The 109,587-nt window shown below is 38.3% G+C and overlaps 2 protein-coding genes across 4 annotated transcripts; one reads left to right on the forward strand and one right to left on the reverse strand.

Moving 5' to 3' along the window:
* Positions 1-431: 431 nt before the first annotated feature.
* On the reverse strand, positions 432-82,686 carry AKAP7 (A-kinase anchoring protein 7). 3 transcript variants are annotated; one of them, XR_004060579.1, is made up of 9 exons: positions 82,428-82,686; positions 77,273-77,422; positions 76,070-76,215; positions 71,308-71,444; positions 67,009-67,169; positions 60,424-60,536; positions 49,323-49,467; positions 1,957-2,677; positions 1,572-1,714 (listed from the first exon to the last, which is right to left on the reverse strand). XR_004060579.1 is itself a non-coding variant. In XM_030944682.1 (8 exons), exons 1-8 carry the CDS (start codon positions 82,585-82,587, stop codon positions 1,515-1,517), a joined length of 1,212 nt encoding a protein of 403 aa, XP_030800542.1. In that variant the 5' UTR covers positions 82,588-82,686; the 3' UTR covers positions 432-1,514. The 3 variants fall into 3 exon arrangements, 2 of the variants coding, with proteins under 2 accessions (XP_030800542.1, XP_030800541.1); XM_030944682.1 differs by lacking the exon at positions 1,957-2,677 and having other exon boundaries at positions 432-1,714; XM_030944681.1 differs by having other exon boundaries at positions 432-2,677.
* Positions 52,806-55,241, forward strand: MSH5 (mutS homolog 5). The gene has a single exon (XM_030944680.1). It carries the CDS (start codon positions 52,806-52,808, stop codon positions 55,239-55,241), a length of 2,436 nt encoding a protein of 811 aa, XP_030800540.1.
* Positions 82,687-109,587: the final 26,901 nt, after the last annotated feature.

Genomic DNA, 109,587 nt, shown 5'->3' on the forward strand with positions numbered 1-109,587 from the left:
GCAAGTTGGATTTAAATTGCTTGATAGCCTCAAAAAAGCTACCTCCCAATGATCTCCAGGGATGATTTCAGTTTGAGATTTTTTTAAATCTATCATTCTAGAGCATTTTGAAACCACTCCTTTAACTCACACTTCAAGAATGGACCTCTAGGAAGTTGTAACCAGTATTTATTTCTAAACCTGCGCTGACCAGAACATAAATTAATCCCAAGAGTTTCAAAGATTTTTCCTTGAAAACAATAATGACTTGGGCCTAGTTTATCTGCATGATTTCAGCAGCCAAGTGCCAGAGCAGTATGTTGGCACAACACCCTGCAGTCAACTTAATGGTGTGATTCACAGGAGCACTATTTCTCTCCTGTAACCCTGCTACTTGCAAGCACTTAATTTTATTCAAGTCCATTTGGAAAAAGATGAAAATGTACACAGAGTGCAAAGGAAAAATATTTTATTGTGAACATGGCATGTAAAAGATGGGTTTCAGAATATACTGTTATATATCAAATGAGGAAAAAAAAGCTCTGATGTGAGATAAATGAACAGTGCTTGAGACAAATGAAGAACATGCACACAGCTGTTCTAACAGCACAATTCTGATACAAATCACAACATATTATATAGCTTTTATGACAATGTTTATAAAAATTGCAAATATTGGACCTACTCCTGCATTGTTGTCCATCAGCCAAATCTTCAGTGAATCTTGCAGGTGTGTGGAGGGAACAGTGAGAGCAAACTGACACCCCACCTGAGGCAGCAGAAGGTAGAGATGGAGGAACATCAAAAACAAAAGACAAAAACACTGTTCTACAAAGGTGAAAAGGCAAATATTATCCCAAGGAATATTATTATTTGCACAAGTAAATCTTAATTGCAGCATCCTGACTCCATTAAAGCCAATGAGAGTATGCCATTGAGATCAGTGGAGCCTGAATTTCATACTGAAATTTAGAACATTCTTGCTTTAGTGTAAACATCAGCAGAAACTAAATGTCAGCATCTATACAAGTATTCAAGTGCTGTTTAAAAAAACAATAAAAAACATACAACGCTAACCCAAAATGCCAGTACATATACAAAAGGCAGATAATTAAAAGAGGAATTTTTTCCCCAAATATACATTTTGAAGTATTTAAAACCACCAATTTTTTAGTACTTGTATATCATTGTTAGGGAAGGCGTATATGAGAAAAAACTGAATTATTTACAATGATAAAGGAAGGGCACAGTGTTTGCTCAGATCTATTGGAAACCAGTATTTTTCTGCTTTGGAGTCATGACATGTACCTGCACACTCAAACAGGTTTCAATGCAGTGTTGAGAAGTGGCTATACTTCATTATTATGAAATATAACCCTTCTGTGCAAGTATTTCAGCATGATTCCTCGTGAGCCATTTATACCCATTCACATTTTCAGTTAAAAAAACCCAAACAAACCAACCTGAAAAATTTCTTGCCACAATATTTTGTCTTTAAACAACCTGATGAGATATTCCACAATGGCAATTTACAGTCATGCATTTGGAAACTCAGAGTCAATACAACTTTTCCATTTACTGTTAGAGTTGTGCCTGTCTTCAAAGAGTTCTTTGCTAATTTTTGTGCGGATCTCAGGACTCGTTAACAGCTCCTTTATCTGATTCAGTCTGGGTAACAGGGCCTGCGTTTCTCTGCGTAAAGCTTCCTTTACTAAGTCTGCTTCATGGCTCTTTCCTAGAGGAAAACAACAATATAATACATTTTATAACAACTAATGTGATTTAGAATCATTGATGTTCAGAGATAAAGACATCATATGTGGTTTGGACAGTAGTAAGTGCTCAGTGTTTTGCCCATACTATTTTTTTATAAAAAGGTATTTCATCAAAAAATATAATTTACATCAACAAATGCTACCAAAATGTAAAGAACAGTATAGCATCACATTTAAGGGAAACTCCTGCCTTATTACATACTGTGTAATAGTATCTGCGATGAGTATCTGCAGTGGTAATTTTTAGCTTGGTATTGACTGCTGTTGACTAGGAAACAGCACGTGCTCTCACATGGAGCAAGCAGCCCTGCAGCGCTGCCAAACCCTCGGGCACAGGGCACCGCTTCCACTTATGGCAAGACTTCATCCACAGTCATCCACGACAATCCAAATGACAAATGCAAAATGTTCAGTTTCTCCTCAAAAGCAAGAAAGGGACTCTTGGTATCAAGAGCGAGTGAAGACTAGAGCCGCCTGCTTCACCACTCTTGTCTTTTTTCCACCATGCATCCCTCCCAGCATTCAGCAGATTTTCAGCAGTGCAAGCACTTGTTAAACCAGTAGACAGTGTCCTTCAGTTCAGAACAAACTTTTGATAAGAGACTCATAAAGCAGAGTGCCTGACACCCAGCACCACTTCGCAAATTTCAGCAGGGAGCGGAACATGTTTTTGTAGTTATTCTTGGTGGGATATTTGCTCCCAGGCTTTTTGCACAGTGCTCACTTGCTGTTATCATTGTCGCTCTCATTCTTGCTGCCACTCGCTGCTTCCTCAGTTTTTGCAGGGCTCCCATCAGTCTGCCTGCTTTTGTTTTGTGTTTCTTCTAAATACTGCTGCACAGCCTTCAGCACTGCATTCTCCACCAGCCTTTTGCTGAGGCTCACCAGCTCTGCATCGTCTGGCTCTGCTGCTTGCTTTTCACCTATGCATCACAACAGACAAGAGAAGGAATTCATTGCCATGCAAAGACAGTAGCTGTGATTGTATCAGAAGCTTCTGATTTGAGCTGGATGCTAAGTTATTAGCCTCTTCCTGATTGTAAAATATAATTTTTCCCCCCCCCTCAAGCTCCAAACCAAAGTGTTCCATAAAGATGTGTACAGTGTATTAGATCAAAGATATTTCACTGCTTGTGTTTCTTATAACACTCCAGCAAAAGCCACTGGCTAACGTTATAAGCCCTCATTCAGCATAGAAGAGTAAGTGTGCAAATTTAAGTTTTTTCTGGCCAATGATCAGCAGTGACATTCGAGCAAAGATCACACCATCACAGAATATTCTGAGCTGGAAGGGGCCCTATAAGGCTCATCAAATCCAGCTCTTAAGTAAATGGTCCTTAAGGGAATCAAACTCACAATCTTGGCATTATCAGCCCCATGCTCTGACCAACTGAGCCAATCTCAGGGTCAAATATAACATAAGGCATATTTACACTTCAGTAGCATTCCTAAATTTAGGTGCCACAATTTTTTGCTTTTGTTTAAGAAATCTAAATCTATTTATTCATTGCTTGTAATTCAGGAGTTTCTCACAGGAAAAATTACTAAAACACTCAAAGCACAGGTTACAAATATTTTTCTAAACAAAGCATAAAACTAACAAAAAACATATAGTCCCTCCCTGCCTCTCTTCTGTTTTCTATCTTAAAGCTCTAACATCAGAAAAGGATTTCAAGTTCCAGCAATCCTAATATCTTAAATATCTGCAGATAAAAACAAGAAGCTGAAATTTCCCTGTTTTGTTGAAACTTCATATGAATAACATATACAAGAAACAACTCTATGCATAGTGAGGATTCTTATACATCATTACATGTAATTTGAAATGTTACTTTTCCATGAAATATTTTCCTAATAAACTATAAACCCTACTGCAGAATCCCCCTTTCATGAAGAATTTGTTGCAGGAAAAGCAAATTTTATTGCCCAATTCTCATTGGTCATGCCATTTGCTATTTCACAGTCTCCTACACTAGGTAAATAAGTGTTTCCCTCCATCTGTATTTAAAGGTCATACATTTCATGTCCTCTTCAGGCATTTGCATTATGCGACCAGTAATAAGAGGCTGCTTAGTCACACACATCTGGTGGAAGAGATATTATTGTATGCTCTCAGCACAAAGCTTTGTACTGTTCAATTACCTAAATTTGTCATTTTTCATACATGTAAATTTATTAAAGTATTCCAGGACATTTAGATAACAGTTACGAAGGATTTTTATTAGTTTTCCTAGCGTACTGCACAACCTGGGAGTGATTTCACTGATAAAGAATAATTCATATTGGGATTCAAGGAGGAGAGAGAGAAGCAATATTCAGACATAGTGCTTCTATTAGCTGTTAATCTGAACATTCTGCTCTGGAACAGTAGCTCTTCCAGTTCTGGGCCTCCACAGCACTGTTAGTATGGGCAAGGAAGAACTGTGCTCTCCTCCCGAAGAATAATCAGACTACATCTTGGTAAAGCATTTCTTTAAATTTTGGAGAAAGCATAGATAAATATTCTAAAGATATTAAAAAGAATATCTAGGGGAATAGTTTTGGTTAAAACCAAATATAAGAATACATCATAAGAATGTATTATAAGAATGTAAATATAAGAATACATTAAAAACAGAATTATCATTTCCAAGGAGAAATATTTCAGGCTACCATGCAACAGAGGCAGAGGCACTATTCCCAAAACCAAACAGCTACATACTCCACATTCTCTGACTCACTGCTTATATATCACTATCTCTAAATCCTGGGTCTAAGTTTATCCTTTAATTTACAGGAAGGAGGGACTTAATTCAGACTCTTCTCTCTCAGGGCACCCAAGGTATTTATGAGCAGCATCTCCTCACAGCTTTTCTGAATTGATCCCACACACTCCTTTGAATGAAGCCCTTAGATTACTGATTTCCTTTGCTTCTAGTAAAGATGCTCAAAAATGTGTTGGTTGCCCTGGTCTATTTAGTCACTAGAAAAATTAATTAAAATACTTAATTATTATTTAAAATAAAACTGCTTTCCAGTTGCAGAGTTTCTTGTTCTTCAGAATTGCTCATAGGTCACAGAAATCATTACCCACACAGTGCTAATGATCTATCCATGCAACTCAGAAAAAAAACTCAATGGGAAATATGGTGCTCAGCCACTCTCACACTTGACCCTGGAGTACTTAATATGCAGAATATGACTAATCAGTCACAGAGGCCTCCAGATACCACACAACAGTACTGATTATATTTACTCACAGTGTAATTTTAGTTGTAGTACCCCATGTATTATGGTCTGAAAAAGGCCAGAGCTCTTCTCCCATGAATACTTTCTGCAGAACAGTTCTCATTTACAGATATATGTATAAAATCCATATAGCTACTATTGTGTTTATAATTTCAAAATAAGCAGGTAGCTCACTTATAAGTACTTTCTCAAGCATGTAAAACGTCAGATTTTTATAAAACTGTACTTTTATAACTACAGTTTATTTGGCTACAGAAGAATGGGTTTGTGGATTTTTGTTTATTTTTAATATTTTGGGATATTCAAGGCTCATCAAAAGTCTGGGGTGAAGACTGTAGCACCTCCTAAGAGAGCTCTGCGCTCCCACTGGAAAGACATCTGACTGACATGTGAATGCAAATGCATGCACATCCTTGCATGAAGATTGTGCTTGGATTTATCCATGCAGCCACCTTGGTGAACAGGCACACTGACCAGTATGATTCCCTGATGCTCTGTTTCTATTCTCATACTCCCAAAATAGCAGCTGTGGGAGTGTCTGCAATGCCACGGTTGGCTGGCAAGGTAGCTGGGTACCATTGTATAGTTCCTATTCATGACTGTTGATAAAACGAAACAGGTCATGTAATAAAAACAAATGTTGAGCATCTATATCTACTTGACAATTTAACACACATCTGTCCTGTTTACATCTCTCATCCCACACTGCAGCTGCTGCTTGCCTGCTTCTTTGATGAATACAACTCCTTCGCAGCAGGCAAATGCTTCTTTGAGTGCACTGTCTAACATTATTGGAATTATTGGAATATCTGTAGAAGTCATTGCAGATATGAATGTTTTAGATTCAAAAGGAAGGTTTAAAAATACACACTTCCTCTGTTTGTAATCTCTGTTCTGAAAAGAGAGTAGATACACCACAGCACTGTATTTGCATCAATATTGTGACACTACTTTATTTCTGTGCCTGTGAATAAAAAAATTCCACTGTCTTCTCCTCAATGTTGTTCAGAATAAAAACGAAAAAATCTTTCATTTTGTTTATCCCAGAATTCTCTTCTATAATTTTCAAGACATGAAAACTAATTCATACTCTGTGAATGTACCTCAATGCATTCATGCTGAGCAGCGTTTTTTATTACTAAAACTGAAGCATACAAGTTGTCCTGAAATGACCATAATTTTTTACAAAGGGAACTATCAGCTCCACAGAATTATTCAAAAGAGGCTTTATGATCCTACATCCTACTGCTAGCAGTTATGGACATGAACCAGATGCCTGCAACCACAGCCAAGTTTGGATTCAAATTCACTGCTGTATCTTTCTACTGGACTAGGTTTACTCTCCAAGCTTACACCCCCTACACATTACAAGATTGTGAGCTGAATTTTGAAATACTATATTGGAACAAATCAGATATCATGGTCCTGGTACAGCATTTTCACGGCCCTGACACAGCCTGTTTAGAGGGCATGTAGCTATCTCAGATTTGGAGAGAGGCAGGACAGTTTGAATCCCTCTGTTGTTCATATGATTAGCCCATGGATTGTGATTTTTTTGTAACAGATTTAATTGAAAAAAGCAACAGGGGATCCCTTTTATAGGAAAAGCCAGTTTTACATCCTTTTACCAGCTATGCTCCAAGACAATGTTCTGCAATCCTTCCCTTGGTGGCCTCAATGCACTGGGCTTTGTTCTTCCTTCCAACAACCTTTCATGGCAACAAAACAATGATAAACTGGGAACATTATAAAAGAGACCCTTAGTATTTTGAATAGGTGACTGAGACCCTCTGAGAAATTTGGTGGCAGAGGTTCTGCTCTGGGACCTAGGGAGGGCTGTGGTAACAGATGTGCCTCTGTCTATCTTTTGGGTTATTCTAATAATCATTTCTAATACAGTTTTTACAAACTCTATGACACAAATATGAGCACATGCCCATATCTAATCAACACAGTAATTAGAGACAGGAAAGTCACAACTCTGAACATTTCCTTGTTAATTAAGAAGGACTTGCATGAAAAGTCTCTTAAGTGGTCACTCAAGAAATTGACACAAATAAGGCACTGAGAGGAAGGTGAAATTATAAGCTCATTAGGACACGAGGGTGATGACATTTCTGTTGCTGGATGTTCCCACCTGATGTGGGGCATCTAACAAATTTCTTTAGGTTTACATATATTGCTCTGCAAATACAGGACTGTCTTACAAAGCAATACCAATCTGTCCTTCATGCTGAATACATGGTTTCTAGTTTGCTGGAAAGGGTTTTTTAAATTTAATTTGGCACACCATGGAACTAACCTGGTAAAGTAGGAATTTCTACTAAAGAGGAAATTAAGGGTGTTACAGCTATTCAGGGAAAGTGGTGCTCTTGCCAGATTCAGTAATGACAACAGGAATACCTGCAGGTCCCTTTGAGCTCCAGACTTGGCAAAAGTTTGTTTGGTTTCACATAAACCCCTGTGAAGCTCTGATATAAATTTTCTGACCACCTCTAAATGAAGAAAGAGGATGTGATCTGCTAAACCTACTCATCCCTCTGCAAGCACTTAGGGATGTGATGCCACAGGCAAGAGCCTCCAGAACAAACAAAATTTAAAAAGTTATATAAGACTCTAGTCCTGGCATACATGAAGTTCTGTTAAATATCTTGGGTTTATTTTTCTATTAAAAGAGATCTGTTGACAGAGAAATTCCCCAGCTCCTTTAATGGGGTTTAATGTTTAAATTGAACTAATTTATAAGAAGTCTAGTGCAACAGGCAGGAAAGATAGCAAAGTGGCCGAAGGAACAAGATGGCTTAAAAAGCTATGAGTTTTACTTGATTTTTCCCACCAACACTCCAGCAGAGAAAACAGGCCAAGTTACAGAAGTGGTTTTACATAGCCACAGAAACATCCACTGCACAAGATGGCAATGGGAGAACCAAAGGGTTGAGGCAGATTGTGATAGCAGACATCCAGGCAACATTATTCACTCCCTTTTGTGCTGCCTGGTGCCAGCAGCTCTCAGGAACAGGGAATAGGGCAGCTTGGGTCAGCAGGCTGATCAAGGAGAGCAGAAGAGTTGCTCTGCCCTCTAGGATGGTGCCAAGGGGGAAGCCTCCTGCTGTTTTCAGAGCCTAAGAGAGAGAGAGAGGGATCAGGCTTCCCAGTTTTCCCAGGGAAAAGCTGAACTCTGGAACAGGGCAGACACGCCAGTGCCTTGCCTTCAGTGGTCCTCCAGAAAAAATACTGAGAATGTAACACACTGTGGGTGACACATAGGTTGCTTCCCCATCAACCTCAGTCACCAGTGACCACAGACAGACCTGGATGGTCTTGAAGGCATAAAGACCTAGACCCTGCTAGGTCACCAAGCTGAGGGAGGTAGAAGCCCAAAAACACAGCTGGTAATGAAAAGGGTATATACAGAGATTTTAATTGCCACAGTCCAAATATTTTGGCAAAACCTTAAAGTCAATGCTTATGGACCTGTCAGCCATGAAAATCAAATGTTTAATCACCAGCATGCCAAGGCAAGTCATTTGTTAAATATTCCCTTCTTGTTACTGTTTCCTTATCCTTCCCATAGTCATGGGAACTTCAGTGTCATGTCTTTAGGATTCATTTGTTACTATACAGCTTCCAAAGGGATGCTATTTTGGCTGTGACTTTTCCATGCTGCTGTCAAGTGTACTAAAAAAAGCAATCTTTTTTGGCCTAAGACAGATTGTTAAACAAGTGTTAATAAGTGAATCTTAACAAGCTGAACCTGCGTTGTTGTTCCTCCTGAGCTCAGAAAAAGACTCCATACAAACTCATGTTATCACAGTCTCTCACATAGCGCATCTCTTTCCCTGGGGAAAGCAATTGTGAATGTACTTGTAGGTTATGGACAGAAAAGTCAAATTTTAATCAACATCCATTTTAATTTAATTATTTAAGTTGCAGAAGCATGAGTTGTCAAACACAGCTGCATACTGTTTGAACTGCAAAAGGAAGATGAAATCTTGCAAAAAAAAAGATATAATCGCAATTCGAGAGTATGTCCAACAGCGTCCATAAAATACCATAATAATTTTAATTTTATTTAAAAATTTTAAATACTATATCATTATAATGAAAAAGAAAAGGTTATCTGCAAGGTGCTTTTAACATGTCTGTAACCATGCTTAATTAGATTCTGAATCTAATGGAAGAAGGTTAGAGTCCCCTCGCTCAGTATGAGCATCTTAAATAGGTTTGGACAGGTAGCAAAACTGCATCCAAAGGCAGACAAAATAGATGGGTCTAAGCCTTTTCCTCCAGAATCTTCCCCTTGAACAAACTGAGCTCACTTCATAAGCTTCTTATGCAAACCATGAAGTTATGTGGTTTTGAACATCTGAGTAGGATTGTCGCTGTCTTTCCTTTCATGGATCAAGTCTATAGAATCTGACCAAATTTGCTAACAGCTTTGGGAAAAGTAACAAGATACCCTTAAATCAATTTGAATTGCATTTAAAAACATCCCCTTCCATTAAATACTTATCATGACCTTTCCTATCTAAATCCCCTTTATCTATCATAGATTTTGCCTTAAATAATGTATTTAGTTTTGTTCCTTCTTCCCTCCCTTTTGTTTGCCACCTAACTTCCACTTTAAATGGAAGAGCTGGAGTTTGCTATCAAGTTTTTAAACTGATATTGTGAGATGTAGCTGTATAAATGTTCACTGCTCTACTACACAAAAGTTTGTAAACATGAAGCTGACTTTTGATACTTGGAGAGTACTAGTACATAGAAGTTTAGGCCTCTCTTTAAATGCTCTGGCCTTGAACCCATAAAACCACTGTTTGGGATCTTCTTTAGGACAAGCTCTTCCTCAACTTTTATTGCTTTCTAAAAGCCCAAATATACCCACTTTCCAGAATACTGAATCACAGGATGATTTAATTTGGAAGGAACCTTAAAACTCATCTAGTCCTACCCCTGAAAGGGACACCTTTTACTAGACCAGGTTGCTCAGAGCCCCATCCAACTTAGCATTGAACACTTCCAGTGACTGGGCATCTACAACTTCTCTGGAATCATCACCCTCTTTCAGTTTAACCACCCATTGTCCTTTCACCACATGACCTTGAAAAAAGTTCCTCTTGATTTTAAAGCAAAATATTCCAAAGAAAAGATAAGCAGCAAATTCAGGCATGTGCTTAGTCATAATAAATTGCTCCGTATCATGGGAGTTTTGATGACCTCAGACATGAAATCAGAATATCTGTAGATAAAGAGTTAAGAATGCTGAAGGTATGACTACAGCTCACTTAAATAAATTCACAGAAATTTAAAAATTGTTGCTAGAGGATGGCAGAACAAAATCCTGAAACATTACCATGCCATAGAACTAAATTTAATGCAATCAATCCTTCAAATGAAAAAACAGACTTTATAATTTAGGGCAAGAAAAAATTGAAAGAATATGAGAGAACAGTACAATTTTTTTCCCATCCTATGTTCTTTATGAATAGAGCAAATAACCTCACTTACTGAACAAGCACCCAATAATCAAAATTAACATTATTCTTGAGTCTGTTTCACCATTAAAAATCAAGAATAAATGAATCCTAATTACTGTTTTTAAGCCACTGGATCTTACTTCCATATCCTTCCAATGTTAAATATCAGTTATAAAAGCATTTTCTTTCTGAAACAACATAAAACTCCTTAAAAACCCCACTTCCCTACCTAATACAACACTTCTTTGATGAGAGTAAATCCCAACAGGTCTAACACTGCATTCTAGGAAAGTAATAACTCCCCCTCCCTTTCTTCCCCCATATTTCTACTTCCTCAAACAAAGACTGTTCTAGCAACACTTCAGTGAAATCAATCCAGAAAAATATGTCTGCTATGCCAAAAACTGAACTAATCATCACAATTTTTTCCCAATTTACTCTGTACCATAATGGATTGCTCATTACCATGCCTTAAAACTGATGGTTCTCATCTCTTTACATTCCTTTTTCCATCTGCAAATTTTCTCTCTACCTACATAGTATACAGACTTCCACACCTTCCTCTTTACCATCCCAATAATCTTAAATCTGTCCCATAAAATCAATAGAAAACTGCTAATTTACACCAGCTGGTCTTTTGGGCCTTTATTTCTATCAGGCTAAACAGTTCTAATTTGGAGTTTCATATATTTTTTTGTCCTCTTATTTTAAAGCAGTATTGTTGTTAGCCTTTCCTCAATTCAAGAGTAAAAGAACAAAGGGTGGATATTCACGCCATAACCAGTTTTTGCATTTCTTTTCACTCTATTCAGACCCAACTTTGTGGTGAAAAGCTGGTACTTTAGTTTGCTTTGCCTTTATGTTTTTCATACAGAAAAGTTCCGTATGGAAACAAATCCTGCTGCTGATGGAGAAGATCAAACTTGGACAGACTTTAACACATACCATGTTTTTATTTAAAGTCTAATCCTGTACTGTTTTCTAATTTTATGCCTTCTTTAAAGGTTATGGTTAAAAAAAAGGCAAAGGGAATAAAATGGATCTTTCAAAGTAAAATGATGCACTTACTTTGGAATGGACTTGTTATTATTATTCACTTGTGCTGAAACAAGCATTATAGGCAGTGACTCCAAGATCCAGGCTGTATTACACATGGCCCCTCTTCCAAATGTTTCAGATCAATTGTGGCAGAGGACACACACGCAATGTATGAATAGGGCACACAGGTCAGGCGTCAACATAAATTAACACTTATGTCATTAAATCAGAGGATCAACTGTGCTTCAAAACACAAAAACACTACAGCAAATTTCATTTTAACAGAGAAAGGTAAACTCTGACTTTGAAAGGGGGTTCAATCCCTATAACTCACCTCATCATGGATTACAGTTTGTAGAACTGCAAGAGAAAACTCATCATTTTGTGCTGGAAAACCTCTCACATTGTATTAATGAGGTGTATGTGAAAAGCAAAAGAGGATGTGAGAGAGAAAGAAAGGAAAACCTTTTTGGCTGCATTAGGCTATGCGAGATGGTAATGGATTTTTAAGACAGAAAAAAGCCTACATTTCCTAACTCACAGTAAGTGATACAGAAAACAAGGCTGCCTTAATATGTTTTTGTTCAATCCTTTTGCTTTGTAGTAAAATGAAAGATTGAACAAAATGTCATTTAAAAATTATTCCTAGGATATAAAACAGAATAACACAATAATAGACCATAAGGTAAGACAATTTGCCTCTTAGCAAAAGGATAAAATCTCTCTGGTGAGGGAAATGAATTATCCATGCCTGAGGATTATAACTCACAGGAAACTTAGCAAGTGCCCAGATCAAATTCACCTGAGATTGGCAGATATTCAAAGGGATTAAGCCATCAGCAGAAAAAATAAAGCTAATGGTGTATTCTGAGATTTGGGGATGGGGATCCAGAGGGAATACCTAGTAAGAAGTGAATTTTCCCTACACCAATTTAGGACAACAATTCAGGCAGGGTCAAGAACCTGACAAAAGTTCGGCTGTGTATGCTAATATCAGAACTACAAGTCTAAAAGTACTGACTATTGTACAAGTGGCAGTGCCAAATTGGTCATTGGTATGGCATATTTCTAGCTATTTAGGGCTCAAGGACAGCCTGCACCCAGTTAATTTTTAAGACAAATATCCAACCTCATGCTCCACAGAATGGTTAGGGCTGGAAGAGACCTTAAAAGATCATCTAGTTCTAAGCCTTCTGCCATGGGCAGGGGCATCATGCTAACTTACATAGCATATACAATCATATACGTCAATTTCCTCTAAATCTCAATCTCTTCTGTCCGTTCTCCAACTTCTCAACACTTATGGAAACAGGACCACTCAAGTTTTAGGAATGGCAAAATGATTTGGCATAAAACATTATTAAACCATCAGTAATCAGCTGCTGAACAAGGTATCAGTACGCCTTGCTATGATACTTTTCAAGTTATCTTATTTTCCACTTTGCCTATAATAATTTCACAAATAATAACAGACCAATGTCATCTAAAGCACAACCCCTCACTCAACCAAGGACCTGTTGTTTGTCTTGCCTCTTTGTTTGTCTGCCTTAATCTCAAAATCTTGGTCACAACATTGCAAAATGTAGACTCTCTGCAGCCCAGCATCTGTCACTGACAGGAAGCTTTCCCTGAAATATATACAAAATGTTCTCTCTTGTTCTTATTTCACATGATGCAATAGAAGTAATCCCATGCTATCCTAACAGTTGCTTAATCATGTTAACTAGTTCCTCCTCCTGCCTCCTGGCTTTATAGCTTTTTTTTGTAAATTCAAAATTAGCTAGGTCCTGCTCTCAGAGCTCCCTAAGACATAGATCTGCAGCTCCCCAGGCATTTTATGAGGCACAGCCTGGGCTCCTACTTCACGTTTCAAGCACTATATTCTTTTGGAAACATAGTACTTCCTCCAAACATCTATTTCCTCTGCTCCATGAGCTTCTGATCTTCCCAGGGTAGATTTAGCTAGCACGGCATGCATACCATTTCTGCTAAAAGGTTATACGTCTGGCGGCACACAAGCTTGCTGAAGGGGAAAAGAGGTGATTTTGGGGGATTGTTTTTACCTTCCCAGAAGTGAACCTTTCCACAGATGAAATCTGTTTTCACCCCTTTTTGAAAGAGGACCAAGTACAACTTCCTGATTATATCAGGTCAGTACAGAAATGTCAAAATTGAGAGTCTGATTATTAGTCCATATTCGAGTTTCTAGAGACCTTTAATGAAACAAAATAACAAATTTTCTCTTTCTTAGTTATATGGCATCTTTAATGGAAGCTGTAAGACCAATTTTGTAATTTTTTTAAAAAAATTCATTCTTAATGGTTTCTGGAATTGAGGTTAGAACATGCCTGCCTGCTTCCAGGAATACCACTCTCCATTATAAACAAAGCCCTCAACTACCTAGCATTAAGCATCACAAATCAGACAGTACAAAGGGGAAAAAGTACATTTAAAATATCAGCTTAGGAAGAAGTAGACAACTACCACATTTTGGTTGTGTAACAAACACTTTCCCACTCTCAAGTGTGGCTATTCTATTTCTGTAATACATGTTTTATCCATATGCTACAATTTCTACATTGTGAGTGGCTCTACTCTAAGCTCACAGGGATTAAGTAGGACTTGTCTAGCAAGACAATAGGTGGAAGAAAATTAGTTTCTAATTGAAGGGGTAGCTGCTCATATACACTAACAGAGAATGGTATTTCATCTTTAGCATGTTGCACTTTCTATTTGGCCGTAATATGGATTTGCTTGTGGATCACTTTCAAACAGAGAAGGAAAATTCAGCTTGGGCTCTCTGTTGACATTAGACAAACACCTGTTCTCACAGTACCATGAAAAGCATCTCTGAAACCTGGCATTTTATGCAGAGGCACCTGCCTGTGTTTACACAAGTGAACTCTAAAATGCCAGTACTTGTTGGCTTTAAGGACAGTTAGCATAGAGCAACTCAGCTCCATCCCATCCAGCTCTGTAGGCCTCTGAAATGCTGTGGCTGTATCCAAACTGCCTGCTGGCAAAGGACTTGGGTTGGTGTTAACTCCTAACCTGCAGCATGTTTGCCAGGCCCAGAACTATGCCAGGGTGGTGGCATGGGCAAGGCAGTCCCAGTGTCCAGGTGCAGCCCCAGACACCCTAGCATGCAGTGCACTGGAGTCCAAGGCACCCAGAGCAGTCACAGAGCTGGGCTGTGTTTGTAGGTAGCAAAGCTGGGAAGTACATTGAGCCAAATTCTGCATTCGTGGAACAGTTACTACTGGGGATTTCTCCTGGCAGAGGTTTTGAATCGTAACTCCAAAGCAGCCCAGCACAAATGAAAACAGAAGTATGAACTAAGAACAGTTTTAGAGAGTAATGCAGTGGTAGCTAGAGTAACGTGTATGCCAGAGGACAGGATTTGGCTCCTGACTCCAGTAAAGCTGTGGGAACAACAGAATTTCTATTTCCTCTTTTACTACAATGAAATCTGACTGCTGTAGTTCTGATTTAACCTGCAGAAGTAAGGAAATGGAAAAGCAAAATTCACAAATCTAAACATTTAGACCTTCCAATGCTTTTTACTTTTCAGGGCAGGCCTTACAGCACTTCAGAACACCATGCAGCTCCTTCTACTGTTTGGTGTGTAGAGAGTAGCGCAATTTTTATAGTGAATAGACAGAGGCACTGTGCCAGAGTACACACAAATCTCAGTAAACTGAGACAGGAGCATGCAATAATGAATGAGAGAAATAGTACTTCCATAATGTAGAATAAGGTATTTGGATATTGTTCACTGGGAATATAGGGCAGCTTTTAATATCATCTGATAGCAATGACCTGTAATTTACCCTCTGAAAATCGATAAAAACATAATGCTAATGTAGCCTTTGCTATTCAAATATATCTAGAGTAAAGCAAACAGAGCTCCTCTGAGAACCCAGTCTTCCTTTTGCTGTAGCAATGGTGTTACTAAGATAATCTTTAAATCATTTTAACAGCTTAAAAGACTGAATATCTCATATCTAGGTGTATATGTGGTGGATACCAAACATATTTTCCACTAATGACAAATAATGTTTAACCTGAATACTTATAGAAGTATGAGAAATCCACTACACTTTCTCTTCTTAAGTTGATCAGCATACAGGACCATCAGGGAAATTACGCTCTTCGATTCACCCATGACACATTTATGTACATTTACTTTTTCTTTTGGCCTTTATTTTCCCTTTTAAACCCAAAAAGAATATGGGATGGCAGTAGACACATTGCTTGGAAAACCTAGTGTAAATGCAATTTAAAAGTGATCTTAATTTCTTTCCGGGCTCACTCTTTTTAAAGAAATCATGTTGGAAATCTCCTGCAAGAGCCAAGAGAGCAGACTACCAGTCTGATTTTTAATGCCCAGGGCTGCATTTTACCCAGGCTCCTTCCCTTGCTACGTATGTACTTAGAAAGAGGATTCCAGATGGAGTTGGCAATTTGTTGGCTTGCCATCTGAACCAATCTTTCTGATATTATTTATAGAAGGTCTGCTTCTAAATGGGCTGGCTGATACTCCCATCCATCTTGCTGCAGCTCTGGACTCCAGGGGCTGCCAGTGGACTGTCACAGCCACAACACTGGGCAGGCCAGGTCCTTGGTTGGTATAAATCAGCACGATGCCTGCTCACTGCTGCTAAGGGTTTCACTTGACATTTTCAGTACCACTTGATTCATGCCCCAGTTAATGTTTCACTTTCACGGTTTTACTTGCATGTTTAGCAAAAATCCTTAAACACTATTAGCTCATTTCTAATTGACTATTCCAAATGAAGCATCCTTTTAGACAGCTTTCAAGCACTGCAGTACCAATTGGTGTATTATTATTGAAATTATTTTAAATTAATATAAAAATTATTAAAATTAACAATTCTGTTAGTGGACATCAGAAATTTTTCTGAGATTTTACTACTACCAGAAAAATTACCTGCGTAGTTATTTTTATTACTCAGAAATAAATGTTTTGGGCAAAAGCAACATGTATTCCTATTTGTTATATTGGAAATTGTTAGACATTAGTTAACTGTCAGTTATTACCCATTTATAAAAGATGAAAAGCAATTAATCATTACAGTATATTTTAAAGGAGTTATTCATTTCTATTCCAACTTTTTGTCTAACTTTATGCTGGAGATTTACAAAACAAACTAATTGCATTTGAAAGATTTAGCCCCATGAGAAATTGCATTCACTACTCTTTGGTCTGTTTGGCTTTTTGAACCAAGAAGCAGCACAGTTTGGAATTTTAAATGCAACTTTCAGCTGTAATCGGCCACTGCAGCTGGTGGCCCACAGTAATGCTCAGGGCTATTTGAGTGTGATTGCAGCAGAATTTGCTCATATTCCAGATCATCATAAAGCTTCTTCTTTCCAACTGCCAATGGAGTGTTCGGATATATTTTTGTGCTTTCCTGCCCCCCCTTACAGGGCAAGGAAATTAAATTACCTATGGTGGATGGAATTTTAACTGATATCTATATAACCTAAGAAATACAGGACTCAATTCTGCATCTATTGAAGCCTTCTGTCTCCCCAAACTTTTGTCAATCAATTTAACTGATGTAGCATCAGTGTGCTCAGTAAGAAGTTTAAGAAAATACTACTGTTCCTTTGGAAGCTGCTGGTTTTATTTATGTATTTTTTTGAATGAAATACTTTCCAGAAACAATGAACAAAATGTCTGGCTAATGTCACGGTTAGAAACTTCTCCACATAAGCAACTTTCCAGTGGCTTACTTCTCTACATAGATTGTCTGACTTTGTAGCCAAGTGTACTAAAATGTTATTTGACCATAAATTTTGAAATAGAGAGCAAAATCAAGAAAACAAATCACATAAATAATTAATTGCATCAATGTGCAGTAAAATAAAGATTTTAAGGAAGGTCCCTTTGCTTGACAGAGGATTCTTTTTTCTTTCCTTTACAGTACCATACATGCAACAGCAGCAATACTGCATGGTACTCATCATCACCTCTTACTGTGTTTTATTTCCACTCAGAAAACTGCATAACCATAGTATAACTAATAATGCAACCACAGTCCCCTGAAGCAGCAGCCTCTGAAAAGTGTGCTGACTAGTTCCAGCAGTGGTGACCTTTGTATGGACTCACTGGGATCACAGGCTCGCTTCCCATATCAGCAAAGAAGCCTTCAGCTTTAAACAAAACAGTTTTAATGCTGTCACTCATCTTTGCTCAATGAAAAGTCCCACAACAGAGTTATCCACTGCAGTACTAACAGGACTAAACAGTGATTACCTAAAAAATCCACAGATGGCTCATAAAATGCCCTTCACAGCAGAAAAAGTTGCATCAGTTTTTAAATTTTCTTTCATGTCTTTTAATATTTTCTGACCAGCATTAACTAACAAACAATCATTTATTTGTCAATAAACTCATTTCTGAATTATAGCTTTGCAGATCAGAAGAGAATAGGAAAGCACACAAATATGAAGATAACCTTCCTGTGAAATAGAAGCATGATAAATGCTACAGGACCTTGGAAGTTGGCCAACCAATAAGAAGTACAGGACTTTACCCTGCAGAACAGCAGCCGTACGAGGCAATACAACTGGGAGGAGTGGCAGAAGGGAGATACAGAGTCCATACACGTCTCAGAGCTTTGCCCTTCCAACTGCTTTTTTGCTGCCGTTTCTGAAAAGCACTCGGCTACAACCAGGCAGGGCTTCCTTGTTTTCTCCATCTGAGTCCAGGGTAGGTAGAGAGACACCATTTCACTATCCTGAGACTGTTACACTTAGCAGGAAGGCTGACCCATCTGACATGGTTTAATGTTTGATGTTGGTTTAATGGTTACATAATTTAATGTTTGATCCACATGTCCCAATGGATCAATCTGCACAGAGGCAGAACTTACTATTTTAAACATAGTAAAAACTCCTTCATTACACCAATGGAGCAGTATCCTCTGTTTGAGAAAGACATCATAATCAGTTTTTCTGGTCAATACCTCCTCTTCCCACTCTGTTAGTCCTTTCCACATGCATCAGAAACTTCAGCTCCTTGCCACTCCAGCATGATCTGCTGGCAGTAGGAAGCATCTCCATGTGTGCACATGTTCACATGGTATCAAAGCTGCTTAGCACTTTGCAAAATTGAGCCCGTGTATTTCTCTTGTGTATTATTCTTCACTAGATCCAGTCACAGAATGGAAGAAGCTACTGTGGCTATGTGACCCTTACCATTAGCTGCTCCAGGGTTTGTAAGAACTCCTTAATTCACTTAAAACAAAATTACCCAGGTTAGTCAGCTAATGATGGAGAAGCACTTAACCTCACTGTGGCGTTTTTGCCTTTATTAAAGGACTGTTCACATAAAACCTGCTCTGCGATGGATCAGTCTACACAGCACAGATCACCAGCACACAGTGCACACAAACAGGGATGGTGGCAGCAATGATTCCGTGGGGTCTGCAACTTCTTCTATCAGGACTTTTTACTCTAGAAGAGGATAGGGTTTTACAGTCATCGAGCCATTACTCTTTTGCTTATCTTTGTTTCTATCAACATCTATCTGTAAGAAGCCAGGTTAACCAGGATTGCATGTGATCACATATTTCTTGCTAGAACTCGCTATGAAAGACGGCAGCTTGTAGCAACCTCCCACAAACTACAGGCAGGGTTATAAAGTGTGGCCAGTTTTCACCTTGGTAGTCTTATCCAAATATCACGCAACTCCCCCATCGGGGTAAGGAGGACTGAGATCATAGTGAGGGTGAAAGCAAAAACCAGCTACATTCTGTATATCCTCCTCTGCCAGTCATTAAACTGATATCAAAGACACTCCCTCCCAGTATGTTTGGGACCTAATACAGTTCCAGAGGTATTGACAGTAAAGTAATAGTAGCATGTGAATGGAAGACAGAGCACTTGGCCTCAATGTAGAAAAGAAATAAAATTTCAATAACATAGGAGGAATCTATGTAAATACTTATGCACAATATGATGTGTCACATGATAGCCAAAAAGGTACTTATTTTTTCCACCTATGCAGAGTGATGGTTTGGCAATTAAGCTGAAGGTAAGACAGCCTTTGAACACTTAAGCTAACGGACAGTCTAGATACAACACACAGTGGCAAAGTGCCCACAAAAACATCCTAGATGGAAGCTGAAAGAAGATCTTAACCAGATATTTTCTCTCACTGGCATCAGTGGAAGACAGGAAACAAAGTACTATAATGAGAATGGCTGCACAGTTACCTGGGCAGTATTCAACCTGCTACACAGTCACAATTCACTGGAGACTGGTTCTCTGCTGACACACTTTTTATGAAAAGTGATCATTAAAGTTCATTAAAGTTCCAAATCCATCAACATGGAGCCAATTTTAGTGACCTCATCTCCATTTCAAAGTCTCTCATCAGGGTCTTCTGAACTCTAGTACTTTTCCTTTTTCATCTCTTCCTGGGATCAAGAAAAGTGTTGGTACCTGTCCCATCTAGCTAATCCTGATCTTCTGCTTGCTACATCTGAAATGAAATGAAATGAAATCTCCTCCTATCTTCTCATGAGTTATTAGTAAAGTCCTTTAATACAAACAGGTTTAGTTAAGACTTTTCCAGAAGTTTCTCAGCATAGTGTAGTTAGGATCACTGTGGCCAATAGCACTCCAAATAAGGCCTTCAGCCCCACATACATCCTCATTTCATTCATAAGTGTATATTATATAAGGATTAGACTTTTAGTGGAATTTACAATGTTCAGTATTTTAGAACAGCTACAAATTAACCTCAAGATTTTTTGCTAATGAACCACAGAACTCCCTGACTTTGCTCATGTTTCCTTTCAGGAAAAGAAGCAGTTCTGTCATATCCCTAAATAAATTATGTAATAAACACTTCTGCTTTTTCCCACCATCAGTAACATAACCTAATCACAAGGCAATCACATTTGACTTGGTCCATCTCCAGAATTTCTAGTTGCAATTTATTTTACACAAAACATCCTGTCAGGAGGGTGGAAGGGAACCCAGCTTTTGCAGTGTGATAGATTATAGAGCAAGACAGTCTGCTGCATACTTGTGAAATAGTAAAACATAGCCTATTTGAAAAAAAATTGCAATTCTATGTTTCAAAATTCCTTATACTCTAATAAAAACTGGTATAAAAATTAAATTCAATAATTTAATGTCTTTCCACAGTCCGCATATGCTGGTGGGATTTGAATTCGGGATATGTTTGTATCAAACACAAAGGGAGAAAAAAAATTAAATTCCACTTTTCAGTTAAAGTCTAATGCCACCTAAAATTACTATAGATCGGACACAGAAGAAAATTCAGCAATATGTGTTCATATAATGTAGGACTATTTTCTAAATGTAGTTATTAATTAAAAAAAACCCCAACCAACAACCCCAAATATGTTGAGACATTTTAATTTCGAGGAAGATTGCCTAATTGCCTAAGACATATGGAAACATCCAACACAATTTTTAAAACTTCCCAATTGCACAGTCACTAGTATTTTTATCCTTTTTACTTCAAGATGACTAGATTCTTCATTCTTGAGGCCACAAAAAGGCATCCACTTCTGATGGCTTTCTTAAATATCATTCCTCTGATTTAAGAGCCTGTCCTTCGATAGATCCACCCCATTGATACCTCTTTGCAGGGAAAGTGAACTTAACACCTTATTTTCTCTCCTAGATTTTTTTAAAAATCTCTCTTTATCTTCACTAGTGTGAAGATAATAAGTGTTCTCTTAGCAATCTAGCTGCATTACTGAGAGATTATATTTGACAGCCACTGTCAGACCCAAGAATGGACATACATGTAAGATACTCATGATTCTACTGACATTGATGGCAGTCTTCAGGCCATGGTTGGGCTTACTGCCTTGGTCATCAAACCTAAGGCTGGTTGCAGGAGGATGAAGACTTCTGTAACTTTCAACTTTGACATGGTAAGTATTGAATACTTAGTTTTGGTTTAGACTGTTAAATTTTCTTTCTTTTCTTCCCATAGAGAATGGAAACAATGTTAGCAATCTAATCACAGGCACTGTGAATTTCTATGAGAGAAAAAGACAAACAACACCTAGTTGTTATTCAAAATGTCATTTCGAGGAATGCACCTTTCCTTCAGATTGTTTGTTTTTTCACCCACATCATGCACCTCTTTGTGTGTATCTTGTGTGAATGTATGTGTAGGAGTGAAGAAACAACATCTCACAGGGAGATTGGCAAGACAGGATATAAGCACTGGAGAATGAGTATAAATAGGACTCACCAACCTCAGCTGATGAGTGTGCTTTCACATTTCAGGAAGAAGAAGGGAAAAGAATAGTGTCTTTATAGTGCCATAGCAGGTATCACTATGAGCAAGCAAGAGTTAAAACCTCACAAAACAGAAGTGAGAAGGACACAACCTGCAGGACAGGGAGCAATCAGTATTGGACAACCTGGCAAATGTACAAGGCCTGCTTAACAACAGGGATTGACTTACTATTTGTGGTAGGCAAACCTGTCCTGTCTCTCATGACAGAAAGCCAGACAATGCAACTTTTGTACTACAGCTATGTAAACACAAAACAAATCATAACTTACACCAAACTGCAAATTTGACCAAGTCACTGATTTGCAAATGCAACTTTCAGTATTTTCAAAATCAATTTAAGACTTCAATAAAGTAGTTGTATTCTGTTCATTGAACTTTGCTTTACCCTGAAAAATCAATTTCTAATTTGATACAGCTGAGTAATATTTGGTCAGGCCTTAAAGATCTGGACTGCATATTGCTGGCCTGGCTGTATGTTGGAACTTGCCAGCTTGCTTGGTTCCTCTGTACAGGCTACAGAGCCCCAGACCCTGTGTTTATTTACTCATTTCCACAACTACTTACCCACTCTATGTTCAATATGCCCTATGAGTATTAACATATAATAATAAAATCATAGAATGGTTTGGGTTGGAAGGGGCCTTAAAGATCATCTAGTTCCTGCCATGGACAGGGACACCTTTCATTAGACTAGGTTGTTCAAAGCCCCATCCAAACTGGCCTTGAACATTTCCAGGGCATGAGCATCCCTAGTTACTCTGGGCAATGTGTACCAATGCCCCACCCCTGTCACAATAAAGAATTTTTTCTTAATATCTGATCTAAACCTATGTTCTTTCAGATGAAGCCTTTCCCTCTAGTTCTGGCACTACATGTCCTTGTAAAAGATTTCTCTCCATCTTTCCTGCAGGGCCCTTCAGGCACCAGAAGGTTGCAATAAGTTCACACCAAAGATATCTCTTCTCCAGGCTGAACCCCCATTCTCTCAGCCTTTCCTCATAGGACAGGTTCCATCCCTCTCATTATCTTGGTGGCTTCCTCTGGACTCATTCCAGCAAGTCCATGTCCTTCCTGTGCTGGGACCCCAGAGCTGGATGCAGCACTGCAGGTGGGGTCTCACCAGAGCAGAGGGACAGAATCTCCTCCCTGGCCCTGCTACCCACACTGCTTTGGATGAACCCAGGATACAACTGGATTTCTGGGCTGTTAAGTTCACATTGCTGGGTCATGTCCAGCCTCTCACCCACCAGCACTCCCAAGCATACCCTTCTCAGCAGAGCTGCCCTCGTTCTGTTTATAATAGCATCGAACAACAAATTGTTAAATTTCATTAAATTAAAACATGCAAAACTGCTCACACTGCTATCCTCTGACCTTTTAAGTTGAGAATCACATTTTTTAGAACGCAAATAAGTCTCATATTCTATTTTGATTTTATGACCAGCCTTATTTCACATCAGTAATTGTATAATATGGGAATTTTGTAGGCATTCAATATTTAACAGCCTTTTAAAACCATTTCTGGCCAGTACAACCTGTTCCTTGGTTTCCCATCAAGTAGCAAATGGGCTTCCTCATATATAGCTATAATGACATATAACAAAGCTTATTTTGTAAAGTGCTTTCTTTTATGTCAGATTAAAAAGTGTCATGCTGTGAAGTTAAAACAAACAACTTTAGACCAGAAATGAACTTACAATTAGATGATTGCAAAAAGCAGTTAAAAATCATTTGAGACCATTTCCAAAATGAAAAAGCACTTATTGAGCATTGATACAAGCAAATCAATAAAAGGGCTAATTACAGGGTTATCATGCAGGCAATTCCTTCATGATCTCAGAAATATGAAGAATTAACTGTTAGACTAAACACTAATCTTTATTTGAAAAGCTCCTCCTTGAGCATAGTGAGCCAAGTTTTGAAACTCCAACCAATTTCACTGGAACTCAACATGCTGAATTGAGTGTCTCTATCCTTGTAGAAAGCTTTCTCGGCCTTAATGGTTATATGACCATTCACTAACACAACAGAAAGAACAGGTTGTGAAGGTCCTACATGTCTAAGTTTTAACAGTTTCTACTCACGCTTTACTTGTGTCTATCCCACAATCAGTGGTGAGAAGAGATACTATACTTTTTTTCCTTTCCTTCATTGCAGAATACCTTAGATCTACTCAGATCTGGGAATTGATTTCTACCAAGTGTAGCAGAAAAACTTTTTACTAAGATAATATTCAGGAAATGAAATTGTATTGGTAGGCATGGCTAGTAAGATTTTTTACAAAAAACATATTTAAGCCATAAAGCCTCTTGCCAGAAGATAGTACAGATATTACAATTTTCTATGGATTCAAGAGGAGACTGGAAAAAAATAATTAAAGACTCATGATTATCAAGGATGTCACCCTACTTCACAAAGTCCACAAATCTTGAAGTGCAGCAGTATTAGAACTTAGTTTTGAGGAAACACCTTCTTACACACCTGCCCTTTTTTAATGGCTTTAACATATGTTAGGCACGTGTTAGGAAGACAGATCCTAAATCTGGTCCAGACAGCCACTCTTATGATCTTACCATAACCATAAAACTTGGCTAAATGTTTTACATAGCTATACCTAAATTTGAATAGAATAGAAAGAGATGTGAAATATCTAACTCTGTGTGGATACAAGATGTAAGCAAGTGGCTGCTAAAACTTAATAACACAACTCAGCTTCCACTTGTCAGCACTTTGGTGTGTTTCAGTCATAAGCACCTATTAATTTCTAAGGTAAAACAGGTTAATTTTTTTAACAATGTAGATTGAGTTGAAGCTAAATTCAATTCACACTTGCTGTGAAATAGATCTAAACTCAAATTTTAAAAAGCACACCATGAAAGCATTGAGCTTTCACCTCACTCAACACAAAGATGGACAATGCAACAGTACCAGACAATACAATTACAATACTTGTTGAAATTATGCTTTACATGAAATGAAAAAATTTCCTTACTGCATAACGAACAAACCTTCAGCAATTCAATAACTGTCTGAGTTCACTTGAGGCACCTCAGCTAAAACAAAACTTATAGGAAAACCATAATGAAGTTCATACATTTTCATTTTCACTGCAAATGAAATGAGTCAAGCAGTACAGTGAGCTGCTGTTTACGGCACATGCTTACACCTTTATAATGTACTTTTTGTTTCTCATGTACCACAGCCACATGATTGTGATTTGCACCTGCATGTTTCCTAACCAGGATAATTTAGTAATAAAAAGCCTAGGTTAATTTCTAAGCACAGTTAGTTTAGAGGTCACTATGATAATATGATAAGAAGAGGGAAATGGATGTGAGACACATTCCCTTCTGCCTGTTCCTCGTGCCCAGCTTCAAACCACCTCTCTGGCTGGGGCCATGCAAGATGCCCAGCAGTGCTTCCTCCCAGCACACAGAGGGAGAAACAGATGTGGCAGAAGAGAGGGAAGGAGGCCAGATGAAAGGAAAGCAATTTCCCTTCTCTCGGTTTTCTTCAGTCAGTACTGAATGAAGGGAAAAACCAATCACATTCACCATGCTCATTCTATACTTCCTCTCTCTTTCCCTTTTTAAGATTGCTCAGCCATGTTACTCCCTCGTGAACACTGGTAAAACAGTGCCACATCTACTTTTTTCTCCTCATTTCAGACACCACCTTCTTACCTCACCCATAGCCAGATCTCCTTGCTTCAGATTCCCCTCATCCTATAACTATCCATTTCTTCCTTTCCACATTCTCAAGGGGCTATGCCACACCTTTCAGTTGCTACATGCCAAAAGCAGACATCTTTCAAAAGCCTTTGTGACTTTGCACATACATAATGACATCTCCTGAATGATTTTTTTGATTACCGGTTGTTTGAGGTCATGCTGTGCTAAACGTTATATTGTGTATGTTCTAGTCACTCACAAGAGCACATAGAAAGAAAGCTGGTGTATGACAGGTGATGTCAGAAGAAAAGTTAAAAAGCAGTGAAGTGAAGGGACTGAGAGAAGCAGGATGCAGAATATAGTGCTTTTCTCTTGTTTTCTGTCAACAGAACAATTTTAAAAAACTCGTTTTGTATTTGTTGTCTGTCTTCACCAAATCTATATTAGAAGTGAGATGTGCTACTTACTTGCTCTTCATATAAAGACATTCTGTACTGGCTAGATGAGAAAATAGTTTCAAAATATAAAATGTTCCTAGTCATTTCCCCAGTGCAAAATTTGTAACATTTACCCTCATACCATGACCTGGGAAGGAAAAACATTTTAAAATAACTGCCAACTCATCTTCTTGAGGCTGTTTTCTAGATTCTTGCACTAATGGTAGACACATTTATTGTTTAATTGATGGTATAAACTCCCACTTTATGTATGCCTAGACAGCTTTCTGAGAAACAAGAATGGAATATAAACCAGATTAGAAAACTGGATTTTCTAGCCTACAGCTAATGAATTATGTGAATTTAGTTAAAACTGATTTCAGACATAATGTGACAGAAATTTGGCTGCATCTTCTAGGAGAAAGGTTGAAAGTATTTCACTGAGGAAGAAGTCGAGAGTAAATATTTTATTGTGTAACCAAATTTAGGACAAATATCATTTTCAGCATAGAATTTAACAGAAACAACATTCCAGTCAAATTAACTAGCTTTACTCAGTACACCAAAGGATAAAGAGATCAGAACTGCTCCCTCTGATTCAAGTTATATTTACTCAACTGAAAGCAAAAGCAGACACTACCAGATCCATACATAAAGTGTGACTGTTCCTGCCCTTGGTCATCTTAAAACTACACATCCAACCAACACCCAAATGGAAATCCTTTGTCATCTGTCAACATTGATATCAACAAAATCTCCATTCTTTCTATCTGTCGCTAATGAGCTTTACCATCAACATGCACATGCTTACAACGTCAAACCCTTCTCATCCCTCACTCTAAACTGCACTTGCCAAAAAGGAAAATCAAAATACTCACTTCAGCTATATTTGCTTGCAGAAATGGAGTGACAGAATGCTCATAGACAAAATTATACCTGATCACTTATCACTCTTAGAAAGAAATCTTCATCTACTTGGTGAAAATATTGCTTCATTTTTCTCAACCCCTTCTCTAAAAAGCAATCAGTTAATTTTCCAGAAGGCAAAACCCCGCAGGAATGCTCCCGCAGCTCCCTCCCCGCGGCGGCGGCGGCAGCCAGCGCCGCGCACTTACTGATCTTCTCCTCCCCTCTGGAGAAGGGAAAGCAGCAGAGCTGGCCCATGGCACTGGCCGCCTCAGCCTCTCCCTCGTCCTCTCTGCTTGCACCTTATGCAAAACCTGCAAGTCGGGCGGCGGTCCGTGCAGAAACTGCTTAACTGCTTATTCCGCCCTGGAAGCGAGCGGGAGACGGGGACCGAGCGGCGGCCCCGCCCCGCCCCGCCCCCGGCACGGCACCGCCAGCCCCCGCCAGCCCCCGCCCAGCACCAGCACCAGCACCAGCACCAGCCCCAGCCCCAGCCCCAGCCCCAGCACCAGCACCAGCCCCAGCCCCAGCCCCAGCCCCAGCCCCAGCCCCAGCCCCAGCCCCAGCCCAAATCCAAGCCCCAGGCCCAGCCCAAATCCCAGCCCCAGCCTCAGCCCCAGCCCGCGAGGCTGGGGATCACTGGCATCCTGCACCTGTCTCCCTGACATCCAATTTGTTTAAAGACAGATTTCCCGTCCTGACGTTACGGGAGGGATGGGCGCTAGAAAATACAGGCAGACGTCTGGCCGCCTTAAATACGGCACCGGCCGGCGGGGCTGAGTGCCCCTGCCACCACTGCTCCCCTCCGCCCCACAGCCGAGTGCCGAGAAACTCGAGAAAATATTATGTCTATATATATTAGTATTCATAGTTAATATATGGGCTCTCTTTCTTTCCCCCCATAAGGAAAAATGAAGTTACAAGATTAAGGAAGGAATGAAGAAAGCTGCTCAAGCAGCTGGAGGAGCTGGCACAGCAGCCCTAGCCTGAGATGCTGAGAAACAAACGGGGATCATGGCTCTGGGTGTGGTGGGGATTTGCCGCCGACTTCAGAAGGAATAGACCACCTTCACTCCAAGTCACTAGTCCTCCTTTCTCAACACGGTGTGTACTGCAAGTGTGGGTGATGAAGGTCACCTGGTGGATGTGCTAAACCTAGGATTTTCTAAGGTAATAAAATGCTAACAACATGCAAGGAGTTAGTAATTAAAGACAAAAAAGAATCAAAGGCAGTCCTACAAGGATTAGTATTAGTCCTAACATTACTCAACACAGTCATTATTAACTTGAAAGTAAATAAATTATAAAACTCCTAAGAGTGAAAGTTTGGCATACACCGTGAGAAAGGACAGTAAATGAGCACAGCCTGTACAGCTTTGGCAAACTGAGTCTCTTCTGCCAAAGTATGTCAGTCAGTAAAAACAAATGAAAAGACATACATTTTGTTTAAGTATTCTTCCACTCACCAGAACCAAACCCACATAGCTTTCTACTTATTTTGTCCTGTGGTTCCTTTAATTTAAAGGAATCAAACATTATTGGGGTGATCACACTATTGGCTATCAAAGCATCTTTACAGGGTAAGTCTATGCAATTAGCTGTCAGCACAAGCTGTTCTGTTAAACAAGAGGGAATGTACATGACATGTGGCTGAGAAGTAGCTCTCTAGTGTCCAATAAAGTTGTATTGAAGCCTGACCCATGGTCAGACATTCATAATGGCAAAATTCTCTGATGCCCTGTGGCTCTTAAAACTCAAGCTCATACTGCAATTTTTGCTTCATTGTGAGAATTAATATAATTTCTCTCTCTTCTATCTGGATGTATATTTCTGCCAACATGTAGATATTTAATACTTCAAGATTTCTACATCTGATTAGTTTACCAGAAATTTGCCAACAACTTTTGACATTAATGTTGTAATGGGCAGATAACACCCATACATACACATAAGCAAAACATGATCCCACAGATCTTCTGTAACTTGGCTAATAATGAAGGAATGCAGGTGTACATAGAAATTGTTGGATTACAGAGTAGAAAGTCTGCACGCTGTCCTGGAATAGAGTTCCATTTTCTTCCCTGTAGCTGGTACAGCGCTGTGTTTTGGATTTAGGATGAGAAGAATGTTGGTAACACTCTGATGTTTTAGTTGTTGCTGAGCAGTGTTCACTTTAAGTCAAGGACCTTTCAGTTTCCTGTGCTCTACCAGCGAGCAGGTGCACAAGAAGCTGGGAGGGAGTGCAGCCAGGACAGCTGACCTGAACTGGCCAAAGAGATACTGCAGACTATAGAATGTTGTGCCCTGTATCTGAAGCAGGGGGAGTTGGCTGGGAGGCACCAATAGCTGCTTGGGAACAGGCTGACAACCCATTTGTCAGTGGGTTTTATTATTCTTCTTTTGTATTATTATTTATTATTATCATCAACAACAGATTTATTTCCTTTATTAAACTGTTCCTATCTCAACCCACAGCTTTTAATTTTTTTTCTGCTTCTTCTCCCCATCTCACCATGGGTAGGGGTGGACAGCCAGTGAGTGAGCAGGTGTGGGTACTTAGTTGCTGGCTGGGGTTAAACCACAACAGAATTTACTGTCCAGGAGATCCAGGAAAACCATGGTGTTTCATTGACAGATCATCCATGTGCACTTGAAAAACCAGCCTTTCATGACTGCAGTCAATTTGCTTTTGAAAGGAATTTTTTCTACATTCAGAAAGTAAAAATAAATCAGAAGAAACCAAATCCACAATTACTTTCCATTTAAAGCCCTAATCTTGCACCTAATATCTCCTTTGGTGATACCTGCAGTCACTGACAATTGAGCACCATTACAGACAGCCTGTGACAGAAATGGTTCTTAACATTTGATATTGATATGAAGGATGCTAAAGCATGCAAGTTTCTCCTTATCACATTGATGAAATAAAACATAAGGCTCATATCACTTTTTTAATATTCTTGTTTCCATTATAAAGACTAATACTTACATATGAGAAAAGAATCCAGTTACCACATAGGTGAAGGTATGAATTCTGCTACCATGAAATACTCTAGTTCATTAAATGCTCTTTTTAAATGCTCTAGTTCATATTACATGCTTTCCATAAAGCAAATAATTTAACCAGTGGCAGAAGTTCTTCACAAAAATGTCTACTACTTCACATTCAAACTACTATTTGATTCAAGAAATTATATCTTTGTTTTCCCAAAAGTAAGCACCTCAGACAGGAAAATCCTATGAATATGTCTTATTTTTACAGAGATAAGTCAGCTTATCTCAGAAGAACAAGTGTAATATATTTAGCATACTAGTAAAGCATGGTTTTTCATAAAATTAGAATTGTCTTTAAGCTACATAATATTAAAAACCTAAATGTATAAGGATGGTAGGTGGTAATTTTTATTCTTTTCCATTACTACTCCGTTATTAACAATGATTAGATCATCTACTGTTTAAAGAATTTTATCTTCTAGTAGCAGAAATAAAAAAATCAAGACAGTATACAAGTTTTTTAAGTAACTATAACAATTTTTACATTCTGTATTCGATGAAATTCCTTTGAGCTATGTAGTTGCCTCACTTGATGAGATGCTGTCAGCCTAACGCAGAGCAAAAAGAAAAGAACATGACCCATATTCTACAACATAAATGAATTAAACATGAATACTAGAGGGCATAAATGAAGACAGTCATCTAAGCATGGAGAAAGTATTTCTAAGAGTGAGGAGTATCTTCCATTCAGTTCAGGATCCAAACAAGACAGACAACATTTTAGGCAAACCCCTCAAATATTCTCAACCAAAAAAACTTTAAAAAGAGAAAAAACCCAAACAATCAAAAATGTTCAAGTAATAAAACAAACATTAACATATATTTTTCAGTTTTCTGTAAGCATAATCTCCTTCTATATACACATATCACATCTATATAGCACCTAAATGAATACAGAGCTCCTGGTGCTCTCATCTTTCCACAAGTATGTTTAACCAAGCAGTATCAAGAAGCACAAAGTACTCTTGTACTTAAACCCAAGAATCCTTCTGTTAAAACATGCGATAATCACAGTTCTTACTGATCACTTTCTAAGCAGTCCTGGCAATCCATGGATGTCAGGATGACAATAATCTATTAAGCAGTTCTGGAATAGTCACAATCAGTGATAGAACACTTTCATTCATCTATAAACCATCTTTAAGCCAAGACTAACAAAATACAAAAGCACGACTGTGGGTACAAGGAAGAAACAGAGGATTCAAGGAGGGATCTGGCTTTTTAACACTGGCCCCATCATTCTACATGCATTCTAACTTCTGGAATGAGGGTAGGGACCATCAAGTCCATTGAAACCTCCAGAGCTGGAGAGGGTCCATTTTAAATATTTGAAATATGATATTCAGTAACAAAAGTGGGTCTGATCACATTTTCAGTGCTTTGCTAGCTCAAGGCCTGCCATTTGTTCTGTTTGGACATCTCTTGAAATTTTGGTGAGATATACAAAGGACATTTTTGATGGAAGTTAAAGCAGAGCAGCAAAGCCTTCAGCTGAATCAGGCACATGTGACTGGATATAGAATTATAATAACTCTAGCCACATGAGGCCTAAACAGCCAAAACATTATTAAAAATGAATAGGCCCCAAAAGATACTGGTATATATTTTGTTGGGAGGCAGAGAAACTGAAGGACACCTTGGGATTGAAACAGAGCGGTAAAATTTTGCCAGGTAAAGAATGGCAAGGTACCATCCTTTATAAAGGATGGGTGGTCAGATTAGCCAAAAGAAAGTAGTGCAAACAACACCAGCAAACAGGATTATCAGCCTCCCTGAGCAGAAATTATGGTTTTGAATCTTGGAAAGTCTCTCTCCTTACAGCAGGTAAGGACTAAGAGAAACTAAAAGGTATCATTTTAAGCAGAGGCAATTTCAGCCTTCTTAATGCTCCTGAATACTGTTCAGCTGATCAGAAGGAACCTAGCTTTTTTTAGATGATGCTTGTGGTGCAAATTATGTAAAAAGTGGGTGAGGAGGAAAAGCTGATCTGCATTTCAATTTAAAAGTATTTCTGCACTCAGAACCTAAGCTGTTCTCAAGCTTATGTATAAAAACACACATACACACACAGAGAGTGCAGAAGGCAGTATATCAGTGTAAGTTTTGTTTTGGGAGCATCTACCAAATCAGAATTACAATCCCCATTTAGAAGATAAAACAGGGATAAATAAATTATCTGTTGGACTTGCCAATATGCAAACATTTTCCTACTGTGTTTGACAGTGCAGACTACGCTCCCACTTCTTACTTGGTTTGTAATGCATTGTATAATTTTAACAAATTTTCAATTGTGTCTTTCTGAAAACAGTTGTAATTCTATTTTTCTGAAGAAAAAGCTTAAATGATGATCCTAAATTAAATTTAATGTATTTTATTTTCTTTCAATAGCTTAAGAATATTCCTAGAAATATGCATTATACAAAAAAAAAAAGAAAAAAAAAGAAGATAATGAGTTGGCATTTGCATTATAAAACAGGAGTGCATATTTGAGCTATGCTTTTTAAAACCACATTAAAATCCTCCAGGGAACTCTCACCACTAATATGTGTTTTACAACACTGCCTTCTAGAGAGAGAATCTTGCTCCTACTCACTGCAAATCACTATTCCTGTGAGTTCCATTTCTGGAACACACTGTACCTTTCAGGAAAGGCTGGGATGCCAGCCACCAATGAGCCTGCCTTCTATTTTAAGTGCAACCTAAGGGCAAGGCTCAAGACCAAATCTGCAATCTGTACAAGTTGTTACCCTCGGGAACACATTCAGAACCACATTTAGAATAAGCCATACAGCACTTCTGGGGGCAAACCACAAACATGTCATGGCCCCCTTCTTTGCAGAGTGGATGTGACCACCTATAGTGTATACATCCCAAGGTAGCCCATCTATTCCTGGAGTGATTTGACCTCACTGAGAGGATGTGTATGAGAGGGACTTTCATACTGGCTTGCCAGTACAAGAATGCATCCTCGTTGACATACAAAGCCTTGTAGATAGGTCCCATGACAAAGACAATGTGAAAAACCAGGGCAAGGCCCTCCTCACACTTCAGGATTTTGCCAAGGCTCAGTTTACAAGCCTAAGCCTCTGAGACCTCCTAAGCATTCATTTCACTCAATATTCAGGTAGTTCCTGCTGTTTCTGTGAAAAAGAAAGATTAAGGATATATATAAATATGAGGACCAGAAACTGAAGGACACATTCATTATTGTGAGGGAAACGCCCTTTAAAATCCTGACTCTCTTATCTTAATATGAATTATTAAATGCCATGCGTGCAAAAAACTGTAACATAAGTCAAGGGAAAATTTTTGGTACTTACATACTTTTTCCTTCTGAAATAAGGAAACTGAGCAGCTGAGATAATAAGCTTGAAAAGAGTTCTGTTCCTAGTATGCTGTCTCTCAATTCTATGCAGTGGTCAGTAGCTACAGCCAGCTATTATTGTCCAGTGCTGGTTTACTGAGAGTCAACCTGACTGTGAGAGCACCAAAGAAATTTTAAGGAGAATATAAAAGATTCATTTAACTTTCAAATTATTTACTATAGCAAAATAATGATATGTGGTTTTCCTATGTGTATAAAAATTAAACAAGAGTACGATGTGGCAGTAGCAAGGGTTTAATGACTATGTTCTGACATCTACATTGCTAAATCTTAATTTCCAACAAATCATCATTATACAGTTTGCCTTGTTTTAAGAGGACTTTCATTTTTTTCTCCAAATGTTGTTTTGAATATTTTATTTTCCTGATTACATGTAATGTTTCTAAATTATTATTTTGAAGATCTGGGAAACCCTGCTACCAAGAAAAAGAAGTTAGAGATCTACTCTTGTACATCGTTCCTTTGTTCTTCATTCAAACATGACAAATTTTTACATTTATGCACACAGCACAGTGAGATATTTTTTGCAATGAGTATATATTTTTGATCACATTATGTTAAAATTTTCTTTCTGAAATGCTGTTGTGCATAGACTAGAAGAACAATTCTTGTTAAAAAACCTGAAATGAGTTCTCCACTAAGAACAAGCAAATTGAATACACTTTTTTCCAAAAGGAAAAAAAGAAATTGCAATTAATTGTGACTACTAATATTTTTTCCCATCAAAGACTGTCATGAAAGTCACTGAGATGCACTGACACTGTACCACAGTTCTGTGTATCCAATCTGCTACTGCCACTGACCCTAGTCAGTATTTTATTGCTGATGTATTGCTCTTCATTACCATTCTTTACTGAAATTCTTCTCGCATTTGGAATACTTAAATACATAAATAACTCACTGAATGTGCCCAAAATTTAGCTAGCATAAGGTTGCACAGGGAGGTCCTTATTGCAGTCCCCTTCTCACTCCTGTTGCAACACCCCTCAGTATTGCAGCTTTTCCCTGATCTCCTATATCTGGTACTCCGGTGCCCATTTGTTAATTTTCTGAGAAATTACAAAGTTCCTTTTCCCCTGCTTGTTAAAACTTCTGGAAAGAATGCAAGTCAAGATAAAAATTAATATTTAAGGTGGTCCTTTCTGTAAAAGTTTTCATTTATTTTAGAAGTACTTGATGGTACAACCACAGAAAGCTCCTTAAATATGTATTTCTACAGTCTGAGGAAAAATTAAATATTGAATAGACAGATGCCCGATGCTATTTGAAATTCTGGAAATCAGTAGAAAAAGGGTTTTTTTCCCTGACTTTCTAGTGAGAACAAATACCCTGTATTTTATGTAATTCTTCAACTTTTTGCCATATTATTCCTGAATGGCAGTGAAAATGAGGTATTTGGTACTGTGCAAACAAATGCTTAGAATTAAAGAACAGAAATGTAGGGACCAATACTGGTTACTGTGTGTTACAGCTATGTTTTTGAGGCTGTATCAAAGGCTTTTAATGATTGATTGAGGCGGGGGTAAAGGAAAGTAGCATAAAGTCAGTAAAGGAATCCATGTACAACTTGTATTTTAAAACCACAATTAATAAGGAAGGTTTTGATGTCATCAGCTAGTCTGCACCTTAATTGGTTCACTGAAATCTGTTCACATGCTGTATAAAAATTACACAAGAGTAAGATGTGGCAGTGGCAAGGGCTGTTTGCCTTAGTAAACTGTACATGGAACACAGCTTAACCAATCTCTTTGGTCAGATTATAAAGAAAATAAATATTCTGAAAGAAAAGGATTAATGATTTCCTTTAAAATCACATATTTCACCTCAAAACCTTTCAGAAAATTAATTTCTAGATTTGAATGAATTCTTAAATGCAGCCTTTTCTTCCACAGCCAACAGTCGTCAAAAAGATCAGCCGCAGTAGAAAGAAGGTTTGTAAAAGGAGCAAGGAGGAAGAAGGATGCTCTGACCAGTGATCATGTTCAGTCCTAATCAATCCTCAATTTTAAGAGATTGACTCCTCCTAAAATTGGCAAGGAGTCAGGCCAAAGTCAATGCCCAGAGAATTCTAGTTTCCTCCATGCCAATGAGATGAGAAAGCAGCTTAGTCTGCCAAGCAGTTAATTCTCCCCTAGTGCTCATGTTTTGGCCACTGGCAGCAGGCAAAATATTCCCATCCCACACTTGCACCACACATCTGTGAGATTCCTCAGGAATATAATCTTTTTGGGCTATTTAAACCCATTCACCTCAGTAAAGAGCTCGCTACCTTGAGTTTCAAATAGAAACCAAGTATGGATCCTTCAGGCCACCCTCTTGTTTGAATTGTTTTATCTGATTAATGTGCAGCGCCATGGCTTTCATCTGACATGCACAATGCTACTTAAAGCAGTACATGCCAGGCGAAGCTCAAATCTATGTTCAGCTAAAACTGATAAACAAAGAACAATCTTTTGCAAACAACAAATGCACTAAACTGTTATGCTCTCTTCCGAGTATTCAAGTTAAAATAAAACTTATTTCAGGAAAATTTTGTTCTCACTCCTTCCTAAAAAGACAAAAATTGGAAATTGGAAAATATTTCAGGATCTAGCTCACATATTCTTGAATATTGTGAACATTTAGTCCAGCAATCATTTACTGACTGTAATTTTAAAAAGCTGTTTCTTTCCTTTTGCATTTTTCTTATCACTGTTTAAATTTACACTATGAAAGGAAAGGGGAAAAGACCATGGAACATGAAATGTTCATCTCAAAAACAGGCACAAAAATGCATTCATTATTAATGTATCTTTGCAGTAAGTGTAGTGAATAATCTGCATTTATCACTTCCAGTTGACCCCTTAGCATATGGTCTATCAACACATCACAAACACACCAACAGTTTGAAAGCTGGGTAACTGCTGGTGTAATTTTAACTAAAAGGCATTACACTGCCATGACTGCCTATGTGTGAATCTACCAGATTTATCATCACAAAGAGAAGTGCCAGAGAGACTCTGCTAAAGGATCAGGACAGGCAGTAACACTGACTCATTTCTTACGCTATTCTGCTCCAAGATTTTCCTGAGACCGAAGCAGAAAACTCATTCTAAATGGAAAGAAAAGGAGAACTGGGAATGCCAGCCAGCTTTTGCTTTCTCAGATGACTATGAACTCACTTTGGTTTCTCATACACAGATTCTTGTTATTCCTTTCATACATTCTTTTCTAAACCCCCTAAGTAACAAAAAAATCAAGTCCTGTCCTAAAGTTAACAGAGACTTAATCTAGAACCCAGCCATTCTTCTGCTACAGATCAACTGCCTCCTAATTTTGATTTAAACAAATAGTTCTGCCAGTTTTTCACTGGCCTCTAATTACAGATGAGATAAAATATTGGAGCTCACTAAAGTAATGTAGATGTAATTACAGGACTTACCCAAGAGACTCAGACATTAACAGAATAGGCTTACAGACTTAAAAGATATGCATTTTTAAATAAATTGATACGTTTCTTTGTAGGTCACATAAGATTACTGGCAACAATTAATCTGAATGTTATGCATATTTGGAAGAAGTAAAACGTAAAGTAAGAACAAGTGAAGCAAAGATTATGCATTGTGATTTTCTATCACATCTCTATAAAAAGATATAAAAGTGATATCTACGTAATATAAGATTTGGAACACTGAAAGTGCATAATCTCAAAGTCCTAGAAAACTATGGAGTCCAAAGTGATCTAACAGCTAGAAGTGATTTACTGAAAGGTTCTCAAAAATAAGCCAGTTAGGATTAGAGCTCAAAGACCTTCTTGTATCTTCACCTAGAAATGCATTTATTGCCTTCCAGTCTCAGTATTTAAGATTTATAAATATGAAGGAAGTGTGTTCTGGAATTTTAGTTTCATATATGAACACCTATTACCTATTTGTACAAAAACCGTGCCATTTTCAGAAAAATATTTTCATTCTTAAAATGGAATTTAAGAATTGGGAGACTGAGATATTTATTATATTAACTGAGTAAAATATAATTGAGTGGGCATTCCTGCATATTTCTATACTCCAAGGACACAGTGGTATTTATAAAGGTCATAAAAAAGGGAATGCGATTCTGTATTTGCTCTGTGAACAAGAGGATAAAATAACAAATAAGTGAAACAACAAATTCTTTCTCTTTACCTCAATGTATTGAAAAGTATTCTTTTACAAAATTTACTCATGTAAGCAGGCATTAGATGAAGTAAAACAGTTTCTTTTGTTTGTTCTCATTCTGATTATTTCCATTAAATTTCTGTGTAATGTACAACTCCTTGAGAAGGGAAAAAGACATTGGTTTTATCCTTAGCAATGATAAATATTTTTGGAGAGAGGAGAAATCACTGGTAATACTGCCAGTATCTGTTCTGATTTCAAAATTGGTATTTTATACTAATTGATAAAATAGGATTTTTCTATGTATTTTGATTACAATGTGAAACATTAATTTTTTAAGTGCTAAGGAACTTCTTACATAAGAATTCAAAAGCTAGCATAGCTTGAAAAATAAGCTCACATACAAAAGATAGCAACATGCAACAGCCAAAAAATATGCTCCTTTAAATGGACATTCATGTATGAGATTCTCTGAACTGTTTCCAAAGAAAAGGAACATTTCAATGAACATGTACTAACAATAGTACACGTTTCATCTGCTGTGCAACTGGAAGGAAGCAGCTTGGATATATGTCAAGGTATCATACAAGTCCCATAGACAAAGGCTGTCCAAACCCACATGTATTCAATGCTTTTCTGCTGTGCTTTTTTTAACCTCCTCCATGCGAACAAACATCACTCACTGCTGTGGCAGAATTGATTGCAAGTATTTCAGTGAGAAAAGAGCTGCTCAAAAGCAGTGTTTTACATCACCTAACTGTAAACATGCATGCATGTGCACTATATGCAAGTATGCAAACACACACACAGGGACATAAATATAATATGTATGCATGTATGTATGAATCCTATATATTGATAATTTGTTTCTAATGAAAACCAAAAAAAGACAAGTACTAAACTGAGCATTTAGCCAGCAGTGATGCATCTGCATCCAGAAACCGAATAAACCCCACATATTCTCCTGCTGTCCAGTAGCAGAAATAGTCATGTTCAGAACTGGCTCAGATTGAACAGCCTGGGCTTAGGATCCAGAAACTAGGCACTCCCTTTTCTAAATCAGTCAAAAGATTAAGAGTTCAGTGAGCATTTTAGCATTGTGCTTGTGACCTCCGTAAGACTAGACACTCCAGGAAATAATCACAGGATTACAGAGTCTGATTTGGGGCAGTGGTGGGGCTCATTCTTTGACTCTGTGATGTCTGAATTCTCTGCTGCTCTGGTGAAGCTCCTTGAAGAACATTACTGCATCATTAAGCTCCCACGCTAAGCTACCAATTGTGGCTTTGCTAGTCTTTGGGGGCTTGAATTTTCCCAAGATGAGAGAAGAAAAAGTCCAAATGTCCAATTTCATTTGCAAGCAAACTATGTATGTAAAATGTATTTCCTCTTTAAAATAAAATGTGAAACCTGATTTAAGTACCAACGTATCATAAGCAGAGGTTTTGGATCCCAGTTGGGTGAGATGCCTAACTCAGAAATCAAAGTAAGACAAAGAGCTGTTGATGTCTGGCTTGTTCAATGCAGGATTCAGTTCAGCCTGTCTTGACTCTACTCTGAAATACTGGACTCCACACAACTGGAAATGGAGGCATCTCATTTTGGGGACAAATTCCTACAAAAGATATTAATCTAAAATCTTTTTTTTTTACTTCTAAATTTTATTTATACACAAGGATATGTAACAATCTCCTCCTCTAATAAGAAACAGAAGGACTTTTCAACATAATACACCTATGAAATGCACTTTTTAGCTAGTAGATAACATACATTCAGTACATGTTGCATTTCACAGTGCAAGAGATTGTGGGCCAGCACTCTAAACCAAAATTTGTTTGGGAAAATAGCCCTTAAGAGAGAGTCTGAAGATCTATAGATTTCTTATTGTATTCGCCCTACTAGTACAAAGTTATTAATATAACTGCACTGACAGACCATTACACTTGGATTTGCACAAATGTAAATTTACATTGAAAAAATGTATGTATGTGACAAAACACAAACCCTTACAGATTCTTCCTCTATATTAAATAAATCATAAAGACAAAAATATTCAAATAAAAACTGAACAATCAGAATAACTACTGGTACAGAAGAGAAACTTATCAGGTATATGCAGCTGACTAATTCCACATATTTGTGCAGCACAACTTATTTAGACAAGATCCTTCCTCTAAACAAAGGGATGCTAAATAGTTCAAATATCCAAACAATCAAAAACATTTCATACTCAGCTATTGCATTCTACTTAATAATTCTCACCTTTAAAATCTACTAACAAAAACCAATATTCTCCCAAGATAATTTTCTTTTCCTTAGAATTTCATTAGGTGAACCCCACCACCACTGGCCCTGTACTACTTAAGTTCCAAACAGATAAAGAAGTGAAGAAAAGGACTGAAAGTAAGTGGAGAGTTTAAAACTGAACATGCAGAAAAAGCAGTAAGAAATGACTAAATCTTTAAAACCTCAGTCCTTGTTCCTCATAAGCACCTGAATTAACACGACAACATTGTTCAAGTTGGTCATATAAGCCAATAAAAGGCACCATGATACAGAGAAGAAGTAAAAATACAGATGACTCTTTATCTGGGAAATATTTGCAATAGTTCTCAAATAACTAGGACATTAGGGTTTACACATCTGTATTTCAAATCATAGATTTTGGTCTGCTCTGAAATGCATCCAGTTTTATGCCTATATAGAAAGAGTTGTACTACAACATTTCAAACTCCATTTGGAGACACAGCATACCTTCATGTGTTTTGTGTTCTCAGAAATTAAGAAAAGCTATCCCAAGACTAGAGATAACCACTAAGTACATTCAAACCAGCCCAAATAATGAAATATGAATAAAGTTAAACCAGATATTCTGCATATTTCTGGGAATTAAAAAAAAAAAAAAAAAAAGAGAGAGACTGTAACTATAATCTGGATTGTGGATGATATGTTATTTGAGATATTGTAGACATCAGGAAAGGAAACTACAATGTATAGAAAGCTGAATTCACCAATAATAAAGATGATAAAGAATTCAACATAATCATCTGAAACAGTGCATCCCATGCAAAATAATGATTGCTTTTACTTGCTTTCATGTGAAAATAACATTTCTAATATTAAAGATACACTAACAAATCTGCCCTTCTTCCAGACATGGTGTAACAACCTAATCAAGTGATGAAAAATTTTAACATCCAATATGTTTTGAATCTGCAATATGATAGGAATGGGGAAGGAAAACCATAGAGCTTGCCTGCATTAGAAAGATAAAACAGATTAGCATTGCCTGGGAATTTTAAAGTACTAAGAGCTGTTTCTGAATAATTCCATATGTGAACACTCTTATCTTGGAATAAGAGAGTGCTTTGTTCCTGTTCAGCTTGACCCACTTTCCAAAAGCATGTAATTAGGAGCATTTATATGTGTAAAAAAGGCTTTTGTCTGTTCTCTTGATTAAAACAATAAAGTTCAGTATCTAAGGTTTCTGATTCAAAACATCTTAAACATTAAAAAAAAAAGCTATGGCAGCCTAGGTATTAAAATTCATTTGTGGCATTTTCACTGCTTCTCTAAATAAATGATTTAAAAGGCAAAAGGTTTTTCAAACAGTCTTCAGTCAGCAATTACTTTCTGGTGTAATCCCTAGGCTACGGATGGCTACTCAGAATTCTATAAGTCAAACCTGCTCTTTGCAAAACATGAAGTAACAGCAGGGGTTTTTAAAAGTATGGGTCAACTGTAATGTCTTTGGACTTCAGAAAGTAAACTATTTATCTAAAGTAAAAGCATGCAGTCTAGGGAGGATATCCGTGCTGTACCAATAGCTGATCCAAATCCACGTGAATAGAAGTCTGTGCTGCCAACTGAAACTGACAAGCTCAGCACTCTGGCAGCCACATATCCCCGAATATTTGCCCAGAATGCAAGCAGCGTGAACCCACACTGTCTCAGAAAATAAACAGTACACATGTTTAGAAAGTTAAAATATTGGAACCCTACCTTCAGATGTCTGTAAGTATGCCTGGTAATTATGAGTATGTTTGCATGTTCAATCTACACCTGGGTAGCACAGCTTTGGCCATGTAAACCTCCTGAGCTGCTGCTGCTACAGAAATTAGTACACAGCTAAAGATTATAGCATCAGCCTAGTGGTGGCACCCAAACTTGAGAAGCAGGAAGAACAGCTGCATTTAGCATTGTCATCTCCAAGTGATCCCAAGTTCTCCCTGTCACTTCCACAGCACAAGAGAGGTGGAGGTACATCAAACACTGGAGTAATACCACAAAACTTATGCCATGGGTGGTTCAGGTCTATTAGCTGTCATCATATATTAATGTAGACCTTAAATATCTTATCTTCATTGAAAAATAGAAGATCACATACTATGTATTCAGCAGATACTGTGACAACACTCTCTGTTGTGTTTAAGAACAGATTAAAACCAAGTAACTTGGAAGGCTACTGTTAAAACAATGATGTCATGTATTAGCTTCTGGTTGATGTAATCTTTGTCTTAGATTCTACTGCTTCCATGAGAAACAGCACATTGTGGTCTTGTTGGAAACAAAATGACACTACAAGCCACACTAACAATGCATCTTTAAAATATGTCCGGATTTATCTTGAAATTATTTTCACTAAAAGAATCTACATTTACAAATACTAGGGGTCTCAAAAATATTTTATGCACAGTCAGAATAAGAAAACTATTGTTTCTATCCTAGAAATACCTGTTTTGATAAATTGCTGAGTACTGTCATGAAGGAGAAATTCAACTTGTGGTATAACTCAAAACAAGCCCTTTTCCCCAAAACCTGCATTTTTATGTCAGCATTTGTCATAATCCCTGAGGTACAGACCTCTACCGATCTGCAACCATATCTTATTTTAAAATACCTCATAAGGACTAGGTAGAAAGCCTACAGACTGTGGAACCATGCCACGCACTGGGTTGGAGCTCTACACTAACCAGAAACAACTAAAAAATGGTGACATTTGAACAGTGGAAAAATTGGTTGTCCTCTCATTCAAGGTCCTTCAAACTACTGAAAAAGACTCAGAAATTGCAGAAAGAGTGTAATTTGATTATGGTAAATCAAACATACCTTTTATTTGATGTCAACACTATACAAGTAATCTGTATCAACAAAAGCACCTTTCTAGCTAGCAAAATTTTAAGAATATAAATTAATTATCTTCTACTGATCCATTTAACAAAAGAATTTTATATATTTACTGATTTGTTCAATAAAGAATATTACATATTTTGTTTACTCCACATCACCTAAGTGGTCTGTTTACTTTTTTGCAATTAATATTGAATTCAATGTTTTACGCATTTTCAAAGTATTTTTAATATATTAAATTTAGAAATAAATTTGTTGTTTGAACACCAAAGTCTGCTGAGGAAAATATCTTAAAAGCATAAATACTTAAGACTAAAAACCTGCTGTATGTTATTAAATTATTTTTTTATAGCACACTATGTTCTGTTGTGAAAAATCAATTCTGCCTTTTTCATATACTCAATTAAATTTTCAGCTATGAATCACAATCTTACTGACGTCAAGTAAGACTTTGTGCTCTCCTGTTAGATTTACTTCATCAGTTTAATCCCATTGTTTGCACATATTTTTGAAAACCATTTTGGAAAAACTTATTTTGACTTATTTTCAACTACTGATAACAGCTCTGGCATAAAAACACATCATTACTTCAAATACTCTTTTGTTGAAAAACAAAGGAAAATAGTCTTTTGAACAGAATTGCATTATGATATTTTAAAAAGAGTGTAGCAAAAATGATCCTGTACAATAAAGTAAATCTCATAATCAAATACAAAAAATAAATCTCATTATCACAGAAAGTGATGAGAAGGTTTTTTGCCTGTTTTCAGTACTAGGAGATGAATGATTGAATTCTAAACATCATGTTCCTGCCCTTGAAGCTCCCTGTCACAGTCTCATGAAAAGTTTGCCATACACTTGCCAACATTCAAGCTCAAATATTAGAATTTGCCTCAGAACAATTAAATATTATTCTGAAATGAAAACTTCAATTTTCAAACCATTTTGGTTACCTCCCTCTTAATTAGCTTCTTCTCCTTATCCAGACACAGTAAGTATCCATACAGCTTTTAGGTCATAACTGGTATTACAAAACTAATACAAAAATACTATCTCATTATGAAAAATGTGATACTGATGATCAATAGCAGAAAATTAACAAATACAGAAGCAACTGCCCAGTGTAGCAATACAAGATGAGATACATTGCTAGAGACCATCCATCAAGTTCTAATGCAGAAGTAGTGAAAAGGAATCAATAGGGCACCACTCTATTGTCATTAGGAAATAAAAAAATATTTGATATGTGTTAGAAACCCCTGGATTGCTACTTTCTAGTTAGTGTCCATAAAGAGCTTGGCTTCTAGGTTAATAACCAATATGTGAATTTTTCTCTGCCATGTTTAAAAGAACCATTTTTATAAGTCAATATTCCACCACACGACTCAGCTGAGAAACAGCGCTTTAGGGAAAGACTTTACTGATTAGCATGTAATACCTGTTGCTTTTTATTTAGGGAAATACTTATTCAGCACACTGCATGCATAAGACTGCAGCAGTTCTGGATAAACTCAACACAAACAGTGACTTAATTACTAATTCCTAATGTTAAGAAACAGCCCCTGGGAAACCACCCAAGCCATTTTTATCCAGAAGCACCATGACTACCATATAATTAATTAAAATTCAGTAGAAGTGCCACAGATATGCAAGAATCTCAAAAACAGTTACTCAAAACCTAATAGGGTGGAGAAAGTAGAAGCTAGGCTACAAATAGACTATCAAGAAAAGAAAACTAAGAAGTGAAAGAAACAAGCCTAAGGGTATTTTGAAATTACAAAGAAGGGCAAATAACAGGTACAACTAAAGAATGTATCATTATTTTACAAAAAGGGATTCACTGTCATGCAATTAAGAAGGAAGGTGAAAAGAAACCAAAATATAATATGTGTAATCTTGCTGGGTGTAGAATCTGGACAATTAAAGCAGCATTTACCTGCTTACCATTGCTGTTCCCAATGTGAGAAAATGCTCAATTACCATACAAATAAAATCAACAACACTGAGGTCAAACCACCAGTAAACAGAGAAGCAGAAGAGCATCTACAGGAGACAAATAGAAATCTTTCTTTCACTTAAGATAGTGCCACTATAAAAAGCTTTCAGACAAACTGCCAAAACTTCATACTGCATACTGTTTGAAACATCTTCATCCTTGATGATGAAGGTGAAATGCTACTGTACTTTTTGCTTGACACTGTAAGTGCATTTTTATCAAGAGTAGACTGAGGGATGTTGACAATCTATCCAACTATCAATTGGTTTCCAACTCCTTTATTTTCAGTCTTCTGTTTCTTCTCAGTATTCAGAGTTCATAAAGTGACATTATCATATCTATTTTCTGTTTCAGGTACAGATGAGTCTTTCTTCTGTTCTTTCTTCTGTAATTCTTTCTTCCATGTGAGTATTCCCAAACCTATTGCTGACAAACTCGTGCTCAGTCTGGAGGGCTCATATGAAACTTACTATCAGAAGTATCTTAATGTTTAATCACATGGGTGTTGAGCAGCTGCCTGGCTAGCATTGTACAATGCAATGTGGAAGCATAAACTGCACCACGAAAGCCTAGTCAGGTTTATTAAAGGAACAAAAATATTACTTAAATGGTTTAAATAGCCTAACACCAGCAATTGACAGAAATTTTTTTGGTAACATGTTCTGTGCACAATGTTATTGATCTCCCTCAGAAACTTAAAGATTACAAATACAATGCAACTTTTTGCTATTTAGTTGAAAACTTGCATCTTTTTATATACACATATATGGAATTAGCAAGGAAGCTAATTAACAAATATTAACAACTGCTCAAGCAGTGCATCTTATGCTCACAGCTTGGCTATCACAGACCCTGTTTAGATCCTGCCTTAGACACTCCATTCAGGATCGGAAGAGCAAATTCCTGCAGGTGTCTCCCATCTCAGAGAGACTGCAGAATGACCTTGGTGACAAGGTCAGACTGGACACCAAACTTGTACACAGATCCACTGAAAAGCAAATCGACCCACTGGTGTTCTGCTACTTAAAAAGGCATCTCTTTGAGGTATTATTAGAGCAGAAACAAGCATTACCTTTTACCATATGATTATGATTTTATGCACATAAACCAGATGTTTGTAGTCTGATATTTTATTTTCCATATTGCTACTGCTAGATTGCAAGGATTAAGGGGGACTGTAAGAGTACTTCAACCACCAGGTTGGTCCACATTCCAGAAATATGAATTTTGGCTCTGCAGAAAGTAACAGTAACCTGCTGGGTGGTTTCCACCCAGCAACACACTTCTTGAAGTTCCTCCACCTCAGAGATAGCACGGGAGAAGACTGATGTATAAACTTCTTACAAGCCACTCAGAAGAAACACCACAAAAAACAGGTTGGCATGTGATAACTTTCTTTAATGTGCATTATCTCATTTTACATTATAATACAACAAACCAATTTGCTTTGAAATGAGTCTACAAAAATCTTCATTAATGGATCCTGAAAATATTTAAATGAGATATTTAATGCTAAAGGTATATTTGACATAAGATTTAGATAATGCTCCTCCTGACAATAAGAAAATCTATTGAACATCTTTACCACAATATCAAAAACTAACCAATCGTTCAGGTTAAGGAGTATATATTGAAAAGCTCAACTCATTCCAGCATTCACTTGTCAGATTGAAAGCCACTGACCTTCTTTGGGATTTGAGGTGGCATACAACAGCTGCCATGAGATGGGTGGCCCAAAGAAGGACACTTTGTTGCCTTGCTGTTTTGTTTGCCTTAAACATCAAACTGAACTCTACTTTGAAGATGAAGCTTCAACATTACCATCACTATCACATCAATTTTTAACTCCTGAATACATATCCTGTGGGGCTAGCACACAGATAGAGAAAGCTTCTGGTGCAGATGCAGGCTCTGCTAAAGTTAGACAATGCTGCTCTGTAACACCCTGTCCAAGCCTGATTACCTGCAGTGTATACTGATGCAGTTCAGCAAGTATTGTACTTCTGCTTTTATTCATATCAATCTCTTTTGGTTCCCCCACTTTTAAATAAATGTGCAGGTGATATGTGTTGTGACACTTATTAGCCATAGAACCATAGAACAGGCTGAGCTGGAAGGGACCCATTGAGATCATCAAGTCCAACTCCTGGCCCTGTACAGGACAGCCCAAGAGTCACACCATGCACCTGAGAGCACTGTCCAAATGCTTCTTGAACTCTGTCAGGCTGTGACCACTTCCCTTGGGAGCCTGTTCCAGTGCCCAACCACTCTCTGGGTGAAGAACCTTTTCTGGTTCCCAGCCTCCCTCACCTCAGGTTTTTGCCTTTTCCCCAAGTCCTGTCCCTGGTCACCAGAGAGAAGAGATCAGTACCTGCCCCTCTGCTTCCCCTCACAAGGAAGCTGTAACTGCAGTAGGTCTCCCCTCAGTCTCCTCTTCTCCAGGCTGAGCAGATCAAGTGACCGGAGCTGCTCCTCACATGGCTGCCCCTCAAGGCCCTTCATCATCTTTGTTGCCCTCCTTTGGACACTCCCTAATACTTTAATGTCTTTTTTACATTGTGGCACACAAAACTACCCCCAGCATGTGAGGTGAGGCTGTCCCAGTGCAGAGCAGAGCGGGACAATCCCCTCCCTTGCCCGGCTGGCCATGCTGTGCCTGATGCACCACAGGACACGCTTGGCCATCCTGACTGCCAGAACGTGGTAGTAAGCAAATCTCCATTGTGAATGGATTTCTGACATTAATTCTGACCCCCTTTCAGGTCTTTTCATCTTATTAAATGCAAAACACTCAACCATGACCAAACTCCAGGTAATAAGTAAATTCTGTTTCTGTAATTTCTGTGTACTTCAAGGAAAAGTGCTTGAGTATATGTACATGTAGGAAGAACTAGACCTGGATACAGTGTTTTGTCTGTATTAAGTAGTTTTCAAAATTCACTATTTTTGATGTATTAATAGAACTACATTACCTCCCTTATTTTAATGTCCTAGCTACCTATAATTACTAAAAACACCATCCAAATCACATTTTGAAACACATCAAAATTTTTTTTCTAAATTCATTAAAATAAAATTTCTTCTTCTTTGAAATTAAAAAATAAGTAATTTTAACTCCATTCCAATATAGTGTTTTCCTTCACTTGTTGGTTTTAAATAAATACATACTAACATGTAAAAAAACAAGAAATTAAATGCACATATTTCACCAAGATGCATCTAAATCCATATAGAACTGGGAAAAATGGGGATAATAACAGTGTCCTTTCTTAATCTAATATTAGTGATGGACATCCATTCTCTCTATTGCTAGAGAAAGTCAGATGTAGTGCTCATGTAAAAATAATTCAAAGCAGAGTTCTGTTTGGACTGTGAAAATGACACATAAATTCTTTACGCATGGCCATACTGGGATTGAGTTAAAGCCAAACAAGCATCTGATTCTTGCTTTGAGTACTGGTTGATTGACTGCTGTTGTAAACCATTTAATGGGACCCACATTCAAAATGCCGCTGAAAGACTGTCTCATTTTAGCAATCTGAGATGTCAGTAATAAGACAAGTTCAAGAATACAGATTTAAACAATTGTTTGGGCAAAACATATCTACCAAATATACTACTAAGCAGATTCTTTTTTTGTAATGAGTTATATACCAAATTCCTTAATCATATTCCAGAATACTCTGAAGAATATTTGTAAATAGCGGAGCCTCAATTTCACCCAAATCAAAAATTTTATACCATGTTAAATGATCCTGTAATTTCTCCTTCTCAACCATTTGGATGCATATAAATAATATTGAAATGTACAAACACATACAGAAGTTTATATATATGAACATATACATAGTTACGTACACAAACATAAACATAACTATGAGACATACATTACACAAGGTAATAAATATGATAAGACAAATCTATAGATAAATAAATATGTATAAATGTATCTCATTTTGATTTTGACTGATCTGGATTTTGCAATAGTTTTGCCACATCCTGTACTTTTTTCCTCTGTACTGCTTTTGATTTTTTTGGCAACAATTTAGCTAAGCTAAAAAAGGTGACCCTAAGCATAAACAAAACATTAACAACAACTAGAATTTGTGAGGTGCCTGGCATGTTTAAGTATTTAATGCAATGCTGCAGCACAAAGAAATCTCCACAAGGGAAAAACCAAATCGTCGCCAAAGCCCTACATATAGTCCTGAAACCAGCACTAACTTCTAACAGTGGTATTTCTGTTCAGACAAAGCCGGAAGACACAACTCTGACTTCTAGCATTGTAGTAATCTAGCAAGGTGTCAGTACAATGTTTAAAGTCTAACAGTATTCTGAAGACTTATTTTCAAATCTGTGGTACCACTGCAATTCTCTCTGTACATGAATCTAGTCCAACTAAGGTCACCTCTCTGCCATACCAGAGACATTTCGCTTAGCTTTAATCATCTGTAAGTACTGTGTCTAATCTGACTTAGTCACACAGCCTGTCTTTAAAGTCAACAGAGAGATGAGCAACTCTGGGGAGTGATACACATCACTTATCTTAAACACTCCTTTTAGGATGAGAAATGGAACGGGATTCTGGAGATGGATATTTGAACATAAACTTTAGCTGTCAGTGAGAACCACTGCAAAGAGTTCCTTCAGAGCCACAGCTGAGGGAGAGACTTCTGTCAGACTCCATGGATCTTATAAGAATTGCTTAACACACACTCCAGAAAAAATGGCCTTTTGTACATATAACTCAGAGATGCAACTGACCAGAAGAAAATTATGATGTACTTACCAAAAACAATAGAGGACTCACAGTAGTAGTAACCATTTGGCTGCTTTTTTTTCAACATGGAGCAAAGATCAAAGCGGTGCAAGATCTCATCTCCAAAATAATGGTTTTTGAAACCTTCATACAGACTAGAGTCAATTTTTTTCACCTTTAAAAAGCAACATAAAATTCAGTTAGGCATTCTACTTGGAGACTGAATTTTCATATTTAATTCCTATAGTTTGCATTTTAACCGTAAGTACAGTTAGTATGGAAAAGTACTTCAAGATGCAAAAGGAATACAGAAATAATCATATGCCAAATCTTCTATTTTAGGTTTTATAAATCTTCACTGTCTACTGCAGAAAATAACAATAAAATAAAAGTGTCATTAGTCCTCCTTTCACCACTTCTTTTTCAGTCTTGTAGGAAGCAAACAGACATACACAATGCTACAACTGCTTTAACTTCCAATGGTTTGCAACAGTGTTCATGGAACGTGTAACTGGAAATTATTCTTGCTGTCATTACTGGGCATGCTGCTACAAGGAAGAATCTCAAACGGTCATCAAGGGCAGTCTTCTGAGTCATTAAAATCAGCCCACAGGAAAAAATGGCTGTATTTCACTAGCACTAGACCTTTTTATCTCAGTAAATCTAAAAACTTGCTGGGATTTATAATATTGGAATCATTATGCAGTTTTGCATATATGAAGCAGAACATAATAAATATTCTATCAAGCTATTTTCAGAAAATATCATTTCAGTAGTTATTTTAAGAGGTTCTCATTCCATTGCATTGTCAATAAAAATATATGATCTCTGTAGAAATTCAGTATTTTCTCCTTCAATCTACCTCCCAATAATACTGTTTGCTATTTAAATATCATTATTCTGTGCTAAAGAATATTAGGAACCTCTAGCAGCTCCAGCCCCTACTGGTATGCTCCCAACTGCCTGGCTGCTGGAGTCCAGTCCAGCGTGTGGGAGCCTCAGTCTTTGATGGATGTACCTGCTGCTTTCACTTCCCAGAGACAAATACCCCTGCTCAAAGGACATGGACATGGCTGGCTACATGGATGCCACTGCCTTCACCAGCACCTGCACATGGGGCTCACAGGAGACACAAGTGCAGGTCATTCCTGGCAGGGACAGAAGGACTTTCTCTCCATGTTCATGTTTGTGCATTCCTGAAGCACTGTTATGGCTCCTCTGTCCCCCAGCACCCTTGCCCAGATTGCCAGCTTCTTACTGAGCCCACAGGTCTCCCACTTGCTGCTGGCCCAGCTTGAGGTTTGGGAGTGAACACCTGCACTCCGACAGACACAGTTTGGGGAGGATACAGACATTTGCCCCTGGCAATCAGTTGGGCAGGTGCACCCACCAGCCTCATTTTATACAGGACTGGCCCCTTTTGCAGCCTGGACCATCCACTCCTCTCTTACGTTTTTCCCCAACCTCTCCCCCTGCACACACCCCATGCATTTGCACAGTCAACCTGCCAACCTCCTGGACCTTCAGTTTTACATCCCCAACGGCTGCAAAGTCCTGGTTTGCCTGTGGTTTCTCGGCAGCTCATCAGTGTGAAAAGTAAAGTCTGCTTTAGTGAAGGTCAAGTATATTTTCATTTCCTTAATCTCTGAAATGATGACATCTAGTGGTGGATGCTTTTCATTTCAAGAAATGGAAATTTCAGAGTCTAAATCTCCGTGGAAGTCTACATTTACTCCATCCTCACAGTAATTACTTAATCTTTTTTTATTCTATGGCTACACTAGTCCTTATGTAATAAGGTTATTCTGACATTAAATCATCATTCCTTGCTTTTTGGCTGACAGTTCTAGGAATACAGTTAAACATCAATTAGTAATAAGAAAGACCTTTTCAGCCAGGAAAACACTTGTCAAAATGTGAAGCCTTGAGTTCTTCTGGAATGAAATGAAGAAAAGATAAAAATCACAACTTCATGCTCCAATAAAAAAATAACATTTACAAGAGATTGGGATGTTACTTGTCAAAGACAGGTTGCTAAGGTGTGAATCAAATGTTGAATGCTCAGGAATTGAGTCATGCTTGTGATGCACTACTGAAAGGTATTTGGAAAAGCAGCCATGGGAAAACTATGATATTTTTAGTAACTGGAACAATTTCTGGAGTGCTGCTTGCAGTGAGATGTGAAAGGATGAAGCAATGCAGGCGCATGGGAAAGTCATGGCTCATTTCTTAACTTGAAAGGGTCTGGAGCAGTAGAGATGCGAGAGAAAAGTTGTTACCACATGGGAATAGTACAGATGCTAACAGTAAGATAAGTTGTAATGGGGGAGGGTGAGAAATAAGAGTACTCGAGAGGACACTTTGAAGCATTTGGTGTTGGAACGGAAGGAGGAAGACATCTGCATCTGGGATGATGCCTGTAAAGGACACAGCTGAGTATCGCGGGCCTGAAGAGGCATGGCACGAGGAGATCTTGCAGGACCGCCAGAGCACCAGGATAATGCCTTTGGCATCCCTGCAATGTCTGGTTTTCCAGCCCGTGTCTCTGAGAAGGTGCAGCCAGCTATCCCAGCAGTTGAACCCCATGCATTCCCCGCAGCCACTGCCACAGTCAGCCCTGAGACCAGGGGCAGGAAGGCTCCAGTGGTGACAGCGCAGGTAGCAGAGAGGCAAGCAGCTCCGGGCTCCGTGTGCCAGAGCCCACAAGCCAGCAGAGCACTGGGTGCTCCTTCGGGGGGGCCCGCCGGCAGCCCGAGAGTCGCTCCCGGCGGCGCGGCCGCCCCGCCGGCCGGGCCAAGGCCGGGACAGGGCCGCTGTGGGCGCGGCCTGGCTGCAGAGGCGGGCCCGGGCGCTTGACGGGCCCTCCCGACGGAGCGCCGAGAGAGGAAGGGAAAGGGAACAGCACAACGGCTTTGGGCTGCAGGGAGGTGCAGCAGCTGAGACGAGGTGCACGTCCGTGGTGAGGAGGGTGAGTAGCGAGCAGAGAAGTGGGAGAGGATTGGAAGTGAGGTGCTGACAGGGATTGGTATGTCCCATCCCTTATGTACTTCTATAGAAACTGGTGCTGCCTGATGCTGCAGCATAAATATGGGGCTGCGACCCTGAAATGATGGCCAGGCTGTGGGGCTGCACTGCTGAGAGAAGCCACGGTCAACGCAGGTGCGTGTCACGAACCTCTGAGGGAGGATGATTTTGTGCATGGATATACGTGTCTGTCCATGTTATGTATTTATGGGTACTTGGGTCTACATAGACTTTAAAAAAAAATAAAGGATACAAAGAAAAACTGTAAAACTATTGATGGTATTTAGCTCTGTTACTTCTTCCTTGGAAGCCTTGGAAGTGGCTGTAGTTACTGGCTGTGTCACTTGAACATGTCTAGTTAATTCCTAGTAGCATCTTAGATTCTCCAGGGTTGGAAGAGTGACTATCTGTTAACTTCCTGTTGTCAATTAAAGTTACTTCTCAGGACCTTTTGGATGAGTTGTGAATAAAAATACCTCTTGCCAACAGATGAGTGCCACATCAGCTACGAGCTGTGTCTTGCCACCAGCACTTGGGCCTGAGCAAGAGGAGCAAGAGAGCTCAGAGACACATATGTCTGTTCTGTGGTATGCAGGGCAGCTGGCAATTACTTACTATGATACAGAAGATTGCTCAGTCTACTTCATGCCTGACATACCTGATAATGAAGACCTCAAGCTACTGCAAAAAGTGATTGAGGAACTTAACCCTCAATGCATAGTGACCAGTGCAAAACAGGACCAGAATATTGCTAAATTCCTGACCAACCTAACAGCTACTGCTGGTGATAAAGACATAGGAAAACCAGAAATTGTCCTGTTTCCCAACATAGATTTTGGTCTAGAAGTCAGCAAGCAACGGATCCTGTCTAGGCAATTTCCATTTATTCCATCTCATATGACTGCCACAGAGAAAATTCTCTATTTGTCCTCAATCATCCCTTTTGAGAGTCCACTCATGATACGAGCCTTAGGGGGGCTCCTCAAGTTTCTAGACAGAAGAAGGGTTGGAGTTGAACTCGAAGACAGCAGTATAGCAGTTCCTATTTTGGCCTTTAAAAAATTTGTGCTGTCAGATACTGTGAATATGGACCAAGACACTTACTGTGTCCTTCAGATATTTAAAAGTGATATCCATCCTTCTGTGTACAAGTTATCCAGTGGACTAAAAGAAGGATTTAGCTTATTTGGAATTTTAAACCGTTGCAGATGCAAATGGGGAGAAAAACTGCTGAGGTTGTGGCTCACACGACCTACCCGGAACCTGACAGAGCTGAACAAACGGCTGGATGTTATCAACTTCTTCCTGCTAGCTCAGAACCATGAAACAGTCCTCACTCTTCAAAACTGCCTCAAGAATATTAAAAATGTGCCTCTTATTTTAAAGAGAATGACTCTTTCCAACACAAAAGTTAGTGACTGGCAAGCACTGTATAAGACAGCATACAATGCAGCGTGCCTTAGAGACACGTGTCGTTCTCTGCCCAACACTATTGAACTTTTTCAGACTATTTCACGTGTCTTCACTGATGACCTGCACTACATTGCTAACCTGATCAGCAAAGTGGTAGACTTTGAAGGCAGCCTCTCTGAGAACCGCTTCACTGTTAGACCCAATGTAGATGCCACGATTGATGAGAAGAAACGAAAGCTGATGGGACTGTCAGACTTCCTTACAGAAGTGGCACGAAAAGAACTGGAGACTTTGGACAATCAGATTCCCTCCTGTGCTGTCATCTATATTCCTTTGATTGGGTTCCTTCTCTCCATTCCACGCCTCCCAAATATGGTGGATAAGACTGACTTCGAAATTGAAGGCTTGGACTTCATGTTCTTGTCAGAGGACAAACTACACTACAGAAGTGCCCGGACCAAGGAGCTAGACAGCCTGCTGGGTGACTTGCACTGTGAGATCAGAGACCAGGAAACACTCATCATGCACCAGCTGCAGACAAGGATCCTGGAGAAGTCTGAAGTACTCAACAGTGTGATTGAGTACACTGCACACCTGGATGTGCTGCTAGCCTTGGCAGTGACAGCCCGGGAGAACGGCTATTGCCGACCCCACTTTACTCACCGCCACGGCTTCCACATCAAGGACGGGAGACATCCACTCATGGAACTATGTGCAAAGACTTTTGTGGCCAATCCTGTGGACAGCGGTGAGGCTACTAGACGAATAAAGATCATCACAGGGCCCAACTCCTCTGGAAAGAGTGTTTACTTAAAGCAGGTAGGTCTTATAGTGTACATGGCTCTCATAGGCAGTTACGTCCCTGCAGCAGAGGCAGAGATTGGAGTAATTGATGGGATTTACACAAGAATCCACAGTAGGGAATCAGTTTCTGTAGGGCTCTCCACGTTCATGATTGATCTTAACCAGGTTGCCAAGGCTGTAAACAATGCCACAGAGAGGTCACTGGTACTTATTGATGAGTTTGGTAAAGGCACCAACACATTGGATGGCCTGTCCCTTCTGGCTGCTGTCCTGAGATACTGGATCAGACAAGGAACACAGTGTCCACAGGTCTTTGTCTCCACTAATTTTCACAGTTTAATGCAGCTAGAACTCCTGCCTGACACACCTCTTCTGGAGTACCTGACCATGGAGACCCATCAGGATGGAGAGGAGTTGATATTTTTCTACCAGATCAAACAGGGCATGTCCACCATTAGTCATGCTGCCAATATTGCTGCATTAGCAGGAATGCCAGCCAAAATTATTGAAAGAGGTGTGGAAGTATCAGAACTGATACGCAACGGAAAACCTATCAAACGTCTTGATCATCCTTCAAAATGTGATAGGATGGAAAAATGCAAGTCTGTTGTGGAAAAGTTTCTTTGCCTAGACCTTGACGATCCCCAGGTGGACTTGGAAGAGTTCATGTCTAAAGAGGTGTTGCCTTCTGCAGCCTCAGTCCTGTAGCCAGTGTATGTTTAAATACATAGACTGCGTCATACCTACCATGGAGAGTCTGGGACTTTAAAGAATGATCACTATGACATGACACCTCACAGGACATTTAGCTTTTAACAAACTGTCTGTACTTATATCCTTCCTTCTTCTTCTTCTTGCTTAAACCAAGTACTTACATATCCCTGCAACATGGTGCATCATATGAGTGTATGAAGAGGAAGAATTTTAAGAACCTCTTACAGCTGTTGGGTCACTCAGTTTGCATTTTCTGTCCCTGTTACTGAACCTCAGATAAAAAAAATATGCTGCAGAAAAATCACAACACATTTCTACTGGTCTTAGAAGACTATTAAAGGAACATGTTTATTGTTTCATATTGTGCCAAAGTGATGGTTTAAGCCATTTTAGGATCACCATAAAAGATTCCAAATAAATATGTGGCTCAGACTCTTGTGCCAACAATTAATAGTTGTCCCAATACAAACCACTGATATAGAGGCTGGCATAAGTGGCAATGCAGAGGGATTTAGTGGCTTTGTGGCTTTTCTTATACCAGCTTTTATTTCCAAATGGCAGAGATCCCATGGGTTAGTTATAAAAAGAATGCTGGTGGTCAGATTCAGTGGGGACTGATAAATAGCAGTACCTTAGTTTTACTGAGAACTGTTCTTTTCTCTAAGGTTCTGTATGATACAGTTGTATCATGCATATTATGTGTCTGTGGGTATAAAGGCAAAATTACAAACCTAGGAATTGAAACAAGAACTTCACATATTCTATTCTATTTTCAATTATTAACATTTGAGGATTAGTATCACAAAGGGAGGATTCCCTTTCACTTCTCTTGTCATGTAAAGGATCTTTACTGAACACAGTATTTTATGTATGCATATGCAAGAAAAATTCATTAACAAATTAATGATGCAAGAGCCATATCTAAACACTATCAAAGCAATAACCTTTCCTGCAGCCAGGCAAGTGCCTGAGATTCCTCATGTAAATAAGACAGAGGAGACATTAGATAGCTTATTGTTTGCCAAAACTTGCTCTAACCACTTACATTATGGCAAATAAAAGATACACTACATCTTTCATCTATATGTCATTTCAAGAAGCCAAAAATATTAATGTCACATAAACTGAGAGAAAATTTACATTTTAAAAAAATTAAATCCCTTGATAATTATCAGTATTGAACATGTTATCTGGTTATCTGGCTGAAGATAGCAAAAAGATGAATATCAGCGTACATCAAAAAGATCTGAAATTTGAGACACTGCTTTGGGTTTGTTTCAGTGTGGAATTTCCTCCTTGATGATAAAGGAAACTATTACCAAATAAGTACCTTATGCTATTTCTGTATGAAACTGGAAAGTGACAGAAGTTTAACATACTTTACATTAAAAAAATACAATAACAACTTACTGAATTGTGCATTTAATGCTATTTCCAGTGCAATCACAATAATACTGTCTGCATAATATCTGGTATCATTATGATGTTACCATTGAAGTGAATGGCAACAGTGAATCAGGCCTTGAACAATACTCAGAAGTGTTGCAAATACAACTATTTTTCCAATAATATATTCTCTTTTACTGACTATACATTGAGCATTGTAAAGATACACCATACAAAGGAATATAATATAGAAAAGATTCATGATTTATAATTTCAGCATTTTTTGTTGTCAACCACTGTCTAGGCTAGGGATATACTCTGCACTAATTAAGCAGATGCCATCAGAGCAATTTAGCTGTCAGTCATCTTCTACCTATGAAATTCATTTCACAGCATTTGCAGTTCTGGCAGTACTGGGTATCAAAGGGCCTTCAAACATTATAGAGCATTTATGAAGTGCCTCACAACACACCCTGAAATAAATAGGAATCTGGACAAATGGAAAACACAGGGTGTTGCGGTGTGACCACTTTTCTGTTCTTAGTTATGTTCTGTGTAAGTTTATTATGCAAGTTGTATTTTAATGTTCTTGTTATATTCAGTTAGTATGTTCGGTTTGCCCCTGTTCAGTTATTAAAATGGTTCTGCCTAGGGCTCCCTTCCCGCCTTTCCCCTCACAGTTAACTGTCAATCCTTTGCCCCCTCCCTAGTTGTCTAGGCAACTTCTGCCACTCCCCATGTCGATCATTTGTTCCCTCCTTCGTTACTACAGTTTCTCTGTAACCCCTCCTATGTTTCCCTAGCAACTGCCATGTCCGTCACTCTCTGCCCACACCCTTTCCCTAGAACCTTCCACTCAGGGCAAGGAGTGATTGGACCAGAAATTGTTTCCCCTCCCCAACTAGTCCCCCATTCGTTGTTCTGTTCTGCCAGTCATTGTTTTCTGTACGTTTATTTGCCCGAGGACGAGTTGTTCCTCCCCTCGGGAACCCTTTATAATCTCTGTTCACCCTGCCCCTCAGGGCAGTTGCCTGCAGCCTTTCTCCCTTTCCAATAAAATCCCTTCCTACTGCGGACAACTGTCTCGCTTCTGGATCTTCCTTACGCGCTCGCTGGAGTCTGTTCCTGCTCATTGGCCAAGGGTGAAGCCTCTCTGCCCCTGCCGCAGTCAGGTCGCCCTAGGTAGCAGCACGCCAGAGCCTGTCTCCCACTTGGAGCCGCTGCTCCGTGGCAACACTGCTACCACGCCAGGCTGCTAACATGTGTTAGAGCTAGCCAGAGCTCAAGGATCTGCACGCCAGCAACAGGGCTTATGACTGACTGGTGGCAACTTAGGAGGTGAGTGAGGGAAGCAGGAACAGAAACATTATCTTCAAATACAAAACTCCAGTTGCTTCTTTTATTGTGCTTCATTAGGTGCTTTGCATAGAAGATAACGCTACTAACCCAGGATTCTTCTCATTCAAATAATTCTGGAAATGGCTGAACATGAGCAAGTAAATTATATCCTTTTGTCTCCTCCAACAAGGACACCTAGGAGCACACTATACCTCCTGTTTTTGGGGAAGTGTTCAGTGGCACATCTAATCTGAGAAATGTCCGACTATGCATGAAGAACAAGTTGGTCCCACTTCTGAGTAGGTAAATAAGTCCTTTAATTTGAGAAGCTGAAGGGGATACAGTAAACCGCATAGTTCTTTCCTAATCCACTTTATTTCACACTTCCATCCTTTATTAATATCTGTTTCCAAGTTTTTAGATTTACCATTGTTAGCTTAATGATGTGCCTTCAAAGTGAAAACCTGATTTCATGAGATCTTTACTAGTTCTGAATTCTCAAACTCTTTGCTTTGTAAATACAATTTTTAACTCTGGAAAAGTTAAAATCTCTACAGAATATATAAATTTCAAAACTGCTACAGTTATATTAAGGTTTAAAAAACAGATTTTTTTCCCCCCAAAATAAAACTTTGGTGGAATTTGGATGTCATTGAGAGGAGGGTGACTTAACAGAATATTGTTGCAAATAAGGAAGCTTACATTTAAAAAATAAATTAATATAGTTACACAGCGCTACAGCTGAGAACTATACTCAACCACTTCAGTACTATTTGCTCTTTTATAAGCTTGCTCATGTAACCCTCATCCACTTCCCTTTTCTTCCTTTTCATATTGTTCTAAAATCTGAAAATACAATTAGACATCGTATTTAAATGTACTGACAAATAATTATTCCTTTTTGTGATACATATTTTTATTTACTGTTTTCTGTAAATGCATTAAACTGTCTAACTAAATGCAGGAATACAATGAAAGAAAAAAATATAGTAAAGACTGATGCTTATGCCTCACACTGAATTGACAGAGAAAAATGTACAGATTTTTAATACGTAGTATCCTTCTATGCAGTAGATCATATGCATTATCCAGCATTATGGAGGGCTCAGGAAGATGATTTGGAATGACATTGACCTGGTTCTGTCAGCAGCCGTGAATATCAGAACACAGAAAGGATGTATCCTGGCTAATATGTCATGGAAGGTAGATAAATGTAAATGAAACAACCAACCAGCCAAAAAACAGAAAAAATACAGAATAGCAAAAATCCCACCCAGATTGTCTCAGATCTTTTAACCAGTTAAATCATTGAACAGCTGATATTCTAGAAGATCTGTGGATTTTTAAAATTAGCATTTTAAAAACTCAACTGTCATTTCAAGCAAAAGCTTCTGTGAGTTTAAAAATTTCATATCTATCATATACCACCTGCATCCTATGGCTAAGTCTTTGTTTCTATTTTAGAACAAGTACACATACCCTCAAATTTTCTTGATGTATCTCAAATCTCGCTACCTTCTTTCTACTTACTTGAAAACACTACTTAATTAAAACGTGCACCTTCAGCATTTTTAGAGATATTTCTAATTAAACTTTAAAGTTTAATTATTAACTTCAACCCACTATTAAGGAAAAATCAACTTAAAAGATTAGTTTTATGTACTTTAATTCTTATGTAAAATATTTTTTCTGAAAATTATTTTCCAGTCAATGTTAAAGAATCACATAAAACATTCTATACAATGTCAGTAAAAAAATGTAGAGACATATACCTTGTGTTAAATAATAACAGGTACTACAGTTAAATTAATATGAAATTTTAAAAAAGATACACTAGTATTGCTTCTATGTATTTTAATGACAGTTATATCCTATTTTCATGTATTTGTGTATTTTGTAAAAAAAACCCCATAATAAATGGGCAAGAAATAACTGCCTGCCAGAGAGAATATAGAAGATATATTTAATTATATACATGTATTAATACAGTTTTTCCTCATTACTCTGAAATTCACCAAAGCACATTCAATGGGGAACTAACTGCCTACTATGCATATCCAAACAGAAATTCTACTGTTTATTTGCTCATTTTCTCCTATACAGTAACAAAACTCAGCAAACACACCGCCTGCATACAATCTACCCCCTGATGGGAGTTCTGCAACTCTGAAGAAGTACTTTTATCCTTTGGTCTTGCCTAATTTCCCAAGAGAAAACAGACCATGATATTACTGCACCAAGAATATCAAGAGTGATAAATTAAGTACAGGACTGCTTCTACAGTAGAGACATTAATTATTTCTTTAAAAGCATAAAAGTCTTACCTCTTCAGCTGGTTACAAAGTAGCAAATATGATGCTACAGCATTAACAACAGTGTCCATCTCCAAATTAAAAATTACTATGTTGCTACTTTCTAGATTGCTTCTGAACTATGTGAAATGTGAGCTCACCTGCTTACGTAGCTCTGTTGATTTTGACAACTTCATGAAGGTCAGATGTGGTTTAAAAGCTCTTTCTTCTCCTGTCATGATCCCCTTTTCTTGAAATATCTTTTTCATAGTTTCTGACAGGAGGAGAAAATTGCATAAATACATAAATTACATAATATAATGCTTAAAATGTGCTTTCAAATGTAATTTTAGTCACGGGTCCTTTACGTGAAAGAAACAAGATGATGAGTACTAAAAGGCAGGAAGACTTCTACTTAATTTTAAATGTACATATTATTTCTTCAGAGCTTTATATTATTTCATGTGAACATGGATATAATATTTCATGTGAAATATCTGCAGCACTGTTCAGGAGTCACTCTCACTAGAAGTGTGGGAAACTTCAGGAAAACTCTGAGTGTGTAACAGAATTCTCAACTCAAAACCAGTATTCTGTGGTAATTCTATTATCTCTATTTGTGTAATCTCCCACTCAGACCAAAGGAAACTCGGAAGTGAAAGCTCTAAGTTTCGGCACTGGATTTACATGCCCAGCATTAGAGAACATATTAGGTGTGCTGATGATTTTTGCTTGGCTTTTAAAGCTTCACTGTTGCCTTCTGAGCTAATTTCCTTCTTTTAATGTACTTTTTCCTACTTTTATCTGTTTGAAGTCTAGGCCAAAACAACTCAACAATACTGACCTAGTTTACTATTTTTCAACTCATCTGCCCAATGTAATGTTTAATGTCTTGGAAATAAATTTCAGTGCAACTTCTGAATTATGTTCCATGGTTTTATTTAGATTAAACATGAAAAACTTCTGTTTGAAAAAATGTTTTGATAAAATTGAAAAAATCTATGGTAAAAATAATACTGGGAAATAGAGTATTTCTGTATCTGAAAAACAGAAAACTGCAAAATCTTAAGCTTTTTATTTTTTTGCAAGTACAACTTCCAATTTTTCACCAGGTGTAGATCTAGCTCACTCAAACAATCAAACTAAAATCAAAATAGGGGGAAAATAATGAATCTTATCACATAGATTTAATCAGCCCCTAACAAAACAATGTATGTTCATTTAAATATATTAATTTTTTGCCTGATAGTTCAACAGTCCTTTTTCTGATACCTGGAAGAAACAGAATCACATCAGGAAGCAAACAACACAAGTACAGCTGACCTACTTGTATTATTTTAAATTTTGTCTGTCGGAGACATTTCTAAATTTACACTAAATCCCCACTGAGCTTTCTGGCTCCTGTATCTATTCTCTGAACATCACAATTTGGGGACCCACTGACTTTGATGTTCCAGCAAAGGTAAATCTTATCAGAACCAGGTTTACATTACCATGTGATGTTCTGACTCAGTCTTGTGCATAGCAGTCTTTTTTTCCCCTCTGAAAACTCCATTTTTTTCTGCCATCACATCTTAGGCCATGCAGTCTTATCTGACACTCTGCAATTAGGATCTGTGCTGATGAAGATTTGCACCTCTCCTCCTAACTCTGGGAAGAACTTAGTATCAGAGCAGAGGTTTGCCAATGTGCCTCTGATCCAGGGATGAACCCAGGGATGTCAGCAGGGCAGACCAATCACACAGTGCTGTGACTGTGTGGGAATTGGGTGGGACAGCTAGGCACCTGCACTTTACCCTGCTAAACAGAACCACCGGCCTGCCTGTCTCTGTTCTGTGCGAAATAGCTTTGTTTGGTAACTGTTCAATGTATCTCCAAAATCCTCTTTCATACCTGGCAATTCCAATCAAGAAAAAATAATGAAAACCTTGGTCAGAAGAGAAAGGCAAGAAGAGAGAGACTGCAGTTTTAACGTAACAGATTTATGGATGTGTAGGTGTGTGTCTACACATGTTCTCAGGGGCATCATATTTCTCACACAGTTTGTCATGGCACAGACATATTAAACATCACAGGCTCAAGTCATTGGGCTTGCTGGGACTACAGATAGCCCCAGTTTTGTGGAATTTAACATGTACAAGAAGTGCAACATTTTACTGGTTAAGGTAACTTATGAATATAATTAACACAAGGTTTCCTTCTTCAAAAATAATGAAAAATAGAATGAAATCTGACTAAGTGGAGGGAAAAAAAAAGAAAGAGAAATGTTTTCCTGAGAGTTCAGGAAGGTTACAAGATAATGTAATGCTATTAATATCCATGAAGCTCTTTGAAGAAGTGGGTACAAAAAGAGATTTAAAAGAAACTGGAAAGGACACATGGATGCTGCAGGCAAGAGAAAGTTCTAGGCTTGTGAGACAGTATAAAAGTGGATTTGTTGACTGGCAAATACACAAAATTTAAAGTTTATGATGGAGATTATCTAAACTAAAAGAAATTAGAGGCCAGTGATGAGAAAAATGGACAGACAATGCCCAGGCATCTTGACAAATGAGTATCCTCCATCTTTCCTCCAGACGTTATCATTACTACTTAGACTGAAAAATCAAACAAAATCTATGTTTGATTTTATTAGCCTCAGGCTGACTGATGTTTGCAGCTTCAAAGTATACCCTAGAAATGTTAAAGCTATTTTTACAAGCTCAATGACTTCCTGGAACAAATTTTTGGACAGCTTTTAGACTGCCTTTCATACAGTTTGAAGTACTCTGTAATATCATTTTGTACCTCATTTTTATAATGTCAAAATTACTGAATGTCATCTGCCTCTTACACTGGATGCAGCTGAATCCATTAGACAACTCTTTCCCTATAATTAGAATGGAAATGTGATATATGAAGCTTACTCAGAACCACTTTACATGGGAAAAGCTCAAAAATCCAACAGCTGGATCAATACAGAACAATTCATAGTAAAATTGCTTATTAAGCCATATTCTATAATACAAATGGCCATCTTCTTTCCGAAGACTTCATTAGATACAGAAACATGCTACATATGTAGGTTTACTTCCAGACTATTAATTTCTGCTTGTCTCAAAATCATGTTCCTTCAACTAAAATGTTTGTAATTTAGAAACAGTATTCTTTTTATTGATTTTTTTGACTTTACACTTGGAAATGAAAAAAAGCTGAGCATAGATAACTTACCATTAGAACCATCATGTTAAGCCCTGCTAAAATTATTAAATTCTTAGAGCTTTTTAAGAGATGGGCCAAAAGATAAGCCAGAGTCAAGCCAGTTTTCCAGTAGTTCCTCCACTGCTCCTTGGTTGTGTATTAGATTGACTTTTTTTCAGTGAGCTGTCACTGTCCCAGACCACTGCCATGTATCAGCAAGCTATACTGCTACTTCAAGCACTCATCAGGACTATGCATGGGTTGTTCTGTTTCTCTCCATCACCACACACATACACATGAGAAAGATGAGCTCGTTCATAAAGTAGGATCCATGGAGCAGCTGAGCCTAGCAATGTCAATACATAAGCTAAGCCTTACAAGACAGTGACAATGTGAAGGTAAAGTCCTGAACTGAAAAAGAAACATAAGTAGAACTTCATAATAAAACTTTCTTCTTATACTGGCTTCAAGCCATTCTGATACTTCCTACAAGTTTGTTATGACCACAAAAAGAAGGGAGTGATAGTACCTTCTTTTAAGCCACAGTAAGCATATTCCTTCATTTTAGTGAGCTATTTCTCAGAGCTGTTGTAATTCAGTGTTAGGCAGCACAATATGAAAAAGAATATCAATTAAAATCTAAAAGCATTTGCTGTCCTCGTTTTCAGTATGATTTCAGAGAAGCATTTCATCATTTCAGAGAATGCTTCCGGTCCCACCTAACTAAACAACAGCAATTTGGACTGTCACCTTTTTGCTCACTTTGTACAAATCAGTTGTTCTAATGGAAAATTACAATATCTTTTGAGTTCCCAATTTTTTCATCATGTGAAATGACCTAAGAACAACTGACAAGAGGCAAAATTCATTTATCATAGCTTCAGCCATCTGTAACTAAAGTGGACTAAATTAACTGAATTAAACTATTTCCCTAGGCTGCCTGAAGGGAGGGCAATGCAATTCACCCTCAAATGGATGCTAAATGTGTGGATTCACAATTTTTAAAGAAGCTCATCCTTGATGAGCTTTAAACTATCATCCTTGTCAGAATGGACTGTTTCTCTCTACCCCCATGCCTGCCATTGCTCCTATCTTTCCTGCCAACAGTTATGTAGCTATATAGTAAACTTCATGGGCAAGCTAAATAGGCTAAAAATTAGCTGGCAAAGGTAAAAATGTTCATTTTTCCACAGCCAAATTCTCCATGTGGCTGCACAAAGGGGTTAGATTGCTTTCGTGTGGTGGCAATGTAAGGTTTATGCTCAAGCTGTAATGTATTTAGAGAAGAAGATGGACAGTATGACTCACTTTCCATTTCTCTCACTCTCTAGTGTGGACTGCTAGGAAATCAATTCAAAGAGATTAGCCTAAATGCCATTTATACACAACTAAAGTTAAAGAAGATTACTAAGTCAGTTGTACTGCATGTCAGCCTGACTGTTGTACTACAGTGCAGTCCTAACTGAATTAAAATACTTAAGACAACTAATCAACATTTATTAAAAACAAAGGACCAAAAGCAAATGAAATATTTGTATGTATAAACAGAACAGTAATTTTTCTGTTTGTGAAATACAAGCTCCCTCTCATGGTCACACCATAACACGCATCATTAATCCATAAAATCAACATCTGCAAATCCTGTAGGTAAAAAACCAGGATTCACTTACTCACTTTTATCAGCTTCAAGCAGCATTTACAATGTAGTTACCAAAATAAAAACCAACGACTTCATTACTCTTTCCAAATTCACTTAGCATTTGCGCTGGTTTTGGCTGGGTACTTTTCTTCATAGCACCTAGTATAGGGTTATTTTTTGGATTTATGCTGAACAGAGGTTTGTTAGTTCAGGGATGTCTTGGGTACTACTGAGCAGCACTTGCACAGAGCCAAGACCTTTCCTGTTTCTCAGCCCACCTCTCCAGCAAGCAGGCTGGAGGTGCACAAGGAGCTGGGAGGGGACACAGCTGGGACGGCTGACTCCAACTGAGATATTCCATTCTGTATGGTATCGCCCTTAGCATATATAGTGCTGGGGAAAGAAGAAGGAAGGAGGATGGCATTTGTCTTCCCAAGTCACTCTTAGTAATAGAGCTCTGCTGAATCACTGAAGGGCTGAATATGTGCCTGCCCATGGGAAATGGTGAATGAATTCCTTGTTTTGCTCTGCTTGAGTGCATGGTGTTCACTTTTCCTATTAAACTGTCTTTATGTCAACCCACAAGTCTTCTCACTTTTACTCTTCCAACTCTGTCCCCCAAATGGCTGGGGAAGAGTGAGTGAGTGGCTGTGAGGGACTGAGCTGCCAGCTGGGACTAAACCTCAACAGTCCTTCAAATATTCTGTGGTGCAGCAAAGCAGAAAAAAGAAAGTTTTTCAAAATGTCCTGTAATTGCATATGTCACTGTAAGCGCACAATTTCTAAAAAGACTTTGACAAAGAGTTATTAAAATACTCCTCAAACCTCTGTCAGAACTGTTTAGCATTATTCCCGGTAGATAATTAAATGATGCTAACATCTTTTAATGGATTTTTGGGAAGTAACTAGGAAATCAGAACAAACAGAAGATTCACATTAGCTCTGCTTTTCCTGGACTTCCATCTCTGGCAAACCTACCTCTACACCGGTTATTAGCAGACATGCAATGACCACGTTCAGATGTTATTATCAAACGATTTCTCTATATAATAATTTATGGAACTAAATGGTTTCCTACCATTTGGAAGCTAATTTAATGTCATCTATTTTCTATTGACTATGTTTTCAGCATTTCCCCTTCATTCATGTACAGCACAAAATAACAACATGAAATCAAAATTCACCTTAGAACATAGCAGAAGCCATACATAATCTTGAAGTAGCAAAACACTGATTCCTTAATAAATTCAACTGAGGTCTTTGTAGAAGGTCAAACCAGCTGCACTTCAGAAATGAAACGAATGAATTGCTAGAGAAAACACTGAATTAATAAAGACTTTTTCAATTTTTCCCTCTGCACTGGACTGCAAAGAGGCAGTGTGACAGCAGCAGTCCTTGCTACTCTGCAAAATGGGTTATTGCTCTATTAAAAATGGTGTGACCTCACATTCCTCAGAACACAAAAGATAATTCATCAATACTGAAAAACTCTTTTAAAGAATCTTTCCAAGGAATAGTTAGAATTGCTGGGATAGTTTTAAAGGACACCAATGAATTATAGACAGTACTGTTCTTTGAGAATTTTTATTAAATATCTGTAAACAACATAGTTTAAGTATAGACTCATAGGCAGATAAAAATGGGACCAAAACAAGGTAGCATGGAGTCTTTACATCCCATTTACAAATTTGCACTATGTTTTTTATATATACTGAATAAAAAGTTATCAGAGAACATTACTGTCTGTAATTCATTAACATAATTTTGAAATATGCAAAGTAGGCTAGGAAATTAATTATGTAGCATTTACAGTTGTTAAAGGTAAATTAATATTGACTAAATTAGCACAAACTTATCTTTGTGCTCCATTCTCATTTAGGTTATTGAGAAGTCTTTAAAACACTTAAACTAGATTGGCAAGTTGTACCTGCTATTTCCTTAAGTAGTGCTGTATGATCATTTTCTGCCAAATTCACAAATCCAACTTGATTTCTGAAGTGATCAATTCCTTGAAAAGACAAATTCACTCTTTTTCCTTTCAGGAGATCATCTACAAAAACCTTGCTGTCTGAAAGAGCACCAACTGCTCTGTTGAGAGGAAAGAAAAGAGCAATGTCAAATATATTTCTGCTGTTAATATTGCTATTAATAATTATATCAATAAATGTAACAAAGATTTTTTAGTACCAATTTATTATCTACTGCAGTACTTTTGCACTAATTTCTATCAATACAATTGTTGTCATTATTATTACCACCTTTTTATAAAGGTAAAGTGGTTCATACACTGTGCAGTAAAACCAAACAAATAATAAAGGCAGACTTAGCAGTGGGTGCAATTCCTCAAAAGAGTTTATCTCAGTCCTCAAGGTATCCAGATACTAACATGACAATGTCCCTATTACTTTGTGAATTCCATTTAGAAAAGATGATTACTTAGGAGCATTTTGTTTTCCATTCTTAAATTAATTTTTTTCCTGTCCTGGTATGTCAATTGAACTAAGAGCCTTCTTCAGTCAAAGTTACAAAAGTGTTAGTTAAATTATAAACAGATGTGACATTACATATATAATGATAAAATTATATGGAAATTACAATTAAGCTCATGGAGAACTGTTGTTAAAAGAAGTAGAATCTCAATTTACATTTACTTTCTGTAAGAGCTAAGAGACATGCACACTATAACTGTAACAACAGGGTAGAAACCTTTTAATAATCATCTAAATTAGCCACATCAAGTGCATGTACAATTACATGAAATGATTGTTTTGACCTGTACTAAAAGTGATTTAAATTCTAAACAAAAACCATATAAACATTTTGGTGTTTTCTAAAAGATTTCTCACATCTCACAGTTTTAATTCTATTTAATTAACCTGAATGTAATCTTTTCCCCAAATTGATGCAGACTTTATAAACGCTAGATGGCAGTAATAGGTTAAAAATGCTCAAAAGAGGTATGTTTACTTTTTCTGTCCTAGCTGGATGAAAGCAATCACCGATTTCTAGGGCAGGTTAAATTATTTCATTGAAGCCTGTACAATTCCAAGAATCTCTACACATTCTCATTGTGTTTTACAAGGTAGACTTGATGTGAACTGTGCATAACTGGAACCTAGATAAGTTAAGAAACACATGAAGGTTGATAACGACAGAATATCCTTCACTGATAGAGTCCTCTTGTAGTCTTTTCAGAGGGCTTTAATCTATAAGCTAGAAGTACTTTAGCTCCTTTATAACCATTTTAAACACCAACGTTCCTTGTTCCTTGTAAAAGATATTTTACTGTAATTGTAGTCTCTGTCACTTACCTACCCTCCTATCACTGTTAGACAAGCCTGTTCCTGTGTCTTCCTTATGTGCTGTACTTCAAGATCTTTCAAAAACACTATCTAATACTGGTTCTACCTGTCAGATTACTTCACATGTAAGCAGGCATAGATTTATTTACCAACATGAACCTAAAAATTGGTCCAAAACAAGTACAGCTATTTCAAATACACTGAGTCAAATTAAGTTAAAGCTTGCAGAAGGCTTTTAAGTATTGATTCATGAATCTATCTAAAATCCATCTCTGGATTTTTTACATGTGAGAACTAGTCCACAGAAAGTCCATGGAAAGCTCTGTTCTTCAGCTGAACAAAGATGTGTATTTCCATACTGTAGGGTCTGCTGCAGAGCTCACTGACCAGCCCAAGCCTACTGATGAGTTCCATGAAAGGTCAATCCACACAGTGCAGTGTGCTTTCAGTTTAGCACTGTGGCATTGAAGATCTAGTTCTACTTTTTCTTTTATTTATAATCTTGCAAACACTAAATTATGTAGAAAAATAGCTGTCATCTCACTCTATCTTGCCTTTTGTATTCTATCAACCACTTCATAACATCTAACAATTGCTTTGTAAGAATAGTGCACAAGGACAAACATTTCCACTGAATCAATAGCTAAAACCAGTGGTATTTTCTTGTTATTCCATACCAAATAGTATTTACAATGCCAACTGGTAGTTACACTCAGTGCAACTAATCCACAGAGATTCCCAAGAAGTTTACAAGCACTTTGATCTCAAGTCAAAAAGGAAATTTAAAAAAAATTAAAACAGCATATTCTAAGTGAACACAAGCTAGAATTATAGAAGCAATGCCTGTTTTCTTTCTGTATAGTTGTAATGTAAATACTGTAGTCCTTAAAACTCACAAAGTTTCTTTTTAGAAATTTGAGTTTCAATTTTGATCACTTGTTAGAAAAAGCGATCTTATAAAAAAAGCCGAACTCAATTCTGCCATTCCTGTTACTTGTAATGCAAAGGTGAGATTCACAGAGTTTTTGACAGAAAATGAGCAAGAAAACCTTGACACTATAATCTCATAATTAGGCATTTACTGCAAAGGCAGGCATCCTGATTTCTAGCACCTGATCCCATGACTATGCACAGTTAGCATAGAGTAGAACTTCCTGGCTTGAAGGGAGTGCTGTCATGAGTGTTGATTGCTTGCTTTCTTTCTAGTTTCAAAATTTCACATTCTTGATTTCATACAGTCCTACAAAAAGAAATGTATAGTGTATTCATGAAGGCTAGACCACAGTCAATCAGTTAGGAAACTCACATGGGAATTGCAGGTCTGGATTCCCTTAGAAAGAGCGGCCTAGAATACAGATGTTCCATTTTCAGGGTGAAAGCTGTATGTACTAAAATAGCATACAAAGGGCTTTGTGCTGAATTGAATGTTATGTTTAGCACATTCTTATCACGCATTTCACTTCAAATAGCATTCAACACATTTCATTTCTGTATAGACAGAGGCACTATTGTGCAAACACAGTTGAAAAACTGTAGATATCTAAGTAACTCAATGGATCCAAACCTAAGGATCTGTGAACTCTCAGATGCCCAGTTGACTAGCAGCACTTTGTTTGAGAGATTACTCTCCCCCTACATTACACACAGGTTTGTTTGCCAGCCTGGATCTTGGTTTCTTTCCATTAACCTGGTTTCAAAAATTGGTGAAGCAAGAAAAAGGCAAGTTCAGCATTTTACTCCCAGCAGATCTTCCAGAAGATTAAACAAAAAAATCAGTTATTAATTTTTTTTTTAAATCTCATTTAAAAGAACATGCAATCTAGAATACCTGAGGATAGCTGAGCTAGAAACCTATAGGAGGCATCTGGCCAGGAAAGGGGTGAATCTCTGAGGAAGCTGCTGCTGACTAGAGGACAGTTCTGAGCCACTGGACTGTAGAGTTCTGCTGGGAGAGGCAGAGAAGAACTCTGTAAGTCAGTGCTTCGGTGGCATTCAGACAGTGAAAACTGAGAAGGGGCTCACAGAGTAGCAGAATATTCTGAATTGGAGAATTTGTTTTGGTATGCAGTTTTGGACTTTTATAAAATACTCATGAAGAGACATATGTGCTTTGAAGTACAATCCCATGCTCCTTTTATTAAAAGTTTGCTTCAAACCCTTTAAAAAAAATCTCACATGGTTGTTCTCACCAATTTTCAGGTGCTATCACAGTTTACTCATTAACCAGGCACATGGAGAGGGGAGGGAATCTACCATCCTTTGCTTGCCTTTTAATTCTCTTTTCTGGCTGCTTCTCTTGCCTTAGATCAGACTGTTGATGCTGACAAATTTGCATCATCACAGATGTGAAGACAGGTAGGAGTATAGAGATCTCAAGGATATAGAATTCAAAAAAACCAAGCATGTAAAAACAAGGCAACTGATTTAGATAAACTGATCATTCATTATTTTTAGGTGTGTCAAATGCTTTCAGCCAAAATACTTCTACTTATTAGAAGCATGCCCTTGACTACCAAACGGTTCCTACATTCTACCTTGGATTCTGACTTTCTTATGAGCAATCTGCACTTCAGCAGAGTTTTAATCACCCTGTCCCCTATATCAAAACACTATTTTAAAAGAATTACTTTAGCAAACATGAAATCTGTGTGTGCAAGTTCAGCACACAGTAGGAAAAACGCAATGGAAAAACACAGACTTTGATCAGAGTTTATGACATATAAGTTATAAAAATGGCTAATATTAAGACTAGCATTTCAAAAACAACATAACTCAAATGTTCTACAACCCCAGTAAATTAGGGCTGTGTATAGCACAAAAAAGTGTCAGTTAACCCTGCTAGTCTCTTTATGAACACATAATACTAGTATTTACTAAATTAAGCAAAAATACTAGTATATACTTAATTTACACTAAATACCTACATGCTGATTTCTTCTTCAGTGGATAAATGCATCACTGACATGGTGACATGCAATGAGCCAGAGCGAACCATTGCTTTGGAAAACCTTTGATCCTTTTGTATTATTGCATCTTGGACGGCCTGAATACTGCCAGTAATCTGGGAAGAAAGACACAGAAACAACAGTTAGCCACTACAACAATTACTGTATCCCATCATGCAAGTGAACAAGAAAGCACTCAAACTAAAAACAAACATTTATGTAAAAACCATTCTAGCAGAAGAAAGTTTTATCCGCTGAAAAAGCTGTGCTAATTGACCCAAGTGAACCCAAACTGGGTACAAATAGAGTGATTAACAAATCACTGGACTCTCCCCATCACATCTTAATAGGAGCTTCCTTCCATAAGTATCATAAACTCCTGAAGCAGGTTAAGATCATCCAGTTTTACACTGCCGGTAATACCAACAAAAAGCTTCTTCAAGGAATTGCTCTGCCTACTCTGCTAAATGTCTATCTTGCTATGCGCAGGTAAGTGACAGAAGAAAAGCTGATCTTTGCAGGACTGGGCACATTCAAAACCAGAATATTCAGTAAATAATTTGTAGCGATATCTAATTTGCAATTCTGATTATATTGTCCAATAGACAGATATAATGTATATACTCCCTTCAAATGTATTTAGACAAATTTTCTTGAAACAGGTATAGAGTTCTAACTTCATCAGTCCTTCTCTTGAAAAACACTGGAATTACATTTTTTTAAATTTAAAATTATTTATTTGGTTATACATTCCCTATAAATTGTATCCAAAATGCTCACTGCGCTTGATATTATGCTCGTTGTATTGTAGCACTTAAAAAACAAAACACCAAAAACCTGCAACAATTCTTGAGTATGTTAGTGAAAATTAGATCAAGTCAAATAAACCTGACCATCTGACAAAATTAATTACTTCTTAAAGCACAGTGAACAGTACAGACAAATCATCTTTGGTGTATAAAATCTAAAAGAAGCATGTTGGAAACTCCAATCTCACTTTTTTTTGTTGTTTATTTATTTGAAATTCAGTAGTGAATACTTCACAAATGTACTGTACAGACTTGACTTTTCATAAAACAAGCACAAGTAGCTCTTAGGTATAAAAAAAGCATTGATATATTCTGGTAGCTCTGTTAATCATAAGGAACATATAAATTTCCTGGGGAAAAAAACCCCAATCTAATGGGACTGTTCATTATTTTTCTGACTGAATTTCTTAAGATGAATTTTGCCATGCAGAAGTTTTACCTAATGAGCCATAGATATCTATTAGTGTCATGTAAATATAACTAAATCATAACTCAAATGAACTGATGGTAGCAAGGGTAGGAGAAGGATGGAAGGTAAGAGCTAATTGCCAGAAAAGGGGATATGGCATTTACAAAACCACAAGTGTCTTAAGTAGTGTAGGACATATGAAGAAAATTCCACCAACATTTTATCATAAATCATGTTGCAATAAGATCATCTTCCTTCATATGTCAGAACTGGTCTTATCCTGGATAAATAACAGTTTCATTGTCTCAGATACAGGAGGAATTTAATCCATATTTAAGCAAAGAAGTGGTAAATGTGATCACTGCTAATTACAATGTATTGACTGAATAATTATTTACGTTTATAAGCTAAAGCAAAAAAAAAGAAACAAAACTCAAATATTAAATGTGCTATACTAATTACAATTTTATTCCATTTTCAACTATTGCTTCTAAATTTAATTTGCACCTGTGAGCTGGCAAAAGAAAAAATATAAATGTAAGTGTACAAACCCTTCAGAGTACAGAAGACAGATGTGGAACTGGGTTTTCACAGCAGGTAAAAGCATCCTAGCTCTAAAGGGATCAATATTACTCAGTATTTAGTTTAGCAGCCAATACCCCACATCCCCATAGCCCTATAGTTCCCTTCAGTAGTAGTTCCACAAAAGCATGTTCTTTCAACACTCACTCTTTTATGCAAGCACCAATGAGACAAAAACTGTAGGAAATTAAGACCTCTGAAATGTCAATTTTTCTGTCCAAAACTGGACAACAGGTTGAAAACCCAAAAAACGCCAGTGGACAGGCTCATAGCTGTATAAACTCTATTAGGAAACCAAGCTAAAATCCTAACAAATAATATGGCTTTGGAACAAGATTAAGTCCAAAGACAGCCAGTTATCAGTTCCAGAGAAAAGTTATTGCTGAATCCATCAAGAAAGTATGAAAAATCCTGCCCTTTGGATACAGGTAAAATAAAAAGAAGGCTGAGCACATCCTCTCTCTCTGGCTAAATGACAATGCTCTACACAATCAACATTAATTGGAAAAAAAAAGTTTTCAAGTAAGTTTTTTTGAATTTTAGAAACTTGTTTTTCAGATGTTTTCCCTGAAGTTATGCAATCAAAGTGTAACACAACAGCTGTTAAACAGGTGTGCCATCACAATGCATATCACAATTTCAGATTTGTTCTGTTTTCTCCAATAAATCTAAGGTGCAATTAACATTGGAGCGTACTATTCTAATGAAGCAAACTAGGACTCTCCCAATGCTATATAACAAGCTTTGACCCACTGCATAAATAAAAATTTTGAATTGCTATTTAACCTGTTATTTACATTACCTTAAAAAGTACTGTTTTACATTTCAACTGCTATCATGCTATTTATTTTTACTTGAGATGTCTTAACTTAATCCAAAACCTTAAGGCAGATCACACTTAACAATTCCTCCCTCTGAATTCTTTTTTTAAAAAAGTTCAAAAAAAAGGCCTCAACTACTCATTTCAAGATCTCCTCTCCATTACTTGAAGTACATTATTCTGAGGAGTAATAGAATAGCACAGTTTTGCTTATTACAAGGATACTACTAGTAAGTAAATGTAAAGCTTTAAAGACCTAACAGATCAATAGCAATTATAGTCAAGACTGGAGAACCCTGATAGGCTAACATACCAAGTAATAGCATATCATGAAAGTCATAACTTAAAAAAAAAAAAACAACTGAACAAATAGCAAAAGATAAAATGATCATAATCCATTTAACTATTTTTGCACAAGTAATAATGCAAAGTTCAATATAAATTCAAAATTAATGGAAGAACACTTTTCATTTCTAAAGATTCAAAACAATTAAAATGGAAACAAGGAAACTGTTCATTTTCCAAGAGGAACAGCTGATTTAATGTTTCGGAAAGATCCTTTATTACAAAATTTCCTCTGTGTAAAGCTTAAATTACTACATAAAATACAAATAAACAACAGTTATGCTTAAAATACTTCACTGGAATAAAATAAGCTCTTCAAAAAATAAAGGTCTCTCATTACCAACTGAAATACTACCAGCAATTACCAGATTCACTCTGACTATCAAGAAACCAGGTGTCTAAATTTTGGCTATTATTGCCCATAAAAATTCCAATGTTTATTTTCTACTTTCAGAACCACTCTACCTCTAAGGCAAGTATAAACAAAACTTTCTAGCAAAGTCCTGGAGTTCTCAAATGCTCTGAGATTAAATTTAAAGAGTTGTTTCTTTACCTCTGTAAATGATATGACTAAATAATGACATATAAAAAACTATATGATTAAATAATGACACATAAAAAACCAAGCATTAGTTAAGATCTTCCTAACCAACCCCTGGGCACAGTAACAATTGTCAGCAGGAACTCTCAATTACCAGATTATATAACCCCTACATTATTCTTTTACTTGTTAAATTATGGAACCTGTTAAACTGATCTGGAATAAAAGACATCTTAAAATAAGATGTAACAAAAGATATCCTACAATATTTGTAACAGGCTATCCTGGATCTTATGTGAAGAAGAGATTTTAAAGGCTGGTTTTATATTATGTTTTGAAGAATCAAAGACTGCAGTGTCATTTTCAAAGCTATTTTAGTCTCATTTTGTATTTTTTTAATCTTATTTTACTATTTCAGAGAACTGATAATACAGATGTAGTTAAAATGAGTTAATGAGGTTTAATATAAGTTAAAATTCATCCAAGATAGTTTCTGATATTAAAAAACCCCACAAACTAAATTTGCAAATGCTGTTAAACTGCTGGGTTCAACTTTTTAGACATAAGGCACCTACTTTCCTTGTTTCAAACACAAAAGATATCAAAGATGTACCAGAGAAACCCTGCAGGATGTAAGAATTCATTTTCATTTACTGCCTCAATGAGACAACTCATGTAACTGCAAGGAAATACATTTTCTTAAAGAGCTCTTTGCATTTCCTGAATTTATCTGAACAATATCTCACTAAAACAACAGTTGTCTGAATTTTAAATAAGATGAACCATTTTACTGTAAAATGCTAAACTACAAACTGCCAAGTTAAAACAGTAACAGATCCAAATATGAATTTGTATCTATAAAGAAATCTAAAAATATTGCTAGAATTTTTCTCACTAAATTAAATAGGAATGTCTCCCTTCCTTATTCTACATGAACAACAAAATAGGCAATACTAAACACTGCAGAGGGGAAATTTCAGCCAGCTTCAGTGAAATCCATAAGACTGACTAACTGAATAAAAATGTAAGTATTTTTCCTCCAGTCTTTTTTAGAAAAGCAATTTTATTCACAAAAAAATGTTACATAACAGCATTACTCATTGAATAGACTGCTAATGTTTCTTTGAAACTACCTGAAAAAATTTTTTGCACAGTATCGATCACTGTTCTGATAAACACATGCAGCTGTCGAAGTAATTCTGGTTATACCAAATTAGTATAATAAAGAGTATCACCTTTGGATTAGTAATTGGAAGAGAAATGAAATAATTTGGCTGATACTGTTTGTTCTTTTTCTTCTTTCTCTCAATGCCTTCTTCAATTTCCCTTCCAATAGTCCGCTTTCTTTTCTTCTTAATACTTAGTTCAGAAGTTGCATGCACTGAAGAGAAAAAGAACAAAGTCACTTTCAGGACACAAACATTTAAACAAAGACACTCTTAATATCACACCAACAGGAGCTGGACTTGAGTCAACTGACTGGAGCAGGTCTTCCCACTCACCTGCTCTGCCCATGCTCTGAACTGCCTGACTGAGATCCAACTCTGACCTGAATTAATGTAGCCATACAACTGAAGTACCACACCTGAACTAACAGCCTACACCTCTAAGCCAGGTTTATAAACTGCTAACACAGACAGACACATGGCTTCAAAACCACTGAGCCTCCCTTATTCAACATATGCAGCAGGACAACAGGCCTGCAAATTGTCCATACTTGATCATGGACATGACTGTAGAGCAAAAGGGCCAATATTAAACTTCAAAAATCCCATGCATTCTGTATTTGGAAATATAAAACACAGCAATACATAGGATTATTAAAGCTAAAAGTTGTAGTAGACTAAGACTAATCAACCAATAGCATGTGAACCAAGCCCAGCCCAGAAGAAAATATCATCCCAGCCAGATTTGCTATCTACCTCCTCCTTTCCCTGAGACACCTTCTGATATAGAGAAAGAAATGTGTGTGTCCTCAGTTCTTTCTTCACACATAATTGTGTTTCTCTCAGCTCACTTCCTTGAGCCTTTACAGACCCTCTCCCACCACATGGCCTGATACACGCCCACAAGCTGACCAGGCTGCAGACATCCACTGTCCAATCAACAGTGCACTTCCAGCCTCATGCTGGGAATACACATTGAAGGACAGGTCACAAAACCCATCACCTGAGAAGCTCACACACAGTAATGTGAATTGACATACAAAATGTCTTTATTCTGTGACTCACTGCTCCGCAGGATAACAAAAGGGTGAACTCTTAATATGCTCAAGTACTGCAGGACTGAATAGCAAAAAGAAAAGCTCTGGACTGTAACCTGTTTGCAGGGAGACAGTTCCATGTGCCTGGCCCATGTGTCCTTGCCAACAGGCAGAACCAAGAGCTGAGTGCATGATGTGTCTATGCTTTCACATTTCTTCTGTTTAATGTACTTACTAGCACATTCATCTTCAATATCTGTGTCCACAAATGGCATTTCTGCCATCAGAGAATCTACTGAATCAGCAGCACATGGCTCTTCACTCTGTTGTGTTTTTTCAGTATTCTCTTTAAAGATTTTCTTTTGCTGTATATTTTCCAGTCCATCTGTAAATATATTTAAAATAACACAGTGGGTCTTAGTGTTTTATATAAACAGCTAAGAGACATTATATATAAGCAGCACAACAAGTAAACATTTCATTAATTATCAGCAAATAAATATTGACATATAAGCCTGCAAGGATCCTGTTCTTCTTCTTTGTCAACAGATCAGTAAAAATACTGTAACATTTTATGTGAAACAGCAAAAAATAGAGTTCTGCTTTCTGTATTTTAATGACCTAGGGTCTTGTTAGGTTCCAAGTAAATGAAATTACTGCAAAAAATACTTAGAACTGAGCATAGAAAATAATACTCTTCAGACATCACATAAAGTTCATTTTAGATAACAGTAATAGCATATGAAATTCAGTGCAGACAAACACTGGCAAATTAATTCCACTGTAAACACACTGAAAATGAAGCATGAAGAAGCAGGAAGGGAATCCTACCATTCCACATATAACAAAGCGCTCTCAGCTGACTATCATTCAGGAATGACATGATCACTCTATTCCTACATCTCCCATTCAGTACAGCACGTTTTAGACAGCAATGATCTGAATTTCTCCTTCTAAAAACTGACTTTTAGTATTTAAGCTAAGGAAGGAAGTCAATGAAAATGAAAATGCATCCTGCATGTGCAAAGATATACATGAAGATCTAACTCAGAATAATATCACAATCACAGAATATTCTAAGTTAGACAGGACAGAATAATGTCCACTAACAAGTTTTTGAAAAAGTCTTTTTCCCGAGAGTACTAACTGAGCATGAGTCATTTCGTTATGTCTACTTCACGCTTGTGCATCAGTAAACTCTAATATCGGCCTATTACGTCATACCTTAAGAAAAAAAAAAAGAAGAAGAAGAAGAAGCAAAATCTTCTCTGGCAGCAAAAAGTGGGCATATAATCAGGCACCCAGCAATACTCTTTTGGGACAACTCCACAATGGGATTACTGTAGTGGAAGGAGCTGTGTGTTAGGATTGCAGTTTATCCCAGGACAGCTCATTACTACAGACAACACACTTTCAAAGCTCCTCTCAGGACCAGCGTGGATGGCCCAAAACTGCCCTAAGAGGAAAATTCAGCAGCAAAAGTGTACACTATGTTCTTAAGGCGTACAAGGCTACACATGTATAAAATCGATATTACAGGCCCAGTGTGGGTGATTATCACCCTGTGGAATGTTTCTTACACATATCACTTTATGCTAGGGAAGATAAATAAAAGAACAACCTGATTAAATACTAATTCACTCCAGGCTAAAGTAGGGAAGCATAAATCACTCTGTGGTTGTAGTCTGACACCTAACTTTAACACCCCAGGCTATTCAAAGGAAACAAAGTATTTAGATTTGTTACTTGTTCCCTCGGCAGACACTAAAGAACTATGCATAACAAACAGATGCTAAAGCAATAATAAGATTATTACTTAACATTTAGGTTAAAGCTCACAGAAAACAGATTGCTTCTGGTATCCACGAGCATACAGAAAACAACCTAGGATCCAAAGAGATCTCAAAGTGAAGAACAACACAGAGGTCCATGAAACTGACAAACAAGTAGGTCACACCGAGGCAGAAAACCTCAAAATTCAGCAGTGCAGAATCATCAGCTGACAGCAAAAGGGTTTTGTTAAGGTAGCAGCAGAACAAGGACTCACATAAAACTGAGGGCTGTATATTGCAGATTACAGGTTTCCTTTGCTCTGTCTGCTCAAAAAGCAACATACTTGTGCCACTTGGCAAAATGCAGCCTGTTCACAATAGTAAAGGCACAGCTAAAGTAATTAACAATGCACCTTCAGTAAACTGAACTGAGCAGGCACTGTGTCTAAATTCTACAGGTTGTGCTTCTACCAAAAAAACTCCCTCGCTTTTTTGAAAATAGTAATTAAAGAAATCAGCAACAAAATTCAAGAGTTGCATTCTAGTCACTAATACAACTGGAAAACAAGATTTTTCAAACTTCTTGACATAATGTTGATAATCATAAACCTAGAGTACAAAACCAGCTTCCGTAGGAACTCCTTGACCATCAAGCTGTTCTAGGATAAGCTCTTTTTTCTTAATTGCATGCTTAATTATATTTGCCTAAATTTTATATATGAGTAGGTGTATCCATTATTCATTTATTTGTATTTAAGTAACTGATGATCTTCACCAGCATTTTTCATCTGCTCCAGCAGAAAAAAAAAATCATGATCCACCAACCTCATAGAGGAGAGACACAAAAATAAGGAGCAATAAAACACATTCGATTGCATTCTGATCCCAGCTGCCTTCTCTACATATTCAGATTATCGTTTCAGATAGAACAATCTTCTATCATTTGACATATCAGTATCACAGATCACAGTGGGACTTGATCTTCAAGCACTGTTCCCTGTTCACTATGTTTACATTAATGTGTTTAATAGGTTTATAACAGAATCCATTAGGTTGAAAAAGACCTCTGAGATCATTGAGTCCAACTGATGACTGAACACCACATTGTCAACAAGGCCATGGCACTAAGTGCCACGTCCAGTCTTTCCTTAAAGAGAACCAGAAACATGAATCCAACACCTCTCTGGACAGCCTGTTCCACTATCTAACCACTCTTTCCATTAAGAATTTCTTCCAAATCTCCAACATAAACCTCCCCATGTGCAGCTTAAGTCTGTGTCCTCTTGTCCTGTTACTGGTTGCCTGGGAGAAGAGGCCAATCCCCACCTGTGGACGCTACAGTCTCTTTCCAGGTAGCTGTAGAGAGAGAGAAGGTCCCCCTGAGCCTGAGCCTCTTACTCCAGGCTAAACACTCCCAGCTCCCTCAACTGCTCCTCATCAGACTTGTGCTCCAGACCCTTCACCAGCACCATTGCCCTTCTCTGGACATGCTCCAGCAACTCAATGTCCTTCCTGAACTGAGGGGCCCTGAACTGGACACAGGAGTTGAGGCATGCCTCATCAGTGCCAGAAACACTGGGACAATCACTGCCCTGGTCCTGCTGGCCACACTAGCACTGATCTAGACCAGGATGCCATTTGTCTTCTTGGCCACCTGGGCAAACTGCTGGCTCATGTTTCGTTGACTGTCAAAACCAGTACCCCCAGTCCTTTTCCACTGGGCCACTTTCCAGCCTGGGACTCTGTCCCCAGTCTGTAGTGCTGCAGGAGATTGTTGGGCCAAAGTGCAGGACCCAGACTTGGTCTTGCTGAACCTCAAATCATTGAAATCAGCCCATTGATCCAGCCTGTCCAGGTCCTTCTGCAGAGCCTTCCTACCCTCCTGCAGAGGGTAGGAACACTCCAACCCAACTCGATCTTGTCTGTGAATTTGCTATTGGAAGACTTAATCCCCTCATCCAGATTATCAGTAACGATATTGTACAGGAGCAAACACTGATCCCTGGGGACAGCACTAGTGACCAGCTGCCAGCTGGATGTGGCACCATTCACAATCTCTCTCCGGGCCTGGCTGACCAGCCAGTTCTTAACCCAGAGAAGAGTGCACCTGTCCAAGCCATGGGCTGAGAGGTTTGCCAGGAGAGTGCTATGGCAGATGGTGTCAAAGACTTTGCTGAAGTCCAGGTAGACAACACCCATAGCCTTATTCTCATCCACCAGGTGCATCACCTGGGCATAAAAGGAGATCAGGTTGGTCAGGAAGTATCTGCCTTTCTTAAACTTGTGCTGGCTGAGTCTGATCCCTTGGTTGTCCTGCCTGTGCTGTATGATCACACTTAAGATGATCTGCTCTGTCACCTTGCTGGGCACTGTGGTCAGGTTACCAGACCTGTAGTTCCCTAGATCCTCCTTCCAGCATTTCTTGAAGATGGGCATCACACTGGCCAGCCTCCAGTTGCCTGGGACCTCCCCAGTTAGCCATGACTGATGATAGATGGATAATGGACAGCGGCGTAACGAGCTCTTCTGCCAGTTCCTCATCACCCTAGGATGGATCTCATCCAGATCCATACACTTGGGAGCATCTAAGTGGTTAAGTGCCTTGAAATCCCGTTTGATTACCCTGGTACTTTTCTCATCAACCTTGTCACTGACAACCTGGACAGCCAGCAGTGGGTTGAAACCAGTGGGCAGAATTAGCTCAGGGAGTCTCTTGTTAATATCCCTTACCTAGGCCACAGGAAGTCATCAGACTTTCCTGTGGAATGGGTCCAACCAGCATACAGGGCCCTCAGTTTCCCTCAGAAGCAAGCCACCCACTACAATTACCCTTCTTTTTTTCTTAATACCGTGTATTTGCGATCCACCTGGTTGACTCCATTAGTCTGGAAGACTCTCCAGATAAACCTTCTCCACTGTTGTCTGCCTGACTCTCAAGATCCAGGGCCTCCTACCTATTCTGTAAGGGCACCTGGGGAGGCAAGGAATGCCAGGAGCAGATTCTTCCACCCCTCTGAGCTGGGACCTTCTTCCATTCCCCCCCACCTGCCTGATGGCAAGAAGGCTGGGGCTCCTTGATTCTTGCTGAGCTTTCACCTGCTGCTTTCTATTCATATTTTTAATAACAAATAAATCATTTAGAGACAGTTTAACTGAGAGCTGCTCTAGAAGTAGCCAGTCTTAACGGCGACGCATTTTAAACCTCCAGTGCTGGCACAATAGTTACCATAGCTAATAATAATAATAATAATAATAATAGTTTCTTGTGGGAAAAATAGAAGGGTTAGTATTCAGCCAGGTCACATACACAGTTAGGGAACTAAAAAGAAAAGGAGTAGTAGTAAACTTAGGGGAAAGAAAGGCAGATTCAGCGCTCAGTCAGATTGGATGCATACACTGTCGGCAAGCCTAGGGACTGAGCGGGGCAGGCAGGGGAGCGCCAGAGCCCTATCAACAAGAGCCCTACTTCATCATTAATAACTTAATAATGAAGTTGGAAAGTTTTCCCCTACGCCCCAGCGCGCCCCGCACGCCCCAGCGCCCGCTCGCAGCCCAGGGGGAGGCGGGCGCGGGGTCTCGCCGGCGCCTGCCCTCCGCCCGCACCCCGCCGCCTCTCACCGTGCTCGGGGGCCGCGCCGGCCGCGCTCCGGGCATCGTCCCCGGCCCGCGCCGCTCCCTCCGCCGGCCGCAGCGCCATGGCCACGGCCCGCCGGGCGAGCAGGGCTCGGGCCGCCGCTGAGCACAGCGCGGGGAGAAGCCGCGGCAGCAGCGGCCGCATGCCCGACCGGGGCGAGCAGCGCTGCCCGCCGGGAAGCTGCGGGGCCGGAGCGGGTCTGGCGGAGCCGCCGCGCCCCTCGGGGGAAGCAGAGAGGGAGCGGGGCCGTGCGGCCGTGGGACTACAGCTCCCGGCACGCTCCGCGGCGGCGATGGGGCGGCCCTGCCCCTCGGCTGCCCCGGCGCGCGCTCCGCGGCGCGGCGTGCGGCGGGGCCGCCCCTCACAGCGGGCGGCGGGGCCCGCGAGCGGGGCGCCTCGGTTCGTGCGCTGCTTTCGCTCGGTATCGTAACGAGAACGAGAAGTGGCTGCCCCAGCGCTCGCCCCCGCGGGGGGCTGCAGCCAGCGGGATTTGGCGTCCCTCGAAAATAAGCGGCTGAAGTTTAGGGCGGCAAAGCGATATTGAACAGTAATTTAGCAGCGTAGACAGTCTTGCTCTGAATGTGCTCTGCTATACGCAGCCTCGGGCGCTCCGACCGCTGGCACTGATGGCTCTGTACAGCTCTGGCTGTACAGTCTCGTCTTGGGAGTGGCCCCAAGGGGTGATAAATTACATAAAGAATCGAAATTTTGAGTTTACCTGAAGTTACCGAATAGACCTTAAAAACTGACTGGCAAAGAAAGATAAAAGGATGTAAAGGTATGCAAACAGGATTATAAGAGTGGCTGGAATCGGTGGAGAAACAGATAAAAAGGGCTTTGTATGGGAGAGGCCGCTTGTCTGGGGGAAGGAAGGGGAGACGGTCTTTTCCTGCTTAAATAAAGACTTGGTGCCTCTCGGAAGCCAGATGAAGCCAAATCCTGTCAGGGTGTTGGTGGGAGAAGCCAAGCTAAATGCCACCTGGTGCTTTTGCTGATTGGCTTATCCATGTAAACCAGATCCGAGGGAGCAGGTGGAATGTGTGCACATAAAGATTCCTATTTTAATTTGTAAATATAGTAGGGATGGTGTCCTGACTCATCAGTAGAGGGGTGATATTAGTTGTAAATTCTCATCAGGCTGAACTCTTGCGTTTTTAACTTTGGCAACCAGCCCACTGTTGAGCCTCGAGTTGTCGGCTAACAAGCCCTTGAATTCTTACAATACATTTCCACAAATGTGGTGGCTAGCAAGTCCTTAATTTTATACCATACACTTCATTACATTCTCAACTTGCAAAACAAGCTACTCAAAGATGCTGACCCAGAAGCCACAACAAAATTCCACAAGCTCCCTTCACCCACAACAAAGTTCAATATGGGAGATAGAATATGCCTGGCTGTGTTTTGCCCAGGCAAAGCAAGGAGGGAGAGAAATAAAGAAAGGGGAGAGAGACTACAAAGAATATCACGGATCCTCAGATCCTGCATTGGTTCTGCTGTGTTGGAGGGTCTGGAGCTGAGATCATGAGAAAGAAAGTGAAAGAGAAAGAGAGGGAAAAGTGTGAGAGGGCCTGACCTGTTTTCTTTTATAGATAACCTGGTGCAAGCCTCTTGCATAAACCAATCTTTTGCCCTGTTTTGTTGATGTGTGCACAGCCAGCCTTTGGAGCCCTCCTATAGGAGGTGAGTGGGGACAGGGACACTGAGCACAAGTGTCAAGGTGAAGCAGGAAGTTGGCTCAGAACAGTTCTGCCCCACCTCTACATCTTTAGATCACACCTTTCCCATTGTAACAGTCACAATGTTTGAGACAAAAAATACTTATGTCTGATTCTCCATAGATGGCAAAAGTAAATAAATAAAATAGGATGGTTGGAGGAAACAGCATGTCTGCTGGAGGTTTGAAGCTGGTTGAAAGAAGAGTGAAAAATGAAGCCAGTTCCTGTATTTGGCTCCTCTTTTTACCATTATTTTGATCCATTTTGAGCTGTGTTTGCCATTCACATAGAATTTTTATTGATTTGCATAGTTCTGTAGAGGCCAAAGGTTGGATGTGATGCAGAAGTCCAAGTTCTGTGAGATCCAAGAGAAGCTTTAGGATGAGGCTGCTGGCAGTTTTTATTCGCATTTAATTTAAATATCAGCTATCATTAGGAGATTAAATGCATAAGAGGTCACATCTTCCTAGCCTGTTTCCTTTATCAAGTACAGTACTTCCATAAAACTTTGATTCTAGAGAGTTATAGATCAAACACTGGAAGAAAATATTTTTGGAATTAAGTGTTTTTTATAAATATGAATTTAAAAAGCAATTTGGATCTGAAACTGCTCCAAATCAATTCCTTAAGTTTTTTGCAGAAATCTTCAGTGAGAAAACTTCAGGAAAAAACAGTTATGTTTGTAAAATTGACCGGGGAGTCCAATGCAATGTTTAAATTAAGATAGCATTTACTGGTGCTCTTAACAAATGAAAATGCAGTCCATTTTATGGAGCTAAAATTGTCTGTAACCAGCACCCACTAGCCTGGCATTAAAATTGTAGATGCCTGTAGATGTATTCTTTGGTCACATGACTTGCCTGAATATACTACCTCCAGGATGAGAGGAAGTGAGAAATCAAAAGTACCTCAGCTAGAGCTGGTAGCACTTCCCATGAATCCTCCCTACAACCTACAAGTCGCAGAAGTGGTGTTGGAGGGAAGCGTTCGATTGAGGACTAGAAAGATGAAGTAACAAGTTGTGATTTTTCTGCCTGCCCAAATACTGCTCAAGTTTCACAGAGGTCACTGACCTGGTGCCTGGCAGAAACTGCTTTTCATTACTGCTTAGGTTTGGGCTCAAGCCAGCACTTTATCAATTTTCTGTGGCCTTGCCTTTATTAAAGAAAGTTTCTGATTAACCTCTCAGCAGTACAGTTGTCCCTTCAAAGGAAAAAAAATCACATTATGACAGCTGAGTGACGCTGGCAGAAAGAGGAAGCAGGGTCAGCTCTGTGGTTGTATTTGCTTACACAACTGCCCTGCCAATGCCTGTTAGCCTCTCACCTACCTTTCCTTCTCTTAATCCACCCACCAATTTCAGGCAAATTCTGTAGAGTGTTAGAGGATTCAGAGGTATGATATTCCCACACCTTTCCTGGTAGTGGGTGTTTTGGGAGAAAAGAAAGGTCCATTTCACTCCCAAATGAGGGAAAGAAGAAACAGTGCTGTGTGTCTATTTTTCCAAGAGTGGCTATCCATGAGTATTGGCCAGCTCATTACACTGTAGGTCAGGGCACATATTATCAATACCTAATACATCTTATCTTAGTCAAGCAAGAGATACGGGGGAGCTATGAGCTAGGAATGTTTGGGACATGACTCACTGAGGGAAGTTAGGTAGTAAAAAGGCAGGAACGGGATGTGTTGCAGGGAGCCTAGAGGAGACATTGGGATATTGTGTAGGACATGGGAGGGAGTTGAAGGTATTGTAATGAGAGGGCATGGAAGCTGTAAGGGAAGCTTGGGTTGTTGTGATAAGAAGGGAGGACATAACTGATACAAAACAAGTTTTCATTACTGTCACTGTTTTGCAGCATCTTGTTTTCTGACAAGCAAAGAAGAATAACAAGCTGTGACCTGATAGTAAGAATAGATTTGCTGGAGAAACAAAGAAAACTTTGAGCTGCAGTACTACAGATGATGGAAAATGAGAGGTAGAGGAGTGCCTAGGATAAGATAATTTAATGCGAAGGTCAAAAATCAAGTAGTCTGGAGCCAGGGTATAAAAGGAAGAAGTGTATGAAGATGCTATCAGATGTAGTTAATAAATAGAACTGCATTTGATTGACATCTGACATGAAAATATAAATGGATATTTTCATGATCTGTTGCTCACAGGCAGTTCATTTACATTTCAGGAGGAGGGAACAGAACAGCAGAAGGCAGCTGAAAAATTAACTGCTTACCAAGTGCAGCAGCTGTTCACCTGTTACCCTCTGGATAGCGACCTATTGTGAGGGACGTGGGCTAAAGATCAGCATAGACAAACAAATGCTGTTAATGTCAATGTAATATTTCAGACAGTTCCAGGTTCCTCCAGGATTTTTGAGGAATGACATCTGTTGGGTGGAGAGAGGATTCACCTAACAAAGTGGGTCAATAATACTTTTGCCAACTGGCTTGCCATCCTCATAAGGATGGCTTTAAACTAGGTTGTTGAAAGATGGAGAAGCAGTCCATCAGACCTAAGCTGGAAGAGAATTGGAAGAGCTAAAAGCTGTTGTGCAGACAGAGAGGTAGTGGTAGATAATGGGAAAGCAGGTGCAGGATAGCATGATGGCAGAGACTGCGTGGCATTTAGGGGGACCCCAATAGGCTTGAAAAGTAGAACGTCAGATGCTTGCTACATAAAATTCAACAAAGACAATTGTAAAACCTTGCATCTAGCACCTGATTGCTTTTGGCAAAAATGGCTGGATACACATCTGCCCTAACTTAATGGTCCATGACATATTTGACCAACTTGGACTCTTCACTGGATGTTATTGTTAGGTGTAATCTCTAGGCTGAACTCCTACAGCATTCACTCCGGAACATAACATTTATTAAAGCCAATTTATTGCTTTACCCATTCACCTTGCAAATTGATCTCACTGGTTAGTTTTAATATTTCCTCTTAAATACTTTAAGCAGCAGACATAGAATATGCTTTCCCAATCTGTGCTTTTCCTCATCTAATCTTTCTTTTCAACACAGAAAATCCACCAGAAATCATGTAAATCCTCATTCTGCAGCAGTTACATCATCCTTTCCTAGTCAACAAAATCAGTCGTCCCTATGTTGCTCCACCGTCAGGTTGAAAGAAGATATTAATTTCTTTAGTTTTGTCTCAGAAGCACAAATTCCATCACTGTGGTATACATCACTAAATTTTCCAAAATGTAAGGTAATTAGAATACAAATAATATAATAGAATATCTCTAGTAGTTCATATTTTGTAATGTGAGTAGATAGGTTTCTGTTTGCTAAATATTTATATACATGCCAACAAAACTATAAAATAGAAAATAACTTGAAGTGATTTTGATTACCACAATCTTGTTTTTCTGATTCTTGACAAATATAATGTGGATTTAAGCAAAAAGTTGCCTGTCCTGGAGATTGTTAAGTATGCCAGACTGCAGGGTGAAGACAACATTCAGTTTGATGGGAAACCTTCACACACCTGCAATATAAGGGACTGTATACTGAAATAAAAGCAGATTTCACTTTCACTTTACTAATCCCACTTCACTTTTTAGCTCTAGAAGCCAAATTAGGTTTGATCTGGAATGTCCAGTTTCCTGGAGCTGTTCTTTTTTCCTTACTGGAAGAGAGGTTTGAAAAAAATACATGCAGGGGAAAAATGGATGGAAAGTGTTTAAGTAAGAGAAGACACTGCCTGCAATTAAAAAGTTTAATATGGTCAACTACATGTGGAAGTCATGCAGCTGAGACACTAACTAGATCCTGCATTCCTTGAGCAAGAGACACTTTACTGGGAGTCTTAAGGAAATAAAGAATGCAGTTTTGAATCCAGAATTCATATTATTCCAGATGTGGGTGGGGGAAATACGTATTTACTTACTAAACTGAAAAATCTTGATTCCATGCTGCCAGTCTGTTCTGTTTCTTAATCTGTCTGTCACTCCCTTCAGCCACAAGCTTATTTGTTAGCTCTGGCTTCCTACCTTCTCAAGCTTCAGGTATTGCACAAACACACTGTATATGTGACCACTATGCAGCTTTGTGTGTGACCTTATGTCTATTTCCTTCTCTTATCCATGGATTTTCTGTCAAGTTAGGATGTCTGTGGAATAAAGGCAGTATCTTTCCTGCATGTTTGCACAGCCCATTGTCCAATTAAGAAAAAACAAATTGATGTTCCTTATTGCCACAATATATTAGAATTCTTCCTGAAGTTCAGCTCATCATTCTCTCTTCGTGCATTTCTAGTGTGTACCTGCTGTTTTTCCTAAGAGGAGCTCAGACATTAGTTCACAAGCACTACCAGAGCTTCTGACAGTTGCTCATTTAGCCTAAGGTGTGAATGTACATGCTTTGGGACTCTTTACTGGTCAATAAAGACAGAGGCTTATGTGAACTGTAATTTGTATAATAAATAAGTAATTGTTCTAGAGATGCTTTACTCCCTCCATGAACAACCAAGATTGTGTCTTGCTTAGACACAACTTCTAACCTGCATGTTGGTTAGAAGGCTGATGTTGGGTGAAATGGATCAATGTTGGTTGTTGATCCATTTATGATAACAAATTTTGTTATTACCTGCTTTAGAATTAGGAAAATAACTTCATGTTTTAGACCAATACTTGCTCTGGCAAAGCCTTTTGAAGCCTAGACAATTAAATTCAACATCTGCTGTCTAACTGGAAACACTTGAGTCAAAACAGCCTTTCTTGATTGTTATACTGACCCTCATCACAATGGAAGAACCTGCTATGGCTATGGCTAATGCTGCAACGCTGGAGTGCTCAGAAAACTTCACGCAGTGTAGGTTTTGTGATCATGCCAAGTTAGAGCCTACCTAGGAAGAAATAATTAAGCGGTGTTGTTTTATGTTTCACATGAATTTTGAAATTGATTTACTCCTGGTGTTGCTGGGTGTAACCATGGAAACAATCCCACCCACCACTCACATCAGCAGTCTCTTAAGATGTCTGTTTATGTTTAACCTAAAGTCTAGAACAAAAAACCAGTGATGCTCAAAATACCTTTCCTACGAGATATTCAGGGAAACAGTAACTTATTGTTTGAAGAAGAAAAGCGCCCCTGATCTCAACAGAAATGAGAGATCTCAATTCTAACATTGGTTTAGCTACCATTCGCACTTGGAGCAATGTGATGTGGCATCCAGTTTCTGTCACTGAAATCTCTTAACAGTTATTGGATCCATCTGTATGTATGGATCTGAGGCTATTCACCACCTCTTTGCTGATGCTGGAGTTTCCTGATCCTCTTCTTGAGACTCAAGGTTTTCATTTATAAAATCACAAGGATGAACCCGTTCAAACCTCCCTTATTTACAATCATGATTTTAACCTAGATCAAAAACATTAACTCATGTCCACATTTTAGTATGACAAAGCATGAAAAAAAAATACAATTAAAGAAAAACACATTCTGACTAATGGGGAAAGAGACACATTTTAATTCTCCAGATTAGCACACTGCTATGTCTTTAATAGATTATATCATATGGTTCTTATTCAATACTCCAGACTTTTGTTAAGCCACTTTCAATTCACATTCATACTCTGGCACTAGATGAACTGCAGTAACTGAAAGGGAGGAAAACATTTGCATTTCCTGTAGTACGTCTAACTTTCAGTCCAGGCTAGAACAATGTTTTAAAAACCCCTATTGAAAGAACTATGTTTGGGTCATTTTGTCAGGCATGCAGTCTGTCTCCATAAGCCAACATGTGACCATTATCATGTATCTGTGATACTGGACTAACAGCTGTTTAATATAGCTATTACAAAGTGAGGAGATGGAGGGGAAAAACATCTCCCCAGGGCTCCAGAAGAACTGTAGTTCATTTGATCTGTTCAAAATAGCTATTTGGTCTTACCACAAGAACTTGTACCCATGTAGGAAAAAACAAAGGTGTTATTTAGTGTTATTTTTATTTACTTTCTGGATAGTTTTCATTTTCTGGACTTGCTTATATGTAAGAGAATCAGTCTACAGCTTAAAAGTCATGAAAGCTTACACATGCTTTGAAACACTGAAAGGAAGTAGCTCAGGCACACATTAAAATGTACTCTATCAGAAACTCTATTTTTGGTGGGCATCCAGGGAATCATTGAATTTTTTTGACACATAACTCATACTCAGTTCAGAATATTCAGTATGAAATATACTTGCATTTTGTTTTGCTCAAATGCTGTAAGTCCCCATGAAACAGCATGACAGGGTGACAGAACTGCTCTCTTTCTTTTTAATTTGCACTGATTCCTAAAAATATCATCAAGATTTTGAGCAAACATATAAGAATCAAAATTGAAAATAATAGGCAAATTGTAGACAATACTATGGAACATGTAGGTGTCTTTCTTCTGTGTCTTGGCAAAATGGTATCTACAGTCCTAAGAACAACTTTCCTCACAACACAGCTCTCTTAGACAGGTAAGGTGCATGGAGACTTTCAAAAAGGGTGAAATCATACCCAGAAAAATGTTGCTTTATGCTTTTGTGACAGTTGGGAAGGCAATAATAGGATCCTTCACTTGAAGTACATTCAGTGAAAGAACTAATGCTTTCCTGAAGTGATGCAGTATTGCAAGGATCTGTTCCCTTAACTGACGAGGAGAAAGACCTGCAGAAAAACAAGGGGGAAAAAAGCAAACTGAATTGCTGAAGGATATGTTGAGCTGCACTTGAGTCAGGTGGGTCTGCAGCAGGCTTTACCAATTACATGCTGTATTTGCAGGACTCCAGAGATCCATGGGAAGTACCACTGATGACAGTTGACTTGTCATATCCATGTAATTAGAATGATAATTAGGGGGATTTCAGAGAAGGCAGTGTGATTAGGTAGAGTTCACTGACTTCTCACGGGATCTGGCAAACTAAGGGGCCTTTGTGGCTTTGAAAATAACTCTGTATGTACTTGCTTTGGTAAATGTTGTGTCTTACCCATTCATCTCCAGCCTCAGTCAATATTCTGTTTACATTTGCTGTGTAAGTTCTTCTAAAATTGCATGTTCTGCAATCCATTGTCTGCCTTACAGTTGAATCTCTTTTCACTCAAGTCTCAAATGACTCAAGGTCCATAATTGTCCTTTGTGGTTAGTTGACATCTTTCAAATCAGGGTCAAACTTCTGCCATTGAAACCTTGTCTCACTTGATTTTTATGATAACATTGACTCATGATTATCCCACATTTCCACATTGCCTTTGGAGGATTTGTTTTATTCCTTGACTCCTTTGTGTATACCTTTAATTTCTTACTGTCTTCCATCTAATAAACAAGTTACCATCTTTATCAATTCACTGTCAAGTTTTTCTCTCCTTCATATTTTTCAAATTAAGATCTCAGCCTAACTTTGACCATCTGCTTGTGGATGTCTAGCTTTCAGCTTATGTGCAGCATCATTAAACATGGTTTGTCCTCATCCTCGCTCTCCATATTCCTTCAGTCACCAGGAGGCACAGCTCCTGCCAGTCAGTGAGTTCTTATCACTTAAGCGTTATGTTTGTCTTAAATCTCTGAAAGCTCTTCTCTCAATCTGTCATGTGTTAGGCAGAAGTTAACTTTTTACCTAAGATAGAGTCTTGTCAATATAAACTGTAATGCTTACTAAGGAAATTCTTGTCCAGATCTTCTCCTTATGTCTCAAGTACTGGAACTGGGTTTTTTTGTGTGTGGTTTTTATTTTGTTTGTTTGGGGTGAGGTATTTTTGCTTTTTTTGTGGTGTTGAAAAATGCAATTTAGTTCCCCTGTACAGTAATTTAGAATGTCTTTGGAAAGGTAATTTTTTCTACAATTTCAACTTTTGCGATGTAACCTATCTTAAATTCCTCTTCAGCTTCTGTATTTTAGCACTCAACTTAGATGTCTTGGCTTTTATTCTTTATGATTAATCCCTGCCTTAATTATCTTGTGCTTAATATTGAGAAGGTTGATTTCTTTCTCTGAAAGGTTTGTAACTTAAACGGGAGCTATTACTTGTGCCTGCATAGCTCCAGAGAAGCTGAGTCCAGATCTTAACAATGGGCCTTGGGTACTGGGACCTGGATGGCTGTGTTTGATGTGGCTGTACATCTGGATGGGCTGTACGGGGCTTCTTAGCCAAGCAAATAGCCCAAAGAGAATACTGCACTAATTAATTTGTTCTGCTCCCAGTGTGAATTTAAGTCATTCAGAAGCAGCTCAGATATCTGTGGACAATGCTGTGTTAGTACTGTGCAGACATGAAATCTATGGCTTTTTTCTGCACTCCTTCTTCTGTTTGGAAAAATACTGCTGTTAGCACCAGCAAAACTACTTTGTTGTTCTCCTTTAAACTGTTGTTTACTATGATATTGCCAGAAAAAAAATCCCAAACAACAACAGCAATAATCCTTACAACTGCTGAACTAATAATGCACTAAGACAATCTTCTAAGCCGTTTAATGCTTGTCATATGGCTCCCTGGTGTATACGCAAGTCTATCTATCTATCTCAGATGGAGCTTCTCTGCTTTACAACTAAGGAAATGGCCACCACAAAAATCTGTCTAATGAAAACTAGACAAGGTAACCTCTTGTTTGTGTGATAAGTATCAAGCCTTGACAAAAGAGCTGGTATCCTTTGTAAACCTTTCTTTTAAAATCTCATTTTAAACTACTAGTAGATAATTTTAGAAAAACACATAAGAATTCCAGTAAATCATATGTCATAAGACATGTCTTCTTGTAAATACCTATTCCTGAATCTTTTAAAGTATTATAACTTGAAAAGTTTACTGTCCCCCAGGAATATTTATAAAGATTTCTAAGTGATTTGTTGCATCCAACACTGTTGAAACTGTCCAGTTTAATTGCATGAGATGACATCTATGTTGGTAGAAATCCAGGATGTAAAGCCTTAATAAAAGCTATACTAGAAGGAATAGTCTAGAGAATTATAAAATGGTTTACATTTTATTTTAATCTAATTTTTTGAAAGTGGCATTTTCATATTCTTTCTCTAATTTACACAATAAAAAAGGGAATGTGTATATTGCCTCTCTACAACAAGGACAGAAGAATATTTAATAAGTGCTTTGCAGAGAAAAGGGGGTATATGCTTACTGTGATTATGCTGTATAAAGATTTTACAGTTACTACAAGACCACTAGCACACTGGATAGAGACAGTAGCTTTTGGAATACCAAAGCAATTTCTGCCAAAAATACTGTCCTCTTAGGATCAGAAAAGAACCCTGTTGCTGTTGTGTTCCTGCTTTTACCCATAGACTGTACATGCCTAACAATGAGTTAAAGTTGAGAATAACTACATTTAACTGAGTTAGCTTATTACAATGTCTTGACTACGTTGATACTTCTGGGTGTAAACTGAAAATAAAGTGTCTAAGTCATTTGGAAAATGCATATTTCCATACCAAAAACTACCTTGTGCTAGTTTTCATAGGCCTTGTTATTGAGTGTTCACTGTGTGGGTTGCTCTGTGCTCCTTACTCGGGGGAAAGGAATCTTTGCCAGAATTAGGACTTCATGAGAAGATCCTTTACATTACAAACCAGACATGGAAGGTTATTAGGAACTGGCTGAACCCTGCACAGAGGCTGACAATTATTCTCTCTCCTTATATATTCTACCAGCACCTGATTATTTTTAGGTATGTGAAACTTTTGTCTTTAGTACTGCTAAACTGTGTGCCCCTGTCTGCCTTGTTAGTGCCAATTTTATGGAAAATGGGTCACAGTCTGTACTAATTGACGCTGGCTTCTAAAAAAAATTGTACTGGAAAATTTTAAATCCTCTCTTATAGTATTTGCCTAAACTATGCATGCAAATGTAGGCACAGTAGAATTGAAAGTTATTTGTATCCTAAATAATTTCTCAAAAGATTGGGACAGTTAAGTATGGAGCAATTTTAATTTTATCTTTTGCTCCTTTAATAATTTTTTTCCATAGTTATGATTGGAATTTGTAATGGCAGGGGAGATTCAACTGACAGATAACGTTTCACAGATTTTACAGCTCTCCTAGAACAGAGTAGCAACTATTGGAGTTTATTCAGTGCCACAATGTTGAATTCATGGGATATTTTACTTCTGATGTCAGTAGGGCCTGGATTATTGCCCTGGTGCTGTGGCTGCCCAAGATGGAACTCTATCCACCCTGCAGTAAAAGACAAACTTGCTGTATCTTCAGTCAGAACAGAATTTCACACTTCAGGAATAACTCAAAATTATTGCACTTTGGTAGCAGATCTGCTTTAAGACTCATCTCTCAGCAGTGCACATTTGCCCCTGCACTACTGAAGCAGAAGAAATGAGAATGAGAACTCTGAAAAAATTTGGACGTTAAAAAAAAATTTTGAACATTAAAAAAATTAATTCTGTGGGGGTTTTAATGTGCATAATTTTAATGATCCACCTTATCCTAGAGTCCAGAGACAGCTCTGTCCACACAACTTCTTTGGATGCAAAGTACAACGTACATTTGATCAGACTAGGAGCAGTAAACAGAGCTCATCAACCTGACCTGAGCTGTGTAGCATTGCCGAAAGCAGTGCTACACAGTTCCACAGCCTTCGTGTGTATAATAAGTAGCTTGTACACAAAGGGAAAAGATGCTGTGTTCTTTTCATGATACATGGAGAAGAAAGAGAAGTGAAATTTTGGACAAGAAGATGGTGTTTGTTGTGTTTTCTTACTATACTCCTTGGATATCATGAAGAACATAACCAAAGGTCAGAGAACTGTGGTCAAAAGTACTGAGAATATCCAATATAAAACCACATATTAGAAGTGGTTTGATAGCCTAGTTTCCTTAGGCCCATGCAACTGCTGTCGGTCATTGCCCTTTATCATTTGAAGTCAGTGACCAATTTCAGCCATATGTGCAACAGGATAGTCATCTTAAAGACAATGAATGCCTTACAAACTTTGTAAAAAAATCCCTACAGTTAGCAAGAAGAGAAAAGAAAATAATTCTATAGCAGAGGGAAAGGTTCTCAGCTCTGCTACTATGCTTCCTCCCAGTTAGCTGCAGTTCATCCTGTCTTTTGTCTGAGGCAGGTGCCACAGAGGAGGACCTAAGATCATTGCAGTGGGGAAGGAGATTTCAGGACCAAAAGACATAAATCTTTACCAAACCAGACGCTAATAGCTGTGCTGCTCAGCCAAACATGTTGTTTCCTCATAAGTAGCTACAGCACTTTTGTAACATGAGTAGAAAGCCCACTAGCTCAGGATTCTCCGGCAAGACAAAGCTGATTTTCATTGTGAGATAAAAATAAAACTGTTTAAAAAGAAGTAAAGAAAAACTTCCTAAACAGCTTGAAGGAAACAGGAGAAAAGACCTCCCTTTTTTCTTCTTTCCTCTTTGCCGGATACAGCGCTTACAATCCCCCGGAGCACAACACCTACAAATGAGTGGAATTTGATAACTCATTTTTAATTACCACCTTTATCTGCACTTCTGTAAAACAAACAAATTAAAAAGCCTAAAGCTGGGCTTGCACAGGGAAAACCTAGGTGTTCGTAGGACTAAATTCACCACACTTCTCTCTGCACTGTTTCTCTTTCCTTCATTCTGACTTTTGAATCTGCCCTGATGCCCTCATCTGACACAGCAACTACATCAGGGAGAGAGAAAACAGGATAGGCTTTCACTTTTGTCTGGCAGCACAAGCTTGCATTCTGTTCTTCAGAGGTTTTCAGAGGCTCTTTATTCCATGTAATGTTCCTGGAGTGGAGAAGCGTATCTTTTGTTCTTCCTTATAAAGGGATATTTTTATACACAAAGATATACAGTACACTGAATTACAAGAGTTTTATGTGTTGGATTGTGAGGCTTTAGCACAGAAATTTCTGACGATTCTTTAATTCTGCCTTACCCAAAGCATTTAACTTCAAAACCTTTAAAGCATAGATGAATCAAAGCCTCAGAAACATATCAACTAATTGAAGTGACATCAAAATCAAAATGAGACTTTTAATTTAAACAGGTTCCACTCCTAGCATGCTAAACATGCAGCCTGCCTATATGTGCTAAGCTGTATTATCTCAGTATACATATGTATGGCTTTATATACTTGCAAGTAATTAAAGTGAGGGAGGACAGACGTATGTCTTCCCTGCAAATAGAAACAATTCTTTTATGTTTAAGCATATCTCTTGTTGTTTTAAATGTAGCTTCCACATTTTTGTTGTGACATTGTGTACATCCAAAGTGACGAAGCCTGTATAGGTCTTCTGATTCCTTTAATATCGTTTCCATATTAGATAGCCAGATGGTGGAGAGCGATAATACTCTGTACTAATCACTTAGGAAGTCTACAGAGTGGTGCTTTGAGATTTAGACCCACAGCCACTGCCATCACTCCTTTGATGGAAAGCCGCAGATACTATTCCAACCAATTGAATGTTTTCAAATATATCAACACTGAACAAATTATCTAAACAGGAAAAAGACTGACAAATACCATTCAGTGCTAATGAAGAGAGGGTTTTGTCCAAAGGAAATAATTGCATTCACAAGGATCAGAGACCAACATGGCATTATGCAATCATATTTATACACATCTAAAAAAGTATTTTTGCATTTTTTATAGCTATCATAAATAGAAGAGACTTGCATTGCTAAGTTACTTCCACCCAAAAAAAGAAAAACAGCTTAGGAGCAGAAATCATTACCTCAATGAGTTCCTTAGTGTTTGATTTTTAATTCCACACTGAATCTGTTCTGCCAATTGTAGGGTTTTGTAATTCCAGCAGATCAATCAGCAAAACCCTTTTTTCCTACAGTAATATTCATTTATGTACAGGAATACCTTTTTGCTTATGTTTCTACCTTGAAAATACTTGGTTTCTTTTCTGAATGATGCATTGTTAGTCTGTGGGCACATTTTACAGGAATGAAATGTCAGATGTGCCCATTCCTAATGTCATAGACTTTTTTTATATGCTTGCTGGATTTCTACATTATAAAGGGAAAATATTTCTTTGTGAATTTAACTTTTATTGTTAAGCATTTCATAAAAAACCCACACTGCAGGCTCTACTCCAGGCTGGCAACCAGAGGCTCTGGAAAAAGAGACTGAGGCAGCACTGATCAGAACTCAAATATGATAAGCAAGTAGACTAAACATGTAAACAAGTCCTGTGCTGCATGCTTTGTTTTGGTAGCACCAAATGTCATTTCAGTAGAGGAACAAACAACCCACTTCAGGCTATCTGGTTTATTAATTGTAGAACACTTTAAATAGTAAAAAGAAAACACAAAATAATGTTAAACAAAAAGATTTGTAAGATACTTCTCAGAACTGGGCTGCTCTAGGAACAATTTTCAAACTGCAGCAATGTTTTACTCCAGCCCTAGGGTGAAATAAGCATCTTCATCATCCTGATATTTGTACAACATTGTACTAACATTGCAAAAATGGTGGACTTCATAGACGTTCCCTCCCACCTATCCAGCATTATTTTTTAATGCACTCAACAAATATTTACTCAGCATTTCTGAAAATCAGACTCTTTAATACCTGAGAACAGAAGACCAAAGATGTCATTATTTTAAAAATATTTTTGTTCTTACTTCAGTGTGCATTTTCCTCTTACTATGCTTAGTAAAAGAATGTATTCATGTTTTGGATAACACTATTAAATTGCTAATTTTAATTAGATTTTTCTCTCCTATGCTAAATCCCCTACTCTGTATTACAGTATGTATCACTGGAGATTCATTAGTTACATTACCATGCAATGTGGCATTTTGCAATGCTGCCCAGTCAGCCTGAAGCCAGAAAGCTTGATTTTAACCTTGAATGACTTCATGGAGTTATTCTTCATACACACTAATACATTAAAAAACAAACACTGGATCATAAATTATATAAAACCAGCACTCAACACATACTACTGTTACAGCATGCAGTTGTGAAATGTACATGGGAAATAAACAAAGCATTAAGGAATGTCTTTAAAATGGGGATGGAGCAGGCACACAGAGGAAGAACATGTAAACAAGTGGTGGAAAAGAACAGATGTGTGCTGTTTAGACACACAGGCAACTTGCCCGAGGGAAGTTTGGATTATTGAGCTAACATGGCAAAGATACATAGTCTGTTCACATTTAAATCATAAGAGGGTTTTTGCATGCTGTGTGAAGAGTGTTCCCACTACTTCTCTAAAGTAGGTGGTTTCTTAGTGTATGCCAGAGTATCATATAAAGCATATTTGCAGTTCAGTTTGCCTAGAAATTTCCTCAGAAATGCTAGTAAGTGCTGCATCTAGTATAAAATGCAATAGAGATGCAAGTTATAGAAGCCTCTCCAAGATTGCTGCACAAAGTCAATCAAAAAAAAAAAAGCTTCAGTAAGGGTGGTAACTTCAACAGGCATTAATGGTTGTGATTCCACTGATACAGCATCCTTGTACATCCCTTTACATTTTTCAAAGAGTTTAGTCCTGTCATTACTGCACGCAAGTGGTCCTGGATATACTTCTTGTTTCTGAGGCCAGTTTCCCATGACAATTGAGCACAATAAAAATACCCAAATTGTTGGAGTGAGAAGGGAAGAAGAAACAGGTAAGAGCACCAAAGACTCTGATGAAGTAGTCCAGAGATTCATAGACCACAAACATCATTTGACTTAACTTCTCCTGCCTTCACTGTAGTTACAATCCTGGTAAAAATGTAAGATGTGCCAAAGAGGAATCGTAAAATGACATCCATATTAGAAGAAAAGAAATATGCATCTCTTTTGGTCCTGTTTAAAGTCTGTTAATGAAAATGGTACATACAGCACAGCAAGCCACCAGAGTACCTAGAGAAGGAATCTATTCTATAGAAAAAGCAGCATTTTGTTCATAGTGAAATTAGAACTAAAGACTACAGCAATAGTCAGTAGTTTGTGGCCACAAAAATTAGTCATCCGTGCAACTCAGGCTTGCACATCTTACCATTCTTGTCAGAATCTCCCCTACACTTGTCCTTGCCACATTTTATAACTTTGCTGAAGGTTTAGCAGAGTAGGGGCTGAATACAGGGTCTTGCAGCAGTCAGACAGGAAAAGGAAGAGAAGGAAGAGGTTACAGAGGAGAGAGGTGATGTCAAGTGAGGTGCAAGTTTTAAAAGGAAAAGAGGTGCCCCAATTGGGCCCTGAAGGAATGGACAAACATGACTTTCCCAGAAATTGCAGGTATAGTATTTTCTCTTCTTAAAGAAGGACAACTTAGGGAATTTGTAGTGTGTTTGTAAGGTGCAGACATGCAGAGCTGTTTGTGTGCCTATCCATATGCTGTAAGCAGACTTTTAGGAAGGCATTTGGTTACTCTTTCTCCCAGCATGGCTGCCCCGCTGTCCTTCCCACAGCACCCTATTACTCCTCGCTGGATCTTGCGCTTTGCACCCCACTGTTTGGCTCCAGCCCTTCTTACTGAACCAGAGAAAACAGCTCAGTGCTGCCAGTCCTTCTGCAGAGCCCGTGGGTACGTTTTTGCATTGGTGATGGCAACTGTGTGTGGGAGCTATGCACAGAGAGACTGTGGACTGATGGGAGAGGGAGGAGAGGGGCTGCTGGGGCCTGAGGTGCCAGACACTGGGCACAGGAAGACCAGAAGTTGTTTGAAAAGCCTAGCAAAGAACTTTTCCAGTTTTCCTGGTCTTGCTACAGTAACTCATCCGCTGGCTCACCACAGAAAAGTGAAGGAAAAGAGACAATATAATGGTGATGCGTAGCGAAAAGAGCAAACAAATGGTGAGATTAAAAGAACTCAGTGCACCCTTCAAATTGCTTCCCCTTTTGAATCAGTCACAACTACTTTTGAATTGAGCCATGCTTGGCAGAAGTCTACTAGTAGACCTTAAAAAACAGGGTGATTGAAGCCTTCAGGAGCAGGGAGTCTAAGGCTGTCAGGCTTCCTGCAGGATAGAGGCATACAGATTTTATTTGAGAAAGGAAGAATAAGTAACACTGCTAGGCTGGAAGCCAAGCCACTAGAAAAGAGTTGTGGAGTAAAGGGGAATCCAGGCGAAGTCCCTGAACACCACTGCCTCCTGACAGATTTGTGAGAGGCTGCTGTTGTGCAAAGGGACGGCTGAATGTGCCGAGTGATACTCAACCTCCCTTTCCAAGAATGTGAAGAGCTGGCTATAAAATATACATGCAGAATGTTGTATAAAACTCTCCTGTGAAGCAAGCATAACACTATTTATATCTATATTTTTATACTGGTACTAAACAAGGTTGACAGCACATGAGATTACAGAGCCATGCTTGTCATGGGTTAAACTGCACAGGGTTTGTAAACAGTGCGTAAATATGCTATATGATACAGCAGCACGTCACTAATCCACGGTAATGCAGGGAAGCCCCGGTGCAGATTAGTGGAGTTTGTGGATTACGGGCCAAGAGGGCATTTGAGGGGAAGTCAGCCATGTCTCAGGGCAAACTCCCTGCTCCTCTCAGCAGCACAGTGGAACTCTTGTCACTAGAAGGAGCTGCCAGAGGCACCTCCACTCTGCTTGGCTCCAAAGGACATTATGAGCAATGCTGATGCTGTTATTGCTTCTTTTTCAAATGCTGTAGTAGGCCTGCTCCAAACAGGGAATTGCACTCCTAGTGTCCCTTGAATCACTTTAAACACTTAGCACACACCTGCTGTGCAGACGCTTCAAATCAAATTAATGTGAAATTATGTAATGCATACGAATTTTGCAAGGAATTCTAACCTGCTCTGAGCACAGCTTGCATGGACAGATGTTACTCTGTATGTTCAATGCAAAAATTAGTTTCTGAGAGTTTCTAGGCTAAACAGTAGTGATGTCAACAAATACATTGTTTCTGATTTTATACATATAATGGCTGTTCCACTCACCCAAAAGACAATATCACTCCCTAATTTACAATAATCTAGAATTGCATCCAGTAAAATAATTTTCATTACTAACAATACAACCAGTCACATACACTTTTTACTGTCAAAGATGCTTTTACTCATATAAAACTGAAATGCTGCTAAATGTCATATGGATAATAGTAGTGTCATGATAAAATATCAGTAAAGCAATCACATTGATTAAACATTTTATGTTTAATAAAGCAATCATGCAGCATTAAAAAAATTGAAATTGATATTCATTGTAATTTCTTCCTTTCAAGAAACAAAATGAATAATCCATGTTTAAAAAAGAAGAGTGTGAAGTGTTTGGCTGTGGGTCAGGCAAATTTTACATTATCTGAAAATCAGAATGTTAATTATTTTTTATATAGGACATCACAGATGTCTTGGCAATGTCATGGCTATACGTGGTATGCTTTTGTAATGCTAAAAAGTTACCTGAGGCAAAGACTTGAAATAGATGATTTTAAAGAGATCAGCTCTTCATGAAGCACATTTCCCCCTCAGCATTCTATAGGCTCAGACAATGAGTTTGTCCATTTTAAGTTTATTGACCTTTGTGAATAAGTACTTGAAAACTGCTAACAGATTTCTTTGAAAATCAGTGCCAGTTGTGAAGCTGTTTGTTATCTATTCAGTGTTCTTTCTTGGTTGTGATTAATAAAAAAGAAAAATACATCAGTGAAATTGAAAAGTCAAATTAATTAAAAAGGAAACATTCATTCCATTCTCCTTTGGAAAAGAAAAAATGAAGAAGAGATGGATATTTTTTCTGGATCTACATATCTGAACTACATATATAATAATGTAGTTCACCACAGACCAATTAAATTTCTAATAGTTAATCCTGAGAAAAGATTGTGTGGAATTCTATGCCCATATTATAGTAGGGAAAAAAAATCAAGCTAATTTGCTTAACTTATTTTGGCCTAAGCTCACAAAAGTAAAGCAGTTGATTCACACTGTTGGCCGTATTACAGGGTAAAACATACAGGATAAAATAGAGGCCCCCTGTGCTGTCAGCAGAGGTTGACTTATAGTGATAGGGTGAAGCCAGGGTTAGACCTTGGTTTCTTTTGTCACCATTAACAGTATTACATGGAATACTGAGAATTAGAAACATCAACATAAGTACTAGTTTTTCTGTAAAACACATTTTTCTGACACATTTTCTGACAGCAGCTGATAAGGCCTTTTCTCAAGCAGTTTGCTGTAAAGGTACTAAGCCTAACTGGCTGCAAGGGAAATATCTTGAGGGCAAAACTAGTTTCCAGTTTTGCAAGCAGACATATATATGAACTAGGTACCAAACTGTCTGTAGGACCAATCAGTATAAATGTTAACACCCAGTATAGAGTAACTTGTCTGTAGTCAGGTTCCCTGAATCAACTGCGTTTGTAACATAGATATGGGGCCCCACAAGCTATTCAAAGAAAACATTGCAAAAGCTGCTTGCCATTTAATGATTGCATTAACACCATTATCTACTATCTAATCGATGCTGTGATTGACAACTTTGCAAATCAGATTAGCTTTCAGTCTGCCTATGAGTATAGCGTGGCTAGGAATAGAAAATTGTGTGGGCACCAATTTGTGGGAGATGAACAGCATTCAAAGGTATGAAACAGAGAATCACTGATATTGAAGATTAGTTGCAACAATTTTACCCCAAGATATACTAAAATCACTCCTGTGATTTTATTCACATTTTGCATCGCATCACTCCAATGTTGCTCACATACAGTGAGGGGAAGTTCCCACCCAATGACATCATAGTTTGTCTTTGGCTACAGCCAGCTACATATTTTTAAAGAGGTCCTGTTTGTTCCATAACTGAACTCTTCACCTTTTGATTATATGTTTTGGTGGGGGGGGGGGGGTTAAAAGGAAAAAGCCTGCTAGTAAATTTACTTGAACTTGGCATTCACAGTCTCAGACTTGGGTGGGCTGCATTCCCTCCTCCGGTTACACCCTACCTGAAATCCTTGTATGTTAAATCACTTGACTAGTTCAGCCTTAATGATTGGGTCATACCCTGGGAAGCAAGTTCAGAGATACTGGAAATGTGTGCTTACAAAAACACACATAATTGTAGAAAAATATGTGGACAAACTAAGAGAGAAACACTGAGACTGTGGAAAAAAAAACCCCAGAGTTACTTGGAAGAAAAAATTTCTCTCTTAGTTTAAAAATTATCTCTTCATCTTAGTTGTGATGAAGTGTCACAAAACCACACATCATTGCTACCCTTCCAGTGACACATTTTTATGAAGAGAAATTCCTCCCCCCCCTCCCTCCCTCCCTCCCTCCCTCCCCCTCCCAATCAGGAAACATTAAACTATTTTTACATATTAACACCAACCTTGATATTCCTATCTTCTTCAGCTGGTACAAATGCATTCCATATTAAAAATATGTATGAGAAAAAGGTATTTCTGTAAATATCTGGATTTTCATATCAGTGGAGCGAGCTATTGATAAGCATGAAGTATTGGAGAATTTTTAAGACACAATCAAGTGAAGTGGATTTATTATTACATTTACAGACACACAACTTTTGTGTCTTCCCTAGCAGCAATCTCAAAGATGGAGTCAGCAGGCAATTTTCTAATGGTCTGTACATAATTGATAGGATGCATAGTGCTGCTTTCTTGCTTCCAGATACTTAGAGGAGTAGCTAGGAAAAGTCAGGAATCCTATTTAAGCACTTGGAATGGGACAGATATAAGTATCTTAACTGTCTCTTGTATGGACTGTCCTCACAGAAAAAGTGAAGGCCAGAACCACAGCTGGAACAGTTAGGAAAGACTAAATATTTTCTTAACCTTACTTTTCCATTGGAGCAGTTTCTGTGGTTGGCCCTGTTTGTTCCACAGATGAAACTGGAGGTGATCCATGCCACCAGGACGGGAAAGGTTGCTTTAGAACATCCTCAGCACATATCCTAACGAAGAGAAGCACAGTGGATGCTGGATATGGTTTTTATTTCGAAAAAGTTATCATTTCAAAAAACAGGTAAGTGGTTGGTTATGATATCAAACATGTGGGTTTCCCCCTTTGCTAGAATTGTGAGAAGAAATGGCTAAGTACCAATTGCTACTGGGGATTTTTGGTGTGTTGGTTTTTTTGGGGGGGGGGGAATGGGGGGGTTTGCTGATTTGATTTTGTACCTATGTTGTGAATTCCTATCTTTTTGCCATTGGAAAGTTTCAAAACTTAGCCAGAAAATAGGCAGGGAGTGGTAGAAGTTTAGAACTTTTGGAAAGTAAAGAAATACTCTGTTCAACACTCTTGCAGAAAATTGACTTTATTTCTTTACAAGTATTCTGATCTGTATTCTGAATTTTTCTTTATTGAAGTAGTGGTGCCAAGGCTCCCACTCAGTCGTGAGGTTAGCATGGAACTCATCTAATTAACCAATGTCCTCTTTTCTCATTGTGTGGTCTGTCACAATGTGATATGCACTTTCCAAAGCGTTCTTAGTGAATGGTTTGGCTTCCTACCACAGGACACTGTGATACAAAAACTTTATTTAAATATCCTGGTGAATCTGTTCCTACAAGGTGTTTAGTGATTTATACTGAGTTACAATAATCTCCAGTTTCTTCAATCTTTGCTAAGTGACAAGGTTTCCCACATCTTGATCTCAGGATCTTAAGATACATGATTCTAGGAATATGTACACTATGATGGTGATGTAAATATCCATTTTACCATTGAGGACAATGGGACCAGGGTAGGACCTTAACCTATTTGGCATAGCTGTCATGAGACTCCAATAAAAATAAAAAACATTTCTCCCAGCTTACATTTTCACATTTCTATTTATAAGCCCCATGAAAATTCCTTTCAAATGTGATAGTTATCTACAGCTTTTTTCAGCTGAGAGCCCTCTCTCACAAAACTTGATGATGACACAAGCTCTCTCCAAGTGGAGTCCAGAAGCTTTCATTACTGCTTAGTATATTAGAATCAGAAATGTTTTAGACATGTTAACAGAGACTGTATACAAATTGAGAAGATACACCTCCTTTGCTTCACTTAAGATGCCTCTGGAGTCTCTGTTGGTTGGTTTGGTGCAGCTATGAAATAAGTAACTTATTTTCTTTCTTAATGGCTTTCATCCTCTATTACTACACAATCATGTTTCAACTACATTTCTTTAGGCATAACTGATTTTGAGCCCTACTTGGCCTGCCAGGTTGGATCTTTCCATCTGTTGTGGATGTTTGCTCTGCAAACAAAATCTAGGTTTTCAGCAACACTTGCCACTTACCCATGCCAATATTTGTTATCCGCTTCACTACCCAGTCGGTAATGATGCCAAGCAGCAACATCAAGGGAAAACAGGCTTTTCACATCAGCAGTCACTTTGAACTACTAGTTGTTTTTTGCTGTTCAGTGGAATTTATGTTGTGGCTTTGATTTTGACACTTAACAATACTACAGAATCAAACAAATGGGCAATCTACAAAGAAAAAAGAAAAGTATAACCTCTGGGTATTAATTTCATGACCAATGTGGGGTATTTCCCATGTCATTCTCTCCTCCCTTTCCCCCTTTCCCCCAGCCTCCCCCCCACCCCTTCACTCTAGTTGAATGAGAAATTTAAATTCATTGTTTTTATCTTAGATAAACTGCTCATCTTCAGGATTTTTTATTATTTTATGGTTTTCCTTTAATACTCCAGATTCCAGAACTTCTATTGCTATAAAAGGTGCAAAGGCCCTTAAGATGTGCCTTTTTTCAGAGATAAAAACAGGCTTCTTTTCTTTAATGGATGGTCCAACAATGCACATCTTCAGAGACATGTCCTCACTTGAGGCCAGCCCTTAAGCCAGTATAGCACTAGCGAAGAAGAATCTTAGCAATTCAAAAGATGCAGTCATAGGAATGACTCCTTTAACCAGTAGTGTCTGCAAGATCAGAATCTTATTAACTCCAAACACCTACAATTACATTTATCAGCTTATAATTACCATACAAGAACTGTCAGAGTGGGATTGCTGCATTTGTCCTCCCTGTCAGCACCACATCTGGGGTGTGAGAAAACTCATGCCTTCACACTGCAGCAATATAACTCGTCTCTTGTTTTGGGCTGTATCTTAGGTGTCAAATGTGGGGCCAGAGAGAATCCACTGCACTGTTCTACTGCCAGAAGCACAAAGCAGAATCACACATTAAAAAAGTACCCGGTCAGAAGGGGCATTCCTTGACCAGCTATCAAATGTAGTGGCAGCATCCACTCCTGGGATGCCAAAGGGTACCTTTCACATCATTCATGTGCATAAAGTGTGCAACTTTGAGCTCCAGACACTGCATACAGATGATATTACTGGGCACATGAAGTCTCCTGTGCCAACAGGTTGAAAATATTGTCCACAATAAGTGACTTCATCAATTATGCATTTTTATCACAGTAAACTGCAGGTATCTTCTCCTACTGTGCATTTTTATGCAGTAGCATACTTTATTCATTACGGAAGCTTTTTGAGTCATTAATCCAATACCTTGGAACCTTGCTGAATGCCAATAGACTTGCCAGCAAACTAACATCTGGGCAAAAATAGGTTTCCTTTCCAGAAAGCAGTCTCCTAGAAGCTTGTTCCCATCTATAAGAAAAATTTATGGAAGAAGGAGAGATAATTTTCAGGATCAGCTTCCAGACCATTCAGGAATCTACTCATCTTAGGAACCACTCAGGAATCTACTTAGAAACCACAATGATGTTGCTGAGTAACTAAAGTTAGTCACTAAATATAACTAGCTCAGTCTAACTAAAGCAGTTATATTATTTTACCAGGAAGAAATTAGGCAGTTTTCTTGTGTTTACTTCAGCCATTTCTGGGATCTTTTTCTCATTCATTCTTCCTTCAAAATCTCTGAAAAGGAGACATCTTTACATACAATAAGGCAGTAAAACTATTTTTCCTTATGTCTTATTTTCTGTTAACATCACACAGTTTATAATTAGAAATTGATATTTTTCCCTTATTTTCTTTTGTAACAGACACTGTTCATGGTTGTGCCAACAGATTAATGTGGAGACTACAGAATGAATATTTTAGAAGTGTCATTTAGGTAAAGCCAAGAAGCAAAGTGGCTCAAGAGTTGTGCAAACAGCCATTTTGACTACAGATTTATAGTCCATAGGCAGCAGCTCCTATGCTGCAGCCTTTCAATCTCTTAAACAGTGTGTAGGTTGTATGAGCACTTTAAAGAAATTTTGCATATTGAGTGCAACAACAGATTGGTAATAGTTCTTATCACTGTGGCACCTACACAAAATTTAGATATAAGCTCAGAGAAGTGGAAAGGGGATCGAGAAAAATATCTGAAACTAAATTAATGGCTTTTCTCTAGTGCTAGTACAGCAGAGTACATGTCCCAAAAATGTTGTGTGTTCCACTTGAATATGAGGAAAAACTTCTTTACTGTGAAGGTGGTTGTGGAACCTCCCTCAATGGATATTCAAGAAATATCCCGGGCAAAGTGCTGTAAGATAACCCTGCTTGAGCAGGGAGGTTGGAACAGACACTGTGTTAAACTTCACCCATTCTGTGAAAATCGGAGGACTATGAAAATCACCATCTGACATGCTTATACAGAATGACACAGACTTTATTTGGCCACCCAGATGTTCCATTACTCTGCTTAAGAAATTGTCTACATCCTTCTCCTCTTTAGGATGTGTGTGTCCCACAATAAAAGTTCCGGAAAAGCACACACCAAAAAATGTATTATATTTTACGTTGTTTAAAGAAAAACAACATAGATTTTTAATTTAATGAAACGGCCAGGCTATTTACTCTTCCAAAACTGTAGATCAGAGAAGCAATGTTTGTCATAAGGCAGCAGATTTTTCCAGAAACAAATGGCCTAAAACCAGTGTGAGAAGAAATATGAGTGTAATAAACCTCTGGGAGGTAGACCTCTAACTGGGACTCTGAGCAAAGTGTCCAAGTCTTGCTGAGGAAAGAGGAAAAAAGGAGTTCCTTTGAAGTCTTCCTGAATTTTCTAATCTAGGGAAAGTTCATTGCAGGCATTTCCAGCAGTTTTAGCAACATTGGAAACCTTAATGAAGACAAGATTTTTGCAGGGGCAGTTGGTTTTAGTACTGTGTCAATTACATTTGCTCAGGCCAATGGTATTAAAGACTGGCAGCCACACAAGTACTGGCAATGACAGAGAGCAGCTGGGATGGTGCAAACTTAGGAAGCCTCTGAAAGCAGCAGAGGCCAAGCGTCTCCTGTTGCACCCATAAGCTAAGTCGTTTACAACAGCAGTTACTGGTTTTAGGCATGCATGGGAAGCTGCTGTATTATTTTCTTGAGAAACTGGCACATATTCTACTATCATTCTTCATGCTTAGTGGTATTAGAGCATCTGAGGAATGAACCAGAAAAGATCAGAGTTTTAGAGTCTGTTCTGCATATAGAAAGCATCTAGAGGTAAAACCCTAACCCAGCAGTGCTGTGGTAATTTGTAGCATCAAATTAAAAAATGCAGTGACTGGTTTTCCTGAAAAAGAAAAATGATACTCCATCTCCTCTTTGAAAGAGTCAAAAGGCTTTTTTAATGCTGTTTTTGAATGTGGAGCAAGAGACACTAAAAATAATTCATCAGCTTTATTTAAATTATGCAGTGTAATACATAAAACATGAAGATTACAACATCAAGCAATATAGCTGGAACAAATTAAAACTGCTTGTGCATATGCATTATAATTCCTTCTTTAATTACTGGTCCCTAACCTCTTTCAGTGGATGCAGAATGAACATGTGGAATTAAGCACAGATACCTAATAGTGCCTGCTCTCTATTCATTGCCAACTCATTGCTTCTCTCTGCTTACATTAATTTCCTTTAAGAGCTCTCCTATGAGCTGCATGGATGCTTTTGCTTCTGAAGCACTAAGATTTAAGAAAAAAATATTAATTGGCGTCAAATAGGACTTGATTTCTTGACATTGCTCATTATGAAACATGTAGAATATATGGTGTATTGCCTGTTGACTTAATTTTCACTAGCAGGCTACCCTAAATGAAACCCCAGCATCTTAAGATTGGCATTGTGAAAACACATCCCTCAACCTCTTCACAAAAAATCAGATTAAAGCTATGTGTTACATGGCATCACACAGAGATTTTTGAGAAAGAAAACTTCGTGTCTTACAATTTTTTCAGAATTCTGTAAAGAACAGGCAGCAACCTCAGTCATGATCCTGTTCCTTGCCTTCTAATTTTCCTAGAAATTTCCAGGGATTACATATAAAATGCCTTATTTTACTACATAGCTCTGCTCTAAAGTAGAAAAATCTATTCTGTGTACTACAAAAAAAGGCACAGTCTGGTATGCATGAAGGCTAGGCAAGAAATTAGTGGTTCACTTTAGGTTATAATGCACAAAAGGGATGAACTTGTACAGACAACATATATTATGTGCTGGATTTTGCAAAATCAGTATGACTGCACACAATGTAAATAATTTTCTGTTTCCATAGCACTCACTCCCAGGGCCTGCAGCCTGTGCAGCACAGCATG

The sequence above is a fragment of the Camarhynchus parvulus genome, chromosome 3 (genome assembly GCF_901933205.1).
Source record: "Camarhynchus parvulus chromosome 3, STF_HiC, whole genome shotgun sequence".
Classification (NCBI taxonomy): domain Eukaryota; kingdom Metazoa; phylum Chordata; class Aves; order Passeriformes; family Thraupidae; genus Camarhynchus; species Camarhynchus parvulus.

Coding starts and splice junctions, on each gene's coding strand:
- MSH5 (XM_030944680.1), top strand. CDS start 52,806: ATGAGTGCCACATCAGCTACGAGCTGTGTCTTGCCACCAGCACTTGGG.
- AKAP7 (XM_030944681.1), bottom strand. CDS start 82,587: ATGCGGCCGCTGCTGCCGCGGCTTCTCCCCGCGCTGTGCTCAGCGGCG. Junction 71,445..76,069: donor TTCCAATTACTAATCCAAAG/GTGATACTCTTT, acceptor CTTTCTTCCCAG/ATTACTGGCAGTATTCAGGC. Junction 67,170..71,307: donor ACTGAAGAAGAAATCAGCAT/GTAGGTATTTAG, acceptor TCCTCTCAACAG/AGCAGTTGGTGCTCTTTCAG.